Source organism: Neomonachus schauinslandi, chromosome 2, assembly GCF_002201575.2.
Source record: "Neomonachus schauinslandi chromosome 2, ASM220157v2, whole genome shotgun sequence".
NCBI lineage: Eukaryota > Metazoa > Chordata > Mammalia > Carnivora > Phocidae > Neomonachus > Neomonachus schauinslandi.
Genome location: NC_058404.1, coordinates 170240186 through 170384364, shown reverse-complemented (window position 1 = coordinate 170384364; position 144179 = coordinate 170240186). Strand labels below are relative to the sequence as shown.

The 144179-nt window shown below is 42.9% G+C and overlaps 1 protein-coding gene across 1 annotated transcript; it reads right to left on the bottom strand.

Moving 5' to 3' along the window:
- Window positions 1–35017: 35017 nt before the first annotated feature.
- On the bottom strand, window positions 35018–105342 carry RBM47 (RNA binding motif protein 47). Its single transcript, XM_021701619.1, has 5 exons — window positions 105321–105342; window positions 46174–47333; window positions 45040–45246; window positions 42226–42404; window positions 35018–37792 (listed from the first exon to the last, which is right to left on the bottom strand). Exons 2-5 carry the CDS (start codon window positions 47300–47302, stop codon window positions 37559–37561), a joined length of 1749 nt encoding a protein of 582 aa, XP_021557294.1. The 5' UTR covers window positions 47303–47333; window positions 105321–105342; the 3' UTR covers window positions 35018–37558.
- Window positions 105343–144179: the final 38837 nt, after the last annotated feature.

Below are 144179 nucleotides of genomic sequence, written 5' to 3'. Positions count from 1 at the left end.
AGTGATTCATCAGTTGCATATAAGAAAACAATGTTTTTTAAAAAGAACCTCATGATTGTGGGGTGTAGGCAAGATTCTGTCTTTTCACCTCGTTACATAGGTGCTGATTTTATAATATTCCATCAAGCTGTTTGTTTGTGCAATTTTATATCTTTGTGTTATATTTCACAATAACAACATGGGACTAAGTATGGAAGTGATAAATACTGAAAAATAATCACCCATGGGCCTACAAATTTATCCAGAGGCAATCACTATCAATGATTTGGGTTATTTTCTTTCTTTTTCCTCTGCATATAGCTGTGTAGCTGTTATTCATTTATTCAACCAATATTTACAGAGCACTGTTTCTTTTTAATTTTTTTTAAAGATTTTATTTATTTATTTGACAGAGAGAGACACAATGAGAGAGGGAACACAAGCAGGGGGAGTGGGAGAGGGAGAAGCAGGCTTCCCGTGGAGCAGGGAGCCCGATGCGGGGCTCCATCCCAGGACCCTGGGATTACATGACCTGAGCCGAAGTCAGATGCTTAACGACTGAGCCACCCAGGCACCCCCAGAGCACTATTTTAAGTGCTGGAATGTATTAGTTATCTATTCCTGAGTAAGAAATTACTCCAAAACATAGCAACTGAAATCAACAAGCATTATTTCACAATTTCTGTGAACTAGAAATTTGGGCATGGCATGCTTAAGTGCCTCTGATTTAAGGTCTCTCATGAGGGTGTACTCACAATAGGCCATAGTTTTATTTGAAGACTCAGAAAAGTATCTACTTCTAAGCTCACTCACATGGGCCTCTATTCCTCGTAGTTGGACGTTCAGTTCCTCGTTGTCTGGAGGCCTCTTTCTCTTCCTTGCCACCTGGATGTCTTCACCAGGGGGCCTCACAACATGGCAGTTGGCTTCTCTCAGAGCAAGTAGTCCAAGAGACAGAAAGAGAAATATCCAAGATAGAAGTCACAGAGACACTTCTGCTGTATTCTATTTGTTAGAAGCAAGTCAATAAATCCGGGCAAAACTCAAGGGATGGGATTAGCAAGGGCAGAATACCAGAGTGTGGGACACTCTTAGAATCTGCCTCCTACATGTGGATATAGCAGTGGACAAAATAGACAACGCTTAACTTGTGCAGCTTACGTTCTTGTGGGAAAAGTCACATGTTTGGTATGTTAGAAGGTAATGAGTACAATAGTAGTTGGAGTTTTCTACAGCTTTATTATAGATTCTTGGGGTAGAATGACCACACAAAAGACCCTGATTTTAAAAAAATATATGGCTCTTATATCAGAGTTCTTAGTAGTAGCCCAAAACCCGAACTCTAATTCATTTATGCAGAATTAATTAATAAAATAATTTTTACTTTTCTAAAAAATAATTTTACTTTTGTAATCGATGTGTAATTGACTTACAAGATTCTACTAGTTTCATGTATGCAGCATAATGATCTGACATTTTTATACATTGCAAATTGATCACCACAAGAAATCTAGTTACCATCTGTCACCACACTAAATTAATACAGTATTATTGACTGTATTCTCCATACTCTATATTATATCCCCATGACTTAATTACTTTATAACTGGAAGTTTGTATCTTCCACGCATTTTGCTCCCCCCCAACCCCCTTAAGTAATTTTACTTTCTTGAAAGACCAATGAATCAATACCCAGAATCTCTGGGACAACAGAACCAGACTCAGAGTTCCCAGCTGGGAAAAACGCCTCAAATTGTACTATAGGGCTGGACATAGAAGTTTGACATGGCCATTGCTGCAGGGTGCTGATTCTGCAATTTGTACCATAGCCGTCATAGAGCTTAGACAGTGGTCACAGGCCCCAGGACCGACTTCCGTTGCTGCCATGTTTGCCAGCAGGTGGTTCATGAAGTCTCCACTTTCATTCATTAGTGGCACTGGTTCCACGTCTGGGCCAGTATATCTGACAGCGGAAGCCTCGACCATGTGCCACAAAGGAGACTAGGAAAGGAAGTGTTTGGCAAGTGTGACTTCTGTGGTGGGAAGTAGGTTCTATTTTATAAGGAAGGGGGTTCAGATGCTGGGTGGTCAAAGGAAGGATGAACACCGACCAAAACTATTTTTAAGATCTTGGATACATACTGCCAAGGTGTTTGTGTGCCCTGCTGTGTCAATTTGTATGCCCATCAACAGTGTATTTGAATGTCCATTTCACTGCATCCCCACTGACAATGATAAATTTACTGTTTTCTATCTACACTCACTTTCTTGGTGACCTCACGTAAGTCTCAAGGCTTTAAAAATTATTAACTCCCGGGGCACATGGGTGGCTCAGTCAGTAAAGCAACTGCCTTTGGCTCAGGTCATGATCCCAGGGTCCTGGGATCAACTCCTGCAACGCCGGGAGGCTGCTTCCTCCTCTGTCCCTCCCTCTCCGCATGCACTTGCTCTCCCTCTCAAATACATAAAATCTTTAAAAAAAATTATTAACTCCAAAAATGTTTATGTGCACCTTGATCTTTCCCCCAAACTTTAGACTCATAGATCTTACTACCTTCACCACCTCTCTACTTGGATGTCTAATGGATATTTCAAGCTTAACATGTCTAAATACCATACAGAGATTCTGGTAGCACCCCCGCCCCCTCTACTCACACCTGTATCTTCTTCCACCAATAACCAGGAACTCCATTTTCCTGGTTGTTCAAGCTAAAAACCTTGGAGGTATTCTTGACTCCTGTCTTTCTTCTCCCATCCAGGATCCATCAGTCAATCCAGTCAGCTCCATCTATCTTCAAAATGATCAAAATCCGATCCCTTTGCCTCACGTCTACTACAATGACTACTATCATCTCTTCTCTGGGTTGTTGCGAGAACCTCCTCAGTGCTCTCCTGGCTCCTGCCCTTAGAATCTATTCCCAACCCAGCGGTGAGAATGATGCAGTTAAAATGTAAATCAGTTGTTTGGGGCTGAATTGTGTAACCCCCCGCCCTGAATTCATATGTCCTAACACCCAGCACCTCAGAATATAACTGTATTTGGAGATAAAGCATTTCCAGAGGTGACTAAGTTGAAATGAGGTCTAGGGTGGGCCTGAACCCAATCTGACTGGTGATCTTATAAGAAGAGGAAACATGGACATACAGAGAAACAGTAGGGATGTGCCCATACAGAGGGTAGATTATGTGAGGACACAATAAGAAGACAGTCATCTACAAACCAAGGAGAGAGGCCTCAGGGAAAAACCAAGCCTGCACACACCCTGGTCTTGCACCTCTAGCCTCCAGAACTGTGAGAAAATACATTTCTGTCTTGTAAGCCCCTCAGTTTGTGGTATTTTCTTATGGCAGCTCTAGCAAACTGATATCAGATTGCATCATCCTCTCCCCAACCTCTGCCTGGCTTCCCATTTTCTTCCAAGTTAAAGGTGAAGTTCTTACAGTGCCCTAAAGCACCTGAGCCTCACCCCCTTTCTCGAATCTTACTCGTAGTACTGTCTCCCTTGCTCATTCTCTTCTAGCCACTTAACTTTTCTGCTGTTCCTTGCACACAAGCAGTCACATTTTTGCCTCAGGGTCTTTGCACTTTCTGGCATCTCTGTGGAGAAGCCCTTTCCTCACAGAGCTGCATGGATCACTCCCTCATCTCTTTCGGCTATTTACTCATCCCTGGCCACCCCATCTAAAAGACCACTCCCAATTCCCCATCCTTAAGGCCCTCCACTCCCTGGCTTTGCTCTCCTTTTTAGCACCTACAACCATCTAACATACTATATATTTTATTTATTTATTTATTTATTTATTTATTTAGGTCTGTCTCCCACACTAACATGCAATCTCCAAGATAGCAGGATTCGTGTTTGCTTTGTTCACTGCTGAAGCTCCAGGGTCTGAATAGTGTCTTCATGTAGTGCATGCTCAATATTTATTGTTGAATGAATGAATAAATGATTTTTAATTGAGATATAATTGACATATAACATTATATTAGTTTCAGGTGTACAATGTAATGATTTGATACTTGTATATAATGCAAAATGTTCACCACAATAAGTCTAGTTAACATCCATCACCTCACACAGTTATAATTTTTTTTCTTGTGATGAGAACTTTGAAGATCTACTCTCTTACAACTTTCAAATATACAATGAATATGAATAAATTATTGGCAGGAAAATTATTTTTTTAATTAAAATTTACTTAGTTATCAAAGATGGAGAATATTTTTTCCAAAAGGTTTTTAGTCAATTATATTTACTCCTCTATGTTTTATGTATTCATGTTCTTTGGTCATTTTTTAAAAAATTTTTGGCCATTTTTTAATTTTAATTTTTATTTATTTATTTATTTTTAAAGATTTTATTAATTTATTTGACAGAGAGATACACAGCGAGATAGGGAACACAAGCAGGGGGAGTGGGAGGGGGAGAAGCAGGCTTCCCACGGAGCAGGGAGCCCAGTGCGGAGCTCAATCCCAATGCGGGGCTCGATCCTAGGACCCTGGGATCATGACCTGAGCCGAAGGCAGAAGCTTAACGACTGAGCCCCCAGGCACCCCTTGGCCATTTTTTTAAAATTAAGGTCCAACAGGCAATATTTTCTCCATATTACCACACTGCCTCTCCTTCAAATGTTGCTAATGAGTATGAGTTATATATTAAAGAGATGAAACTCTTTGCCATGTGTAGTGACATATATTTTTAGTTTGTGGTTAGTCTTTTTATGATCTTTTAAACAAAATCATTTTTACATTTGTATGTAGTTAAACCTATTTTGAGTTCTTCCTCTGATGCAAGTTTAGTCTCAAAGCCGTAGGTTTTCATAATTCTGTCAGTTTCCCAGGGAATATCCCCTTATGTTTTTTCCAGAGACTCCTCTGAAGCTCATTTATCTGAAACTTGCTCACCTGGGGCAGAAAACAGTAAGCTGTTTTTCTGCAAGAAGAGACTGTAAGGAGTTTTTATAGCAATAACCCCAAAGGGGTTTTGCCTTCATAAAATTGCAATAGTCAGCAAACAGTCACGTGGGCTTAGGATTTTTTTTTTTTTTTTTATGGTGCCATCCAGGGCCCAGTCCCACTCCATAGGCCTTGAGTTTTATGGAAGATGGTCTATGTCCACCTATGTGCAGAGCTCTCTCATTTTCTAAGCTTCCTTCTAGCCATCTTTAGATGCCAGTCACTGAAATAAGTAGCTTCCCTGATTCCAATCCCATCTTTTGCCTCTGGCAAAAAGATGAGGATACGGAAGTACAAAAATGCTTAGGTAATGGGCTCAAATTTATACACTGAGTAAGAGCGCAATATTCAAAACGTTTAACGACCAGCTCGATGTTGATAGCAAATACTCAGAACAGACCGCTGCAGAAACTGACCAATCAGAACAGACACGGGAATGAATCCTAACCAATCAGACCAGAGGCCACTGTAAACTACCAGGATGGCGCCACCACTAAGAACTCGCTCTTTGGTGGTAGAGCCAGGACTTGGGCTCCAGAGCCTCTACACTGGAATACACTCCACTCTGCTGTCTCATCGCCAGATTTCTCAGCAATCAAGTCTGATAGCTGATTACAGTCCCTCCTGTTCTGTTCTGTAATCTCCTGTTCCTCCCAAGCCTTCAGCAAAGCGATCGGTATTTAACTCTGGTTGTAGTGGAGTCATGAGGGGAGAAGGCAGAGGGGAAAGAAGTCGTGTTTAGGGTGACCCGCCGCCTGGCGCAAAGTAATGAGAAGGCAGGACCAATCGACGAAGCAGCCTGGAGTAGCCCTCTATACCAAGGGTGACAGCATTCCCCATTCTCCAAGATCTCGAGAAACCTTTGGAAGGGAAAGAGATTTCCTACACATACATAGGATATGATTTCAAGATGTTGTTGTTGTTGTTATTACGTTATGAAAGGAATGGGTGAGTGAAAACGTTGTGAATGCTTGACATGGCTACGTTGACAGCCCAACGCGGCAAACGTTAAGAACACCATCTTTGGAGGGAGACGGCACTCTAGTCATGGCTCTGCCTTTTACAGGTTAAGTGATCTAAATCAAACCTCTTTCCCTAAGTCTCCTTAACCTGTAAAACGGGTGTAAAAGGAGTGCCTACCCCATAGGGCTGTGAGGGTTAAGAAGACAAGTGTATCCAGTTGCAGAGCACGGTGAATGGAATGTTGAGTCGAGGCCAGGCATCGCTAGAGAGAGCAGTGACCTTACCACCTTCGTCATCACTGTGATCTCGGAAGTATTTTGAGTCCTTAAGCACACGCACACACATACACACCCCACGGAAGAAAAACCCAGGTGAGGGATGCCGGCGTGTTTACTCCTCATCTCCAAACGGCAGGAAGAGAAGCGAGGCTGAGAACCAGGAAGGGGAGGGGCCGGAGGGGAGAACTGTGGACAAAGCTGCTGTGGGCAGGGCAGTGGGCTCTGAGCTCAGGTAACTCCCAGATCGTTAAAGCAGGGAAATTACAAAAAATAAAATAAAAAATAAAAGATGGAGCTAGGGGCGCCTGGGTTAAGTGTCTGCCTTTGGCTCAGGCCATGATCCCAGGCTCCTGGGATGGAGCCCCATCATCGGGCTCCCTGCTCCGCCGGAAGCCTGCTTCTCCCTCTCCCACTCCCCCTGCTTGTTGTTCCCTCTCTGCTGTGTCTCTCTCTGTCAAATAAATAAATAAAATCTTAAAAAAAAAAAATGTATATTAAAAAAAAGATGGAGATAGCTTAATATGACTTTAGGGGAGAAGAGAAGCCCTGGGGGCAAAGATTTGATTGGCCATAGATCTGATAAGAGAACTGAGAAGCAGTTAATTGTGGTTATAGAAGACTAAGGCAGGGGACGATCAGCACTTTTTTTTAGACTAAGAGGGCACCTTAACCTGTCAATTTTATCCCTTGCCTTTTCATTGTCTCTCTGGAAAGTCAGAAGGTAGTGCCAGTTGGTTGCATCTTTTATACAGTGTCATGATTCAAATGTTTTCAAGGTGATTTTGGTCAGCACCAGTGAGGTGAGGCCAGGTGAGGTATGTATTCTCATGCCATGCTGGAGGGAATGTATAAATTAGTAAATCTCTTTGGAAAGCTATTAGGCAATGCATCTCAAAATGACTTGGAAATGATCATCCGTTGGATAAAGAAGTGGTGTGCATAAACAATGTAATAATATGCAGCCATAAAAGAAGAATGAAATCTTGCCATTCACAAGAACATGGATGGATCTAAAGGATATAATGCTAAATGAAGTAAGTCACTCAGAGAAAGACAATATATCGTTTCACTCATATGTGGACTTAAAAAACAAACGAACAGGGCGCCTGGGTAGCTCAGTCATTAAGTGTCTGCCTTGGGCTCAGGTCATGATCCTGGGGTCCTGGGATGGAGTCCCACATCGGGCTCCTTGGTCGGCAGGAAGCCTGCTTCTCCCTCTCCCACTCCCCCTGCTTGTGTTCCTGCTCTAGCTATCTCTCTCTCTGTCAAATAAATAAATAAAATCTTTAAAAAAAAAAAAGCAAAAAACAAACGAACAAAGAGAAAAAGAGACAAAAAAACAGATTCTTCTATAGAGAACAAAATGGTGGTTACCAGAGGGGAAGTGGGTGGGGGGAATGGGTGAAATAAGTGAAGGGGATTAAGAATACACTTATGATGAGGAACACTGAGTAATGTATAGAATTACTGAATCATTATATTGTATACTGAGACTAATATAACACTGTATGTTAATTATACTTGAATAAAAATTTTTTTAATTATTATCTGTTTGGGTGCAAACTTTGGAGCAGTATTCTATGGAAATGGTCAGAAATTTGGCCTACGAAAGGGAGGCCATTATGTTGTTTACATGAGTGACAAAAAGAACATAGGAAAGAGACTAAATAAACTCATAAAAATTTGAGCACTTGTTACATCTGGGTAGTGGGATTATGAAAATTTGTTGTTTGCTTTATTTTACTTTTAAGATTTTCCTAGATTTCTTCAGTATTTACTTATAAGAAAAATATTTAAAAATAAATGCATTAGACAAAAATCTATTTCCTCCTTTTCATTCCTCCTCTGCCTCCCTCCCTTTGCAAATACCAAACCTACTTATTCTGGTAATGACAGGCTCAGGATTGTGGATTCTGGTTTCGATCCTCCCTTCTTCCTTTGTTGATTTTGCTATTGGCTTTGGACTGAGATTGCATGGCTTCCTCCAACGTGGATAGGAGCTCTGCAGGATGTGTGTGCACAGACAACCTGCCACACTGCTTCTCTTCATAGCCAAACTGGGCAGAGCACCTCACCAGTGGGAATGCTCAGGTTTAATTCAGCATGCTTTACTGAGAGTTCGTCTTGTTTCAGAGATGCTGGTAGGGCTGGGCAAATAAAAAGGAGAGAGAGGAGAGAGGGTATTTTTCCTATCCACTCATATTTTTCTTTAGCAAGTCAAAAGTCATACCTAGTACCCTCAGTTGGGTATATTTTGGTTGATGGTCACCTGGTTAGTTTCCTATACCAAGCCAACATTTTGCAAAGGAGAAGTTCACTCACTCACTCATTCCTTCATTCACAGCTATTTATTAAGTTCCCCTGCTGTGTCATGCACCATTCTAGGTGCTGGGAATGTATCTGTGAACAAACCAGGGGAAATCTCTGCCTTGAAGGCGCTTCCCTTCTAGTGGAGGCAAGAGCCAATGGTGCCATGAGGAAGAATGAAGAGTAATGGAGACAGATACTGATGGGGTGAAGTGTGTGTGTGTTTCTTTAAATCGAGTACTCGGAAAAGAGCTCTTAATACAGAGATATTTGAACAGAGACCTAAAGGAAGTGGAGTGAGGCATGTGGCTATCTTGAGGAAAGGCTCTCTAGACAGTGAGAAGAATAGCAAGTGTAAAGACCCCTGGGAAGAGCTCGCTCAGTGTGTTTGAGGAAGAGTGAGAAGACCAGTGGTGCTGGAGATGAGCTTGGGGAGTTATAGGAAAGTCAGCTCCTGAGCAGCTCAGCTGGTCTTTTAAAGGGCTTTGCTTTTTACTATGGGTGAAAAAGGAAGTCATGTGAGGAATGGTGAGAGCAGAGGAATGACACATCTGACTGCGCTGGTTTTCAACCTTGGGTGCCCAGTGGGTCTCCTGGGAAGCTTTACAAGATCACAATGCCCAAGTCTCACCCCCAACTCTGAATTAATTGGTGAAGATTGGGTAGCAAGACTTTTAAGACTTGGCCAGGTGATTTTAATGTCAAGCCAAGGTTGAGAACTACTGATTTAAAAGGCTCACTCTGGCTGTTTGGATGAGAAAAGAGGAGTGGGGGCGAGGGGGGATGCCCGGAGACAATTAGGAGACTACTGCAGGATTTCAGCAAAGCGATGCTTGTGGCCTGGACCCACTGGTAGTGATTAAGATGGCGAGGAGTGGCTGGATTTTGGAAATACTTGAAGGTAGAGCCCTAGTCCAGTGCTGCTGCTGTTGCTAGAGCTGGATGGGTACTGGGACTTAGCACCTTGACCAACGGACCAAACACCTATCCTCTAATCTGGTCTTTATTCGTAAAAAAAGCCGATGTTTGGCCTCCCCATTTACTTTGCATTATTTCTCAACTTGTTGAGAACCTGATGGGGAAGAGGGATGCTATTTATTGAAGGAAAGCCTCAGAGATTGATAATGAATCTGTGGTATGCGTGTGTGCATGTGCATGTGTGTGCACGTGTGTGTCTTTGCCCACATTCAGCTGCCTGGGGGATTGCCAAGTTGGTGGCAAAGTAGATTTTACTGGGAAGGAAATGGGGGCAAGGGAGCTGAAGGGGATGATGACAAAGATATACCACAGAATCTGAGCTGGGAACATTGGAAAGCAAGAATATGGGGTGAAGAGGCAAGACTAATGGATTATAGGTCCTGGTGGGATCAAAGAAATGTTGGGGTCAGTGTCAGAGGGAATGAGCTGGAAAAATAAAAATTGGTGGTAGTTGCAGGGCACCTGGGTGGTGCAGTCAGTTAAGCGACTGACTCTTGGTTTTACCTCAGGTTGTGATCTCAAGGTTGTGAGATGGAGCCCCCGTCGTCGGGCTCCACTCTCAGTGCAGAGTCTGCTTAGGATTCTCTCTCCCTCTCCCTTTGCCCTTCTGGCTCATGCTCTCTCTCTCTCTCAAATAAATCAATAAATCTTAAAAAAAAAAAAAAAGTTGGTTGTAGGCGACATGCTTAAAACTAATATTATAAGTAGATTATTAGTAATAACAATGTCAAAGGTATGACCATGGCAGTGGCTGAGGTAGAATAGAGAACAAGATCACTGAAGGAGAGGAGGAAACAATGAAAAGTGAAAAGAGAACTGAATTTGAAGTCAGAAACTGGATTTGAGTCCCAGTTCCGTCAGTAACTAGCTATAACCTTTACAAGGCCATTCTGCATTCTCGGCCTGTAAAATTCCAGTTTAGTGAGCAGTGGGAGGCCTCACAAAGCATGCTAGATGTGGAAGGGTTTCATACCTGGAAAACGCTCTCTGGGTGGAAGAGATTTTATCCACGGGTCAAATGATGCAAGAGAACTTTTCCATAGTTAGTGAACCAAAGTGAGAGTCAGTAGAACTCCAAACTTTCAATTTCTGGGACATTGAATAATCTGGGTGGCTATCAAAGGAAAATAATAGATGAGTCAAATGGATCGCCCTTTGGGACTGTCTTATTGACAGTCTTTCCGCTTCTCTTTCTGTGATGACTAGATCTAGAAGTACGGTGTTTGATGACTTTATTCCCTTTGGCAGGAGTGTCTTTGATGGTGGGGAGTAGGCACAGAACTGGGAGGAGAAAGGTGGTTAAGTAATTCAATCTTTCAGAAAAGAGTAATTGCCAGATTTATATTGTGTTAGAAACTATTTTGTTCAGTTGTTTTAAAGGGATTTGATTAACCCTCGAGTACACCCACTAGAACAACAGAGATGGAAAAAGCACAAACACTGAGAGAAGGAAGCAATTTTTTCGGGATGCATTGCTGAAAGAAGTCATTTCACATCTGCTAAAAAAAGTCCACATGATATTGGGATATGGAATCATAAATATATTAATTTTGTAAACACCATGTGTCTTCATCTTCTTTACTTCATTTGGCTTATTTCTGGTTCTGATAACCTTAAACTTTCTTGTGACTCCGTGATGGGACTCCCAACCTGCACCCTCTATTCTAAGAAGAGGTTCATGGTTCTACATCATTTTCCTGCTTATTATCCTAGTTCTCTGAAAGCTGAGGTCCTCCCTGGTCCACTCCTCACAGCCCTTGCGGGGCTTGGCACCCACATACTGACCGCTGGTCTCCTGTCTGGGTTTTTTGTTTTTGCTTCTGAATCTTCCCAACCACCTGCCAGCTTGCTCTGAGCAGACACATAGTGTGTGCTTTGATTCTAAAGTGCACAGACTTTAGAATCAAAGATAAGAAGTGAGAGACTCTTAGATTGAACTTTAAAAATGATAACAACAAAACATCCTCCTCCCCTCCATCCAGTAATATGTTGTCTGCAGAGACATTTTGCACTGAAAGGTTATGGAGAACTTGAAAATAAGGAATGGAAAAACGCCCACAAGGAAGCCAAAGGAAAGGTGGGATAGTGATTTCAATAGTGGGTAAAACAGAATCTAAGTTGAAAATGATCATAAGGGACAAAGGAGGACATTATATGCTGGTTATAAGACCTGTATCAACAATCATTAACAAGTATGCTATCTTCCTGTATATAAAGCAACAACTTACAGAACTACAGCAGCTTAACACATCCCTCTAAGAAAAGATCAGACAGGCTTTGGTGATCATGAAGCTGACCTGAGCTCATATCCCTTTCCACCACACTAGCTATGTGACTTCATGAACTTAATCAGCCTCTGCGAAACTCAGTGTTCTCACCCAAAAGACAGGAATAATACAGGTCTTCTAAGATTGTTATAAGCTCTAAATTAGATAATGCATATAAATTATCAAGTACAACGTCTAGCTCATAACTGATACTTTATAAATGTCTGCAATAAAAATTATCCTTTGGAGGGGCGCCTGGGTGGCTCAGATGGTTAAGCATCTGCCTTTGGCTCAGGTCATGATCCCGGGGTCCTGGGATTGAGCCCCGACTCAGGCTCCCTGCTGAGCAGGGAGCCTGCTTCTGCTGCTCCCCCTGCTTGTGCTTGTTTGCTCTCTGTCTCTCTCTCTCTCTCTGTCTAATAAATGAATGAAATCTTTAAAAAAAATTATCCTTTGGCTACCTTGCCCCCCATTGCCTTCCCTGTTCGTATTGGATCTTTCTGATTTATTTATTTATTTTAGAGAGAGAGCGAGAGCGAGTGAGAGAGAACAAGTGGGAAGGGCAGAGGGAGAGGGAGAGAGAATCTTAAGCAGACTGTGCACTGAGTGCCCAGCCTGACGCAGCGCTTGATCCCAGGACCCAGAGATCATGACCTGAGCCAAAACCAAGAGTCAGAGGCTTAACCAACTGTGCAACCCAGGCGCCCCTGGATCTTTCTGATTTTTGAGAACAGGCTATATCCTGTATCCCAGGTTTTTCTGCCATGCAATCTCTAGGGATATGGCAGAAAGCTGAAACAGAGTCTAGAGAAATACAACATCTCTGCACAACTCAGGGTACTCACCTAAAACGAACCACTAGGTCTATACTGGTTGTTTACAGTTGACATCCCCTCTGACCGGCCAGGGCCTGTGCCTTTTATCAGTTTATTGTCTTTTTGTTCCAAGTTCAACCTTCTTGATACAGCTTTGTGTTATCAGAGCCGGACCCTGTAAACATATCTCCTTTGCTAGCTGGCAGAATGTTAGGTTTATTCAAGAAGGCACGGAGTGACATCGCAAGGACAAAGCCACAGGAAGAGAGCTCCCTTCTAGTTGCTATTCGTTCTAGTTCCCTCCATTGTTATGAGTCAACATGGCAGCCCAACAGCCCATGGGGACAAGTTGCAGCTGCTCCCTAGCCCCTTGCTCTCCCTACTGGGACTTTCCAGCGGCTTTGGTCTGCCCATGACCTGACCATAGAGAACCTCTTCCAGGGACAGCTCGAGCCTGTGTCTCTTCACCCTGTCAGGCTGGTGTTCTTGCGGCAGACACATCTTCTTTCAAGAGGTCTCCCAAGCTCCTAGTCCCTTCTTTTTCCAGGCTCCTTCAGCCGAAAGGTGGAAGCTTCTTCTACTTTTTTTTTTTTTTTAAGATTTATTTATTTTATTTTATTTTATTTTTGAGAGAGAGAGCGAGCGAGCAAGCACAAGCTGGGGGAGGGGCAGAGGGAGAGGGAGAGGAAGAGAATCCCTAGCAGATTCCCCACTGAGCGCCGAGCCCAATATGGGGCTCGATCCCATGACCCCGAGGCCATGACCTGAGCCGAAACCAAGAGCCAGATACTCAACCGATTGAGCCACCCAGGCCCCCCCTAGAAGCTTCTTTTTATTGCAACTGGTTACTGCTGAACCCCTTAGGGGCGTCTCTTATTCCTTTTAGTCGTTAGTCACCTTTTATTAGTATTAGTCAACAGTTCTTTATATCAAAGTTTCCTTATTCAAATAATTGATGTAATTTCTTTTTCCTTATCAGAGACATACCTGGTGGGTTTCTCCACTAAAGTGCAATATTACCAAAGATGAGTTACTGTGTGGTGTACAAGGAATTGCTTTGTCAGCACATAAGTATTCCTGAAAATAGCCCCTCTCCTGCCATGAAAGAGGAAACGTTGCCAGCTCAATTTCCTAGATTCTTGAAGGAATAAGGAGATAGGTAGAGTAGAGAGGATCTAAGAAGTGGGAAGAAAGTGTGGAAGACTTATCACCAGAAGCTAAGTTGATCTGCATATTCAAGGCTAAGGGAGAGGGAGAAAGGTAAGGAGAGGAAGAAAAAATAGGGACTGAATACTGGAGAGAATTTGGATTCAAGACATTTGCTGAGGCTTATGAATTAGGTTTCTGTTGATATGCTTGAAGGGTATGAGTAAAGATTACAATTTAGTTTTTATTTTAATTTTAGTTTTTATTACTTTTGGTTACAGTAGTATGCTTCCTGAATTGCGGTTCTGTGCACAGACTCGGCCACATGGGCACCTGGCTCTTACTAACATTATACCTGATTTCTATTTTATTTTAGGGATACTTCCAATTTGTTCACACTTTTGTTTCCGATATCCAAATGCTAATATTATTGCTGAGACACTTTTAAAAACTATCTGGGGGGTTTTAGGCAATGTTGGAAAATTCTTAGGGGTCTGTTTTCAACCATCTAAAGAAGCGTTCATTCCTTCAGTTTCCCTCTTATTTGACTCTGGAAAACCCTTTCCTTCTGATTAAATTAATTTTTTTTTTGTTTTTAAATTGATTTTTTTTTTTTTAGAGAGCGAGAGAGCATGTGCACTCATGAGGGCGGGGAGGGGCAGAGGGAGAGAGAGAATCTTAAGCAGGCTCCATGCCCCATGCAGAGTCTGACGTGTTCTCACAGCCCTGAGGTCATGACCTGAACCGAAATCAAGAGTCAGACTCTTAACCGACAGAGCTACCTAGGTGTACCTAAATTGATTTTTTTTTAAAAAGACAGAGTAGGCATTCAACTGGGCATGGTATAAACAGTACCAACTTTAATCTGTGTGTGTGTCTGTGTGTGTGCATGTGTATGTATGTATATTCTCAAAAAGAAACACTAGAAAGATAAATCAGAAATTAACGGAAATAATTTATAAGGGGTAAGGGAGACGGGAAGAAGGGACAAGGATAGAAGTGGGCGTTATAAAACTAACATAAAATGTAAAAGAAGAGCAGCAGACACGGAGTCAGACAGGCCTGGGTTCAAATTCCAATTCTGCAGCTAACTACCAATTGACCTTGGAAAAGTTATTTAATCTGTCGGCTTCAGTCCCATTAATAACATGCAGAGGGTTGTTGGGAACATAAAGTGGGTAACACCTGCTGAAGCAGTCCAGTGTCTGGTGAGTAAGAATTACCTGGGACATGTTAGCTATGCTTAGTAGGGTCTTGGCTCAGTACACAAGGAAACCTTGTAAGGACTATGGGAACGCTGTAAGATTCTTAAGCTTTGTAATGCACCATCTCTTTGTATTTTTCTTGTCCCCTGTTTGTCCTGAATTCTTAGGAAGAAAATTCTTAAGAGAATCAGGGCTTGTTATGTGTCTTTGGGGGAAGCTGGAATGAGATGTTCTTCCTCTGTAGCCATTTTGGGGTGGGATGGTGGAGTGATAAGAACTCCAGAGGAAAGAGCAGGTGGGAAATGGAAACAGAGTCCCCAGGGCTTGTTGCAAAGAAGGAAAAAGGAGCCTAGGGCATGAACTGAGGCAATGAGAGCCCAATGGAAGGTCAGAGGGTATTTCCCCAAATCCAGCATGGATTTCTCCCTTCCTCCTGTTAGGAACAGCATGGAAAAGCAGGGACCCAGTGTGGCTATGTAACTTTCTCAGTGCAGCTTACAAATCGTGGGGTTGTCTTCCTTGTTTCAATCAGGAAACGGTTCTTAATTCCCTTTCTCCCTCAATCAATGCCTCATTGTTTACGGAGCCGAGGAAGTCCTTGGTGCAGATTATATAATCCAGACCAGACCTTTAGCATCTAATGCCTCTTTTAAGAAGGAGCCAAAGCCTCTTTTCTTCCCGACATTTCAAAGTTCAATTAAACCAAACAGCTTCCATTGCATTCTGTCACTTAGCCTCCTGACTCTCTGGGTGAGTTTCTAAGCCTTGAACGTGAATGTTGGGTCTGTCCCTCATGGAGAGCAGCAGTATCAGGACTGTCAGGCCAAGCTCTGTCCCAGCATCGTGTAAGTGGTTTTGGCAAGAATACCAGATGGCTTTGCAAATGTGTTTCCACCACATGGGTTCCACTGTGAACCTTTTTATCTTCCATCATGCTCTCACATCTGCCTGTGTAAGGGTCACAGTTGAGTCCTAGCCTTCTAAAACTCCTTGGCTCCCGCTGTTACGGGGGAGTAATGGTGCCTGTGTCGACCAGGTATCTATAGTCGAATGCTGGCCAACAACGGTGGAAAATGAAGTCATGGAAGGTTGCTCACAGAATCTCTAAGAAGGTAGAAGAAGTAGGCCTGGAGGCCAGGGAGGCTGGGCAGCAGACACAATGTGGCCAGCATGCCACCACCATTACCACCCATGGTCACTATCCTTGGACATGAATCTTAATGCTAGACCACCTCAGCTGCCATCCGAGATTCAACACCACTGTTTCTGTGACTTCACGTAATTCAAAGTCCTGGGCGGTGCTGTCCTACAGCTTGTGTGTTTCCTTTGGTGGTCAAGAAGAAGAAAGGCAAGGATTTCTGCCTTTTTGCTTCTGTATTACGCACGCATTGGCTAGCAACCAGAAGTTACAGTGTAGTTACACCGGATTCTTGTCCCCTGGCTGATTCTCGAGATGCTAGTGCAAGGAACACCAGCTCTGACTCACAATTAAGAAGGGGGGTGGGATTTAGATCCTGGGCAGGAAAGAAAGGAAGGAAGGAAGGAAGGAAAGAGTGAGAGAAAGAGAGAGAAAGAGAAAGAGAGAGAAAGGAAGGAAGGAAGGAAAGAAAGAGTGAGACAGGGCGCCTGGGTGGCTCAGTTGGTTAAGCGACTGCCTTCGGCTCAGGTCATGATCCTGGAGTCCCGGGATCGAGTCCCGCATCGGGCTCCCTGCTCGGCAGGGAGTCTGCTTCTCCCTCTGACCCTCCCCCCTCTCATGCTCTCTGTCTCTCGTTCTCTCTGTCTCAAATAAATAAATAAAATCTTTAAAAAAAAAAAAGAAAGAAAGAGTGAGACAGAGAGGAAGGAAGGAAGGAAGGAAGGAAAGAAAGAAAGGAAGGAAGGGAGGGAAGGAGGGAGGGAGGGAGGGAGGGAGGAAGAAAGATGGGCCACTGAAATGGGGAGAGTGTCATAAAGTGAGTTTTTCAATTAGGCCCTTTTCTCTGCCCTCCTCCGGCTTCTCTCCCGTTGGGGTTGGGCCTGCCCAAGTCCTGTCATGCTTCAGTACCTGAACAGGTGCATGGGCTCCCTTCCGGGACCTGGAGTCCTGCCATCCATTGCTCAACTCTGACTTCTTGCTGTTTTAACATTGGGCCTCCATCCCCAGGGCCTTCTCCTGGTTGTGGCTCTTGGAGTCAAGTTTCCTTATACGCAGCTGCAAGTGGCCAGCTAACCAATCATAGATCTTGGGACTTGGCTAGAAATGACCTGTTTATTTCCTTCTTGGCTCATCCTTCTCAGGGTCTTCTCTATAATCTCTGGATGGGGAAAGTCAAGAGGCCCAGATTTGTTCACCGTGGACTTGGGCAAGTAATCTGACTTTATGAGCCTCAGTTTCCTTATCTGTAAAATCACAGGGGTGGTAACTGTAAAGATTCCTAGAGCTACTGAATCATGGTGATTACGGTTCTAACTTGAGTATCTTTTTTTTTTTCTTGATTTTACTTCGTGGATCCCTGACTTGCCTGGTTCTCTCACCCCTAATTCTTGTGTGTGTTATTTCTATTTCTTTTGTTCATTTTTAACCCTCCTGTTATGAAGCAAAATAAAAATAGGAATTTTCCATTCTCCACTCAACCCGGAGTCCTCCCACTCTGTATCATGCATACATTGCCCCAAATCACTCAGCCTGAGGATTCTGACTTTTCTGGGGTCATGAGAGAACAGTAGATGGGCTGAGTTCTCAGCATTTGACCCTTCCCCTGCAGGGTGGGGTCAAGTATACTTGTCATTTTCTCAGTGAAAACCCAGATGATTCGGGTTACATTGGGTTCCTTTTTGACAACATGGGCTGCAACTTCAGAATCATCTCTTTGCTCCTTGGTTTTATCCAGAAGGAGGAAAAAAAAAAGCCATATAAAGCAATCTTTTGTTTATTTTGTATGCCAGAGGATCCTCGTGCAGGTTTTTGTACTCTGCCTTGCCTGTATTGGTTTTTTGGTTTTTTTTTTTTTTTTTTAGTGTTTCACTAAAAAGAATGGTAGTCACAAAACCAGCTACCATTTACTGACAACTTGCTATGTGCCAGGCCCTGGGCGAGGGGCTGGAACTATGTTATCTCATGTAACTCGCTCAATAAATATAGGAGACAGGCACCAATGCCCTCTTTCTATGGATGAGGAAATGGGCTTAGAGAAACCAAGTGACATTTTTCTCAAGAACCCTGTTTAAGCAGCCCTCATAGAATCACCTAGCAGGCCCTCTGGTGGGGTTGGTTCATTCTCCCCAAAGTCACCTCAGCTTCTCCATCTCCAGGGGTAAAGGAGTCTTTGCTGCCTTTCTGACGTGCTTTTTTCCAGAAGCCTCTGATTCCCCTGAGGATTACAAAGCTTCAGTCCCCTGGCTGGGAAGGATTTACAGACTCTGTAGAACAAGGACTTCCTGGTCCCATAATGGTCCTGTTCTCACAGAGGCTGCCATGCTGGGTGTGGCTCCTTTGACCGAGCACGAACGCTGGCCTCCAGAAAAGTGGCTCTAACGTCAACTCTGGGCCTTCTTGGGGTTAGGCAAGCAGGTGTGTGTTCTAGAAGAGATTTGCAGAGGGTCATTTAGTTCATCTCTTCATCTTTGGCACGATTACCATTTCTTACTCCAATTCCCAACTATGGTTACATGCTCAACGTCTCTCAAACTGCTCAAAACAGATTCCATTTTGATTGAACCGAAATTTTCCTTGTTTTATCTTATCAAAACAGGGGAAAATTTGTTATTATCTTCAAAATATTGATTTCCTTTCTTCTTTTCCCTTCCCTTCTCTAAAAAAACATTAAGTAAGCCCTTTGGGGGAATCACCTTGCCCATCAAGAAGTTACACATACTGTTGTAATGGGAGTCATCACTGGGGAATTAATGCACTTTTCTTTTTTGCTTTCTCCTCACTGGCTGGAGGAATCCTTTTATTTGGGGAAGTGATTAGAATGGTTCCTAAAGGAATTCAAAGCGAAAGAGAGGTAGTATTCAGTTTTGACATTCAAAATAAGACTTCAGAGCAAGACAGTAACTTGAATGCTAGGTTTGAGAGAGGATTTTTCTAAATAACTTCATTCAGGTCCCAGTTGGTCAGGATCACAGAGTTTCTCTCAGGACAGAGAAAATAATGCTGTTTACGATTTGGGTTTAACCAGCAGTCTGTAGGTTCTGTTTAGGTTCAAGCTAGGAAGCTATCAAGCAGAGGAAGTAAATGAGTCTGCTACCTCTTCTTGTCCTGGGGCATTGTGGGAAGAGGATGCCATGAACTGAAGCGAGTTAAGAGGGGAAGTAGCAAGATGCATGCTCTGATGTCCCTTTAAAAGCCGTGTTCAAGGGCGCCTGGGTGGCTCAGTCGTTAAAGCGTCTGCCTTCGGCTCAGGTCATGATCCCAGGGTCCTGGGATCGAGCCCCGCATCGGGCTCCCTGCTCCGCGAGAAGCCTGCTTCTCCCTCTCCCACTCCCCCTGCATGTGTTCCCTCTCTCGCTGTGTCTCTGTCAAATAAATAAATAAAATCTTAAAAAAAAAAAAAAAAAAGGCGTGTTCGACATGCTGAGAGGTACGTAGAAGACGGGTTTCTTCTCCACTCCCTGTCTGTTTAGGACTCCGGGAGGAGAACTCTGGTAGCAGGCTGTGCTCTGGGACAGGAGCCCAGGGTGGAGGGAGCAGTCCAAAGTGGTACAAAAGGCTGGCTGTATATTGGGCAGGCAGAGAGAGAGAGCCTACTGCTCCATAGTCCCAAGCCTTCCTCCATTCCCATTGGTGAGCCTGCGAGCCAGCCCTGATGCCCACTGCACCAGGACGGCAGAGGGAGGCTGGGGCAGAGCTCAGAAGGAGCTGAGGTGAGGCGAGAAGCCAGGGACAAGTGATGGGGAGCCCAGACCGGGAGCCACACCAGTTGTAGACATTAGTAGGGCACCAGCTGACCCTCCAGGAACAAGCACCCACCTAAGGCCTGCATAAAGCCAAGGTGCCTTCTTCCCCCACAACAATGCCATGGGCCAAAGGCTCAGACACCCCCTTGAGAATGATCCTGAGCAAGACCCAAAAGGGACCAATTAAATGATGGACTTAAACTAAGTTTTAAGGAGCTCCTGGGTGGTGTAGTTGGTTGAGCATCTGACTCTTGGTTTCGGCTCAGGTCCTGGTCCCAGTGTCGCGAGACAGATCCCTGCTTCAGGCTCCATGTTCAGTGTGGAGTCAGCTTGGGATTCTCTCTCCCTCTACCCCTTCCCTGCACGCCCCCCTTTCCCGTGCTCTTTCTCTTAAACAACAACAACTAAATTTTAAGCTGAATTAGACATTCAATTATATTTTTCCTCTTTACCTAGCAAGTAACAACAAATGAGATGACAACACAAAGACAATATTTTCCCTGCACATCCAAGTTGTATGGCAAGCATATTTAAGCCTGCATTTTCAATTAGCATATTTCAATAAAAGAACATCAGCCTTTTCTATTTCAGGCCCAGTGATTTGAATTCTTTTAACTTTTCTTCCTATTTTACATTCTTGGTTCTAGTTGCTAACCTCTGGATATTTCCTGAAGTTTTATGTTACTCTGAAATTCTAGAGTATGTTCTCCTCTCCCTCCTTTTCATCAACATCAGCAAGAACAAAAAGAAAAAGGAACACACACTCTTCTGGGTTGAAATGTGGTACATATGTTGAAGCCCAGCCCCTGTACCTCAGAAGACTGACTATATTTGGAGATAAGGCTTTTAGAGAGGTAAGTTAAAAATTCTATTCTGAGGACTTGGAGGATATCTTGCCATCATTTAGCACAGAAGCATGGCCATGGAATGATCATGGATGATGGGTCGGTGAGCAGGTCGGGGTGAATAAGAACACATGATCTCTAAGACGACTTGCAGCTCTCACCCCTCTGGGTCCAGGCAGGAGACAGAGCACCAGACACACACATGGATGGCAGCTGGGTGCCCCTTGCCCACTCAAGTCACTTTTCTGAGACAGATGCTTCTTTTATACTGACGGGGAGCCATGGAATTACTGGCACAAATATTCGAGACGGTGTGAAAAACCAAAATGTGATCTTGAAAGGTTATCACAGTCCAAGATGTGTAGGGAAAAGCTTCAGGAAGTTTGCCATTTAGCAGAGAACTTCCAGCTGGGAGGGTGACAGAAACCCTGTGACTTGTCATCCAAAATCCTGGGATCTTGTGAATATTGTTAATGAGCAATGCTTTCTACCAGCTGGAAACCAGCTCCTTAACTGACATCAGGAAATCACTAATGGAAATTAGGGGTTGGGGGGGGCAAAAGAAATAAGGCTCTGGGAAAATACAGATTGTAGAAAATGTGCCCTGCACATAACTGTACTTTTTTCTTTCTTTCTTGTGTTTTCTTTTTTATGGAGATAGGGTTGACCTAAGATATTCCAGGAATAAGTCAGCCTGAAATCCTTAGCATCCTGCCCTAAGGACCCAGGTCTGAGAAAAAGAAGCCTGTCTCTCTGCTCTGCGACCAAGGTCATCAATCTTTACCCCATTATGTGCCTAAGTTAAGGACTTCAGGACAACTCAAAATACTAGGTGGAGCAAAAAGCATTGATAGGGTTCCACTGTCCTTCAACCTACCCCTTCATCCCCTCCAACCCAGAGACACAGCTTTGACTTCGTCCACCCATCTCTCTCTCTCTCACTTAATTATAATTATTCACTGGGCCCCATTCAGAAAAGGACGGCTTTGCCTCATTCATCCGGAGTTCAGAGGGGGAATTTTATTCTGAAAATGTAGAGTTGTCTCATCCCCACTCTGTCACCACCTGTTTTGGGGGTAGAATCCAAAGAGATGTTGCTGGAACCCCAGGCAAATGTTGACATGTCTGCCATGAGCTCGGCCAGAGATCACATCTAATCCCGCCTCTTGGCAGCATTTTAAGGGTGATCTTTTAAATACATCCCGCTGCCTAGCACCCTGTCCCCGTTCCTAATCCTGTGGTTAGAGAAACACCCCAAGTAGCTCTTGTCCCAGAGCCTTAAAACTCTGTTCAAGGGGAAGGGTAAACAAGTCTTCTCTGCTCTCCAATTCTTTGCTATCTGAGCATTGCAACAGCAACAGCCAGCCAATGGCCTAACCTCTTGCCGCAGATAGGCCTGCCTACCAGAGCCCAGGCAAAGAACCTTGTTTGTCGTGGCATAATAGAATGCTAGACCCTGAGATGCCTCCGAGATCATCAGACCCACAATACACAAATGAGGAAACTAAGACCCGAATAGATGAAATAATTTGCCCAAGATCACACAGGCAGTAGTAATAATATCCATTGCTCCAATTTATTGAATGTGCATGACATTACCTACCATTGGGCAAAGCATTTTACTGGAGGTATGTAAACCTTGCCAGGGAGCTACTATTACCTCTAATTGGCAGAAAGAATAAGGAAGACTCGAGAAGCCAGGTGACTTGCTCAGGGTCCCCTAGCTGAGCACAACAAAGCCAGGTTTCCAGACACTCTCTTGGCCACCATTCTCTGAATTAGAATCCTGCTGGTGGGGCTGGCGGAATGCTGGATTTTCCATATCCAAACGGTGACAGGTTGCATCTGCTGTTTCGTAAGTGGCCAGTAACGAGGGGGAAAAGCACCTGGCCTCCCCGGGGCGAAAGGATTATACTTCTCAGCTCATCTTTCCACAGGCCTCTCCAAAGAGGCTGTGAAATGTTGACAAACGAGTTGAAGGTGGATCAGGCACCATCCACTGTGCACTGACTTCCTGCTTAACTGTGTCCCTGGCACTTGCTGTCGAGGGCACAGAAAAGCAAAGAGGATGTTAGCTTTCTCACGGGGTGGTGTGAAATCAGAGGCTCCATGCAGCTCTGGGAGGTGGGGACTGGTTTTGCGTCTCTTCTTGCCCCATCCCCCTCACCACGGCTCGGTATCTTTTCCTTCCTTCGTGTCCCAACAGCCTCCTGCAAAGCCTTCCTCTCTGCCAGAAACTTTGCCCCGGTCCTCCCTCCCTCTGATCCAGAAAGTGACATTTCCCTGGGGCCCCACTCTCTGCCCTCCAGGCTGGTTGATAAGCTGATCCCTCTGATGTGCGCAGGGCCAACTCTTGCTCCCCTTGCACCCCTTCAGGTGACACACTGGAAAGGTAAAGGGTAGAATTGTCAAGCTTCTGAGCAGTCTGTCAGAAATATATTTGAGGAGCCACGAAGGCCTTAGAGGGACACAACATAATCATAATCTGCTTCTCTAATTTCTAGGGTGGCCATGAGCCTGATACTGTGCTTCCCCTCCTCCCAAGCTGCCCGGGGCGAGATTTCCAAGGCTCTGCCCCTGCAAAGTGTATAAGGAGTGAAATTTATTTGCATCTGTGTCCTCACACAAAAGCTATACGTCATGTGGGACTTGGGAACTCCCCATTGTACCCTGGGGGACTCTCAAGTGTCTCTCTGAGTACAAAGGAAAGTTGAAGCTATGCTTAAAGCTATGGCAAAATAATATTAAACTACCATTTTTGAGCAATTCTTATGGATCAAACTCTACGTATTCATCTCTAAGCTTTATCACAAACGTGAAAGATTCATATTACCATCTCATTTTATTGACGAAGAAACTGAGATTCAGTGGCTTGCCCAAATTCTCACAAGAAGTAAGTCTGAGAGAGGTCCATCTGAACTCATTGCCCATGCTCTTTTGTTTATGCCAAGAGATGTGTCCCCTTAGCTCAAAGCATGTCTCCAGCCCAGGCTGGAGCTGGCTGGTGCTCCCTCACGACAGCTGATTGTTAAATTTTCAGGAATTTTGTGAATAAATTGCTAAAGACAGCCATTATTAAAAATCAAATTATATAAACTTATAATGAAATAAATTATATTTAAAAAGGTAATAAATAGGGACTCCCGGGTGGCTCAGTCAGTTAAGTGTCTGCCTTTGGTTCAGGTCATGATCCCAGGGTTCTGGGATTGAGCCCCGCCTCGGGCTCCTTGCTTAGCGGGGAGCCTGCTTCTCCCTCTCTCTCTGCTGCTCCCCCTGCTTGTGTGCACTCTCTCTGACAAATAAATAAAATCCTAATAAATAAATAAAAAGGTAATAAATACTCAACACCTGAATAAGGTTATTTACACCTATTTTATCTGTGTGGTGGAAATACCAAAAAAATGCTAGATTATTACACTTTCCTCCCAACTCTGCATTTGGTGATAGCACCGAAGAAATCAGAGAGAAAAATCTTCATGATCTTGGAAATTTGGCAATGGATTCTTAGGTATGACACCAAAAGCACAAGCAACAAAAGAAAAAAATAGATAAATTGGACTTTATCACAACTAAAAACTTTCATCACAGCACATCATCAAGAAAGTGAAAAGATAACCCACAGAATGTGAGAAAATATTTGCAAATCATATATTTGAAATGGGCTTGGTATCCAGAATCTATAAAGAACTTCTACAACTCAACAACAAAAAGACAACCCTATTAAAAATGAGTAAAGAGGGGCGCCTGGGTGGCTCAGTTGTTAAGGTAAAGAACTTGAATACATATTTCTCCAAAGAAGATATAGAAATGGTCGATAAACATGAAAACATTCTCAACATCGTTAGTCATCAGGGAAATGCAACTCAAAACCTCAATGAGATACCACTTCACATCCACTAGGATGGCTATAATAAAAAGAAAGAAAGATAAAGTATTGGCAAGGATATGGAGAAATTATAACCCTCATACATTTCTGGTGGGAACGTGAAACGGTGCGATTGTTATGCAAAACAGTTTGGTGGTTCCTCAAAAATTAAACAGAATTTCTATATGAGGTAGCAATTGTACTCTTAGGTAGGTACATACCCAGGAGAACTGAAACAAGTGTTCAAACAAAAACTTGTACATGAATATTCATAGCAACATTATTCATAACAGCCAAAAAGGAGAAACAATATAAATGTCCATCAACTATTGAATGGATAAACAAAATGTGGTATATCCATACAACGGAATGGATTTTGGATTATCTCATCTTGCACCAAAATATTTTAAAAATCCATGCTCATCCTCTTGCCAAGTTTTTTTTTTACTCTGGACTGGAACTTTTGCCACTGATTTCCTAATCTCCCTCCTACACTTTGCCTCCTCCTCCTCCGTGTTGGGTAGGCATGACACAGAATCGAGAGATCACAGTGGATGCTGATCAATCAGAGTGGCTATTGGCTGATACCCATGGGCTCTCAGCTGAACCGTCATGACAGTGCTCGATAGTCTGACTTGACAGAACGGGCCCTTGAAAAGGGAGCTGCCACAATTCAGAAATTCTGCTTCTCTTTTGATAATACCTGACTTTCAAAACTCTTGTCTTACAAAGGACTGCAAAGAAACTGACCTCCTGGCCGGTCTCTCACTCTTTGAATCACTGAATCCCATTATCCCAGGTATGGGGAGTCCCAGAACACCATGATTAAGGCAAATGAAAAATGCATCCACTGAAATTTTCCAGAAGTAGGGGTGCCTGGGTGGCTCAGTCGGTTAAGTGTCTGCCTTCGGCTCAGGTCATGATCTCAGCGTCCTGGGATGGAGCCCCACATCAGGCTCCCTGCTCGATGGGCAGCCCTCTCCACCTCTTGTACCCTCTGGAGTGCTCTCTCGCGCAAGTAAATAAATAAAATATTTTTTAAAAAAGAAATTTTCCAGAGGTAATATTTCATTAAAGGGTCATCCTTTTAAAACCCATAGTTTTAACCCACTTTTATATAGCCAATTACCTTCTGGACTTGGCCTGGATTCTCTACAGGTGTTTCAAGTTCAGTACATCTCCAAAGTGAGCTTGTCAAGTGCTTAACCAAATGTGCTACTCCCTCTATACTCTTCAGTTGAGTAAATTGCAATCCAGGGATCTGGTTAAGAATGTGGATTCTGGGGGCACCTGGGTGGCTCAGTTGTTAAGCGCCTGCCTTCGGCTCAGGTCATGATCCCGGGGTCCTGGGATCGAGCCCCACATGGGGCTCCCTGCTCAGCGGGAAGCCTGCTTCTCCCTCTCCCACTCCCCCTGCTTGTGTTCCCTCTCTCAATGTGTCTCTCTCTGTCAAATAAATAAATAAAATCTTAAAAAAAAAAAAAAAAAGAATGTGGATTCTGGCGGTGACTGGGTGGTGCAGTTGGTTAAGCATTCGACTCCTGGTTTCAACTCAGGTTGTGATCTCAGGATTGTGAGATCGAGCCCCACGTTAAGCTCTGCACTCAGCAGTGGAGTCTGCTTGAGATTCTTTCTCCCTCTCCCTCTGCCCCTTCCCCCGCCACATGCTCTCTCTCTCTCTCTCTCAAACAAATAAATAAATAAAATCTTTTAAAAAAATTAAAAAATTAAAAAAAAAAAGAATGTGTTGGGGCACCTGGGTGGCTCAGTCGGTTCAGCATCTGCCTTCGGCTCAGGTCATGATCCTGGGGTCCTGGGATCGAGCCCCGCATCGGGCTCTCTGCTCAGCAGGGAGCTTCTTTCTCCCTCTCCCTCTGCCTGCCGCTCCCCCTGCTTGTGCTCTCTCTCTCCCTCTCTGTCAAATAAATAAATAAAATCTTTAAAAAAAAAAAAGATTGTAGATTCTGTAGTCAGATTGTCTGAGTCTAAATCCTGATTCTGTCACTTACTGTCTGTGTGACCTTGGATAACTTACTTAATCTCTCTATGACTAAGGTTCCTTGTTTACAAAATGGGGTAAGAATAATATCTCATGTAAAAAACAGAAGGATGGATTGAATATCTATTTAAAGAGTATTTAGAGCCCCCAACCCCCTCCTTGCTTCAGCTGGGTAAATGGCTGCCATGTCTATTCTCACTCCAGCAGAAGCCCAGGGTTTTATTCTCTGGAGAGGTCTCTGAACTGCAGGATATCAAGCATATACCCTAACCCTGACCCTAACCTAAAAACAACAAGAATAATAATATCTCATGGAGTTGTTAAGAGGATTAAATGGGCCAATTTCTGTTAAGTACTTAACACAGTGCTATGTGATGTTAGCTACATAAAACTGCACCACTACCCACCCAATTATCCAGGCCAGATACTTGGAGTTATTTTCTATTTCCCGTTGTCTATCACTAACTAGTCACCAAAGTTTATTGATTTTAACTTAACACCTCGAGTTCATTCTGTCACCAGCCCATTTCCTAGTGCCTTAGTCCAGCCCACTATCATCTCTCATAGGTGTCCTGCAACAGCCTCCGAACCGATCTCCCTCCCTTTTAGTCTTCCCTTCCTGTCTATTCTCCATACTCTGGCCAGAACATTTTAAGATGCAATTCTGATCAAGTCATTTCCTTGATGAAAATGAATTATTGATTCCCCACTGTGCTCAGGATGGACTCCTACTCCTGAATGGCCAATTCTGCTCTTCATGCACCTCCCCCATAACACACACACACACACAAAACCAGCAGCCTCTCTCTTCAAACTCACATCACCAGCCTCACCCCTATTTAGGTTTTACTTCTTTTATGCTGTTTACAGGCCCATGGCTCCCTTTATCACAAATCCTTCCCGCCCCCTCTCAGCCTCCAGAACCCAGCAGAGTTTCCCCCTCTCCAGGAATAGCTCCCTGAACCCTGAGTCTGGCTTAAGTGTCCCTCCTTGGTACCCCATGAGCATAACAGTTCTCCCACTGCACCAGAACTTTCTTGAGAGCAGGACTTTCAGCTCTCTATCCTGAATGCCTCGCACAATGTTTACTATATAACCGATGCTCAATAAATGTTCAATGAATGAATGGAAGTTTGTTGGGTGGACATGCAGAGGTGAGAAGAGAACTTCCAAAAAGAATGAAGATTGTTTGTTATAATGGGAGAGAATGGTAATCAGATGAAAGGAACATCGTCCACATCTTCAGCCACCAACATGGCCTCCGGTCAGTCAGAGGGGCCACCGGAGATAAATGGCTGGAAAGGCCCTACTGGAGCAGATTGTCTGAGTATCAGTTCTGCCTGTGTGTGACTGGCAGGAGATAATTCTAGAGGGATGCCCAGGGACCAGATTACAGAGGGCCGTGTGTGCTGTAAGCTAGTGTCTGAACTTCATACAGTCAACAAGGCAATGCCACTGAAGGTTTTTGATGTGTCATTCACGTTTGATTTTAGGAAGATCACTCTGGCTGTGGTGTGGAGGGTGAATGGAAGGTGGAAAGGGAGAGGGAACGGAGGCGGGGAGACCCATGAGGAGGCTGTCTGTGCCACCGTTGTCCGTACAACATGGTACTAGGTACTGCTGGTGCTCCGTAGAGAAAATGGGATGCTGTCTCTTATTGGGGAAATCCCAAAACACAAGGAGCCAGACACTCCCTCATGCGATTACCCCATGGTGAGATTAACCTTGGGGGGAAAGAAGCACACGAACTCTCAGATACCAGGGGGAACATTCCAGAAAAGCGGAAGTGAAGTCTTCAGTCTCCCTTCCGTCAGTGGGATATCCTAGCTCTATTCAGGGCAGAGTGTTTAAATGAAAGCATCAAGCTATTGTGGTATGTTCTTTAAAACTTCAAATTCCAAGTTCTTTTTGAATGGACGTATTTAACATTTGGGTGAAAAAGCTGTTCTGAGAGACGCACTGAAGTATCTGTTGCATCCAAAATGTAGGGCTGATGCTGAGCCAACCAAGTCACTTTCCAGACTCCCTCAGAACCATAGAGCTCTTATCCTTCGAAATGCTCTCATTTCCCGAGTCGACCCAGCAAGGGTGTGAATGGCGGCTCTTCCACCCACAGCTGTGAAGGCTTGGCAGTCATTTAACTTCCCTCTGCCCCTCAGTTTGTTCATTCATGAAATGGGACTTAAAATAATGGTAACTGCCTCATAGAGTTGTCACGAGGTCTTAGTGAGACACTGTGTTTAAAGTCTTTGGCACCGCACAGTCACGCCATATTATTTAATTTGGAGTGTCACTGTCATCTTGGGCAAGCCATGTATCCTCTCTCGGCCTCAATTCCTTCCTTGATAACATGGAGATAAGGTTCACCATTGTTTCTTTAGGTCCCACCACAATGCCTGGCACATAACAGATGCTCAAAAAAACCCAAAAACCAAAAAACAAAAACCCCAAAAATACATTTGTTCAATAAACAAATGAATGAATGAAGAGGAGAACAGGAAGGAGAAGAATGGCTTTTGTAACTGTTTTAGGGATTGTCCTGAGGCTCAAGTGAGGTAGAGCTGAAGACAGCCTTCTGTGGACGTGAAATGCTATTCAAAGGGAAGCTGATAATATCACCATTTTAGAATAAAGAAGTTCCCTTGAGTGGCATGTCTTTCTAGAATTTTATTCAGTATGTCTCATATGCGGGCCATTGGTCCTTAACATTATTCGATTAACTCTCCAAGGGTCTAATTATTTGGCCCCTGGCAACTCAGACTTCTGAGGCTGAGCTCCCTTCTGGGCTGCCTTTGTGTACGTGCTCATGGGCAGTTGGAGGACCTCGGCATCCTTAGTTATTCTCTTTATCCTCCTGGGCATAGCCTTAAATGCCAAAATTAGAACTTTACTCCTCAGTTTCTTGAACAAGGGATTTGCCCTTAGTGAAAAATGAAAACGAAAAATGAAAAATTCCTTCCCTTCCTGAGAGTGGAGTTCGATACAAGGGACGCTGGAGTGCAAGAGATTTGGAGCCACGGGGAATAAAAGAAGGACAATCCCCCGGGCCCAGAAACTTCTAAAGGTTTCTTGCCCCATCCTCCACCATGTGTGCTGGGTTTTTATTCTCTCCTTTCCAACGACCTTTATGGTGAAGTGACTCTGTTAGGAGATCAGCATAAACTTCTAGAAGAAACAAATTACTTTAAGTCCTTACAAAATGGGTATATGATAATTACCCACCCCCGACTACTCACACAGACACAAACCCTTGTCCCCAACTCCGGAGTTAGATAATCTGTGTTCAAATTCAGGCTCTTCACTTACCAGCTATGTGACCTTGGGGGAAGTTATTAAACCTCTCTCTGCCTCCTTGCTTTTTATCTCTAAAAGGGATAATAGTAGCAGTGATCTCAAGTATGAGAAAAATGACCCATGTGAAACTAATCTATGCTGTTAGAGGTCAGAGCGGTGGTTACCCTTGGGGAGGAGGTAGTGCCTGGATGGGGCCATAGGGAAGCTCCTGCCATGGTGGTCATGTCTCTTATCTGGATGCTGGTGACATGGATATACTGTTTCTGAACATTCTTCAAGATATATGTGATATGTGCACAATTCTAGATCTACATTATTTTTAATAAAGTTTTTTTTAATCCATGTAAACTACACAACATATAGTAAGCATTCAATCAGCATAGGAGTTACTGTTAGTTCATTACACTGTTAAATTATTCTTACCTCTTGCTGAATGATCACCCTCTAAGTCTTCAACATTATTCCCAAGAATAAGGACAATGAGGAATAAGAAGAAATACAGAGAGCAAGGGATATTTGCACTTGGGTGTCAGGAAATGATGCAAAATAGATTATTTTCTCTATCGTCTCTTATGCTCTGAATGCTTCCTTCAAGAAATGCTAGAACACATTTAGACTCAGCCACATTTCCAGAATTTCTCCTCTTAGGGGCACATCTTATTTGGAAAGGGGAGATTAAGGGCCTGTCAGGAGCTGGAGTTGCTTAGCACTTTGTGTAAGATTGAGAAAGTATCAAGTGGCCATATTTGAATCAGGGTTGGGGTGAAGCGGGCAAGGCTGACAGAAATACCACTTCCTGGTGCCACCACTCTTTAGAATAAAGGTCCTGAAAACAGAGAGAAAAATTCCCTGCAACAAGCAAACTGGCATGGCCCAGTGTTATCATAATACCATAAGCTCAAAATGTCTTGACCCAGTGCTCTCAGCAAGGTCATCTCAGAAACAACTGGACTTCAGCAACTTGTCTTACCTGCCTCAGAATGACTAAGGCCTATTTAAGCCTCGTGGTTGGTTAATCATTAATGAAAATTTTTGACAAACAAAAGTAGAGCAAGCCAAGAAAGGATGGCTAAAAATTAGCTCAGGAAAGGTCATATTTCTTGCAAATGCAGGGTTTGGTGTTGCATTTGGTTATGGGTATAATTGTGTGGAACAGAGTCACAGGAAAATATAAGCCCACCAAGGAAGCCAGTGAGTCCTGGAAGATTTTCCTTGGAACGCTGCTCTGCCTTCACAGTCCTGTGGAGGACTATAGGCCTCCCTCACCTTTGCTGAGAAGTCTGCGTGTCTGTGGGGCTGCCAGGGGGAGAGTGGGGAAACCCTGGCCAGCACATGTAGCTATAGTCTGATTTCCGAGAGGAAAGGGAGGAAGGTTCCAGAGGCTGGAAAGTGGACCTAAGGAAGGAAGGGGTGGGGAACCCTAAGAGCCCTGGCTGACCCTATAAACTCTCTGCCACGAGATTAAGGTTGGTGGGCATCACCTGGGACCAGGAAGACAAAACAGGGGGAGTTGCCCACGAGGGGGAGTGCTCAGATACACCATGCTGTTGACTGAGAGAAAGCTAGGATTCTCGGCAGTTTAGTAAATGCGGGGCTCCGCCATTTTCTGGAACTCAAAGTCCTAAGGAAGAATGATTTAGGGTTCTTCCCACTACCTTGTTTTAGGGGCCAAATCTCTTCCTTCTACAGCTAACCCAGGCCCATGAACCCTGTTTAATGTTGAACGGGACAAAGGTCGAGTTTCTTCACTGCACACCCTTTCTCTTTCTCTGAGATAGCCATACTCAGCTTGTCCTGGGTACTTGCCAATTCCATGGTTTTTTTTCTTCTAAACCTGGCTACTTCCTGTTCCCTCTTCTCTCTGCTCAGCTGCCCTAACTCCTATTCATTCTGTAGATCTTTGCTCAGATGCGACTTCTTTCCCCCAGTCCTTCTTAACCCCCTACCCACGCCCGCAGGGGCTGCCCCCTCCCACTTCATAGCACTTGCAACACTATCTTATCACACCTGGGAGTTTCTGGAGGGCAGAGGGTCAATTTTGTTGATTGTTGTCTCTCCAATGCCTCATGCTGTCCTGGCACACAGTTGGCATTCAATAAATGTTTACTGAACCAATGAAAACAAAAAGGAATCAAAAGGGGATAAAACAGAAAGGCTTAATAGAGTTAATATAGCAGAATGCATTCACACTACAGGGGAAGGGAAAGGAAATGTGTTTCTTGAGTGCCTACAACATACCAGGTTCATTAATTCATCTGATTTACACAATAACCTTGTGCGGTCTGGATTATTATTATATATTTTACCAGTTAAGAAACTGGTACTCAGAGAGGCAAGGCGTCTTTTCTGAAGTCACATGTCTGGTAAGTAGCAAAGCTGGGGTTTTAACGCCCAGGGAGATGGACTACAAACCCAGCCTTGTTCCACGAGGCCACGGTGTTTGTCCACAGAGGCAAGTCTTTGGGCAACCAGATTTTTTCCAGGTATATTGGTGTGAGAAGTTAGGAGACAGAGGAATAATGACTATCTAGAAAGGGATCACTGAAAAGGGAAAAGAGGAGAAAGAAAAGGCTGTATCCAGTCCAACAGCTTAGAACTTGAAATTGAAGCAAAACACTTTGTGGAGGTCTCCTGAACCTCATTTTGTACTGAAGCCTAATCCTGCCCTTGACCTTGGGTGGTCAGAGATGGGGAATGTGTCAAGAAAGTGGTAGGGCAAGGATAAAGTGAGTACGTCTGTATCAGCCTACCCAATCGCTTTTTTTTTTTTTAAAGATTTTATTTATTTATTTTAGAGAGAGAATGAGAGACAGAGAGCACAAGAGGGAAGAGGGCAGAGGGAGAAGCAGACCCCCTGCTGAGCAGGGAGCCCGATGTGGGACTCGATCCCGGGACTCCAGGATCATGACCCGAGCAGGGAGCCCGATGTGGGACTCGATCCCGGGACTCCAGGATCATGACCTGAGCCGAAGGCAGTCGCTTAACCAACTGAGCCACCCAGGCGCCCCTACCCAATCGTTTTTATAAAAGCTGAAGATGTGTGGTTTTGTTTTTTTTTTTAAAGATTTTATTTATTTATTTTGAGAAAGAGAATGACAGAAAGAGAGAGAGAGCACATGAGATGGGGGAGGGTCAGAGGGAGAAGCAGGCTCCCTGCCAAGCAGGGAGCCCGATGCGGGACTCGATCCCGGGACTCCAGGATCATGACCTGAGCCGAAGGCAGTCGCTTAACCAACTGAGCCACCCAGGCGCCCATGGTTTTTTTTTTTTTTTAAGGGTCATGGTGTCAAAATGTCATTTCATCAAAACAGCCATGCCAAAATGTCACATTTCATGTTAAAAAAGAAAAAACAAAAACCCAACTCTGGTAGAAGCTGAGTGCCCAGAAGACTTGTAAGGTAATAACTGAGATAATATTCTATATATATTTCTGTTCAATAGCCAAGCACCCTAATATCCTTAAAACAGAGTTTAATAAGCCAGGAAGGTCAATTATAGCTGACAAAACACACCACACACAGTGCATGCCATGTAACAGCATCCAGTGAATGTTGGACTGTCACGGGATTATCCTTCACTAGAAAACAAAACCAGAGCTTTGTTTTCTAACTGTTCTGACTTTCAACTAAATAACTGCTTATGTATATTGTCATGACAGATATTTTCGGAATAAAAAAAGTGGGGCACCTCTTCTAGTGAAGAATCAGAAGGGTATAGTTGACTTCCTATGAAGTTCTTTAGCCTTCTCTACCATCTCTGGCACAGCCTTGTAGATAGAATTCCTTAGATCTCCCAGCGTGGACATTTTTAGCAGCTCTACGTAGAGCTGCGAGGTCTTATAGGCTGAGAAGAGGCATTTTCAGCCATTTGGCCCTCAGGTCTCATCCAAGGAAAGGGGCCGCATGCGGAACCATACTAGAATCCAATGGAAAAGTGTACTTGCAGAGCAGCTCTGCTTTTCTCTCTCTGGTCTCTGAGGTGGGCTGTTGGCATGACTGGTTTTATCCACTTCCAGGGTCAGTGTACTGGTAGCAAGAATCCGGGACTGGAGTCTGAGCACAGATTTCAGTCCAGGTCCTTACCAGCTGTGTGACCTTGGCCAGTTACACTGCTTACTTCACTGAGTTATTGTGAGGTCCACATGAGATTATGGAAGCCAAGGAGCCCAATGAGTCACGTCATCATAGCATCTGTCCCTACCCACCAGGCTGTTTATCTGCTCAATCTGTCTGTGTTCTCCCACCGGAATGTAAGCTCTACTTGTGCACGATTTTGTGGGCTTATTCATGCTGTGGTTGCTAGAAGCACACAGAACCAACCCCAGCACCTAGTAGAGGTGTGATACACATTTTGTATGATTATTCTTTTTCTAATGAGATCAAACTCTGTGATTCTGCAATTTGAAGAGCATCTGTACTCTTCTCTTAGAACAAAAAGAAACCGGCAGATCTTGTTGCCCTTGAAAATATTGCCTAACGATCTGTCATCTTGGGATGTTTGCTGGTCCCTCCTGCCTCTAAAAAAGGGCTTTATCTTTTTAAGAGGAAGCAAGAAGTTACCATTCCCAGAAATGTGAGAAGGCCATAACCCAGACCGCTCAAGACTAAAAGGTAAAATTCTTAATCAATGGTAAAGCCATGTGGGGCAAGTTTTTTAGAAGTAATTCTATTGACAACCTATCACCTGCCCTTGAACCATCTGATTGGCTTTGCCAATGGACAATGTCTGAAGTCAGTGATGCTCTCTAGAGAGAAGAGAGGAAGTGTCCTGCTAACCTTGCCGTGCACTGTGAAAATGAGGAACACAAGGCTTTGGTTTCTGAATGCAGTGATGGACCTTCAGGTCACCCAGCATGTTCACAAGATCACCAAACAAACTCAGTGTCACATCAACTGCCTCCATTTAGAGGTCTGAGTGTGGAGCTCTTGGGATCATAAACATAAACATCAGGACTGACAGCAATGACAGGCTTAGCCACATCCTATTCCAGTCCAGATGTTGAGCAGAATTTGGGTGCTTAACCTTCAACCACCTAAGCTCAAGTTTGATGATACTGATAATGCACAATTTTTACTATATAACCCATCTTCAATGTAATTCCAAGCCAAAAACATTATAGTAACTTGCTGGTTTCTCTGGCTGAAAATACTGAAGTAGTTGCTTCTTCCATACTGTAAGGGTTTCTCTAATTTTGTTAGAAAAAAAAAAAATCAGTATAAAGAAAACACAATTTAAAATAAGGTCTTGAAACTGCTTTAAAGAAAGCTTTATTTACTACATACATCCTAAGAATGTATTGTAAATGGAGAAAGATCTAAATAAACTTAAAAGCTTTTCAAATACAAAGCAACTAAAGATAACTAAACTACTAGCAATGTTTGAAAACAGAGAACACTAAAGCTTTTTTTTTTTTTAACATTTAGTTTGTTCTTAACCCTTAAAAAAAAAAGTTCACATTTCAAGTTATAAACTTACCTCAGTAGTGTATGTGAAATGGTTTTGAAACAGAAACAGACCATAGAGAGGAGGCTCACCGATATCTATTTTTAAGGTAGTTTGGTAGTTGCCATGTTAAGATATCAATTTTTTTTCTTTTCATTATTATTATTATTATTATTTTGCAAATAATTTACAGGCATATGTAAAATACAGTAAGACTGCTAGGTCAGAGTCTCATCCAGTGAACTCTGTGACAATCCTTCATTGGAAGGAGTTCTTTCACACCAAGTCAAGGGATGAGGATCTGATCCAAATTGCATTTGGTTGGATTACTCATTCCAACAGATTCGAGTTTGGATGCAGCTTGCTGGGTACATCATCAGGAACATTGCACGATTATTTTATGTCATTTAAGAACGATGGAAAGAAATGTCAGAAATGTTTAAAGGCCTTTGCAGGCACTCAATAATTTTATAGAATAGTTAAATAAATATTGCTTATATATAAAAAATTCATCCCACCCTAAGATGAGGGGGAGGGAAAAGGCATTTGGGAATCTCTTAATTTAAAATTTAAAACAAAACTAAAATACTTGCTAAAGGCATGATCCTATTATTAATCCATAAATAAGAATTCAGCCATTAGCAAAAATTCAGTGAGTGGACAGATTTTATAGATCTCTAATGTGACATAAACACACAACTGTGTCCTTGCTACCTATTGCACACCTCAATTCCTTGATGGAGCCTTTAAAAAAAAGTTCCAAGTTGATGTATTTCATAAAGCAGATGACAATCTTAACATTTTACTGTATTTTACATTCATTCTGCTAAACAAAAGCCTTGAAACAGGCACAACACTGCAACAATACACTTACTTCCTAATAATAAACAAAACTTTTTAATAACATTGAAATAAAATGGTTTCACTCTGCATTAAACTATATACCAAGAACTTCCGCAACATTAAACAACTAAAAACCAGCATTAGGAAATTATTTACAAGCTATCTTTTAACTTCTACAGGTCTCTCCTCCTCCTCCTGGATGTGCACGCCCCAAGTCAGCTCACCTACCACGTGCACAGCAACAGAGGAAAGCCCTGCTCAATAAACATAGTATTTCCGATACCTTTGACGACCACAGACAGTTTGCACTGAAACATGATAAGGCAGCTAGAAGCATAACTTTCTGCGACAAGAGTCTCTGGGGGCCTTGCCGACAACAACATTCACTGTCTCTACAAACTCATACTTCAAAAACAAATAAAATAAAAGCATTAGAAAAGGAAGTAAGGTTTTATATGAGACATTAAATAGCTATGCAAAAATGTCTTATGGAAACTACTAAAATCTTGTGCTTATGCATAGTCTGCTATTGAAAATACCTCTCCAACCAAGACAAAAAGAAAAACCCACAACAAAACAAAAAACCCCCACAAAAACCCAGGAAGAAGTATAAAAGCCATCAAAGTTCTATCAGAGGAATTCATTTGCCCTAGACTTGCCAAACTTGGAGGTGGGGCTGGGGATAGGAAGGAAGGAAGGAAAGAGTAGGGGCGTGGGGAGGGCAAGACACATGGAGAAGGAGCGGGGAAACAGGGTAATGGTGGCAGGTGAGGTGAGAGCCTTACAGTGTGTGGACTTAGAAGTGTGACAAGTCTTTTCAATGTGGGCTTAAAGAGAGATCGAGTGTTTACTTTCTTTCACAAAAAAAAAAATAGTAGAACTGTCATCTTAACACGTGGTAACACCGTCAACCCTTAATGCAGCTGAAATAGAGATTTCACTCACTTTGAAATTGCACTTTCTAGTATAACTTTTAAAATAACATTTTATGTAGTATTTTAAAGCACTACTGTTTGTATCTTTAAATATTGAATCTATTTTTCAAAACAGTTCCCTAGCTGCTCAAATGTGCTTTTCAATATATAGTTGATATATTATCGAAGGTACTACAAAATAGAAATCTCTGGAGTGTAGAAGTTAAGAAAATAACCTTCATACTGAAAATATATCCTTAAAAATACAAAAACAAAAAACCTCTATACAAACGTACTACGGCATACAAATTTTTGAGAGATGGTATTAAGGCACGAACCGGTGCGAGTCTCTTAGAAATGTATGAACAAGGGCTAAGTCAAAAAGAGTCTTTTTTCAAAAAAAGAAAAACAAGACAACCAGTGGAAACTTCATGAATATAAAATCTTTCAGGGTGATACTGGATAACATTCTTCACTTTCAGGTTTCGTGAGTGTGCTAATCCCACACGTTCTTTCTTCATAAATAGTAAAATGTTCCTTCGGGGTAGTTTGCGGTCTGCCTCCACTCTCCTCACCAGTGTCAGTACGTCTGGTAGATGTCGTGGATGGGCACCTGGATAGCAGCGGCGGGGAAGGCCTGAGGTATGTAGCCCGCGTAGCCTCCGTACACGGCGGCGGCCGCATTCTTCTGTAGTGTGGCAATCGTGGTGGTGGCCGGAGCAGCGAACGGCACGTAACTGGCCCCGTAGATCCCAGCAGCGGGAATTCTCTGAACGTTCGGAGCCACCGTGTACACTGGGGTAATCGGGCGGCCCTGGGGGCGAGAGACAGAAAGGCTCCTTACTGACCGCGCGGCGGTGCCCCTCCCGCGGAGTCAACCCACGCGGGCCCCGGCTCCGTTCACTCTTCCCGTTCCCCGGGGCGCGACGCAGGAACAGGTGAAGGCAAAGGTTTTCATTCTCGGGGCGGGGAGGCGGACGGACAAAATAAGTAACTGTTGTAAGGGAAGGTGGTGTAAGGGCCATTAAGGTAAGCTGGAGTTGCGAGACAAGGCTCCTTCGAGTTCAACTGGTCAAAGTGACGGAACTGCCAAGCTAAGGGAAAGTTTAAATACGCTGGAATCGTCTATCTTGCCATTCCTTTCCAGCCGCCCATGCCCCAGAGCCAGCTAGAAAAGGGAGTGGAGAATATACCCTTTGCTCAGTTGATCTCACCGTAATTAAAAATATGGTCCCTAAAATACACGCCAGCCGCCTCAACTCTTATCTAACTGAAGGAACATGGTGCTTCAAAAACGGGAGGGGACAACAGACAGTGACAATTTTACAGAAGCCAGTGTAGAGATCTCCGTAGGCACAGCTTTTTAAGCTGTGACCTAAAAACCCTGTGACCACAGACAATTTTCAGTAAGTGTGACTGATGATTTCAACCATCTCCCACCTAAGGTATGACACCCACGATATATACAGTTGACCCTTGAACAACACGGCTTTGAACTGAGTGGGTCCACTTCTATGTGGATTCTTTCCGCTAAGTTCAGCACAGTACTATGTATGTACTTCCTCTCGCTTATGATTTTCTTACCCATTTTCTTTTCTTTAGTTTACTCTCCTGTAAGAATACAGTATATAATCCATGCAACATACAGAATCTGTTTCAGCGACTGTTTATGTTCTCAGTAAACCTTCCGGACAACAGTAGGCTGTCAGTAGTTAAGTTGGTGGCGGAGTCAAAAGTTTTATATGGATTTATTTACAACTGCATGGGGGGGGGGGGATACGCCTAACCCTTGTGTTGTTCAAGGGTCAACTGTACAGATGGGTGTAGAGGCTCAGAAAAGGAACCAACTCACTTGGGAAGCTGGAGGAAGCATCGTGGAAGCAGAGACATTTGAACTGGGTCTTGAAGGATGAGGAGGAGTTTCCATAGGAGAAGGAAGTAGGGAAAGGCAAGCTCCCTACAGCTGCCTCATGGCAGACGCCACAGCGGGCTCCATCAGAGTCCCTGCCACTTGCTCTTCTCTACTTGAAAGCCTAACATGCTACGTTTTCCAAGCAAACAGGTGTAAAGAGTGAAGCCTGTGGTTCAGTATTTCCCAAAGGGTTTGCTCTGGAGCCAGTTCTGTGAGATGCTTTATGGAAAGGGGGATTTGTGGTAAAATAAAACTCGCACTTAACAAAATACATAGCGCGCTTTGCGTTCCTCAGAATACCCTGCAGTAAACGTCGCTATGGCCTCCATGTCTTCACGCATCGTCAAAGTAAGCAATTCAGGATATATGAAATGGAGAATTCGATTTTTAAAAATGAGTTCTTCCTGGATTTTCGCAAGGGAATTAGCTATCATTCGTTTACAAAATTTGCAAAGGAGAGTCACAAAATTACATTCAAAGGAAAAGTCACCATCTAAGAGCCATTTTTCCATTGTAACCAAAATAGTAATTCTACTAAATGATAGTAACAACCGAGGAACTGTGGTCTGCCAGGCACTATTCTAAGTGCCTTATTTGTATGAGTTATGGAATCATCACAACCACCAATGAAGCTGGTACTATGATTATACGGAGCGGTTTGGATGTGTTAAATGACCTGCACAAGGTGACACAGCTCTTAAGCAATGAAATGTGTGACTCTGGAGCCTGCACTTTTAGCCCTGTCTTATCTCGTCTCCTACAACACTGAAATAACGAATATCTCATTGGCAAGAGAGAAACTTCAGAAGGGGAAGAAAAAAAAAAAAAGAAACTTCAGAAGGGGGAAGATGGTGCCTTACAGCAAGATACAAGCAATCTTTTCCAAATGGGTGGACATATATTTAGTGACAAGTGCACAGAGGGATGAAATTGCAGGGAAGAGGACATCCGAGAGAAACCTTTCCATGTGCTATGGTCCAGCTCAACACCTAGGCTTGGAAGGGTTAAGCATGGGGAGTTGGGGGAGGAGAGAGGTGAGGAAAAGACCTCACCAAGGGGAATGGCGATTCCTGCTCTACTTATACCACAGATTTGTAAAGATTGAGAACACTTTGAGAAATAAATTTAAAAAAAAGTCTATGCCAGTAAACATTTTCTTAAATTACTTACAAAGCCTTTATGAAATTGAGGATATAAAATGGCTAAGCAGGAACATCCCTGAGCACGTGCAAGACAGAGTATGACTGAAGGTGTTCCACAGGAAAGTTCTGGAAGTAACGCTGGGAACGGATTTCTAGTGTGGCTCCATTTGGAAAAGTGTTCTACTCACCAATCAGTAGTGCTTAATGCTCCTTCTGCTGCAATTTGGCAGAGAACACAGGAGTCGGGGCAGAGAGCCAGACATTCAGAGAGCCCAGGGTCAAAGAACTCAGAGGGAGGATGCAGAGAACTGAGACTGGTGGATGAGCACCAAGGCCACACATACTCAAAGAAGTCATGCCCGAGTTCAAAAGTAAGTAGCTCCAGGCATTCCGCAGGGTATGTTGAAGGACAGGGGGAAGAAAATCTCCACCGGAATCAACTGATAATGACTGTCTACTGAACAAATTCATAAGCAAAGACTCTGAACAGAGACCCTGATGGCAACACTGAGTGGAGATGATAAAAGACCGCAACAGCGTGAGTACGAGAACTGGAATTTGGGACACTACGCACCAAGGACAAAAGTGCATGAGTTTCTTAGTAAAGAGAAATCCGAAATTGTTACCAGAATTCCACTAACTATTGTTTGGAGGTTACTGCAGATATTTATTAGTCAGTCCACAAGTAGTAGCTACCCTCAGTTGCCATTTTAGAGTGTGAGTCATTTACAACCGATTCCTTTTTCTGGCTTTAGAAGTCCAGACTTAAGGAATACTTGATGACCCACTGATAGATGAATATACTTCAATTGGCGTGACCATTTCTGACTGGCACAGTCAAGACTGTGCACGGAGAAGGCAAAAGCGACCACACTCCTGTGTGGCGGCTCACCAGACGGCCTCACTGAGGAGCCGATACCAAACGTGGATTCTAGAACCCCAGCTGAGATCTGCCCAGTGGGAATCTTCTGGGGTTTGAGTCTAAGAATCTGTTTTGTAAACATATTCTCTGGATAATTCTAATCCAGTTAGGGAAGAGACCCCAGGCCTGAGTATCTTTTTGACTGAAAAGGTATTTGAGATTCACCGCCTCACAAAAAGTAGCTTTAACAAGATTCTATTGTTTTGTTTGGTTTTGTTTGGACGAATGTTCCCTACGTGTTATGCACTAATGATAAAAAGAAAACATAAGATGTAACTCTCAGTCTACAGGAGTTTCATGAAACATGGGTGATGAGACATCCAAGAGACAGGATTTCCAAGGCCCAGGTTATGGGAAAGATTCTACAGAAGTCACAAGACTGGACACCACACAGAAGAGAAGCTGTGAGCAAAGGTGGGGAAGGAGGCTGGCACGGTAAGACTGGGCTGCGAGGAGGAGGAGTGGGAATGGCTGGGTCTGCTTAGAGGAGAGGATTAAGGGCAGATTTTGTGAAGTTTCGTATAGCTATATCTCTACAGATAGTTCTCTCTCCACGCACACTCTTATATACCTGTATATGGATATACATACTGAAATATTCATACACAGGTGGGGCGGGGAGAGAGAACTTTATTTTTTTTTAAAAAAAAAGATTCATTTATTTATTTGAGAGAGAGAGAGAGTGAGAAAGATCTCGGGGTGGGGAGGGGCAGAGGGAGACAGAATCTCAAGCAGACTCTGCCCTGAGCACAGAGCCCAATGTGGGGCACGATCTCACGACCCTGAGCCAAAATCAAGAGTCAGAAGCTTAACCGACTGAGCCACCCAGGAGCCCTGGGAGAACTTAAAAAAAAAAAAAAAAATCTTCCTCGAACTGCAATTTGGAATGTGAAAATGTGAGCGATCTCCCTGGACTTTGGGAGTCAGCCGCTTGACAGTAAGAACATTGAGTTAAAAATTATCCAGCGGTCATAAAAAAAAAAAAGATCATATGTACAATATCATGACACCGTGAAGAATTACATGTGTCATTTTTGCGAATGGCTTCCCATCTTTCATAGAGTGATGACATTAGGGTAGTACAATTATTATTTGAAACTTTTCTGTCCTGGCATGATTTACAGGACCCATTTTTCCTGTCACCCCATCCCATGCTTCATCAGAGAGCTAGGCACACAGCGAATTCTCCTGCCGATGGGAAAATGAATCCACGATAAAGGGAGGCCTCCCACACGGATGTCGGATGTCGAGGACCCCAGCAAGCGCTCTACCTGGAATGGGGGCGGCGTTGACACGGCGGGAATGACGGCGGCGGCGGCGGCTGGGTCTGGCTGCACGGCGATGGGGCTGATCATGTGCTCCATTGTGTGGATTTTGCCGTCTTCGATCATCTTAGGGGCTGGCGCTGCCTGAAACATGGAATACTGGGCCCCAATGGCAGGGATGGCCACTGCAAGAGAAGGGACAGGGAAACGCACATCCCTTGAAAGTCCCCCAGGAAGACCCGTCGCTTTCTTGCTATTTTTCAAAGCCAAGTGTGGCAGTCACGGGCCTCCCTGGCTAACTGATGCTCCCTCAGTCCAGGTACCAAGGTGCTACCCAGGAGGAAGAGAGGGGAGCTGGGAGGTACGTCCCCCGAGCCCTGCTCGACCCGCAAAAGGACCCACATGGGTACGGATGGAGTCTCCCAACAGATGCTCACGAAAAGATGTCCAGAGTTAGGTGTCTGCACCAACACTTTTCCTCCTGCTGCTACAGAGAAATCTCATCTTGAATCCCACTCTTGCTGTTCCCACAGCACAGGAAAGGGCCTTCTGACTGAGAGGGGAGGCTCAGAGTGAGAAGTGAGATCAGAGGCTCGAGGCCCACCAGGTGCGAGTGGGAGTGAGCCTACCGGCCCTCATCACTCACCTGGCTCATTACCAGACCCGCCACCCTTTCGCTTTCACGTTTTAAGAAGCAGGTTCTGGGGAGGGTTTCCTTCTGGGGAAGTCAGAGGTCTGTGCACGCCTTCCCCACTCTGTGTTTCAGATTTCAGCATTACTGATTCAAGGAAAAATACTTAATAAAAAATGGCAAATTCCCTCATTTTCTAATGTCCACTCAGTAGCGAAGCAGCAGAGTGACTGGTTTTAGGATGGGCCCTGCCAACTCAAAGATGTGTTTCTGTGAGTAAAGTCCAAGGGATTCTACTTTAACCAGGGGCTCAAACATTACTCAAGGGATTCTATTTTAACCAGGGGCTCAAACAGACAGCAGTTAATGAATGCCCACATATGACAGAAAGAGATAACAAGGAAAAAATTCTAGCCCTGGTTTTGGGGGAGTCTGTGAGTATGTGGTATGTGGGCGTGTGTTGAAGGGTAAGCAAGACTATAAAATGCATACACAGAGTGGGATTTCATTTATGTTTTTTCCTACAACTGTAGGTATATTTACTCTACTACAAGCTGACTTGATATGAGGTGAAGAAACAAATGATTGCAGGCTCAACAATGGTATGGCCTTTCAATAAAATGGACCTAAAACCTTAACGAAATCCCTCACCAGCCTTTTCAATCATATGGTCTTGTGGCCAGATACTTCACTAGAAGTTCTAATTTTCCGGATGCATTAGAAACAGAGGCCAAGGGGAGGGGGACCTCAGGCAATTAGGAGTTTAAGCTACACTGGGGCTGTACTGAGTACCTCTGGATTGTTTTGGCTATCAGCCCATAGGAATTCCTACGTCAGGCCCCACGACACGACTATACGCTTAAAGATGGTTTAAGAGTTCTTTTCTCTAGTTAAATCTTCAACTATTGCAACTTGCCAACAGGAGTCCCTTTTCCAACAAGTAGAAGTGACAACTCCCACATCCAGGCTCTGTTTTATGGCATTACAGAGAGACACATGATCAGTTTAACACTGCTTATGGTGTCAACGGCATTTATAAGGAAATCCAGCGTAAGGAGTCACCTGACTGAGAATTTACATTTTTTCACAGGAAAAAAAAATTATCACTGGATTATCAAAAGGAAGCTCTACCGGGAAAAAGGCTTTTTAAGCCCTATGTGGCAATGCAAACCTATGCCCCAAATGCAGATTCCTTGAATCTCTTAGCTAGGGGACGGAGTGCTCAATCCTCAACTAGAAGAAAATCAGAGTAGCTGAGCTTCAAAGGGAGGATTCTCTCCAAGAGCTCTTCAATCTACCCTCCCTGAAACCAGGAAGAGGGCTGGAGGAGGATCGCTCTGCCTGTCCACGAAGGAATTTTCCCCGTTTGGGTGCCTGTGTGATGTGTGCTAATAGGGAGCTGGTACCACGATGCTCTCTTCATGGAGTTCCTCTCAAGTTAGGATCAGAAAGAAGACCGGACTCGTGTTAGGTGACCAATGGGCACTATTAACGCTGGCAAACTGGTTTGTGGGGCCTGGAGGTGAACGCAACGTTCAAGGTTTCTGGCTTGAATTACTTGAGTGTCCCTACCCCCAATCTAGTGATCCAGCGAGAGGGGCAGAGAGGAGTGCTGGAAATCAGAATCTAGGAAATGAGCAGCTGCAAAAACTTTCACTGCTGCCTTGTTCCCAGGTGTTCTGGTTTGTTCCAAGACCACGACAAGGGACATTTGTGTTTTGTGCCCCCGAAGGGGAATTTTCTACCCTTTCCACCAACTGTCAGAACCGGCGATCAGCTGTACCCTCCGGCCACTGACTGCTGGTGTAGCAATAGGCTCAAGGAGGGAGAAGACAGCTTGAGCTCAAAGAAGGTACAGAAGAGCCTCCCAGTCTTCCGTTGTCTTCCTCCGCCCCTCCCCACCACTCCAACTCTGCCTACTGGGTCACAGCTTGAGAAACAGCCTAACAACTGGTGACATCAAACCCACTACTGTAAAGTTTGACTTGAACATGATCAGAGCTAGACCATCCCCTCAAGTTCTAGAAAAGAGGGCCCAGGAGGCCACAGTCTTTGCCTAACCTTTGGCTGCCTGTTGGAAGAGGAACGCAGGTGCAAATGAAAGAGCCCTAGGACATCTTGGGGTCACTTCAAAGAGAGCACTGGGGTTTTGGCTGAATGGATGCATTCTATCTCTGGTTTATACTGACCTGTACCAGGTTTAATGGCAACTGGATTGACGGCAGAGATTTCCAAATTCGGTACGAGTTCATATCCTTTTTCTTGCTGCTTTCCTTTCCCTTCATGATATCGGCTATATATACCACGGCCAGCTGAATATCCCCCGAGGTAGGAACCCCTGGGCCCTGGGGCTCTGTTGCCAGCCGCACCTCGACCCCGGCCTCTTACGCTGCCTGCTTATAATAACAATACACACAATGATGAGCATCCAACAGTGACTGTGCAAGAGGCTGATCTTAACTCAAGGTTCTTGGCATTTAGGTGTTTGCCCTTTGTCTAAGTTGCAGGTGATGTGTAGGTTGCTCTTCAGTGAGCTGGGAAGATGCTTCCAACATTCTATTCCCGCCTAGATTTGTACCCTAAGTAGGTCTGCTTAACGCAAGAGATGAACTTGCATGGTGAGTTCCTAGGACTGCAACTGCAACTTCAATAAAGAACAACATTCAGGGGCTGAAAAAAAAGTTATCTGGAAGGGGATCTGTTGGTTCGCCTTCCTTATCTCATGCGTGAGAAAACTGGCCCAGGGAGGTTAAAGGACTGATGAAAGTCACAGAGCCAGTTAATCTGATGACGGCAGGACCCAGAACCCAGGTACTGGTTTCCCTGTGTAATGCCTGGTTTCATGATACCCTAGCCAGTAAGTTCACCACTACCACCACGCCAACAACATCCTGCTTCTTACCCCCCAACATCCTCAAGATTTAATTTCACAAGGAGGTTTTAACCTAAGTACCCAGAGACTGGCGGACTAGCCCCAAACTGGGTAGGTCCTGCAAAGGTAGTATGCAAGAAACGCTTGCATGCCCGCGTGATTCCACCGCTCACCCCATACAGAGGAATGACCTGCATTTCCCTCAGTGCTATGGAAGCGAATGCCCTAAGTGCCAGCCAAGAATAGACCCCACAACTGAGACTCAAACGAGGGTGGGTGAGTGGGGGGAGGAGCCCATCTACCAGCGCGGCCAATGACAGCCACAACGCCCCTGACGCGCCCCGGGCCCTGCGGCTCTCGGGCCCCCCCCCCCCCCCCCCCACCCCCCCCCCCCCCCCCCGGCCCCCGGGGCCCCCGGGCCCCCCCCCCCCGCAGAACAGCCCCCACTAACCTTTCACAAAGTAGTCTCTGTTGGGCCCGATGAGCGCGTTATAGGGGTAGCCGTAGTAAGCCAGCGTATAGGGGTCGCAAGAGTACACGTAGCTGGGTTGCTGCACCGCCGCCTCGGCCGCGCCGCCGCCCTTGGCCGCCTTCTGGTAGCGGGAGTACTGCTCCTTGTCCACGGGCTTGGCCAGCGTCACCTCGAGGCACGAGCCCTCCAGCTCGGTGCCGTTGAGGTTGTTCATGGCGTGCACGGCATCCTCGCGGCTGACGAAGTGCACGAAGGCGTAGTCGCGGATCTTCTTGACGCGCTCCACGCAGCCCGGGTTGAACTGGCCGAAGCTCTTCTTGATGGTGTCCTCGGTGGTCTCGATCATGAGGTTGCGCACGTAGAGGATCTTCACCGTCTCCATCACGTCCTCGTCCACGTCGATCTCGGGCTCGGCCCAGTCCACGGCGATCTGGTGGCCCCAGAGCTGGATGCGGCCGGGCATGAGCTTGCGGCGCGCCATGGCAGCGGCACGGTGGCTCTCGTACTCGACGAAGGCGAAGCCGCGGTTCTTCATCTTGTCGGCCGCGCTGGCGTAGACGATCACATCCAGCACGCCCTCGGTGACCTTGGCGATCTCCTCCAGGATCTCCTCGCGCTTCTTCATCTTGGGGATGCCGCCGATGAAGAGGCGGCAGTTGTCCACGCTGCAGCACACGCCAAGCAGGCGGCCCGGGCGGATCTCGTAGTTGTTGAGCTCGCGCACGGCGCGCTTGGCCTCATTCTTGTGGCAGTACATGACGAAGGCGTAGCCGCGGTTCTTGCCATCGAAGTCCATCATGAGGCGCAGCTCGTAGATGCGGCCCACCGCCTCGAACACGGGCACCAGCTCGTCCTCGTACACGTCGCGCGGGATCTTGCCCACGAAGACCTCGCAGCCGCGCTGCGGGTGCGGGCCCTCCCAGCCGGGCGGCGGGCCACCGTACTTGCGCTGCCCGTTCTCCTGCACCATGCTGTAGCCCGTGCGCTCCATCAGCGCCAGCAGCGCCGCCTCGTTGGGCGCGCCGGCCACGCCCTCCGGCACCTTGGCTGAGGACGCGGCGGCGGCCGGGTCGCTGCTCATGGCTGCGGTGGAATCCTCTGCGGTCATAATGTCAAAGGCATCCACGGCTGGAGGAGACCTGGGGGCGGGGGGGAGCAGAAGGGAAGGTGAGCGTGGAGTCTGCACCACAGCGAGCCTCAACTGGGCTACTTCATTCTTTTAAGACAATGCGAGACTCACGCTTAACTAGCAGGTGGTTAGATGAGAAATAAATACAGCAGCGTGAACAGAGTCTGAATTAGTCAAGTTGTTTTGCAGGAAAAACCAGAAGTGACTCGGAAAAAAAAAGTCAAGAATGAGCAAGTACTTCCACTTAATCAGTACCCTAACAGCTTTGAGGCACAGCAAACCTGTTGTGATTCGTTAGTGAAAACCTCACGTTCTTGCAGCAAATGGCAACATCTTCAGCTCAACTCCTGCACTGTCAACTGAGACTGATTTCCTTTTAGTTATAGCATTTTACCCCATTTATTTCTTGGCTGCGCAGACAAAGCCTCTTTCTTTGCTTTCTTTTTAAAGACAGTCTTGTCCATTTAGGAATGGAAATAGCAGTGTATTTAAGTTGTCAAGGAAAACTTGGAGGAGGTGTTACTCTACAAGATAGATGGAGCTATGTGCTGAAGCTTTTTACAAGAGAGAAATGGAACATCCACATTGCCAAGGACTTGGCCTAGGAACTGTGGTAAGAGCTGGTAAGTCTGATTTTTATGGTGTCGTTTAGGCAAAAGTCTCGGTAGGAACCAGGTATGGATTCGGAGTCAGTCCACGAAGAGCTAGATTAAGTTCAACTGGGGGGTTTGTGAAGCTGGTGAGCCACAGGACAGTTTTTGGAGAACTGTCCCATGCATTATCTTATTCGATATTCTTAATCTCCTTACATGGAAAGGGGTATTATTATGACCCCTAATTTGTCTATAGGCTCAGAGAGGTTGAGTAAATTGCCCATTTCACACAGCAAGTGTCAACTCCTACCAGGATTTGATGCCAAGTCACCTCGCTCCAGATTCCATGTTCTTCCCTTGAAAGCAGTGCTGTGCAACAGAACTTCCTGTGTGGATGGAAAAGCTGTCACTGGCCACTTGTGGCTACTGAACGCTTCAAATGGGGCTAGTGTACTGCTGATCTGAGTTTTTTATTTTATTTCATTTTCATTAACTTAAATAGCCATGGGACGCCTGGGTGGCTGAGTCGGTTAAACGTCCCACTCTTGATTTCGGCTCACGTCATGATCTCAGGGTTGTGAGATGGAGCCCGAACTGGGTTCTGCGCTCAGCGGGGAGTCAGCTTGAGATTCTCTCCCTCTGCCCCTCCCCCACTCGTTGTCTCTCTCTAAAATAAATAAGTCAATCTTAAGAAAAAGTCCATATACAACAGTGCAAGTCTAAACCATGTCACCTTCACTCATACAGTACAGGGCTCTGTGGAGATGATTTTAAATATACATTTAAGGTTATCATTAGGAGCTTTGTACTGTGCTTTTGTAAAAAGGTCCTTTAAAAAAATGAAGTTTATTTCATTTTTTTGGGCTATAAAGGTATTCAGGTAAATTTTACGGAAATTAAGAGAAGCAGAAACAGAAATCATTCCTATTATTCCTACCCAATGATAACCACAATTAAACGTTCCCATCTTTTTTTTTTTTTAAAGTAGAATTTTTTTGAGGGGTGAGGGGTGGAACTTGGCTTCCAACAAATTTACATCTTGCTGCTTTGCTTCATTTTATAAGCATTCCTCCACATTCTTAAAAACTCTGTAAAAACATAATTTTTAATGGCATAAAGTTTCATCATTCAACTGGAATCTGGAGCATGATTTGTAAAAATTTACCAAAAGGAATTGTATAGAATATTAAGGGAGATTTCAAGAATAATTAGGGTAAGTTTGGTCTTCTAAAGAAACACACACACACACACACAATTGTGGGGACACAACAGAAATCTGAGCTGTTTATTTGCCAGCTAGCTAAACCAGTACTTCCTTGGTTCATTTGCCATAACATCAAGGGGCAGTATGATTTCGTGGGGAAGTGAGTGGCCGCTGGAGCCGGACTGCATGGTTATGTGTGAATCCCAGTTGTATGAACTACAGCAAGGATACTTAGTTGCTCCGTGCCTCAGTTTCCCTCTCAATAAAATGGGAATGATGATGATAACAGTATTAAGTGTAGAGGAACAAGTGAGTTAATACATACAAAGCACTTTGAATTGTGCCTAGAACATGGTAAATGTTCAAGAAACCTCTGCTGTGTATTACTGCCTTTAATCCAAATTTCTGGGTAAAACTTCAGACCAAATCTTTCAATGTTAGGGTAATTTTGACACTTTCTCAGTTCTTTAAAAACATCTGTTTCATATGGCTTCTATTCTTATTTTTTATTTCTTTTGCTCTTTAAGTGCTTGAGACTGGTTTGACAGCATATCTGCTTATCATGAAGTCTTTTTTTCCTATTACAAATTTGAAAATGATACATTTGTTCTTGTAGTTTCACACTGAAACAGAAATTTCAATATCAAATTTGAACATGAAGCTCTTCCCTTCTTTCCAAAAGGGAGATAAGGATATACTCTTAAGAAGACTATTTGTACAAACATGTGTATGTTTGTAATCTGTGACCTGGAAAGGAAATGCCAGGACATATATAAACGTATGAGGCAATTCAAGATCTTGCATGTTGTGCTACAGAAAACGTTGACTCTGTGTTTTCCTAATTTTACTCTGAAATGACCATTTTACACTTAGAGAAGTCTTATAATGGTCAGGCTATGGGGAGCCATTTCCAGGTGCCATCAAAATTTTTGTTTGCTTTCAGTCTGAAATCTGCTGGGGGCACTAATATAATCATTTCTCCTTTTTTTTAAAAATCACTTCTTTTAAAACTGTTACAGATTATTTCTTACATCTATAAGCCAAGAAAAATCTTTTTTCCTGAGCTTTCATCATCTGGAATAAATGAATCTGGACCTCTTTCCCCTTTGTCTTTGGCCTAATTCTTTCAGGATTAAATTTGCCACTTCAGTTTTAGTAATTGTTGGGACGCCTGGGTGGCTCAGTCAGTTAAGCGTCTGCCTTCCGCTCAGGTCATGATCGCAGGGTCCTGAGATCGAGCCCCACATCGGGCTCCCTGTTCCGTGGGAAGCCTGCTTCTCCCTCTCTCTCTGTCAAATAAATAAGTAAAATCTTTAAAAAAAAAAAAAAAAGCTTTAAAAATTTAAGTAATTGTTGAAGACATTACAACACAGTCTCAAGTTTATCTAATTTTGGCCGTTTCATTTTTTTAGTCTTCTGTATACCCAATGCCATGAATTTAGCTACTTATATGATTCATCTTATTGTTCATATGTTCCTGGAAATCATCTCACATAATTTTGGAACTAGGAGAGGAATAAAAGCATCTACACACACACGCACACACACGCACACACACCCTAATTTGCACCAGACATTGATGAATGTAGTGTCTAAATGAACTGTCTTTTACACTAACTAAAAACATTGACATAAAAATAAATGAGAACCACAGTGAGATACCACTTCATGCTTATTAGCATGGCTATTATAAAAACAAAACGAAACACAAAATAAGCATTAGCAAGAATGTGAAGAAAATTGGAACCCTTGCACATTGCTAGTAGGAATGTAAAATGGTTCAGCTGCTGTGGAAAACAATATGGTGGTTCCTCAAAAGCTTAAACCTAGAATTATCATATGATCCAACAATTCCACTATTGGTTATATACCCAAAGAACTGAAAACAAGGACTCAAACAGATATTCGTACACCAATGATCCTATTACTCACAACAGTCAAAAAGTGGAAACAACCCAAATATCCATTGATGGCTGGAAGGACAAACAAAATGTGGTATGTATACTCTGTGGAATATTATTCAGCCTTAAAAAGGAAGGGAATTATAACACATGTTACAGCTTGGACGCACCATGAAGACATTATGCTAAGTGAAATAACCCAGACACAAAAGGACAAATATTATATGATTCCACTTATATGAAGTACCTAGAATAGACAAATTCATAGAGATAGAAAGTAGAATCATGGTTGCCTGGCGGTGGGGGAGGGGAGAAGGGAGCCTTAGTGTTTACAGAGTTTCAATTAGGGATGATGAGAAAGTTCTAGAGTAGGACAGTGGTGATGGTTACACAACAATGTGAATGTACTTATGTCACTGAACTGTATACTTAAAAATAGTTTTAAAAGAGTTAAAATGGTTAATTTTGTTATATATATTTTACCACAATTAAAAAAAACTTAAAAAGAAAATGAGAAAGCTCAGAGATGCAAAAAGAACAAAAATCAAATCCCATAAAATTAGGATTTTGTTAGAGGCCATTAAAAAAATGGCACAATGAGGAGGTTTAACACATTCAAGAAAATCTTATGTCTACAAACTCCATTCTCCTGATCTTTATGTCTAATCACCATAGTTAAACAAATTATATGGTGTGCCGCTCAATGAGTTTTTAGGGCCAAATTCTTAGATATATAAAAGAGATATATGATTTGTTTAATGCCTTAAAAAAGGGCACAATACAGCTAATCTGACCCTTCTCTCTGAGATGTAACAGAATACCTAACTTATCACAATTAGACAAGCTTTCGACCAAGGGCCTGGCAACTATGGCCATGGGCCAAATACAGCCTGCCATTTGTTTTTATAAATAAAGTTTTATCAGCCATGCCCTTAAAAAAATTTTTTATCTATGGTTGCTTCTGTAGTACAATAGCAGAGTCAAATAGTTCAGAGATGATATGGCCCACAAAGTTCAGAGATGATATGACCCACAAAATATTTGCTGTCTGGCTAGGTATAGACCAAGTTTGCTGACCTCTGCTCTAGGAGATGCACAGAGAACATCACCGGGACTAAGTAGCATAGATTGCTACTGCTAAGTATTATGGTCACTTTTTCCTCGGTTTCCTGTGCTGAGCAAAGACTTTATTTCAGGACCAACTTTTAAGTTCTAACATATTTTAAAGACAGTCTTCTCGATCTGCCTTTCCCCCCCTAAGTCTTAGTTGTTTGCCATTTAAGTGTGTAGTCAAATTTATGAGACCTGGAAGAAGAGGTATCTGGTGAAGGTGGTTGGCTTAGCTTCCAACACTTACACGTGCACAATAATTTTTTTTTTTAAAAGATTTCATTTATTTATTTGAGAGAGTGAGTGAGAGAGCACAAGCAGGGGGAGGGGCAGAGGGAGAAGGAGACTCCTCACTGAGCAGGGAGCCCAACGTGGGGCTCGATCCCAGGACCCCGGGATCATGACCTGAGCAGAAGGCAGACACTTAACTGACTGAACTACCCAGGCACCTCAAATAATTTCTTAAGAGACACAAACACAGAAGGGTTTGTGTTCATTTATATTCATTCATTCTGCAAATATTTATTGAGCACATACTATGTGCCAGGTATCAGTAGACCTCATCCTCATGGAGCCTTACCTTGGAGTTAATGGAACTAGAAGAATTATGCTTCAAATCGTAAAAAAGCTAAGAATTAAGGCATCTTGTATTTGTACTCAATGACCAGAGACTGCTTCAATAGTTGTACCTCAATATTATTAACAATTTGTTTCTAATAAGGCTGTAGTTTCCCAAGTTAAAAGCATAACCACCATCATTATTGTGCTTTAAAAAATTAAGTTTAGAATACCTTCTTTGGGAGGGTGGAAGTGTATATATGAATGTGTGTGTTTGGGGTGGGGGGTGTCTGAGTAGTGAGAAATACTATCTTTTGAACAATAAGATTCTTCTTGTAGTAGAGGTGTGGACATAATGAGTAATAAGTACACTTCATAAGCTGAACCTTGTCTGTGAGTGAAAAACAACAACAAAAATTTGGATAAAGGGCACAGAATTATCAATATAAGATAGTTTTTTTTTAAGATTTCATTTATATATTTATTAGAGAGAGAGGGTGGAGTGGGGGCGGGGGGAGGGAAAGACTCTCAAGGAGCTCTGCGCTGAGCCCGATGCACGGCTCAATCTCATGACCCTGAGATCGTGACCAGAGGTGAAATCAAGAGTCGGACGTTTAACCGACTGAGCTATCCAGGTGCCCCAATATAAGATAGTTTTAAAACAGACTGGATAGTCTGATTTAGGCTGCCCAGCATGCTGAATAAATGCACAGTCTCTGGAGTCAGAGACCTAGGGCCTAAACTCGGCTCCTCTGCTTACCAGTTATGAACCCTGGGAAAAGCCACTTACCCTCTGAAAGCCTCAATATTCTCATCTTTAAAATGGTGACAATAATAGCTAATGTTTATTGAACGCCCATTATGTGCCACGCAGTGTGCTTAACTCTTTATAAAACGCATTAACTCGCTCCAATCCTCACCAAGTCTGTGTGGGATATTGTTACGCTCTCCACCTTACAGATAAGGAAACTGAGGCACAGAGAGATTAAGCAGATTCTCAGTTCATGCGCCTCAGAGCTGATATTTGAGTGCTGACCCGTCTGGCTTAGAGTCTGCACCACGGCCTCCCCTACGTGATTCTGATGGCAGGGCTGTGGCGAGGGATAAATGAAATGATCCACATAAAGCTCCTAGCGCAGAACCTCGCACTAAGTGCTCAAACACTGTTAGCAGAAGAAATTTAAACTTAAAAAAAAAAAAAGATATTTGAACTTGCGGTGAGAATCTTGCTCCTACGTAGGATTCTTGTGTGTACAAGAAACAAGTGGTTATCCCAGCCAGCCTCAAGCCAGTCAGCATGGGAAGCCTAGCCTGTGCGTTCTGGCGTGGACTGGTGTACCAGAGTCTCCCAGATTCCATTCCTAGCAGGTAAGCTGTCTGGCAGTGTAATTCTCCCCTGGCAATGTGGTGCAGACACCCAAGTGTAAGCCTGTTTTTCACCTAAACTGTGGCTACAGCAGTTTGCAGAGGCTTTTCCAGAAGGAACCTGAAGAGACTTGCGCTGGATGCAAAAGGTCCAGTCATCCGCATGAATGCCAGGTCCCCTGAGGCAGGACCCTCCCAACACAACACCATCCTTGCACACGCTAAAAATGCATCTGTCTTCATCGAAGGCTGCTGGCTTACAAACGTGGCAATATATGTGAAACGTTTATTCACAGCTTGGCATATAAAACAGTGAAAAATATGTTTTCAAATCCAGCCATTATTCTGAACTATTAGCTAGAGTTTGTGTTGTCTTTGTTTTAGGCCAAGTTTGAACTTGCCAGAGTAAAATAAAATTTCAGGGCTAACTCAGACTTAAAGCAGACGTAAATCAAGGATTTAAATTCTCTTCTTAGTAGTGGTTCAGAGTCTCTTTTGGTAAGATTTAACTTTGAACTGTCATTTTAGAGGGCAAGCAATACCACTGTACTGGGAAAATATTTCTAATGTTTGCCAGCCAGTGTTTACCTAGGATTAAAAACAGCATGAGTATACTCTAGAATTATCTAAACTACTAGTTACCTCTGGTTCACAGCTGTAGAGATGTGTGTATGTGCGTGTGTGTGCGCGCGCACGCACGTACATCATGTACTTGAGATTAATGTGCAATTTGGAAATCACCGGAGAGTTTTATTTGCTGACGAATGGACACGTTGCAATTTGAAGATCATATCCAGTGGTAAGCAGTGTCTTCCAGCACCAGATGGAACTTAGTTCAGTGGAAGGTTTTAGAATGTATTTATCCAAGAGGTAATTCTATCTCTGTGGTTAGATTTCTATTTTGATGTCCCTTATTTATACCATAAAATTTTGTCTTTACTAATAGTCACTTCTTAGGTATAGCTTAGCAGACAGGCAAAATAAACTGTACAATGTAATAAAATACATAACATATGGAAGATTCTGGAAGAGTGAAGACTTTGGAGTCAAAGAAATAGGAGTTCAAATCATGGTTGTACCACTGTCATATGAGGCAAATTACCTCAGCTCCATGCCCATAGGTCCAGGATGGTTCTAGTAAAAGCACCCATTTCAGAGGATTGGTTCCGGGATTCAGTAATATTTAATACCACAAATCAAGAGGGGAAAATACCGAAAGCCAGGCTTCTGCACAAAGCTTCCAAGGTTTGGCCTCACCCTGAGTGGTTATCGTGCTGCCCTGGGCCCATGTTACCACCACCCATTAGAGTAAACAGCAGAGAACACTCCCACCACCAGGCAGGCCTCTGGCACTGGAACATTTCTGTTACCTCAGAGTTCGGAAAGCGCTAAAGGGGTTCCACTCAAAATGGAGGCAGACTACTTGGAATTTACCTGGAGGCCCAAATAATAAGCTGAAGATTCTAGCACAGACTCCCCTCCCCCCCCACCCCATCTCCACCGGCAACCTCATGCTATTTGAAGACATGGCCCTCGCGACACATAAAAATCCTTCCATGACGGGCACCTGGGTGGCTCAGTCAAGAGTCTGCCTTCGGCTCAGGTCATGATCCTAGGGTCCTGGGATGGAGCCCCGCATCGGGCTCCCTGCTCGGCGGGAAGCCTGCTTCTCCTCTCCCACTGCCCCTGCTTGTGTTCCCTCTCTCGCTGGGTCTCTCTCTCTGTCAAATAAATAAATAAAATCTTAAAAAAAAAAATCCTTCCATGACTCTCTTGTATTTAGGTAAAATCCCGAAAGGATAAAGAGGCAGTAGAATGGTAGAATGTTCTGGGCCATACTTCTGTCAGCTCCCGGCTGAGAATACTTAATTCTCAAAGGGTCTTAAACTATGTTGATGCTTGTACAGATTTTGTGATGGCAAAGCACACCATTCAATGAATGACTGTATTTGATAAACAGATACAAAAGCTAAGAGACTCACTTTTCCCAGGCATTTCCATCAACACATCGCCAAAAATGAGGCATTTTGCTGTGGGTTCCCAGGGGAGCTGGCTGTACACCACGAGAGGGGGAAGAGCCACCCACTGTTGTGGTGGGAGTGAGTTTTCTACGCGTGTTTGGCAGCCCACAAATACCTGTTAAGAATCTGTTATCAGGTTCCCTTTAAATAGGCATTACACACTTGTATGTTTTTTCTCAACAGGTTGATGGGGTAATGGCGAAAAAAATGAATCCCACAAAGTTGGCACACATCCTACTCCTGGATTAATGTTTTCCCAAACAGTAAACAAGCAGTAGAAGGGACTTCTAGTCTCACCCCTTATCTTGGCTCCTTTGACCCAAATCTTTGAGGGATCTGGCAAGGAACAGAAAGGTCGACTGGCAGAGACAGAGAGGAAAAGGACGAAGGAGAAGCAGCAATGCTTTTTATCATAGAATGTTGTGTTCTGCAATTTGTAATATTCAGTTCACATAGATCATCTAATTTCGTAAAATCCCAGAATCTGAGCTGCAAAAGGACCTCTGGTATCCTTTAATCCAAAGTTTCTCAACCTTGTTCCCTGTTGACATTTGGGATGTGATAATTTTTTGTTGTGGGGTGCTGTCCAGCGCACTGTACCATGTCCTAGCATCCCCGACCCCCACCGACTTGATGCCCACCCCCCTCCCACGTGTGACCACCCAAAATGTTCCCTGGGGGACAGGTAAAATTGCTCCCTGTTGAGAACTCCAGATCAAGTCTATCTTTTTTCCCCCAAAAGATCTTATTTATTCATTTGAGAGAGAAAGGGGGGGGGGGGAGAAGCAGGCTCTCAGCTGAGCAAGGAGCCCAGTGTAGGACTCGATCTCAGGACCCTGGGATCATGACCTGAGCCGAAGGCAGATGCTTAACCGACTGAGCCACCCAGGCGCCCCGAGTCTGACTATCTTGGAGTGATAACCAGATTATATACTTGCACATGGCGGGTATTAATTAAATAGTAAGAGGAGAAGTTGTTGTATTATACTTGCCACTCCCAGCATGGACTTGGCATCTTCATCTGGCTCTTACTGTCAAAGCTGTCGAGACTGAGAAATGCGCAACATCCTTCAAAGTCCAGTGTATCTCTGACACCAAACTACTCATTTGTTTGAAATTCTCTCAATTTAATTCTTCAAACCAAGCAACTACCACCATACGGCCCTATCAGATGGATTCTCTCGTCAAACTGATTTGTTCTCACAGGCAGGCCGACAGGCGTGGGCCCCACAAACACTACTTCTGAAATCAGCCTAAGGATCTACCAAGCTATAGAAGCGCCTCATTTAAACTCAGACCTCTCTGCTACACGGGCATGGGGAAAACTGCTGCTGGCATCTGGTTTTTAAGACCCAGACCCTTCTCAAATGTCACTGCTGGTTTCTTTAATAATGTAGAAAGCCTTACTTAAGATTCAGAGTTTTGTTTTTTTAAAAGACATACTATGAACAATCACTAAAAATACTCTTCTGGAACAGCAAATTCACTGGTACTACTAGCAACATCTGTACACCCCTAGGCAAGAGGCAACGATCTGACGGAATAGACGATTCAGCAATATTTAGGTACGCATTCATTCATTCACTCATTCACTCAAACGATGACTGACACGTGGCTGTGTGCCAGCTGTGCCAGGTCGTGGGGATATGGTGGTGACTGATGCACAGCCCTTGGGGTTCCTAGTCTACCAAGGGTAGATGAAGAAGGAAAGAGGGCTGAGTGAAACCAAGAGCAAAGATGGGTGGCCACATAAGATGACTGAACCCTAGGAGGTCACATATGTCCTTTCAACATTTTATTGAGTGCCAAAGCTACGACAATGGCTTAATCAAGTGTATCAGCAACAAAGACCACGGGTCAAAACAGCACCCAGGCAGTCGCCCAGACATAACAAGGACTGAAAATCTGCACGTATCTGCTTTACAATACGAGACTGTTGGAAATTCTGCAAGAGTGAAGCTCTCCTTATCCTCCTATACTTAGAACTAATATATTATATAGCATATATCACCTTAGTACAAATCTAACATATAGATAATGATGTTGTAATCCAATGAATTCATCAGAATCATAAAAACCAAAATCCATTTTATTGAGCATGTTTGTGACACACACCCTCTGTTGACTGTGGTCCCTTAGTACAGTGGGGATTTCGGAGTTGGACACCGCTCCCCAGCATGTCGAGTATTTCCAGAAAAGTGGTGGTAGAGTGTGCTTCACTTACATGCCAAGAAGAGAGCAGCACTGAGAGAGAAACAGAACTTAGATGCAAGTCCTCTCTAGAGGGAAAGAGATGGACTAGAAATAGTATCTCAACGAGTTTCCGTAACGTTTAAAGACTTCCGTAACAATAGCTGCCATTTTTGAGCACCTATTATGTATATAACATGCCTTTAGGAAGATATTTGATTTTTTGTGCCATTCCTATGAGTTGAAGTTTACAATGTGGGCTCTACAGCAGGGATGATCGGCAAAGCACAGCCCATGGGCCAAATTCAACCCTGTGGCTGTTCTTAGCTTCATGCTATGATGGCAGAGTTGAGTTGCTGCAGCAGAGACAGCATGGCCTGCAAAACCTAAAATATTTACCATCTGGCCCTTCACAGCAAAAGCCCCCTGCTCTAGGGTCAGATTTCCTGGGTTTGAGCCCCAGCTCTTTACCTGTGGAGCTCTATGACAGTAAGTCATCTAACTGTTAGCTGTTACTGCCCCCTTTTAAGGACCAGGCGCTTGAGGCTCAGATCAAATAGCTCACCTAAGATCACTCAGAATTGAAACTTAGCTGACGACAAACCCAAGCTCCTTCTACCGTGGTACTTTGTTACTCAGTATGTTTTTGAGATCTCCTTAGTGATAGCAGGGTTAGCGATAATCAGTTGTTACCAGAGTAAACCCACGATCAGTAAAAAATGGCCATTGGTTCAAGAAGGCCCAAGCCCAGACCCCTTCCACCATACGCCTCAGCGCACCTCCCCACCCTCCCCACCCTCCCCACCCCTTCCCTGAGCTTTCAGAGTTCCACAGTCGGTTCCATAGTCTGTTTCTGGCCCATTGCTAAGTAGTGAACACGTTCAAATTGTTATTTCTAGACTTAAAAATCTATCGAATTCAGTTCTTAGGTGGAAACGTATAAGGACTTGAATTCACATAATCCAGATGCATCAGTAAGAAGACGGGACTGCGATGAGGCGGTGGGGATGGTGGTGACACTGCCAGGCTCTGGAGCCAGACTGCCCGGCCTCGTATCCTGGCTCCACCAACTTGAGAACCAAGTGCTATCACACAAGTCACTTCATCTCCCCGAGCCTCAGCCTCACCACCTATGAAAGGGTGATAATAGACCTCCTGATGCTGTGAGAATTAAATGAGATAATACATATGAAGCACCTAGAAAGGTACCTAGCGGAGGTAAATGCTCAAATCCCATCATCATTATTGTTGTTTCAGTTGGGCAAAGCAGATGTGTTTCAAGAATGTTCTCTTTGTAGAGAACTATATAGCCATAGTTTAGAGTCACACATTTTCTGCTTGATAATGTAATTTTTTTTAAAAAAACTTCATGTTTTCTTTCTTTCTTTTTTTTTTTTTAAAGATTTTTATTTATTTATTCATGAGAGACAGAGAGAGAGAGAGGCAGAGGGAGAAGCAGGCTCCCAAGGAGCAGAGAGCCCGATGCGGGACTCGATCCCAGGACCCCGGGATCATGACCTGAGCCGAAGGCAGACGCTTAACCATCTGAGCCACCCAGGCGCCCCTGATAATGTAATTTTAAAAGCGAAAGAGTTTGAGGGACACTGCTCCCAAATTTGCGTGGACAAACTGGAAGGGAACTTAACGTAGATACTGCCTTCTCCATATGGGAAAGTGCTTTAAGACATTACACGTGAGGGGCGCCTGGGTGGCTCAGTTGGTTGAGCGTCTGCCTCCGACTCAGGTCATGGTCTCAGGGTCCTGGGATCAAGCCCCGTGTCAGGCTCCCTGCTCAGTGGGGAGTCTGCTTCTCCCTCTCCCTCTGCTCTTCCCCTTCGCTCATGTGCGCGTTCTCTCTCTCTCAAATAAATAAAATCTTAAAAACAAAAGACACTACATGTGAAATATGTGGTTGTAATGATGCATTTTAAAGCTAATGATAATGCAAAAAGTGAACATGTTCTTTTTGATATTTGTCCAGTTACGTGTATTATATGTTTTTATTACTACTAAGTATACCTACACTAATGCTTTGTGCCTACTCATTGAATGTAATAGGCTCTAATATTGTTTGCTAACTATCAGATATTAAAATTACTAACACAAGCTTAAGAAAGTATCCTGAGCACAATATTCTCAGAAAAACTCTTATGTGCCACCATTTGAATTTAAGAACTGGTAATTTAAGGGATGGTCATTTTTATTATAAAAATATTCTTTAATTCACAAAGGGATTACTACTAGAGTTCCTTTAGAAAGGAAGTCCTCTATGTCATTTAGAATATGACTGAAGTTACTGAAAGATTGATTTCTCCCTACATATTACCTTCCCTATGTATCCATATATACCTACAATACCATGTAAAAGGATCAGTCCCATTTTCCTGATGGAGAGACTGAGAAAAAGGGTGATCATGTGCTTAAGCTCAAAATCACAATCAGTGGTAAATTCAGGATTATAGTTTAATAGAGAAGCCTTTATCTTTAGGGTGATAGTCTCTAGTTTAACTTCTATTTGACACTAGTCTGTTTATATTCAAAACCAAACCAAACCCAGGCAGTCAAATACAGCAGAGTTCCAGATAGGCTTTTAAAAAATTCTAAAATTTGTGTGCAAAGGGTATTTTTCATTCCTTCAGTTTCTTGAATTTATCTCAAAACAGATTTAGAAAGTAAACTTTCTCAAACATAAGCTTACGCAGTCTTTCTAATGGTGTGTAAATGCTTTTCTTTCCCCACCAACTGAAAATGGTATTAGTGGTTTACAAGTAGTAGTTATAGAGTAACAGTATGGTCTATTATTGCTATGTCATGTTATACCAGACTACATGCTCTACACGACGTGTTCTTTTATTACCTCCTGGTGGTATACCAGATATACTATACATGAATATCCTAGGTCTCTTTGTAAGGAAAGTCACGAGCATAGTGCCTGTCTTGGAACAAAGACTCTGAAATAGAGTGACACAGTCAAACATTAGCTTCAGTGTTAGGTGTGACCTTCTGATTTATTTGGTTAACATTAGTCATTTCGGTGGTGACTATGAAACATTATCTGCTCCCACAGAAAAAAAAAAAAAAAAAAAAAAAACCAGATCCTGTTTAACGTGGATGTCCTTGTAGTTCACGGACCAGTACTCAAGACAATAGGTGCAGTGAACTCGCATTTGGCCAGGAATACTCTCAACATTGAGTAAGATGTGGATTACTATCTCCTCAATGTTTAAGTTGAATGCGGGGTATTTCTGTTTCTTGACAGTATGACTGTAATAGGCTCTTTGTGAGAAAAAAATATAAAAGGAAGTGAACTTCCTAGTGGGAGACAAAGACAGCATGCATTAAAATGCATCTTTAATCAAAAAAAAATTTTTTTTAATCCATTAAATGTTTAATGTTTTCCCTTTACTCAGCTTTCTAGCTTCATTTTCCCTCTGGTGATGGTTGGGTTTATCATTACTATTATTATATATTATTATTTTGCATTCAGTGGGAAACAAAAATGATAGTTTATTGAACAGGTCCTTCTAGCAAATGGATGGCTAAAGTCAGACCCTAAGGCCCAATAGATTAATTCTTTACTATAAAAACTTGGAAAAGAAAGGAAGAACCTTGAGTTCACTGGTGTGAAGGAACCTGAGTCATTCTGGGTGGGCTTTTATGAATACTGTGGTATGTTTTATCAACTTCATTTGGTTTTCAGTTTTCAAAAAGACTCAATAAGAAAAGGAACCGTCTGAGAGAGAGGTCCTTTAATAACAGAAAAAGTAAAATTCACTTTCTATTATGGAGGGATTTTACATATTTTAGGCTATTTCTACTTTAATCTATACCGTTTGAAATGTATTAGAAAAAGCAAAACAATATGGTTTATTTCATTAGCTGTAATTGAAGCTTTCCAAAGGGAGGCTTATTTCGGTATCCTCGGTACCTAGCACTAAATGGAGGGATGTTCCAATAAAGGCATGAATGAATGAAAAAACCAATGAATGAGCACATGAGCACTGTCTTTTGTAAGAAACATGGTAAGATAAAGCTACAAAGAGAATTTTACTATCATATATAAGTACCAGCAAATTGCTTTGGACATTTTTTCCATTTAGCTATTTATATTTAACTTCTGTGGTTTACCTACGTCCAGAACCGTGTACAAATAGCCATACCAAGTATTGTGCAGCAGTCCGTGTGACCAAAAGGAGCCCATTAAAGAACGGATAAGCCAGCTTTGGGACAGGGGCCAGCATTACTGATACACAGCTTAGATAACAGTAGCGTCAAGTGGCCAAGCTACATGGAACCCATCGATGGACGACACTAGATGCAAATGTTAACCTCCTTAGAAACTTCTTGGTAGGAATGCCTGGGTGGCTCGGTCAGTTAAGCGCCTGCCTTGGGCTCAGGTCATGATCTCAGGGTCCTGGAATCGAGTCCCGCATGGGGCTCCTTGCTCAGGAGGGAGCCTGCTTCTCCTTCCACCTGCAGCTCCCCCTGCTTGTGTTCTCTCTGACAAATAAAGTTTTTTTAAATAAATAAAATCTTTAAAAAAGAAAAAAAAAGAAACTTCTTGGTAAAGTAGGCACCGGTCAGATAGTGTAGAACTTAAATGACCCCCTTTTTTTTTTTCTGCATTAGCCGATACGCTTAGCTTCTACTATATTGTTTCAGGGATCTGGTAGAGAGGTCTATGCCTAGGCGTAGACCATGCCTGACTGTGAGGGCAGTTTCCAAACGCTCCTTGATGCGCAGGTATTTCGAGAGGCTGGGTGTTACAGCGCTTGCGCTCACGCACACTGGCTGGGGGACAGTCCTTTTCTCCCTGGGACTGCTCTGCTCCGGGGCAGTTCTCTGCCATATTAGTAGGGAGTCTTGATGAATTGGATCACAAATTCATCTGATACTGAATATAACACAGAAGTTCACAAATGTTTATAGGTGAAATCCAAGGCTCACAATCCAATAATGTCACTCCCCTATCTGTCTTTCTCCTTTCCACGAGAGTGTGCCACGCAGGGACACGTCTTATCGCAGAGGGACAAAGGTGGGGAAGCAGCACAGGGACCTCTAGTTTCAGTGGGGGAAGAAAAAATTCACTACTGCCTGCCACTGTTCTCCTCTTTCATAGTTCCCTCACCATTTTTAAAATTATTTTCCTCTCATCTCAAATTCTCATTTAATAGCCCTGGTTTTCAAATGTAATCACCTCAGTTAATAAATACCCTGGAGTAACATACAGGGATACAGCAGTGCTACTGTGTGATTAGCTATTTGCTTTAATCCTTGTTTAAGTAACACACACACACACCCCCACCCTACTTTTTAATGAGTATTCACCATCTGAACGAAATATGGGAAGATATGGCTTAAAACTAGGGAAGGGAAGAGAGATTGTCGATTATAAATTATTTAAATGCTATATTTATAATTTTTTGAGGTAGTATTTGTAGATATTTGGAAAGATACAATGTTGCTCTACTCTGAGGAAAGATATTTATTAAAAGAAGGAAGACCGAGAGAGAGAGCGAGGGGAAGGAGAACCAGTTTTCCCAATGTCTATAATTTTACTAGGCGGTTAAAGTTAGTTGGAAATTTACATAAAAGTTCCACAGGCTATAAAAAGTTCCACAGAAGCACAACCATATTAGTTAAAGAAATTCATAAAATATAGACTTAGATTTTAAGAATAGAAATGAACAGAAAATATACATCTGGAGTTTTACTGGGCCTAGAGCATTTAGAATGAAATTTTCAAGTGTGAGGAAGCTTATGATTTTCTAGGTGTATTAAACTCCCTGGGATCATTTTTGTAGACATAATTGCCATTCATGTCTCACATACTCTGTAATTTTCACTGCGTGCCCTTGGAGTTAATATTTCAATTGAAAAATGAACATACTGGTAAAAATGCCCAATTTGAGCTAGCCACGTATTCCCAGTCTCACAGAGAAATAGTGGATATTCTTTGAGTTAATAAAGTGTGAAATGATTTTAATGCTCCAAGGGAAATATGGTATACCAGTCTTGCAAACTGTTTTTAGAAAGCATGGCTTATCTTATCCCACTCTAGATCAGAAAATTTAATTAGCTTATTTTCTTTTTCTCCAAATCCCCTTTTATGGCAAAGAGAAAATGAGGCCCTACGACAGCAAACAGTTTATCCCTCATAAATCAGTCCCCGTGAAAACCAAGAGAGAGGGCAGACTGGGTCACAGTTTGTTTCTCATAGTTTTTTTTTTTTTTTTAAGATTTTATTTACTTATTTGACAGAGAAAGACACAGCGAGAAAGGGAACACAAGCAGGGGGAGTGGGAGAGGGGGAAACAGGCTTCCCGCTAAGCAGGGAGCCGGATGTGGGGCTCGATCCCAGGACCCTGGGATCATGACCTGAGCCGAAGGCAGACGCTTAACGACTGAGCCACCCAGGTGCCCCCGTTTCTCATAGTTTCTGAAGCCAGAGCCTTAGTAGATGTTAACAAGAATGTATTGGCAAGTTGGACACCCAACTGCCAAATACTGTGTTCTAAGACTAAGAATCGAATGCATGTGGAGAATCCTGCCACCATGAGTTACGTTAGCGGGGCTTAGTGTGGCGTTCTTATCTCCAAGCCCCTGTGAGAGCCGCCAGTCCCCCACAGACCTTTGGTCTTGGTGATCCTAGGTGAGGCAGCTTACCCAGCCTGGGATTTTCTTCTTACTTCTCAAGCTTCTGCCAGTGAAGGCCAAGCAGACCTTCACACTTCCTACTGTCAGCACACCTAGGTCCTGTCCACAGTAAAACAGAACCAGGATGACTGGAAACACGGTTTGCCCATTAACTGTGGCTAATCTAGTTTGGTTTCTCTAAAGCAACACGGAGAGAAATCTATTTGTGTACAAACATAAATAAGTGTTTACTGGAGCTCACGATTCACAGCCAGGTTCAGTGTGGAGTGTCCCCTCTCTTTCCCTGTGCTGCCAAATACATACACGTGCAAAACGCACAGGGGCGTGTGCGCATGCGCACACACATCCTTTTTTTCTTCTTAGCCTAAAACGCTACGGAGCTCTGCTGTTCTTTTGCCGGGGATTTCATCAAGCATGTTTACATCCACACGCTTGCTGATCCCAGCCGCCACCTCACAGCTGTCTCCTAGTTACCAGAGCTGAGCCAGCTGAGCTGTTAGGTCCCTAACTGCTTCAGCTTTCTCTCACCTGTCTGTTGGGAAACCACCTAAGCCTACACTAGGAAGACAAGTAAGTGAGGATGAGCATTAGGTGGGAATATGTGTGCCATTTGCTTAACGGGCTGACACACATCTACTGAGACTTGATGGGACTGAAAAGTACCTCCTTAAAAAGAACCCTGGTCCTTACCATAACCAGACAGAAAAATGGACTCCAAATGGATCACAGACCTAAATGTAAGAGCTAGAACTATTAAACTCTTAGAAGAAAAATATATATAGCTTTATATTTCTGTAAAATATAGAAAATCATGACATCTGGGGCGCCTGGGTGGCTCAGTTGGTTAAAGCAACTGCCTTCGGCTCAGGTCATGATCCTGGAGTCCCGGGATCGAGTCCTGCATCGGGCTCCCTGCTCGGCGAGGAGCCTGCTTCTCCCTCTGACCCTCCCCCCTCTCATGTACTCTCTCTCATTCTAGCTCTCTCAAGTAAATGGATAGATCTTTAAAAAAAAAAAAAAAAAGAAAATCATGACATCAATTTAGCATTAATTTCTTGGATAAGACACCAAAAGCACAGGTGGAAAGAAAAATAGATAAACTGGGCTCCATAAAAATGGAAAACTTTTATGAATTCAAGGACACTATTAGCTGAGTGAAAAGGCAACCCATGGAATGGGGGAAAACAATCCCTTAAAATATTAAGGAATTAATACCCAGAGGGTGTAAAGAACTCCTACAATGCAACATCAACAAAACCAACCAATTTTAAAATGGGCCAAGGGCTAAACTGGCATTTCTCCAAAGATGATACAAAAAATTGTCAACAAGCTTATGAAAAGATGCTCATCAGTAATCATTAGGGAAATGCAAATCAAAACCACCACGACATACTCCTCATAGCGTGGCTATTATAAAAAAACACACACACAGAGAAAATACATGTTGGCATGGACGTGGATCGGGAATGTTGGGAATGTAAAGTTGTGTAGCTGCTGTGGAAAATAGTATGGGGGTTCCTCAAAACCTTACAGATAGAATTTGCATATGATTGACCAATTCACTACGAGGTATATACCCAAAAGAATTGAAAGCAGGAATTCAAACAACTAAAGGTACACCCATGATCATGGCAGTATTATTCACATAGCCAAAAGATGGAAATAACCCAAATGTTCTTTGATGCGTGAATGGATAAGCAAAATGTGGCATATATAGACAATGGAATATCATGAGCTTTTAAAAGGAAGGAAATTCCAACACATGCTATCACATGGATGAACCATAAAGGCATTATGCTAACTGAAATAAGCCAGGCCCAAAGGACAAATAATATATAATAACTTACACGAGGTACCTGGAATAGTCAAATTTTTACAGACAGAAAGTAAAATGGTGGTTGACAAGAGCTGGTGGAGAGGGAGAAATGGGAGTTATTGTTTAAGGGGTACAAAGTTTCAGTTTGGGAAGACGAGAAAGTTCTGGAGATGGATGGTGTGTACAATTTGTACAATAATGTGAATGTATTTAGTGCTTCTGAACTGCACACCTAAAAATGGTTATCATGCGTATCTTACCACAGTAAAAAAAAAGTCATGAAAACCAGCAGAGTTAATATACGGAATAAAAAGGAGGAAGGAATGCAGCTTTTAAGAGAAAATGGGAAAATGATTAGAAAAATGATATTCTAAGGTTACACAGCTTCTTTCTTCTCATGTCCACAATTCAAATTGCAAAGAGAGACAAACGACCAATCTATTAGCTTTTTACCTAATGAGACTTTTTAACTCTGTGCAATCTAGTCAAAGAGTGTCCTTATTCCAAGGTTAAGATTAGAGCTAGTCTGAGGAAGTATTATAATCTCTTCATGCTTTTAGATTTCGGACGTTTGTTCCAATATTATGTAAAAATAATTTTTTTAAGTACAAAACAAACCAGTATTACAAAGTGGCACAAAATCTGAGAGGAATCCAACAAATATTTATGAAATATCCAATAAATACTACTCTGTGTTAATATGCAAAGGACAATCTACGTCAGAGAGCAAGATCAATTGGCCAGTGGCAGACTTTCTTGCCAAACTTTGGCTTGGTCTCCTGAAATTGCTCAGTATAGCTCAGTAGCTGAGTCATACAATATTAAAACATTTCTGGTAATGCTGAAGGATAGCCAAATATTCATAAACTCAATTATTCCTGAAACCTTTTGGTGTGTTCCAGAGTTTGAAAATCTGATTAAAATCCATTAATGGTGCAAGTGTAGACTTTCCCTGTGGTTGTGTGTTTGGGGGGGGCAACTGGTGCCAGGGTGAGGATGAAGATTAGACAGAACTGATCTGTAGATTCTATTACTTTAAAATTCTAGTCATGGGGCACCTGGGTGGCTCAGTCGGTTAAGTGTCTGTCTTCGGCTCAGGTCATGGTCCCAGGGTCCTGGGATCAAGCCCCACAGGGGCTTGCCGAGCAGGGAGCCTGCTTCTCCCTTTCCCTCTCTCGCTGCTTGTACTCTCTCTCTCAAATAAATACATAAATCTTTTCAAAAATCACTTAAAAAAATAAAATTCTAGTCATGATTCTACAAAGCTCTCTGTGAGGTCCATTGGCCGTTCTTTTGCTTTAGGAGTCCTCAGCTTTTGGTTATTTTATTCATTACTCATGGATTAGAGATGTTAGAGCTAAAAGAAATTGTAGAGGCCATCTTGAAGGAGTTTCCCTTTACTTTTTTACATAAAAAAGAAATGATTAACTTGAAAAGTTTTCCTAGTATTTAAAAGGCAGGGAAACTTTTCTCTCTTAAAGAACAGATGTGCTTTCATTGCTGGATAATAGAAGTTATACAACACGTCATGTTGTTCAGTTAGTTAAGTTCAGGTTATCTACAGCATCTTCTTCACTGTTGTTTCCACCACCTTGTGTACTCACATATGTTTACTAAAAACCACGTCAGACACTCGTTAGATACCGACATGTTGAGCCTCTCACTTTAAAGAAGAAACAGGCCTTGAGAAGTTAAGTGACCTGTCCAAGGTTAAGTGTTTTTCAGTTTGTTGTCTGTTTGGACACATCAACTGAATTAGGCTTCTCATAGACAATGAAAAGACCTTCTCTTGTTCTCCTGAGGCACACTGTACAGAAATGGACGCAAGTGCTGACAACAAATATTTTAAAAAACAGAAAAGGGGGGGGGCGCCTGTGTGGCTCAGTCGGTTAAGCGTCTGCCTTCGGCTCAGGTCATGATCCCAGGGTCCTGGGATCGAGCCCCGCATCGGGCTCCCTGCACCGCGGGGAAGCCTGCTTCTCCCTCTCCCACTCCCCCTGCTTGTGTTCCCTCTCTCGCTATCTCTCTCTCTGTGTGTCAAATAAATAAATAAAATCTTTAAAAGTAAAAGTAAAATTATAGTTGATTTGGGATGCCTGGGTGGCTCAGTCAGTTAGGCATCTGCCTTCAGCTCAGGTCGTGATCCCAGGGTCCTGGGATCGAGCCCTGCATCGGGCTCCCTGCTGAGCATGGAGCCCGATGCCAGGCTTAATCCCCAGGACCCTGAGATCATAACCTGAGCCGAAGGCAGACACTTAACCTACTGAGCCACCCAGACGCCCCTATAAGCAATTTCATACTTTCAATTTCCAGGTTTTCTTTAATGAATATGCTTTTATTAAAAAAAAAAAAAAAAAAAAGTTAGCCCTCTGAGTCCCTGAATTCAGTAGATTAAGTCCAGAACCCAACCTAGAGAATAAGAAAATAAGGAACTTGGGGTGGGGAGGCACAGGAAGGTAAGTTGTTGGGTAGATCAGTGTCACCCTAGCATCACGTCCCTGACATACGAGGATTTACGGTCTCTATCTTTTGGAGCTTATGAGGGCTGTAGCTGGGGCTGGGGCTGGGGCTGGGGAGGGCCGTGCATCCAAGGCTCAGCCTCCTTCTTTCATGCTCCCCGCACAGGTAGGACTGTCACCCACAATACTAATACCTTCTATCTGTAGAGAGTTATGTCCTTGGCAGAGTGCATTTACATGGGTTGTAATTCACTGGATTGCCAAGGTCTGGAGAGTCTGACAGCACAGTTATTTTTACCTTATACGAAGGTGAGGAAACAGAAATTAGAGAATGCCATGAGAACTGTCCGAGAACATACAAGTGTCTCTTCTAGCTTGTGCAAAGGACCCTTCCTTGTGTCCAACACTTTCGAAAGACCACTCGATGGAAATACCCTTGACTTCTTTTTGGGTGGTGTAAGAGGCAATTTATAAGCAATTCATAATATTCCTTGTCTTTTAACTCCAAAGATGCTCACACATACAGAAAGTGGTAGTAATTTTTCCTCTCCGGCCACAAAGATATAAATTGAACAAAGAAATAAGGATTTCTATTGTGGGTTTAAGATGACCCATCATGTCATATAAACCACCAAGACTGTCATATAAACATACACCAGATGCATATTGTCTAAGCAGCAGATATCTTGGTTGATAGGGATGGATATTTAAGGTTTTCTTTAAGCGAAGAAGAAAAGAACACTGGGAGTGTACTCACCAAAGAGCCACTAATTTGGTTTGCCCGGTCCTTTATAGGATGTAGAACAAGAATATACAGGGAAATTCAGGCAGCTTGCTTGGGATTTTTCAGTTGAATTTTTGGCATGCCCTTTGAGCAAAATCCTGAGGGATTAAAAAAAAATGCTAGGAATGTTTTCGATTTCATTATCATTTTCGTAAGTGTGTTAAAAATTGGGGGCCATTATCTTCAAAAAACGGACTACTGTTACTCTATCATGTTCTCTACAAACGAAGAAATGCAACCATTTGTTCTTTCCCCTGTTCCTGAAGAAGCAGGGAACAGTAAGAAGAAACTTTCCAGCTTTTTCCATCTTTTGTATTTTTCCTTCTGCCTTCTTTAGAGCATCCATGATTTCAAGATGAACAACACAATGTCTAGGAAGAAACAGCCTATATTTTATGCTTATAGGCTCTTAAACAGAAGAGGTTGGTGCCCTTTACAGAGATGCCTCTTCCCATTTAGGGGCTTATGCTGCACACCACTAATGGATCATGACACTGTCTCCTGCTGAATCCAGACAGGGTCTCAAAACCCATTGAAACAAGAACTGTAGCCATCCATCACCAACTGATGAGAGCTGCTATGAAGGCAACTTCCTATTCTGCCCGAAAATGTGTAGTTAAGACTCCTCTGAGAATATTCTTTACGTGGAGTCCTACAAAAAACCGGATCTGGGATCCTAGGATCATCTTTAAAGGCACGATACAGAAAACATTCAAATTAAAGAGAGTTAAGTTCAAGATGAGGGTATTTCAGATGAGACATTAAAATATATACTAAGCACAAAACTTTTACCTTTATTTCACATCTGGAAATATAAAGTTTGCTCCCCTGAAGAAAATTAAAGGAGTTGGAGTACCAGTTTTCAAACTGTTTTTTTTGTTTTTATTTTGTTTTAAGATGTAGCACCCTTTCTTCCACCAAAAATTTACCCGGGTGCCAAAACAGAACTGATAAAGCAGGAAGCTGGTGGAAGTGCGGGCAAGGGAGGCATCCCCATCCATTCTGCTCCACTGTCCACTGGGGGCAGGTGGGGAGCCTATACGACCTGTAGGACTACAGAGGGCATAGTTTGGAACCTGCCAATTAAATGGCCTCTAAAGTCAGTTCAGTTCCAAATTATTTTGCCTTGACTATATTGCATATTGCCAAGAGCGGCAAAAGCTTTCGATGAGATCCATAACCTTATGGGAATACAAGCAGTAAAACTAAGCCATGAGCTGGTTTTCATCCTTATTATCAATGATCTACGAAAGAAAGAAAAAGACCGAGAGAGAGAAGAGGAAGAAGAAAGAAGAGGAGGAAGAGGAGGAAGGAAGGGAGGGGAGGAGGAAGGAAGGGATGGAAGGAGGAAGGAAGGAAGGAAAAACAGCTACACCCTCAAATAAATCAGAGAGTAATAGCTATTAAACTAGTTCTTGAAGCATATAATCCTTACCCAAGTCTGTGAGGACAACTTCCTAAATGCTGTTATCCTGGATAATACCTAATGATCAACATCACAGTATTTGATAAATAAAAATAAATGTGCAAATTACAAGGTGTGTCCTGAAATTAATTCTGCCCAACAGAAAACAATTTAGATTCCTGCCCTGTTCATTTACTAGCGAAGTGAATCCAGACAAATTTATTCAACTTTTCTGAGCCTTGGCTTCCTTATCCATAAAGTGGAGATTTTATGGAGAACAGCGACTGTATGAGAGCAGAGGAAGGACTGCCTGGAGAATAAAGAATATAAAATACTATTCCTGGCACACATCAGTTGTGCAGAATTTTGAGTTTTCTTTCTATAATGGCAAAATTTCCCCCTTTAAAAAATAATATCGTGGTAAAGGACATGTAAACTCTATGAACTGAAAGCAAATTATTAACCTAGAAATGGAATTACAGGCTTTATATAGTTTTGTGCTGTATCTTAATGAACAAAAGCAGGATTACTGATGTGCCTCTCATGGGTATTCAAATAACAGAAAATTTCCCCCAAATAAAATACTTAGGCTCAGCTGTTCATTTCCAGAAAAAATTCTGATTTTCCAGACTGACTCCAAACACAACCCATTTCACTGAAATTTTAATACTGTTTTGCAAAAATCTTCAAGCAAAACCCATATGCCACTTTTGTCCTGTGGCTTCACATTCCTCCTGACACAATAATGGGTACCCCCAGGGCATCCAGTTTGAAAAACCCGTCTCTAGTGCAATTCCTAGGTTTTAGTGTGGAGGGGACTGTCTTACTGAGGGTCACATGATTCTGTATATTAGTAAGATTTGCAGGGCAGTTCCTAGAGAAAAGAAATGGTTCCAGGCATTAATGGGGTTGACTAATTCACTTCAGTCTCCTCACCCACTCCTCATTCTATGGAAGAGCTATGGATACTGCTCACTATATCATGGAGTCTTTATGAAGACCTAATCAGGAAATCTTCCTAGATTACGGAAGAAGGAAAAGCTCTTCTGAGCAGAACGCTTGGTTTGTTTTAATTTTGGGGGGCATGTGAATCTTAGAGTTGCTTCTCCCTCTTCAATAAATGGCGGGTCTGAGGGCGAACGTTCACCAGATTTATGACGCCTGTGGTACCATCTGTTTGCCCACCACGATTTTTACCTTTTCTTCTTAATCTTGTCATACCATATGTAGTTTTGAAAGCTGTTCCAAATCCATTTTTGGAATGATAAATACATGAAATTCATGTACTTTTTTCCAAAAGGACACCCCAGTCTAATATCAAGTTCCATGTCATGTTCCGCTTCTCGACTCCATCATAAACCTAGGCTAAAAATAACTTTCTCATCCTTTCTGAAGGCCAACTGCCCACACTCAGGGATGCTAATACATGGGCCTAAAGCTACCAGGAGACCACTGGGGCAAGAGTCAGGTAAGAGTTCAGATAACAGAATCCTTACTGGGCCACCAGCAACGTTTGACCATGGGCATGCCACTTAATTTTCTGGGTCTCAGCATCCTCCCTGGTGTACAGAAGCTGATATTAACACCTCACGTGAGAGCTATTATAAGGATAAGACAAGATACTACATTTGAAAGCATCGTGTAAACTGCCATCCATCAGCTTCTACCTGGACAATTGCATTAGCCTCCCAACTGACTCTTGTTTTATCCACTCTTGCCGGCTGCAAACAATCTAGCTCTCATGGCAGGCCAAGTGATCTTTAAAAACCAAACCAAACCAAACCACAACCACAACCACAATTTGAGCAGGTCTTGACAACCTCCTGCTTAACCTCCACCCTTTCTTACAATATGCCCTTAGAATAAAGTCAATATCCTTAGGACAACCTCACCCTGTGTCACTTTCCTCCTTACACATGCTGTTCCCAATGCTTCAAACCCTCACCAGCCCTCTTGCCCAGCCAGCTTGTTCTCATCCTTAAATGTCACTCCTCAGAAGCCAAATCTGGATCCCCTGAAATATGTTCCAACAACACCATATAATCTCTCCTTGTACTCCTCATAAACTAAATTGAACTATATGAGATTGCCATTTTGAAGGACAAAAACAGTACAATATTGGCAAATTTATATGGTTCAGCCTTACAGTTGTTACTGGTATAATAATGGTCTTCCCTAGTCAGTTGTAAACTTTAGCAGGGCAGAATCTACTACTATAATCCCAGTGCCCCACAACTAATCCTAGCACACAGTAGGTGCTTAACTGTTTAATTAGTGTGAGATGTTGTCACTACCTTTTTAATGCTAAGCACATCGTTTATATATTGTCACTGGTAATAAAAACCATGCTTTTTTCCAAATGCTACTTCTACCTTCTATAGGAATAAAATGAAGAAATGGAATGAAAAAAACTTATTTTTTTTTAAGATTGTCATGCCTGGCATTTTAGGAAAACACAGATTCTAGTAAATATAATGTAACTCATCAGGGATAGAATTTAGCCCACTGGTGTGGTCTCATTTATGGATTTGTGTTTTTTCACTCAACTGTTTCTCACCAAAGGGCAGAATGAAAACAATTCTCAAAGGAAACCCGATGATTTGCATTTATTTCTCTTTACAGCTTTTGCCACGCAATAGCAAATCAGCTAGGGGGAAAAGGATAGCATCTACAAGAGTGCTAGACTTGAAACTGAAGAATTTTAAAATACACTTCCCTATGATATTCAAAAGGAATGCATCCTACCATGTTCCCAGATCACCTTATCCAACTATAGCATGGCTTATGTCCCTTATGAAACGAACAGAGCAAAGACCAAGTCTAGACCAAGGTTGGCTGACGTACAGGGTAGGCTAGGCTTATTCACAAGTGATGTAACTTAATAAAATTAATAATGTTAGTAACAGCTAACATTCATTGAGTGCTTATAATGCATCAGGTACTGTGCTAAGCATTTTGTGTACATTGTCTTATTTAATCATTACTGCAACCCCATGAAGTGAATTCTCTGGTAATACTCATTCTGAGATTGCCCATTGGCTAAGGTCCCTCAGCTGTAAGTGATGAAGCTGGAATTCAAACCCAAGAGGCCTGAGACCAGAATCTGCACTCTTAATTAATTCTGCTCCATGGCAAAATCCCATTGCTTCCAACTGCATCCTAGACTGGAAGAGTAGAAAATTAAAATTTGTGCTATAAGGAAAATGACAAATTACTCTGTATTTATATTGCCGCTTCGGAGTCATTTATGAGTCAAACCTGTGAATGGCAAACCCATGATTTGTCAAAGATAACTGTCTAAGAATTTTTTCGAGTTCCAATATTCAGCTTTTAACAGTAAAAGATATTTTCAACCTGGGTTAGAAATAAGGATAGAAGTGTAACTTTTTGGATGAAGAGCAGACAATGTCAGATACTCATAAATATCACAGGCTTAGAAAACCTGGTTATCCAACGTGCTCCCTAGATTCTTGAAAGGCTGTTATGCTTTTTGAAAACATAACACTTGGGGTTCCTGGCTGGCTCAGTCGGTTAAGTGCCTGCCTTTGGCTCAGGTCATGATCCCAGGGTCCTGGGATCGAGTCCCGCATCGGGCTCCCTGCTCAGCGTGGAACCTGCTTCTCCCTCTGCCCCTCCTCACACTCGTTCTCTCAATCTCTCTCTCTCTCTCAAATAAATAAATAAAATCTTAAAAAAAGAAAGAAAGCGTAACACTTTGGAAGGTTTTTGAGAAATCAGACTCCACGAAAGGAGTCAACAGCCTGCAATTTCACTTTCTACTGCTCAGTCAACAATCTCTGATCTGACTGTTCTCTCTTGCTAACATTTAAAAAAATTAATCTACCTCTTTTAGTAGCAAAGAAAATGAACACACTAACATTCACACCATAGAAGTCTGATTTTTTAAATAAACACAAATTACTAATTCTTTTTTTTTTTTTTTTAAAGATTTTATTTATTTATTTGAGAGAGAGAATGAGAGAGCATGAGAGGGGGAGGGTCAGAGGGAGAAGCAGACTCCCCGCCGAGCAGGGAGCCCGATGCGGGACTCAATCCCGGGACTCCAGGATCATGACCTGAGCCGAAGGCAGTCGCCCAACCAACTGAGCCACCCAGGCGCCCCAAATTACTAATTCTTGACATAAGATTCAGGGGTGGTGGTTACTGCAATGTCACTCCCCACTCCCCTCCGGCTTTGTGCATGGACATTTGACCTTTTTTATAATGTGCACCTTGTACCAGTGAAATCTGAGGCACCAGCTAGTTACTCATTAAACTTGGGTGCCAAGGGCTGACTTGTACAAATGATGCTGTTAACTGCCCAGTCCAGCCTGTGTGCAGAAGTAGAAAAAAGCAATCATCATCGCTGTGAAATTCTGTCCTATCGGCAGAATTGAACTACAAATTGCAGCAATTCGTGCCTGACCTCTGATCTGTGAAGTTAGGCTAAACCTTTGAACCTCTGCTTGGAAGCGAGAAGCAGCGTTGACTTGTACTGCAGAAGGTGGTTAGCAAGTATTCTCCGCTGTGAACAGTTAACTCTGCGACTGCTGGCGGACCCACATCCACCTCCCCTCATTAGTCTGCTTCTCATAAAATGGCATTTTAATAAATCTAATAAACGTGCTAAGTTTCAGGATGCAAATTTATAAATAAATACGTAAAAACGAAAAGAAAGGGGGAATCTGAGATAACTTGAATTACTGGGCATTTATACCTAGTGGTATGTACACTTAAAAAAAAAAAATTCTCCTTACAAGTTGGACATAAAGAGTTTTAATACTTAAAAAACTTTTACCAAACGGTGCCATCTCTCATATGTTAAAATTTTAAACAGATATATTATCTAATTTTTAGGTTCTATGATAAAATACAAACCTCTATTAAGCCATCTCTGGGGAAACGCAACGGTGGGAAATCAGACCTTTCCCTGAACCCAAACTTAGCTTCTGACCCTAAGTATTAAATGAAGAGGAATGAATAAGTATTATCATATACATTTCTTATGTATTCATTCTGTCATAACACTGAGTCATCACATTTTGTTCATAATGAGGAAGGTTTTCTTTTGAGAATTAGCTTCAAATACTATGCAAGTGGCTCCGTTTCTAGGTAGAAAGGAGCGAATATTGTATTTCTCTGGTTTCTTCGAGTTACTATTAGAACAAATAGCGCATAAAACATAACTAAACTGTTCTTTATAATGAAAGTGAAACTTACTTGTAGTCTTTAAAGCATACAACCTACACTTAACTAATTCTACTTCATAAACTTTACTACTGGTTTGAAAAAATGGTGCTACAAGTCTTCTTATACAAGACCTTTTTTCAGAGAGGAAATGTCATTATTGCTAAATATATGTAGCAATTATCATGATGCTAGTTCTGCTTATTTTTCTTATCTTTCATTATCACATTTCTTAAAAATCACAAAATTCTTCTCTAAAGACTGACTGAAATGACTTTGGAAAACAAAGGTGGACATTACTGATAAGTTCCTGCTTCTTATCCCATGGTTAAAATAGCAGCGATGTGTGAAAAAATGACCTTACTCTGTGAAGGCCAAAGTGAAGAGCTTCTGGAAGAACTGATTTTAAAACAAAAACAAAAACAAAAAAACGTTCGTAACTTCAGAATTTTGGTTTTGTTGCTGGTAAGGCAAACTGCAGTATTTTAAACTATTACCAAGCTCTAATTTTCCTTTTTTGCCTTCAATTAAAAAAGGGATCATTTGCTTAGCCAACCTGATCTAAATCACTCTAACCACACAACCATCTCGTCCTCTCTTGCAGTTAAAACAAATAAGGGTGTCCCCTACCTTTCCAGTCTTGAAATCTGGATGCGGCAGGCTAATAGTAACAAAAGCTTTGCTTAAGCAACCTTCCTTCCTGATCTAGGGAACTGCGTAACTCTGTTTTACATGGCACACATCTCCTTATTGGTCAATGGGCTTTGGCCATTTAAATGCCTTGGGAGTCATTTGCTAAGGGCACATAGAATGAGCTTTGAGTGGGTGTTGCAGAACCAAGGGAGGTGTTAAAATTGCCAGATACAGAATGCTCAACAGCAGCCTGAAAACGGAATGAAAACCTACTGTAACAAATAGATTCGGGGAAGGCCCGAGAAGACAAAAGCTCCAGCATTTCATAGAGAAAGACATTTAACTGAAATCTTCTATTCAAACGCCACTACTGACTAAAAGTAAACTAACGATCTTTTAAATCCACCTTCCTAGAATAAGACAGGTACCCATTATCTTGTACTGCTTGATGCAGACAAGACAAACAGTAATTGCTACCCCATCCAGGTTGTTGCGGGAATTAAATGAGTGAATACACGGTAAGTGCTTAGATACAAGCAAAAATTACACAGGAATTAAACCCTCATTTGACTTGACTTGACTTCCAATGTGGAGCTGGAAAGGGATTTTCTGGTAAAAAGCGGAGAGAGAGAGAAGGGCCATAGACAAAGACGGGAGTGGTAAAACATGATTCATGGTAATGAAGAGAGTTCGTACATAACAACGGATCAGGAGGACCTGAAGCACCCAAGCAGAGTAAATATACTCCTTTTCAAGCAGTTAAGAGATGGAACCTCATCAAAAGTCCCTCTGGAGGTTGGGCTTATCAGTTCCGGCCGTTGGGAGATTAGGGGGAACAGGGAACAGAAAGAGAACTGGGGGAGGGGGGAGGCGTCCTGCAAGTGAGGTGACATCTGGGACCCAAAGTCTCCTGAACAGGATTAAAATAAGCTCCACAGCATATAAAGAGAGAAACAAATCTGTGATTTCAAAATTGTGGTCTCCAGTTTTCCCTTAGTGGTTATTCTGTAATTGTTAATCTTACTAAATTCCAGAACACCTTAGTGATTTGAAGTAAAAATTCCAGAGTGACAAGAAAGTTCCAGGTACCTGGCCATTTATCTACCTTTAAAATAGAAACAGTGTTATTACTCCTAAATAAAATAACCTAAAACTACCAATAGAGACTAGAAAACACCCACAGGTTAGTAAAGGGCCCAAATCCAGAACAAGTCTAAGATTATCATCATGTTAAGCATTATATAAAACTAAATTGATAGGTTCCGAATGGAGAAAAATTGAAGCAATCTCTATACAACAAGAAGGCAGTGTTTCCAGAAAACTGATTTTAGACCAAATTCTTCTGGACTACAAATGGGACCCAGGAAACCTGCCTTTTATATGAGCAACTGAGTATTTTATACAAGAATTTTTACAAATTCTGGGTTTGTGGCATGCTTTAAGCATTACAAAGAGAGTATTTCTGGTGTATGAGTGGGTGTGTGCATGCCCATGTGTTGGCACGCACTGTTATACCGAACATTATCAAGAAGGCAAAGACTCCGGAAACAAACCATCTCAAGAAGATACATTTTAAAAGTTAAGGCAGTAAGGACAGGGCAGCTTTTCACTGAATACCCGAAAGTAAGAATCACCAATTACAGCCTACCCTAAACAAACAAACAAAAAAATTAAGCAGTATTTTCCTGCTTTTGCTTTGAACAAAGTTAATTTTTAAAAATACAGGCAAACACGCACACGGATATTTACGGTCTTTGTAAAAACAATGCACACTAGTTATAACACAGTCAAACAATATAGAAAAGTACACAGAGGGGCGCCTGGGTGGCTCAGTTGTTAAGCTTCTGCCTTCGGCTCAGGTCATGATCCCAGGGTCCTGGGATCGAGCCCCGCATCGGGCTCCCTGCTCAGCGGGAAGCCTGCTTCTCCCTCTCCCACTCCCCCTGCTTGTGTTCCCTCTCTTACTGTGTCTCTCTCTGTCAAATAAATAAATAAAATCTTAAAAAAAAAAAAAAAGAAAAGTACACAGAAAAAGGAAAAGCCTGCCTTCTCCCACTGCCACTGACTGCTACTCCGGAGCCCACAATGGAGGCAAACATCTAAAACCGTAAGTCAAGCCATGATGGTAGACGTGTCGTGCAACCTTCGCTGTGATAACTGCTGATATGTCAGGCTTGCAACAAGCTCAAGTCATCCCGGGAGGAGGGACCTCTGAACAAAACGCCTCGGTTTTCAGAGTGGAGTGAGATCAAGCAGATCTGAGGCCCGAGACTGCAGGGAAGAGGGAAAAAAAAGGACACAAGCAAACTAGAAGCTTGAGACAAAGACCAGCTCTAAGGTTATTCGGAAAAAGGAACAAGAAACAAGGTCTCAGGTCTGGGAGAGCAAGAAGTGGAGCTCAGGTGAAGACATGGTATGAAGCCAGGAAACTATTCTGTGGGGCTATTTTAAATATAGGTAATACCTATTAAGGTCATTTTTACATGCTACTAGAGAGCATTATCTTTTATTTTAATTTATCTAACGACTAAGATGGGGCACCTGGGTGGCTAAGTCGGTTAAGCATCTGCCTTCGGCTCAGGTCATGATCTCAGGGTCTTGGGATCGAGTCCCGCGTCGGGCTCCCTGCTCGGCGGGAAGTCTGCTTCTCCCTCTGCCTGCCACCCCCACTTGCTCGTGTTCGCTCTCTCTGACAAGTAAGTAAATAAAATCTTTAATAAAAAAAAAATTTTTTTTAAATAAAGGCTAAGATATAGCCAATATAGAGATCAAGTGAATGTGTATGTGCTTTGTATAACATAGTAGTAGATAGTTTTCCAGAAGATTTTACACTACTTAGAATTACCCTAATTAGAATTTCAAAATCTTTGCTGTATTAATGCATAATTAAGGCAGTCAAAGAAGACATTGTTCACATACACACGCACAGAGTGAAGTACTAGCTTCCACGTGAAAAGGTATGAACCAGCGCACGGAACCACGTCACTGCCTCAGTGGTGTCGGCTGTGAAGCTGATGAACCGGCAGTGGACGAGCGAGCTCAGAGAGGTAAGGGCACGCATGGATATACACGAGAGTCCTTCTAAAGAATGCATGTGACACACAGAACTTCTCTAAGAATGGCAATATGATAGCAAGGATTCATTCCTTCAAGTCAGCTTTTAGTTTCACACGCGCACAACACATACCAGGGCTTGGCCTCGGTGACGCATTGCTGAAATCCCTACCGCCACCGTGGACCAAAGAGTCTTCCTCTGCTTTTCTAGACCAGTATCCACAAGCCTGTATGATCAAAAGCACCATAGGATTCCCTTCTGGTTAACTGGGCAAATAGCCTGTTGTGGTATTAACAGGAAGAATGAAATAATGGACATCGCCATACTGGAGTCCATTATCTTTGGTAGACATTAGGAAAGGGCTTTAAATGTACGGTATCCTCTCGGTACAACTGCGCTAAAGAGTAAAATGATAATAGTAACTAACGCATCTATTTCATTCACTCAATCTTTATCGAGTACCTTCTAAGTGTCAGGCACTGTTGTAGGTTACTAAGGCTTTAGCGGTGAACAAAACAAGACAAAAATCCTTGCCCTCATGAGCCCTCGAGTCCTATGAGGGAAAAGACATTTAATGAGTAAATCAGTAAAATATACCATATGTTAGATTATGAAAGCGCTAAGGAGGAAAACCAGGAGGGATCAGGAGCACAGGAGTGTGGGGCGGGGGGGGGCAGTGTCCCTCCTGGTCTCGGACTTACAAATATATTTACTATTTATTACTTATTATAAAATTTAAGCAGGTGAATCCATTCTATTTCTAGTGGGATACACTTTTAATCTAAGCATATAGCTAAACTCATTTACATCCTGTTTCAAGTACTTCCCGTTTCCATAGTAGTAGCTCTTTAACGTGGGCACAGGCAAGACAGTAGACATCTTAAATGCAGTGGTTAGGTGCCAGGTACATGGTGCTGTGGGAAGAACTCCAAGAGGGAACGTAATGTTTCTGCATGATTGTTTTGAAGTAAAACTAATTTTGCACTACTTTCCCAGCTTAGCACGAACTTCCAAGGATTTAAATAGACCAGGCTGGCCTGCTCAGAGATCTCCACACACCCTCCCTCTGGCTCATTCCCACCCCCCACTTGTGGATGTGCTTGACTGAGCCCCTGTCCCTTAGAAATATTCCCCATGACGGGGACACCACTCAGAGAGAGGAAGAAGACAGAAGATCGGGACTACTCACTTTTCTTGACTCTCGGGTTCCAGCATCCACTAGTGATTGAGTTCCCCCGGGAGGCTTGTCACATCACACGTTACTGTGCCTACCATAGAGCCTCTCTGTGACTTCTCAGGCAGCTCGAATGAGAGAATGAGCCAATAAATTAAGTCAAATAACCCCACCCCATATCCAACCAACTCCTTCCCTCTGAAGCTTTTTTTTTTTTTTAAAGATTTTATTTATTTATTCATGAGAGACAGAGAGAGAGAGAGAGAGAGAGAGGCAGAGGGAGAAGCAGGCTCCCAAGGAGCAGGGAGCCCGATGTGGGACTCGATCCCAGGACCCTGGGATCATGACCTGAGCCGAAGGCAGACGCTTAACCATCTGAGCCACCCAGGCACCCCTTCCCTCTGAAGCTTTACTCAAGCAAGTTTCTTTTGTTACTTTCAAATTTAAATGAGTCACAAAAGCACAGTCCCTCTCGTGCTCTCTACTTTCCTGAGTGGGCAGGCAGTGAAGAGCACAGAGGCTTCAAGCACCTGTGTTTATTAAAGGCAAGAGGACATCTGGGGAGGCAGCCAACGAAGAGCTACAACAAGATGGAATCGTCACTCTTCTCCTGTCTAATTTTCACAGAAATTCATCACCTCCTTCTGTGATAATGGTAGCTACCTCCTCTCTATAGCCCTTGTCATATACCAGGCACTGTTCTAAGTGTTTCACATACATTAACACATATAGGCCTCATAAATATATTCTGAGGTTAGAGACTAGTATTAGCCCCATTGTACAGGTGAGCAAACTAAGGCACAAGACATAAAGTAACTTGCCCAAGACAAACAAGTTGGCAACAGTGGAGTGAGGATGTGAACCCGGGCATTCTGGCTTGTAGAGATCGCACTTTTTTCCACCTCTGGATAAGTAGATAGTGGTCCTCCCTCCCTCCCTCTCTTCTTTCCTTCTTCCTAATCACCTGCCTCTCTATCAACCCACACACCCTTCCCCTTGCTGCTCTGACCCTGCCAGTGACAGGCATTTCTGTACTGACAGGAAACGCTTTGGAACTTTGGAGACAGTATCTGAAGCCAGGGGGCGAAACCTTTAATACTTGGTGAGCGAAACTGTAACTTACAAAAGCCACAGAATCTCATTTAAATCTAAAGACAACTGTCTTTGCATTTGCTCCCTAAACTCTTCCTCTGGCCTAGGCAGCATCCTTCATTAATCCATAGAAACCTGTTAGATTTTACAGTGGTCCCTTCTTGGCCCCCTGACATACCAAGCTGTGGCATCTCATAAGCTAAGAAATTTCCTATATATCCTGTGGTCACGTTCACAGACTTTTTCTTTTTAAAAGAGGAAGTTCAGAATAAATATTGAATGCGGGTGAAAGGAGATACCTATTACAAAGTCATAAATAATGTGTAAAATCCAAGCCCTGTGTTTACCTTTTGCTAGAGAAAAGCCAGCTCTATTAAAGTCATGATGTAAAAAGTAGATTTCCTCCCGTTTAGAATGTGCAGTCAGGTTAACAAGCGCTCAGGAAGCGTGTGGTTTTGCCAAGTATTATGTGAGTTTTGCTCTTTAATAATTACTGGAGTTTTAATAATTTCCTCCAAATTACCGCAGAAATCCCCTACCATTCTGGATTTAGCGAGTACTACACTTTTCCATTTCAACAGGTATTTCCTGAGCACTTTCAATAAAACTCCAAGATGTCCTCAAGAACAGGGGCGGGGGGGAGGGCTGCAGTCAAGGACCCGGGCCCTGATGTGGTCTCTATTAACTAGAGACCAAACAGAGACCAAACCATCTTTTGTACATCACATGTATATGTATGTTAGGGGGAGGGGGCATAGATAAATGCAATGAGGGAGAAGAAAGCAGGGTTAGGAAGAATGACGAGGGGCTATTGCTTAGGGTGGTCAGGGAAGTCCTTTCTCTCTTGGGCAGAGACCAGATGGAGTAAGGAACAAACAGTGTGAAGAGAGAAGGCATTCCAGAAGAAGGAAGGAAGGGCTACAGAAAGGTAACAGGCTTGGGGTATCTGAAGAAGAGGAAGAAAGGGGCAACATGGCTGACAACACAGGGCGAGCGAAGCAGGCAAGGGTCACGTGAGGGCCTTATAAGGGCAAGGACTCTGGGTTCTATGGACCGAATGGAGGATTCTAAGCAGGCAAGCAACATGATCTCACTTTTCTTTCCTTAAGATCACTCTGGTGTGGAGGAGAGATCACAGGTGAGCCAAGGAGGAAGCCAAGGGACAAGCTGGTGACTATTCTGGTCCTCCAGGGGTGGGATGACGGTGGTTTACACCAGAGTGGTAAGCCTGCAGCGGTAGGAAGAGAAGCTGACCTTGAGTCACAGCCTAAAGGCAGAGCACACAGAACTGGCTAATGGATGACCTGGCCCATGGCAGGGTCCAGGATGACGAACCTTTTTCAGCCTGAGCAATCAAGAAAAGGGTGGTGCCATACTACCATCTCTGTAACATGGGGCAAAACCTTTTTTATGGCACGGCCTTCAGTCATAAGCAATAAAAACACAAATATATAGTGAGTGCTGTTAATCATCAGGCAGCATATTGGAATATTATTTTTAAAAATCCAGGTTTTAGCCAACCAACGCCCTCAGTCCTTAACTTCACTGCTAACTATATTGGGCATGAACTCTGCAGTCCTCTCTGTTTCTAGTTTGCTCTGGCACTTGTATGGTCCTTTAATTCAAAAGAATGTAGGCACTATGGAAAATGGACCTCAGGGCCAAGAAACAAAAAAATACACAAAACGGTCTCAGGGACCTCCATTATTAAAGCAATAAGCCACACATTTAGGAAACACACGGGGCAGGTGGGTGGAGAAAGGGGGTATACAAAAGATCCATACTCTGGAAACCCTGCCAAACGTCAGGGAAACAAAGACGCACGTAAACAAGCACCAGCCTAGAAAACTCCCGGGAAGCTCCCAAGGCCTCATGGAAGGTGGAGTTGGGGGAACTAATGAGTGGGCGCCCCCCTCATTCTCCACTCCCAAGGCCTCTTTCCCCTGTGCCCACCATCTGGCCTTCAACTCCACCTGGCTCCCCCGACTTAGTGTTCTGCTCTCTGACTATTCCATACTCTTGCGCTTCATGACCCTGTTCTTCCGTAGCTCCACTCATGACTATCATCTGCTCTTGTAGATTTTCCATGACTGACTTCCCTTCCCTCTGTCTGCCAACACTGACTGTGTCCTACCATCTTCTTCCCTCGTCCTTCTACATCCCCTCCTCACAAACACATCACTTGGCCCTCACTTTCCATCTTCCATTTAAAAAGAAAATGCTACAATCTATTCAGATGTCCTGTTTGGCTAACAATATGAAGTATGCCAATTAACTTATATATCATATATGCAAGATACGTTATTTTTTTAATCTCTCACTTCTATAAACTAAAATGACTTCAAACCCAACAAAATGTTCAACCTCATTGGTAAGCAAATAAATGTAAATTAAAGAAAAATACATAAACAACATCACTTTTAACCAATAAAATCAGCAGATATTTTTAGTAAATACTGCTAACATGTCACTCTTTAGTAAAACAAGTATCAACTGATCAAAACTTTTCTTTAAAAATAATAGTTTATAATCTACATGAAAAGCCTTGAAAATGTTCATTCTCTTCACTTAGCAATGTTATTAAGAATTTATCCTGGGCGCCTGGGTGGCTCAGTTGGTTAAGCAACTGCCTCCGGCTCAGGTCATGATCCTGGAGTCCCGGGATCGAGTCCCACATCGGGCTCCCTGCTCAGCAGGGGGTCTGCTTCCCCCTCTGCCCTCTTCCCTCTCGTGCTCTGTCTCTCATTCTGTCTCTCTCAAATAAATAAATAAAATCTTAAAAAAAAAATTTATCCTAAAGAAATAATAAAAAATGAAGTTTACACACAAAGATGTTTATCTCAGAATTCTTTGTAATAAATTTAGAAACTACCCAATGTTTGACCTTGAGGAAGTGATTAAAAAAATTATTATATTAATTGTGCAGTCACTAAAAAACATATTTATGAAGAATTTTACCATCACGAGTAAAGGTTTATGGCATGTGAAATTAAGGAAATAGTATGGATAACTATGTACAGCATGCTCTCGGCTGAAACTAGGGAAAGGAAAGCCAGACACATATAACAAAATATTGACAGTGGTTTGTCTCTGGCTTGTAAGAGTATTGAATATGATGATTTTAAATTTTCTTTTTATGTACTTCTGTATTTTAACATTATACACACATTTATGTTATATATCTTTGACATATATAATTTTGATCATCAGAAAAATTTAAATGATTTGATCAAACAAATCTCTTTGTTCTAACCCATTCTCTCCTTTTCAGCCCACCATTAAGTTCTGCCAATTTTTTTTCCTTTCCTTTCTCACTGATTTTGCTCAGCACTAACCATGCACGACCTCCCACCGCCACCCCTTTGTTTCCCTCTCTGATAATCACTTTCCCTGCTAACTGTCCTGAGAGCATAAATAAGAACTGTCTACCTTAAGTATGACTGGGATCAAGTTACCCCTATGAAGGGAATTTGATGTGATCCTTGGTCATCCATAACACTCCAAGCTTTTGATCATGAACTGCAAATCTTTGGTTAACTTCTGACTACAACCCACTGCATAATTTCCCTTTGTTCCTCTCAACCTCCACAGACACACACCCACACGCAAAATCCCCGAGACTACTTTTCTACCTTCTCTAATATATCCTTGTTTTCTTTCCTAACTCTTCTCTAGAATCGTCTAGAAAGGCTTCTTATCCAGGTACCTACTGTTTTCCAAAGAATTTACTGCCACATTGTTTCAGCGTCCCTTTTTTATACATACACAGTTAGCAACTGTATGTTTGTCATTTGCAATCAGACTTGCAAAATGGAAAGAAATTCCTGTTTTATCACAACATTGCCTAGATAGCAAATGCTCCTAGTGTACGTAAACTATAATTCCACTTTTGAAAATTAAAAACTTATACACAAAATTAAGATCATCTCTTATAAAAAATGAGATACACCAGGAGTCAGATTTTTTGTTTGCTTACATAGTTGTCATCTGCTCGCATGACCAGGTGGCAGTTCCTTATAAAGTGTATCTAAGGCATTTGCTTTCAATCTCTATCCCCTGCCCAGTGCAGACACGCAGAAATTCGCAAACTTGAGTGCTCGATAATCATTCTTCACAAGAATTCCAAACTATCGCAAACTTGAGTGCTCGATAATCATTCTTCACAAGAATTCCAAACTATTGGTAAAATACTTTTGACTGACAACATGGAAAACTTTGTTTATTAAAGGATCGTTGTGAAACACAGCCCTCACAGCTCAATCTCTTCAGCTGTCTGGTGAAGAACTATGGAAACAGGAAGAAGGAAAGTCGCCTGAACAGTTGTCCTCTCCGAATCTAAAAACGTGCACATGGCTGCCTCCTCAGTCCTACCGTATTTGCTTCAGGCTTCTGATGCGAAATCCATCTGAGTCCCTGACACCTTAGTGCTTTGACAAACACCTCATTTCTCCAAGCTGTTTTACAAACAAGGAAACCAAAAAAATGGCCACGGAGCAGCTTAACACAGCATGTTTTCAGACAGGCCAAGGCTGAAATGACCCGTTCCTGAGTTCCAAGTGAAGCCACGGTAAGAACTGTGTGAGAATCACTTTCATCTGAAGTGTTAATAAAAATGACAGTGTCAGTCATGACTCCTGGTAGGCACGCAAATGGACGAATTTTTTAATTGAGAAAACACATTACTGTGGAAACCTACTGTTGCGAAGAGGAAGTAGACACATCCCTCAAACATACAAACACATGATTTATAGTCACAGCTTATTACATTTATTATGAATGGCTGTCAACTAATGCATTTATTGGAAGTAAAACTATAAAAGGATAATAATGATTAAGTGAAAAAATGGAATACCATTAAGGGTGCTCAGTTCTCTTTCAGAAATGAACAAGGAAAAATTATGATATAAGAAATCTCCATACTAGGGCGCCTGGGTGGCTCAGTTGGTTGGGCGACTGCCTTCAGCTCAGGTCATGATCCTGGAGTCCCGGGATCGAGTCCCGCATCGGGCTCCCTGCTCGGCAGGGAGTCTGCTTCTCCCTCTGACCCTCCTCCCTCTCATGCTCTCTGTCTCTCATTCTCTCTCTCTCAAATAAATAAAATCTTTAAAAAAAAAAAGAAATCTCCATACTAGACTCCTTGTGTGCACATACATATATGCCAGAAGTCAAATCAGTTAATAATTGACCTTGGGTTGGAGGATTAAACAGCTAAACATAATAGTTCAGGTTTAAACTAATAATTTATCTAAATTTCAAATGGAGGGCGCCTAGGTGGCTCAGTTGGTTAAGCGACTGCCTTCAGCTCAGGGATCATGATCTCGGAGTCCCGGGATCGAGTCCTGCATCGGGCTCCCTGCTCAGCGGGGAGTATGCTTCTCCCTCTGACCCTCTCCTTTCTCATGCTCTCTCTCACTCTCTCTCTCTCAAATAAATTAAATAAAATATTTTTTAAAAAAATCAAATTTCAAATGGAACTAAAAACTGGCCTCATTACTTTTCTTTCTACCAAGAACTGAATATTAAATGGAATTTAGAAATATTTAGTAAGATGAAATCAGAGACAGACTATAAAATGGAGTGGGTAACAACATATATAATGAAGAATCAATTTCCTTCATATGCAGGAAGTCATATAAGAAAATATAACCCAATAAATATGAGCAAAGATATGAACAGGCACCTTACAGGAAAAAAAAATTCTATGGCCAATAAACATAAAAATATGTTTAACTTTATTCAAACTGAACTTTGTTCCATTAAATAAATGGAAATCTAAACAACGAACAGGGACTTGGGTCCATTTTGCATCCCAGAAATTAATGCCAGTTCTTCTTTAAGAACTCACTGGAGTGGAAGGGTCCTAAGATTTTAAGAGCCATCTGCTCCCTGCCACCAAGAGGGAAATATACCATGAGCAACCTTAGGATGGTCAAGGCTCATTTGTTAGCTCTTTTATACCACAGTGGAACTTTTATTAAGGATTGGCATATGGAATTGAATGATATAAAAAAAGAAAACAATAAATCAGTGTCTTAAGAACTGAGATGTTCCTTATGGTCTCTACCATCTGATGATGTTAGAGATTTCACCTCTGTATCATCTATATCCTTCCTATCCAAATTCAAGTGTCTGAATTTTATATATAATAAATATACTCTCTCTCTCTCTCTCACACACACACACACACACACACACACACACACACAAAAACACCTTTACACCTGCCTCAGTGTGTGCATCTTACCTTGATGTCTTGGCACTCTGAAAATTATTTAACGTGCTAGCGGTCTCTGTTGGCCTAAAAGTTTTGGAAAATAGTAGACAGCCAATAAAATTTACCAACTGATAATTTAGAGCTACAAAATGCATTTAACCTGACAACTCTCAACACTATATTCTCAGCAGATCATAGAAGCCTCTCTTGTGGGCACCTGGGTGGCTCAGTTGGTTAAGCGACTGCCTTCGGCTCAGGTCATGATCCTGGAGTCCCAGGATCGAATCCCGCATCGGGCTCCCTGCTCGGCAGGGAGTCTGCTTCTCCCTCTGACCTTCCTCCCTCTCATGCTCTCTGCCTCTCATTCTCTCTCTCTCAAATAAATAAATAAAATCTTTAAAAAAAAAAAAAAAAAAAGAAGCTTCTCTTGTATATTTAAGTGTTTAAGAAGCCCAAACCTGGAGGGGCGCCTGGGTGGCTCAGTCTGTTAAGTGTCCGACTCTTGATTTCAGCTCAGGTCATGATCTCAGGGTCGTGCGACTGAGCCCCTCATGGGGCTCTGTGTTGAGCATGGAGCCTGCCTGGGATTCTCTCTCTCCTTCTTTCTCTGCCCCTCCTCCCCGCAACCCCCCGCAGTGCCCCCCCCCCCTCATGCTCACTTGCTCTCTCTCTAAATAAAATTTTGTAGTTATTTAAAAAAAAAAAAAAAAAAAAAGCCAAACCCTAGAGAGGTATTTGTGCTACTGATTCCAGGCCATTCTAATTGTCTAATTGAGAACCCATAGTCAGCCAGTCTCCCGAGCACCCCGTGTACCCCATCTTTCATGTCCTTGTATAATTCTTTGTAAGCATAGCTACACAAAGAACAAGCTACACAAAGAACAAGCTACACAAGCTCCATGTATTTATACTAAATTCAGTCTTCCAAAAGAATTATCTACTTTAATCTGTACTTGGATAAAATTTATCTTCTTGAGATCTGTGTGTGTGTGTGTGTGTGTGTATATATATATATAGTTTAGAAAGCTGATTATCAATTTGTAGGCTCATGAGTTATTTCTTCCACTTTTTCTCAATGTATAGCCTAGTATTTTCTAATTTTTCTGCACCTACAGGGACAGAGAAAAGGGGAATCCACATCCTTTCTACTAGTGATGCTCTTGATAAAAAGGTTTAATGGAAAAAGAGAGAAAGAAAGGGGGAGAGAGGGAGGGAGGGAGAACATTGAGTAACTGAATACTGATTGTACTGATTCTACTTATTAGATCTTGGGAAAAATCCCTTTACAACATTTTATTTCTTCTTCCTATGGGTAAAATGGAAATAATTATTTCTCCATAACAATCTCAGAGATGTTGAGGGGAAAAATAAATAGTATGAATGAAAATGTTCTGCATTTTCAGGAAAAGAATATATATTATTAAAATAATACTTGCCTATTGTTTTAATATTAAATATTAACACATATTCAAATGATTAACAACCTAAAACTACTACCTAGCTATAGTTAATAAAATATTTGTGTTAAAATATTACTTTTCTTGGGCGCCTGGGTCGCTCAGTCGTTAAGCGTCTGCCTTCGGCTCAGGTCATGATCCCAGGGTCCTGGGATCGAGCCCCACATCAGGCTCCCTGCTCGGCGGGAAGCCTGCTTCTCCCTCCCCCACTCCCCCTGCTTGTGTTCCTTCTCTCGCTGTGTCTCTCTGTCAAATAAATAAAATCTTTAAAAAAAATAAAAAATAAAATAAAATATTACTTTTATTGAAGGTTTTAGGATAATCTTAGCTAATACTATTCATAAATAACTAGAGGTTGGTTATATTTTCATTTTCCAGGATGCTAACTGAAAGTTTCGTAGTGAGGACTGATCCATACCTTTTTCTTCTAGTAAAATTAACGGCCATTCTTTGGCTGAAGAATTAGACTAACAATGTACGTATTTTTTTTTTTAATCCCTGAAAAATGCTTGTGAGACACATAAACAGGGGGTGCCTGGGTGGCTCAGTCGGTTAAGCATCTGACTCTTGATTTCTGCTCAGGTCATGATCCCAGGGTGCTGGGATCAGGAGCCCCGCATCAGGCTCCATGTTCTGTGGGCAGCCTGCTTCTCCCTCTCCCACTCCCCCTGCTTGTATTCCCTCTCTCTCTGTGTCTCTGTCAAATAAATAAATAAAATCTTTAAAAAAAAAAAAAAAAGGTGGGGGGCGCCTGGATGGCTTAGTCAGTTAAGCGTCTGCCTTCGGCTCAGGTCACAGTCCCAGGGTCCTGGGATCAAGCCCTGCATCAGGCTCCTTGCTCAGCGGGGAGCCTGCTTCTCCCTCTGCCTGCCGCTCCCCCTGCTTGTGCGCTCTCTCTCTCTCTCTCTCTCTGACAAATATATAAATAAAATTTTCAGTCACAGTACATGCCTTGATGCTGCAATGAGAACATACTACCCCCATGGAGCCTCACATGACAGGACTTAATATTAAGCTCCTCTGGGGAGCTTAGAGAAGGGCACGTCTATGCCCACCTCAAGAGGAGAACTTAAGGTACCAGCAAACTTGAATTAGAATTTTTTAGTGATACCATTTTCGTAACTTATGGTACTCCCATCCTGAGCTTGTTTCCAATTTGTTCAGGAAAATACATTTCCTGCCTTTGTTCTTATATCATCATTATGATATGCGTGGATGCTCAAATAAGTAAAGTCTGCAATGTTTCTGAGAAGCAAAAATCTCTTGTTTGGAAGTAACATCCCGAGCTGCCATGCCCCAGGAGGAAATGTATCTCAGCACCTGGTAGCAAACGCAGGTGAGGTTCATCCCGGTAGCCTCTGCGGGTGAGGTCACGGATGATTGGCAAAGAAGTACAAACGAATGGAAACACAACTCCAGGCTCTGTAGCTACTTTACATGGTGCTGGCCCAGCCTAGGCCCATCTGACCTAACAGCAACATCACGTGAGAACAGCTAACCCTTACTGTGCATCGGCCATGTACCGACTCTAAGTACTTCACATCCTGGCATCCTGGCAACAACTGTAGGAAGTAGTAGCCATCTTTATGCTTATTTTACACGTGTGGAAACTGAAGTTTCCGGAACATAAATAAATAAAGTTGTCCCAAATCTCACAGCCACAAAGTGGCAGAGACAGAATTCACAACCAGGCAGCCAGACTCCAGAGCCCGGGCTTTGAGCCCTGAACCACAGTGCCACACAGACTCGGCCAGTGAGAAGTCACCGCTTCATCAACTGTTCTGTGTCCTCGCCTCATGGATTCAGTTGCCTTGTCACTCTGTCCCCAAAGGGAAAGCACTGAGTCAGCTTCAGCACTGGTCATTCACACGTACAAATTGTCTTGTGAGATGAAGAATGAGTAAAAGGCGGCAAGCAACCTAACGTTCCCACTTTAAAAAAGCAGAGCCAACTAAATCTGAAACAGTGTAAGGGAAGAATGGAAATCAGTAAGGATTCAAATGGAAGTGAAGGAAATGGAGAATAGAAAAAGAATAAAGAAAATCAATAAAACCAAAAGTTAGTTCTTTTGAAAAGATCAACATCATTGCCAAACTTCTAGTTAGAATGACCAAGAAAATAAAAAACTCAACAAACTCAGAAATAAAAGAGGAGACATCAGGTGCCTGGGTGGCTCCGTCATTAAGCATCTTCCTTCGGCTCAGGTCATGGTGCCAGGGTCCCGGGATCGAGCCCCGCATCGGGCTCCCTGCTCTGAGGGAAGCCTGCTTCTCCTTCTCCCACTCCCCCTGCTTGCGTTCCCTCTCTCACTGTGTTTCTCTGTCAAATAAATAAATAAAATCTTAAAAAAAAAAAAAAAGGAGACATCACTACAGGCATACCTCGGAGATACTGCAGGTTCAGTTCATGATTACTACAGTAAAGCGAGTATCGCAATAAAGTGAGTCAAATGAATTTTTTGGTTTCCCAGTGCATATAAAAATTATGTTTACACTATACTGTAGTCTATTAAGTGTGTAATAGCAATATGTCTAAGAAAACAATGTATGTACCTTAATTTAAAAATATTGCTAAAACATGCTAACCATTATCTGAGTTTTCACTGAGTCATAATCTTTTTGCTGGTGGAGATTTTGCCTCCATGTCGACGGCTGCTGACTGATCAGGGTGGTGGTTGCTGAAGGCTGGGGAGGCTGTGGCAATTTCTCAAAATAAGACAATGAAGTTTGCCACATCGGTGGACTCTTCCTTTCATTTGAACACTCAGAGGCCACTGCAGTGTAATTTACTGGCCTAACTTCAATATTGTGTCTCAGGAAATAGGGAGGCCAAGGAGAGGGAAACAGATGGGGAACAGCCAGTCAGTGAAGCAGACAGAACACACCCAACATTTATCGACTAAGTTTCCCATCTTATATGGGTGTGGCTTGTGGTGCCCCAAAACAATTACAATAGTAACATCAAAGATCACTGGTCACAGATCACCATAACAAATATAAGGAGAAAGTTTGAAATATTGCAAGAATGATGAAAATGTGACACAAAGAGACATTAAGTGATAGCAAATGCTGTTGGAAAAATGGTGTTGACAGAACTCCTACAACTCAATAAAAAGACAAATAACCCAATTAAATGATAGTCAAAGGATCTGAATTAAACATTGTTTCAAAGAAGGTATACAAATGGTCAAAAATCACATGAAAAATGTTCAACATAATTAGCCATCAGGGAAATGCAAATTAAAACCCCAGTGAAAAACCACTACACAACCAGGGGGACGGAAAAAAAAGGGGGGGGGGGGGGGGATAACAAGGGTTGGCATGGATGGGGAAAAAATTAGAAACCTCATATATTGCTGGTGGGAATGTAAAATGGTGCAGCCACTTTAGAAAACTGTCTGGGAGTTCCTCAGGTTAAAAACAGAGTTGCCATATGACCCAGCAATTCTTCCCCGAAATATATACCCAAGAGAAATGAATACTTGTGACCACACAAAAATTTGTACATGAATAATCATAGAAGCATAACAGCCCCAAAGTAGAGACAACACAAATGTCCATCAACTGATGAATAAATAAATAGATAAATAAAATGTGATATAGTCACAACAGAATACTATTCAGCACTGAAAAGGAATGAAGTATTGCTACTTTCTACAACATGGATGAACCTTGAAAACATTAAGTGAAGGAAGTCAGTCACAGAGACCACATATTGTATTGAATCCATTTATAGGAAAGGTTCATAAGAGGCAAATCTATAAAGACAGAAAGTAGGTTAGTGGTTGTATAAGGCTGGTGTGGAGGGCAGGAGGTGGAGGGGGTGGGGAAAAAAGGGGAAATGACTGGTAATGGGTACAGGGGATTTGTTAGGGAGGGGATGAAATGTTCTAAAATTGATTATAATGACGCTTACACAACTCTGAATACACTAAAACCAGGCGAGTTGTATACTTTAAATAGGTGAATTATATGGTATGTGAATTTTATCCCAAATAAAGCTGTTACAAAAAGGAAGGAAGGACGGAGGGAGGGAGGGAGGGAAGAAAGACCAAGCGTGTCACAGCAAAAGTATGGCAAATGCTGCCACTCACCATGCCCACCTCAGAAGGATGTATTTCAAAAGCTCACCCCAGATTTCTCCCATTCCAACCACATGGGTGTGTGCTTTGTTGGAGATGGGAGTCTGGGGGTCAGAGCACTGCTAAACTGAGCAATGTATAATTAACCTCCCCAGCCCCAGGAAACAATGATTTTCCGTCCCCTTATATCTTCCTCCTGGATCATCCTCATCATTCCAACCAACCTTGCTTTCCAATATCCCAGAATGGTTTAGAAGAAAGAAAACAAGCTTTAGAGTCTGGTAGACAAGTGGGCAAAAACTAACCTTATCACTTTCCACTTAGTAACCTTAGGCAAGCCTCAGATGTCAAATTTGTAAAATGAAGATCACATAGTATCCAAATTGTTAAAAAATATTTGTAGGGGTGCCAGTGTGTCTCAGTCCGTTAAGCGTCCAACTCTTGGATCTCAGCTCAGGTCTTGATCTCAGGGTGGTGAGTTCAAGCCCCACACAGGTGTGGAGCCTATGTAAAAAAATATATATATATTTCTTTTTTTCTAGTTTTCCACTATGAGCTGGGTACTGAGAATACACAGCTGAGTAAGACACAAACTCTGTAGCTGGAAAATTCATGGTCCAGTAGGAGACACAGAAATATAGACAAAGAATTATTACACGGCAGTGTGATAAATGCCATGACAGTATCATGAAGGAGGAAGTGACTAATTCTCTTAAAGGTAGAAAGGGAGGAAGAAGCCTTTATGGTGTGGCTGAGAGACTTCAGCAAGACAATGTGTCCACAGTGGGGCGCCTGGTGGCTCAGTTGGTTGAGCGACTGCCTTCGGCTCAGGTCATGATCCTGGAGTCCCTGGATCGAGTCCCACATGGGCTCCCTGCTCGGCGGGGAGTCTGCTTCTCCCTCTGACCCTCCCCCCTCTCATGTGCTCTCTCTCATTCTCTCTCTCTCAAATAAATAAATAAAATCTTTAAAAAAAAAAAAAAAAAGACAAAGTACCCACAGAACCCTTGGCAAATAGCAGGTGCTCAGAGAGTGTGAAGTTCTTTCCCCACTAAGGGCCCTAGGAATTTAGAAGACAAAAAATAAGTTTTGTCAAGAGAGGTAAGAAACTGGACAGGACTGTTCCCTGCTCTGGCCAGGGTATTAATTATCAAGGGCTAATTCAACTAAAGAAAGCTGGGCCTCACTTTTTTATTTCTTCCTACCCATAAATATAATACCTAAAAAGATATCAATTACAATACATCTATATTATAACAAATAAATGCAGATGTCCTGGGGTGAATACTGTGTATTTTAACCTGTAATTCTAACTTTGCCAAATTAGAACATCCAGTAAAATGTTCAAAAAAAATTCTTTTTTAAGATTTTTATTTATTTATTTGACAGAGAGATAGTGAGAGCAGGAACACAAGCAGGGGAGTGGGAGAGGGAGAAGCAGGCTTCCCGCTGAGCAGGGAGCCCGATGCGGGGCTCGATCCCAGGACCCCGGGATCATGACCTGAGCTGAAGGCGGACGCTTAACGACTGAGCCACCCAGGCGCCCCTCAAAAAAAATTCTTGACTCTTCCTTCAATCATCAGATTCATATTTACTGACCCCCTATTTTGTGGCACGAGGCAACAGAGACATAAAATTGAATTCACAACAAGCTTACAAATGACTGGGAAAGATAAAACAAGTCTGTAACAATTGTAATACAGGCAGAACAACATGTGGCTTTTATTCCCCCACAATACTTGCTCAAGAGGTTTCCTTGCTCTTGAAAAAAAGCAGGGAAATAATGTTGATAATAATGGGTTTTTCCTGATCAGACCTGTACTTCTATTCAAATTTCGAGAACTAGATATTTACAAATGGGCTTCCCCTGGGTGAAAAAAGACATGCTAGTTTCTCAAAAGAGACAAGTACTCAGTGTTCTCCAAGCAAAATCTTGCTGAAATGATAAAAACTCCACTGGTTATCAAGAGGCTTAGCTGTGCAGATAAACAACCTTGAGCATCAGTAAATCTACGGTAGTACAAGGAACAGGGTGTAACTCAGCTTTGGAGTCTGTGGCAGAAGATGTGGGGATGCCTAAATCGGAGATCAGTGAAACACAGCCGATGCCGCCTCTGTCCTGCCTAAATGGGAGAACACCGGAAGCCTGAAATTGACAAAAAAAATGAAACCAACGCAGAAGACAACAGAAGGCGAGGTGGAGAGAGAAAAACAATCCTGATGGCCTATTTTGAATCCTTTGATCCTGTCATGAGCCCACCCTTTGGAATTTTTAGTCAAGTAAATCTGTATGTCTACATGGAACTTCCCATATAGAATTTAGTTTGAGATATTTGTTTGTTGATCGATTCCTGAAGCTGTTAGAGATTGGAATTCTGTCACTTGCAGCCAAAAGAGTCCCAATTAACAAAGGGTCGTCCTCAGTGTATCTTATTATGTAACCCAAAAGGTGACACGATAATCCCACCTGACCGATCCACTCTTTCCACGCTTTTCTCCAGTTCAGCAACCATACTCCCCAGGTGCCAGAGAAAGCTGCCATTTTCCCTCCCCAATTCCTTCAGTAAAATTTTAGTCTATGCCTCTTCACCCTTATTGAAGAAGGCATTTCATCATTTTGGGTCTAATGGAAGAATGGTGTTAATCTCACGTATCTTTGAAGAGGAGTGCTAGAATTCAAACAGAAAAACGACAAAGGACATTCTGATAAAAGAGGGCTCCTCCTAGAAGTTCCTTATTTTTAACTTCTAAAAAGTGGTCAGATCTCTTTCTCTCTCTCTCCTCTGTAGTAGAATCTTACAGAAAATTCTCATGTTCACGGAGAGAGCCTTTCTGCAATGATTACAGCCGAATGCCACTGACGTGCTGCCCCTAAAAGGCCCATCTGCCCCAGGTCTGTCTGCTGTCATGAGCAGTGTTAACTGGGATTTGCTCAAAGAACTCAGAAACAATTGATCATCCTCATCTCTCTCTTTCCTTTTATTTTATCTGCCTTCTCCTGCTTCCCTCTTAGAAAAAGACAGAGTGCAGATGAGAATAAAGAGTAAAACCTATGGGGAGGCAACTTTGACAGGAAACCATGGAAAACCCATTAAGAGAATTTTTGACGAGGGTTGAACCGGATCAGCAGCTATGTGGGCTAAGCAGTGGCTCGCCCATAAATCTGTTGGGCACAGTGCAAAGCAAGACTACCAGCAGGAAGGATGGCTTCCAAACCATCATCACTCAGTCTTAACTACCATATACCAACCTTGGTTGGAGAACTACAACACATTAAAAACAAAAACAAAACCACCACCACCACAAACTAGAATTTTTGGAGGGTCCCGGGCCTTGGTAGTTTTTTAAGTTCCTCCAGCTGATTCTAGTATGTAGCCAAGGTCAAAAAGCACTCGTTTATACAGATCTCCCAACAAACTCTTTCCAACCATTGCAGTTGTTCTGGGTGGTTTGGGCTATAACCAAAATGGCTACTAACAAAGCCTAGGGTGTTCTCCTCCTTTACTGAGGAGTAGCCTGTACTAAGCACCTTCCAAACATCATCTCTAATCTTTACAACTACCCTGGAAAATGGCACCATTCCCAATTTTAGCACAAGAAATAGAGCTGTGGAGAGGGAAAGGAATTTACCCAAGACTGCACAGCAAGTAAGTGGTACAGAGAGATCTGAATCCAAGCTTGCCCTCTCTCCACAATAAAGACGGCCCCTGCTCCTGGCTTTACTTTTTCTTCTCTTCTCTCTCTTTTTCTTTTTTTTTGCTTTTGACATAATCCAAAGTTGATATCCTACTAACATCCAACCACATATGCAAATATGCCATTTAAAAACTAGTGAGACTCAGAGAAATACTTAAAAATTCAAAATAAGCTTCCTTCATTTTATATTATGAACCGTAAATGCTCGTTATTTAAAAAAAAAAAAAAATCTCCAATTCTAAAAAGCAGAGACAAACGTGAAGAGCTGTTACCAGCCTACCTTCAAAACCCTAATGTGCATCTGCAATTTGAACTTACTTCATTGAGCAAGCTAGTTTTGCCCAGTTTGGTAAATATACAATTGGTTTGGGCCATATAATCAGTGGTGAATCTTTCAGTAACAAGGCACCAGGACACCCATTATCAAACATCAATGCTCCTTTAAATTCCCTTCCCTAAAATACTTAAATTACTGGTAAATCTGGAAGTTCTCCCTTAGGGATTATTGGAAAGCAAACTATGGTGCAACATTCTATTAAAATTGTTAAGTTTGACAGGCGGTATGATATGATAGCTTCTAACTGCTAGAAAACATAAGGCACACAGGTTTTCATTTCTAACACAGTGTATGAATGTGACTGTGATTTGGTACTTTTTTACAAACTGGGGAGGGATGTTACAATTAGCTTCAGATAAGTCTGATTCAGTAGGTTTGTATTTCTCTATGACATTACCATCTTATACCTTATGCTAACAGTAGGTACTCAATAAATACTTGTTGAATGAATTTATAAATAAGCAGTGAGGATGGCAGTGCAAAACTCGGGGAAAGGCTACCCGACCTGGGCTCATCTCCGTTCCAGACAGCTGCCCTTTCTCCAGCACCCCCTTCAAAGGTCCCACAATCTCACTGATGGATAGGACCCTCTGCACACACAACTTGACCCCATGGCAATCTGGTTTTCCTACAGCTCCAAGAGTTAAGAAAATAATAACTTTTAAACTGAGTCCAACCCAGGACATGTTTTTGTTCAGTTCTAAAGAAAATGCCTGGGGCGCCTGGGTGCCTCTTGGTTTTGGCTCAGATCATGATCTCAGGGTCATGAGATCGAGCCTTCTGTGGAGCCCTGTGTTGGGGCTCTGCGATCTGCATGGAGTCTGCTTGAGAGTCTCTCATCTTCTCCCTCTGCCCCTCTCCCTGTTGTCTCTCTTGCTGTCAAATAAATGAATAAATTTTTTTTTTTTTTAAGTTTGAAAAAAAAAAAAGGAAGAAAATGCCCACTTGTCAGGAGGGTATGTTGAGATGAGTTAAGACTCGTCAACAATTTGTTTTAGGGCTCCTGCACCTCAATTATAACAGAAGATAATTCAAAGACTTTTGTTCTGATGGGAGGCGGGATGGCATGCAGAACTGAATGTGCTTTGGGGTCAAACTGATCTGAGTGTGAAGGCCGACTCCAGCATTTACTAAATGACATGTCTTTGTTCAAGGCCCTTGAGCTGTCCATGCCTCAGTTTCCCCATCTGTAAAAGGGGTTAATGATTCCGAGCTAGCAGAGCTGTTGTAAGATTGGGGCTTATATACATAAAGTACTTGGTACAATGCTTGACACGTAGTAAGTGCACAGCCAGATGGTATGATCTGAGTAGCTATCACAGACCAGAGTGTTGTGGAAGGAGTGCCATTTTTTAATGGCCGACACAGCTCACCAAACGCTGTGTGACTGGCAGTGTGGGCCGGTGGCAAGAGCTGGGCACAGTGGAGACAGAAAATCTGGATGTCAGCTCTTTCACTAACCAGGTGTGTGACCTTAGCTTCCCTCCTGCAGCTTTCTCTCATACAAAATGGGTACACCTCAGAATTTCTTTTAAAAAGGTAAACCAAAAAAATGGAGAAAGTATTTTAAAAAGTATACAAATAGAAGATATTCTTCCTGTGGCTGTCCATAAAGCTAAAAAGAATCAAGTCAAATCTTTGATGACTGCTCTCAAGCATCCCATATATTAACTGTGAGAATAATAAAGCAAAGAATCTGGGCATCTACTGCTCTTTCTAGAAGTGACTTAGAATTTTGACTGAGACACTTATCAGGGTGTTTCCTTGTCTTCCCCTGGGCAAGGGTGCCTTGCCGAAATGATGACCCAACTTCACTGAAGCACCTATCATATTAATGCAAAGTTAAAAACATAACTGCTCTCAACCACAACTAAAAAAAATGTAAAGGACATATTGCCTCCTTTTGCTATTCTAAGTGAAGGACATTCTGAGCAAGTCCCCAGTAACTTCTGAAGTAAGAATGGAGTACCTGTGAATGCATATATTTGTAGGATAGGAAATGGAGGAAGGAAATTTAGAAACTTTATTCAAATAATCTCCAAGATATTCAGTTGAGTCAGAGACTTTTTGACACCCATGGGATCAGCACGCGGAGCCCTGTGTGAGTTAGAATGTAAAGTACTTCTAACCGCATTTTGAGAGACATGAACTTTGTCTTCCAGGAAATTTCTCAGCAAGTCTGACTTGAAACTCACCTACCTTTCTTACGGTGATTGAACATTTCTTTATGCATAAATATTAAAACCCGATCCTAAAAAAAAAAACAACCTCTCAAAAGTTGCTATATACAGGTTTTAGAATGCACCATGTGCATCTGAAAATAAAAACTATTCATAAGCAAAAAAATGTATTCGTAAGTAAAGGTGAGAATGAAAAATACCCAAGGGAGTCCTTTTTCAAAACGAAGCAAACTCTGAGGGGGAAAGAGAGAAAATGACCTAAGAGAAGTCAGGTCAATGGCCAGTTTTCCAACAGGAGATATTGCATAAAAGCTGAGTCGTCAGTAACGAGGTGGCACATCTGGTGTGGTCTCTGCCAGGACAGGGTCGCCCCCTGATGTAATCAACAATGTGCGTATTTCGTTCAGACCAGCTGTGAAGTATGAAACTTTTCTCAAGCTCAGTTTCCTCATCCGTACAAAAGTGGCAGTCGCCTAACAGGGTGATGGAATCAGTTAAGTCAACAGCCCATGCCGAGCACTTGGTAAATAGACTCCCAGAAACAGACTTTTCTCTCTCCACCCCTTTCGGGCGATAACGTTTCCACCCCACCCTTTCTGAGATCCCTTCACTGGAAAGCCCTGGCACACACAGGGAATAATTTTCAGCCCAGATAGCCATGTTTTTAATTCCCCCCAAATGCATTAAATGGTGGTCCGTTCTTATGACGGAAGACTATGCGGCAATGAAGAAATAAAGCCCAGCTGTGCGAAACAATGTGGACGAATGCCCCAGGCATAATATTGAATGGAAGATGCTAGATACAAAAGAGCACATATGATCCCATTTTTATGACGTTCAAGAACAGCCAAAGCTAATCTACAGTAAAAGAAGTTAAAATAATGGTGATCTTGAGCCATGGGGGTTGACAGAGGAGAAGCACAAAGGAGCCTTCTGGGACGCTGAAAATGTTCCATACCTTGGTCGGAATGGTGGCTACCAGGTGCATATATATGTAAAAACTCATCAAGCTGTAAGCGTTGTGCATTTTACTGCCTTTGTTATACCTCAATAATTAATGTTTAAAATAATATTTTTTAAAGACTTTTTAAAAAGATTTTATTTATTTATTTATTTGAGAGAGAGAGAGAGAGAGCACAAGAGGGGGTAGGGTCACAGGGAGAAACAGATTCCCTGCTGAGCAGGGAGCCCAATGAGGCACTCGATCCCGGGACTCCGGGATCAAGACCTGAGCCGAACGCAGTCACTTAACCAACTGAGCCACCCAGACGCCCCAAAGTTTGTTTGTTTGTTTTTTTTAGGTAATCTCTACACCCAACATGGGGCTCAAACCCATAACTTTGAGATCAAGAGTGGCATGCTCCCCTGACCGAGCCAGCCAGGTACCCCTAAGATAGTATTTTTTCAAAGATTTATTGGATTTAAGCTTATCACAGGGAAGTTTCTCTGTTGTGCATTCTTCCAGGCTCTTTTTACATTTACATGGGTGATAAATGTATTCACTGGTACCTTGTATGGTAGAAATAAGGAATTACTCATACAGGAAATTTTACAAGTAATTGAATTTATGCACTTAAGCAAGAAAACTAGTACTTTCTTGGCTGAAAATCTTTATAAAATGATTTGTAGTCCTCGCTATCGTTTTAAAACAGACACGAACTGAGCACATTCCTCTTGGTGAACCAAGGTTATCCTTAGAAACTTACATGGTCAAGGTGGGCTGAGATTGAGTAATAACTTCAGGAGCCATCGCTTCTATACTGATGACAGTAGTCTTTGCCCCTTCCCTGATATCTGGGGCTATTTCTTACTGTCACCTGCCTGTCTCTGAGGATCCCGATCCTTCCCATTTGCTTCCTTTCATGCATTTATTCGGAGAGTTGGTACCTATTTTTTTGAATGCCTACTATGTACTAAGCACTGCAGATAACTGTAGTGATAAGACATTCATGATCCATGACCTAAGGGGACTTGTATTTTAGCAGAGGAGTCAAGTATAAAATAAATGTGATGACTCTCTTAAAGGGGGAAGTACAGGACCTAATTTAGGAGGTCTGGAGTGACATTTAGGAACTGAGAGATGAAAATCAAGCCCAGAGGGGGCACCTGGGTGGCTCAGTCATTAAGCGTCTGCCTTCAGCTCTGGTCATGATCCCAGGGTCCTGGGATTGAGCCCTGCATCGGGCTCCCTGCCCAGCGGGGAGCCTGCTTCTCCCTCTCCCACTCCCCTGCTTGTGTTCCCTCTCTCGCTGTGTCTCTCTCTGTCAAATAAATAAATAAAATCTTTAAAAAAAAAAAAAGAAAAGAAAAACAAGCCCAGAGTGAGACCTTAGTGCTAGCTGAATGAATGAATGTAGGCATGAATGATCATTAGCGAACAGAGAAGCCAGAGTTCTGAATTACTGTGCACTGAGAAACTAGGAATTTTATCAAAAGATGCCTAAATCAAGAGTCAACAGGCACTGAGTGAGGCCCTGATGAATTTAACGTTGTGAGGACTGTTTTTTTGCTTGAAGACACTGAATTACTGGACAAGTGAAGAATTTTTACTCATTGCTCAACTAACCTATACGTATTTAGTTTTCATTTCATGTTACCAAAACAAAACCAGCCCAAAATAGCCCAAATCTTTATGATGATTCCTCAAGCTTGCCTGCGTGGTTCTGACCCCCAGCTCCTACGAATATGACTTTTCTGGTACAGTCACCCAAAATCACCTGGAAAGGTAGTTGCCACCCATGCACACTTCCTGTGACAGCTCTGTCCAAGCAAGCCAAAACAGCCCTGGCTCCTCGGGCTTTATTAAAGGTTGCGAACTGCCACCTCATTTGGGGCCTGTTATTGTCCCTGAAGAGTTCACCTTCATGTCATATTACAAATCAAGAACTTGCATGCCAAGGGATAGAAGGACGGGATGACAACACCCTTTGTGGAGAGACTACATAATGATATACCTTTTAAAGCCAACCTGATCCAGAAACACTATCATCATGTCACATGTAATAGCAGCCAAGTTTATAATGACAGAGATATGAGCCAATTTATTCAGGGCTTAATCTGATGTATGCATTGACCCATCAACAAACTATCATCTAACTGTAAGAACTCCTAGCAAGAGGCACAAATGTAGCCTTTGGCGATCACAGTTTCTTAAGAGTTCCACGTAGGTCTTTGGGACTCGAAACCTGAAAAAGCTAATAAACAAAGGAACTACACCAAATAAGGATTTTTCCCAATGAAATAAAGGGAAACGAGGAATGACAAGCATCTGGAAATGGTACATTTTTAGACTTTTTCCCAGAGTCTTTTGGTTTATCTGATAAGATTTCAAACATAAAACTTCACCAATCTAGTTTAGACACGGTGGATGAGCTCCTTCACTGGTAAGGGTCTATTTGGATTTTTCTGGCATCACAGATGGTCGAAAGTTTCACAGACTCTTAAGCATCTAAGTACAACTATGGGGCAGACAAGTAGAGAGCGAATATTCTTCCCTCTGTTTTGGAATCTTAAAAAAGGGGTAAGAAAAAGTTAAACCACTTGTCGAAAGTTACATAAACATTCAGCCATCAGGGCAGTGAAACAACCCGCCGCTAAACCCGATTTTCTGATACACGTACACAAATAATCAAATCTGCTATCCCTCGGGGTGACCTCCACCGCTGTTAGATTTAGTCCTATTTGCCTAAATACACAAAGCCACAGTGAAGTTCTCTCCCCATGAAGGAAGTTCCCTCTAATTTTGAAACAATCATTACTTCCAGCCATTTTGCACTGACTGGGAACTTGCCTGAAGAAAGACTGTTGGCTTCTTACCGCCAGTGTAAAATGTCCAAAAATAACATTTTTTTTTTTCATCATCAATGGGCTCTTCACTTTAGCACTGTCTTCATACTTATGTCTCCCACTACATGGGTAAATGGGCCAAAGATCCCATGTTTGTTATACTGTATATATTATACTGTGATTCCCTTCCTCAAGAACTGGGCATTACAGAGATCTTTCAGAGCTAACCTTTTTCTAGATCTTTCCTATTTATTGTTTGGGTTTTAGTCACTAATAACATGGATGCAGGTATCTGTATCCAGGAAACCATTATTACAACTGATCAAATGTTAAATATCCGGTTAAGGCTCTAGTTTTATCATATGTACTCACTTTTTTTTTTTTTTACCAAAAAAAAAAAAAAAAGCTAGAATATGAATACTTAGTATTTCCAAGAAGTATTTAGTCATTAGTTTTCCAAAAATGATCTACGAACAGTAATATAGTCATACCTAGGGACCGTGTTCTAAAAACAGATTTGAGGAAAAGAAGCAGTCTTTCAAACTGACCTTTACTTTGGTATCTTGTCAAAATTCAACAGAAAAGGTGGGGAGGAAAGAAAGCTTAAAAGTATTTTCCTGAAACCAGAACCACCATTTAGCAAAAGCTGTTAATGGCATGAGTCATGGGGCACACCAAAGTGCAAGTCACAAGGTTACAGGTCGCCTCCTAGAAACACCACACCTGGTTCCGAATTCTTTGCTAAAGCAAATGCTATTCTAACATTTGATTCAGAGCACTGTAAAACCTCAAGCCCAGAAGATTTCACCTGACTCTCCATGACACCCAAGTCCCTGGAGCAAAACCGAAAACAATGTTTGACCGAAAGTGAAGATTACAATGATCCGGAGACTCCGAGCCACTGAAAAATAGTTTTCAAAGACATGATTTTTGCCCCCCTCTCCTCCCCTCCCCACTCCTGCCCCTTCGGCCAAAGGCGACCCAAAATGTGTGTAATCTGAAATTTTAAATATTTTTAAATATGAAAGTACGAAACAAGTACCTGCCAAACACCTGGAGCTCTCTTTCCCCTGCTTCTCTCCTCCCACACTCTGGCAACGGAATGCCCTTCAAAACCATGGCTCAGTGCTTTTGGTAAATGTTTTACGAGACACTAAACAGCCTTGTGTCCCACCCTCAGAGCAAACACCATTGAGAGAACACAATATAATGGTTGCAAAGATATCGTGTGATGTACAATAATGCAAATGAACAGGCAGGCTCTATTTCTACACTTCCCCGTAAGGGGGAAAAAAATTCCTAACTTTGGGGGGTGTAAAGCTAGCAGGAAGGGCTTGCAGAAATAAACCTTGACACCAGAAGCATTACAAGGTGTGTGTGTGTGTGTGTGTGTGTTAAAGCAGCATTATGATAAGTCATTGTTCTAATCCCCAAGCAAGCCTTGGCTTGCTAAACTGAAAAAGTGTCAAAGGCAAGAGCTAATAAAGGGTAGAGTTCACCATCGAGCCTGTAGACAGACACAGTAGCAACTACACATTTACCACCTATTTCTACTTATCAGAGAAAATGCAACTTGAAAAAGCTTTCCTAAACCATCTTGCACAAAAAGCAAAATGTATGCCCCGTTTTCTATATTCCTCAAGTAATTCACAGTTAAAAACCAACTCTGCTCCAAACCAGAAGTTTTGCATTCCATTCAAGTTAACAATTACAACCGGAGGATAACAGAAACTTGCTGGCACTGAATTACTAGCATACCCAGAATGTCAGGTGCCTCTTGGTACCACCAGGGTTAACACGATAAAGAGAGGGTGCTCGGGGATCATCTGCCTGGTTTTACCGAAACTATATATGGAGATTGCTGGAGTCTGGAGCCCATGTGGGCGGCACGCACCTACCTGCTCTTGGAGCTCTGAGTAGGACAGTCTGAGAAATGAGAAAGTAGAATTATTTAGCAACTGTCAAGCCTACTCGCTTAAAGGAGACCAAGGCTGTCTAGAGAAGAGAGAACTGACTTTGGCTCTGAAATTACACACAGCTTAGTTAGGCAAATAAGAAAAGCCATTCTCTTATCCCCACCCTCTATCCCAGTCTCTAGGAATACTCCCAAGTTTTGCATTTCATACCTTTAGGATGTCTAGTGGGGTAGAAAGAAAACCAAACACAAACCTGAGATCGTGGCTTTTCTACACACCAGCTGTGTGACCTTGAGCAAATCATTTAACCTCTCTGACCCTGTTTCTTCATCCAGCTAATAAAAAAAAAATCTAGAACCAGGAAATGTATCCCCAAGAACTGATAGCTCTCCCAATCTGAGAGCCTAGACGATGGCAAAGAGCAGTTCTTTACATTTTCAAAACTTAAGGTTTTCCAATCATAAGGGTTGTTGCAATTTATTTTGTCCCCCTACCTTATGTATATAGGTCCCATTTTATTTTTAGTTTCCTCATATTACAGATGCCCCAGGTTAGCACTATGACTAAGGGCAATTGACTTCTCTTCGGTCTAACTGACTGATCTACCTTGGGTGGGTGTCCTAAATGGTGGTTTATCTGCCTCCCAGGGGCAACCTTGAGGGGCCTCCCAGCCCTCAGCCTGAGCTGTCCTGTCCTTCTGTTTTCACATTTCCCCTCTTCATGAATCCACCTGCCCTTGAATGCAACCAGCTACCTGCCTTGTAAAGTCTCATCCTGGCCTCACCTTCCCTTTCCTTCTCTCTTGCTTTTTTCTCATTTTCTTTCTTTTTCTCCCTCCTTCCCTCCCTGCCTTGCCCCTCTGAGAGAGAGGATGGGGACGTGGTGGAGAGCAATTACTCTCCTCATCCGATTTCTTCCTTTATTTTATGTGTCATATCAAGCAAGGGAGGGAAGTCAAATGTTTTTATCATCCAGATTCTACTGACAAGAGCCCTGAGATCCAGAGATTCAACTGGTCTCAGGCCAATTGCTGACGGCGCTCCACAGCTCCGCTTTCCTCACTGGGCAGGGTTTCCCTACCACTGCTCAGGTGTGGGGCCGACCCCCAGCCCCAGAGGCCCCTCAGTGCCCCAGAGTCCCCACCTGGTCTGGCCGGTTCTCCCTGCCCATCATGCCCATTTCCCCCTTGGATCACTCATCTCCTCGTCTCCTTCCTTCTTCCCTCTTGGCTGGTCAACCTCTTATTCTGTTTTTAGGGTCTATCTCATCGGACCCCTATAACCCTCTTCTGACCACTGCTATCCCTGCATGCCTTTCTTTAGGCAAACCTAACAGGAGCAGATCTCCAAAGTGATAAACCTGTAAGTCTGAGGAGTAATTACTCACTTCCTAGGAGACCTTCCTTACGAGGGTTCCTTTGGGGTCACGTATCCCATGCCACCCCGCACCCCGCTATGTGTGTGTACGTCAACTGCTTTCTGGACCACCAGAGCACCCACCTCTGTGCCCAGGGATGGAGTCCAGGGCTTAGTGTTAAGGAACATATTAGAATTTTGATGGAAAAAAGATGTGAAGACACAGTATCTGAATCTAAAGCAGGGTCTCAATGGGGTACACTTTATGTAGAAGCAGAGACCTGAGTTTAGGGTTTTAATGTCCTTGCTTTGCCCTTTTTTCCTCTGTATTCAAATAAGGATAAGGAAAGTGGGTTATAAAGACAAGATAACATATAAGCTAACCATCAAATTGTGCTGTGAGACCAGCATCATTTACTAAATGTCTGCAATGACCAGGAGATCGACATATATGTCACCTCACATACTGCCATCAGACAGGAAGAGACGGGCTCAGAGAGACTGCCCCTGGGCAGGCAGCTGATAATGGCAGAACTGAACATCAGAGCAGGTCTGCACCCTCACTCCCAGCCTGAGTGGTCCCAGTGCCACAAACACACTGCCCACCGCAAGGACGTGGCTATTGCCCCAGTCAAGGGCCATCTTGCTGGTGTTTCCTGCCACCCTGTGTTCAGAACCTGCTTGACCCTGTTCTTCCACTCTACTCCTTCTCCTTGGCCTCCCCACCCTCCTCCCTCCACCTTTTCTTCTTGTCCCAAAGACAAGCTGTCCTGTCCACTTCGCAATCTATTGGCAAACTCTAATATAGGGGCCCTCATATGACCACAAAACTTAACCATACAGACAGTATGGGTTGTCCCACTTCAGGAGGCCTTTTATATTCACTTCCTCTGTGGCTGCAAATTCGGTATTTGACCTTTTTTTTTTTAATTTTTATTTCATTTATTGATTATTAATTTGATGAAAAGATACATTAAGGCTGAAAAGTTTCATTCTTGTCTATTATTCAAATGAAATCCCTACAAACTCCAAAATGAAATTCCCCAATTTTAATATAATAAATTTGTTTTGACAAAATGAACATGATTTTGTTTCATGATTCCATAAATGTGAATAAGATATTGTATTTCAGTGCTTTTTCATTCTCTCCTGTCTTGTGATGACATTAAAGTAGAGATTACATTAACTTTTCAGAAAATACTTCCTAGACTGACCCTCACGCTTCCCATCGGTTAACTCTGGTCTCTTTCTCCTATCCCGGGAATCCTGACACAAAGGGTAAACACATTTTGATGTAAGTTTTGGATAAAATAATTGTATTCCACTCTGTCTCCAGTGACTAGTTCTTTTTTTTTTTTAATTTTTTTTTATTCTTATGTTAATCCCCATCGGTATTTGACTTTAAACACTGCAGGCTGGGTTAAAATTCCCTGTGCAATAGATACAGTATTTGGTGCACTACTGTATTCAAATATTATATTTCATGCTGCTCAGAAACCAAATTCTGTGTTCCTGAGAAAGAACCATGCCTTCTCCACAATATAAATGCTTCATAATAGTACATTTCCCCATTTCCAGCCATATAGTTCTAAGTCAAGTTTTTGCTCTATTGTTTATGCCGGTGTGCAATTTTTAACTGCAAAGTTCCAATAGGGCAGAATAATCAAATGCTAGCAAGTGTTACTCTATTACCCTGGGACTGTTCCAAAGCATCTGTCAGTTCAAAAGGCCCCCTTCCAGCTTAGATATCCTTGAGTCTAGCATGTATTTCTCCTGCAGGATGGTTCCAGATTCTAGAAGGGATTTTGACTTCCCTTGGACACTAGGGGATAGCAGAAGAGGAAGCAGCAAAAGGTGAAGATTGTATTTGGAGCTGCCAAGACTCCCAGAAGTTGCCAAAGGCCTTGGCACTCCCCCTGAATCAGCCATGCCTCTTCAGTTCTCTAGAAGGGGGCTTCAAAGAACCTTACAAGTGTGGCCTCAGAAACTGCTCATCACCCACCCCAGCCTAAACTCAGACCCCAAGCAAGGTGTCCCAACAGCCCTTGATGTTTTCCCAAGTTGCCCAAAGAAGGAGAGCTGGCACAGGTGAGAAGAACAGATGATGAATCTTCTCTGTCCAACACGGTCTTTCACTGGGACTAGACCAGCAGCTCTCAAACTGAGGTCCGCGGACACTCTAAAGGACCCTAAGACTCTTGCAGAGATCTAGAAGGTCAGGGGCGCCTGGGTGGTGCAGTAAGTTGAGCGCCCAACTCTTGGTTTCGGCTCAGGTCATGGTCTCAGGATTGTGGGATCGAGCCCTGCATAGGGCTCTGTGCTCAGTGCGGAGTCTGCTTGGGATTCTCTCTCCCTCTGCCCCTCCGATCATTCTCCCCGCCGCCACAAAATAAACAAACAAATCTTAAAATAAATAAATAAAGAAGTCTATAAGGTCATAACTATTTTCATAATAATTCTAATATTTTTGCCTTTTTCACAGAGTTGACACGTGCACTGATGATGTAAAAGCCGTGGTAGGTATAGCAGCATAGAATAAGGCAGAGGTACCTTTTTCACTACCAGGCACTCAAAAGTTTGTTTTGTTTTGCTTTGTTTTGTTTTCTTTAGAGCCCATTTTGCTCAAGAACATACTTGATGATGCAAGAAAATACTAATTTTATCATACCTTAACTGCTAAGTATGTATCTCTGTCACCTTCTGTGTGATGAAATGGGAAGTAGGCATAAAGCTCTCTTGCTGCACATGAAATTATGATGATAGTGTCAAGGAAAATCACTTTTGTGGGGTACAGAGTGAATTGTAGCTGTTTTTGTCATGGAGCACCATTTTTACCCGAATGAATGACTGATAGAACCATGGTTATTCACACTCGGATATTTGGCAGACATTTTCTGGAAAAGGAATGAAGTGTGCCTGTCACTTCAAAGAACATAACTGACAGCACTTGTTTCCAGGGATAAACCTCAAGCTCTCAAGTCAAAAGTTAAAATTACGGAGAACCTGTAATTGTCACCATGCACTGGACGGTGTGCCAATAATTAAAGGCTTCTCGGTTGAGATTAGTTGTGATGTTAACAAATGTGATGATTTTTTTTAAATATCATATAATGAAATGTGTCAATATTTAGAAGATCTTCACAACTCAGTAAACCAATATTTTCCAAATGACCAATTCATAATGTTACAGAATCATGCATGGGTAAAAGAGCCATTCAAAGTACAAGATAAATGGGTGGATTTTAATGTTATAGAGTGTGAAAAGTTGATACTGTTTCAGATTCCAAACTGCAACTAACTTTTTTTTTTTTTTTAAAGATTTTTATTTATTTATTTGTCAGAGAGAGAGAGAGCGGGCACAAGCAGGGGGAGCAGCAGAGGGAGAGGGAGTAGCAGACTTCCCGCTGAGCAGGGAGCCCGATGTGGGGCTCGATCCCAGGACCCTGGGATCATGACCTGAGCCAAAGGCAGACGCTTAACGACTGAGCCACCCAGGTGTCCCAAACTGCAACTAACTTTTAAGAACAATCTCTTCTTGAGAGTTTGGATTTTGTATCAAAGAAGAATGTTTATGATTATCTGAAAAGGCTACTGAAATACTCTTCCTTTGTCCAACTACGTATCTTTGTGAGGCTGAAATTTTCTTTATAAAATTTTGTGAAAATAACATATCAACAGACTGAAGACAGAATCAAATATAAAAAAATAGCTCATTTCTATCAAGCCAGTCATGAAAGATATTTGCAAAAACATAAACAATGCACTCTTCTTACCATTTACTTGTTTTTGGAAGTACAATTTTTTCATAAAAATGTTATTTATGTTCTTAATACAGGAGTTCACTATTGTTATTTTTGAAGGAATTAAGTAAATATTTTTTTAATTTCTCAGTTTGAATTCCTAACGTGGTCAACAGCAACAGGTACAACCCACATAAACAAGAGCACTTTGGGTCCCCATAATTTTTTAAAATGCAAAGATAGGGTTGTCCCCGATTTAGCAAATAAAAATGAAGGACACCCAGTTAAGTTTGAGTTTCAGATAAATAAGAAATGATAATTTCTTATTTCACCGGTAAAAGTACCCGTGAAATATTTGGGACATACTTATACTTAAAAAATTACTTATTGCTTACCTGAAGCTTATCTGAAGTTAATTGAACATTTTTAAATTTTCTTTGCCTATTAAGATGGACTGAGCTCCAGAAGTTTGATTAACACTGCACCAGACCACACCCTTCACATCTGTGCTGAAACACTAAAACCAACATTTATTAGGCATCCACTGTATACCAGACCCAGTGCTAACTTCTTGACATATACTACCTCTTCAGTCTCCCCCCAGTCCTATGTGGCAGGGATCTTATGATCCCTACTTTACAACGAGGAAACAAAAACCCAAAGAAGTCAAGTGAAGCTAATTACTGGTGGAAGGCAGGACTGGAACCCACCCCCTCAGTTGCCAAAATCTCAGCTTGTAACTATGAGGCTTAAACTGAAATCTGAATTCGGGGAGATTCCCAAAGATGATGGTTTTTCTGCATTTGCAATTCAATCTCCGATGCTTCTCTCCTCCTCTCTCTCTCTCCCTCTCTCTCTCTCTCTCTCTCTCTCTCTCTCTCTCTCTCTCTCTCAGCTCTCACACAGTTGTGTGTTCGGCTATCTGAGCAATGGCGAAACCCAAGGCTGTGTGGCAGGGAGTTCTATCCAGAACTGGCCGTCAGCATTTTGGCCCAGAGCCAACTTCTCTAATGGACGCTCCCCTGGCCATGACAGCGGCATTGTTCCAGGCTGCGAATTCTAGAATGGAGCATGGTGCACAGGCACTACTCATCACTATTAATTGGAAGCCACTGGGATTTGGTGCTGAGCTAGACTCATCCTTGAGAATAAACTGGGAATTTCTCCAAATGAATCTGCACCAACCGAAGCAAATGCAACCATCGTTGTAAGCAAGCCAAGGTCCTGTTTTTTGTACGATCATGACCCAGGCCACTGCATATATTTAATGAGCTCGGGCTCAACAGTAACAAACGAGGGAAAGTAAATTTTTTTTTTTAATTTTATTTATTCATTTGAGAGAGAGAATGAGAGAGAGAGAGCACATGAGAGGAGGGAGGGTCAGAGGGAGAAGCAGACCCCCTGCTGAGCAAGGAGCCCGACGTGGGACTCGATCCCGGAACTCCGGGATCATGACCTGAGCCGAAGGCAGTCGCTTAACCAACTGAGCCACCCAGGCGCCCGGGAAAGTAAATTTTTTTATGATCCAGCACGGGGGGGGGGGGGGGGGGGGGGCGGGCAAGGGTATGCCCTCACGGTGCCACAGGATCTTCAAATACAAAAAGTGAATTTGCCTGCAGCCAACTAGAGGCCCTGCCCCAATCACCAAAGGCTATAATGTAACATAGAAAGTGGTAAACAGAAAGGGAGGGAGACAGATGCCAGTCTTTCATATGGGGGGAATTTCTTTAACAAAGGGAAGATTTACATTTCAAATCTTTTTTTGTTTTGTAAATTTGGATTTTTATTAGATGCGAGGTAAACTGGACTATACTGGGGGCAGTTGTCTATACAGAAGCCGAGGGTGAGAGAACTCTGAAAATGAGCCTAGAGGAGGGAATGGGACAGGGGACGAGAAGGAAATGGGTACATCAGAAAAGGAAAAATGCCCAAATCTGGGTGTTGGATAAGTAAGAAGAGGTACATTTTAGAAACCAAGACTTGGTGAAGGCCTCGAGGAGGACAGGCCTAGGTGGAAAGAAGGTTTGGGAAACCCAAGGGACATCCAAAGGAAAAGGGTCCTTGTTTTACTTTTAATACTCTCTGCTTTGTAGTTCGCCTCAGGCCCACCTAGCAGGGCTGTTCCCTGAGTTCAGACCCTGGCCCAGCCTTGCTCGCCCCTTTATCTGCTCGCTCAATCTGGATCCCCCAAGTGCTGAAAGGGCAAGGGGCAAGAGAAAAAGAACAAACTGAGAGGCAAGCCTGGGCTCTCTCCTTAGATAAGCTTAGGAGGTGGAGGATTCTGGAAGCTCTCCCCTTCAAGGGGCCTTCAGAATTCATTCTCGTGACTGCTGAATGTCAAAGAGGACACAGCCAGAAACTGGGACTCATCAACTTTCCAAACTCGGGGGGGGGGAGGGGGTTCCTGCATGAAGATTCTCTCCCTGTGCGCGCCCCCCGACTTGCACGCATGCACACACGTGTGCACACACACGCATGTGCTCTCTCTCCTGCTCTCTCAAAGAAATAAATAAATCTTTTTTAAAAATTTTAAAAAATAAAAGTGAACACTCCATATGTATCACAAAACTGCAAACCTTGAAAAATCCGTTGGTATAGCCTACACTTGAACTGTTTACGCTTGGAAGACACAGACCTACTTCAGTTAAATGAGATATTCCAAGTCACATACTAATTGGCAGAGGAACTGGGGCCACAAACTCCTGGTTTCCAAATTAGTTCTCTTTTTACTGTTCTACTTTACAGCACATTGCCAAATCAGTACTAAAAATTCACGTCGACAGATGCTTCCAACGTACTTCCAACGTGCCCAGCACCGGCTAGGCGCTCCAGGGACACAAAAAAGAGAGGAATCCTGCCCAAAAAAGGCTTCTGGCCTCACTGAGAAAACAAAGCACACACCAAACACATATATTCTATGTCACGTTGTTCCATAACTCTGCTCACTATGACAGCCAGCAGCCACATGGGGCTACTGAGCCCTTGAAATGTGGGTCATGTGACTAAGAAAGTGAACTTGTAATTGTATTTCATTTTAATTAATCGACATTTAAATAGCCATGTGTGGCTAGTGGCTACTCTGCTGGACATCATAGATCTAAAAGAAAGGTTCTAGGTCTGGGTGGAAACTATGTAACATACCTTCTGTCGCCTGCCCCTCTTGTGTCACTGACCGGAACCACAACTGGTCATAGAACTCTTTCCCTCTGAGCACACATGGGCTCTCGGGCTATGTTCAACAGCCTGCACCTGGTCATATATAATGACATCTGTGTGCCCTCCTGATACAGATAGGGTGACAAAGATGAGCTCCAGGGGGAAGGCCTTGAGCTGAGCCTAGAAAGATAGATTTGGACAGGTAAAGAGGAAAGGACAGAGTGTGAGCTCCGGGAGCAGAAGAGCGGAGTAGAGGAACCGGACAGAGTTCTCCTGGCTCTCGGACAGGGAGGATGCTACCCAGCAGGAAGGGAGGACTGGGTTGGGTGTGGTGGGAGATAAGGGGACAGGTACAGGGTGGGGCTAGACAAGGGGACCTTTGGATTCCAGGAGTTTGGACTTTTCTCAATAGGTGCCCCTGAAGCTTTAAGCAGGATAATGACTGGAAAAAAACCAAACATGTTTTAGGAAGGCAAATCTGATAGCACGCCAGAGAGTGGGTTGCCTGATGAAAATATACATTCAGAGACCAGAAAGAAGGCTATTCCTCTTAATGGTTTTGAGTTTCCTTTAGGAAAGTCATACTTGTTTATCAGAGAAGATGCATAAAGCACAGGAAAGCAGGTATAAAATGAAAATCAGACCTCTACTGTCCAAACTCAACCAAGGTTGGCATTCTGCTGTAGTTTCTTCCAGGTTGGTTTTTATCCTTCCCTGGCTATTGCAGTAATTCAGGAATACAGTTATGACTAGAACTAGAAAGGGGGTAGGGTGAACAAAGAGGAAAGGCCACAGAAGAAAGTTTTAAGTGAGGCAGCAGGATGCAGGGGAAAGAGCATTCGCATCAAGGGACCTGAGTTCTAGGCCTGGCTATTTCCATGGGCCTCCTCTCAAACTCCAGACTTGATTTCCTCACTTTATAATCAAGGTACTGGTCTCGGGGCGCCTGGGTGGCTCAGTGGGTTAAGCGTCTGACTCTTGGTTTCGACTCAGGTCATGCTCTCAGGGTCGTGGGATTGAGCCTTGCACTGGGCTCCACACTGGGCGTGGAGTCTGCTTAAGATTCTCTCTCTCCCTCGCCCCCTACCCTCCCACCTCCACTTGCATGCCCGCGTGCGCACTCTCCCTCTCTCTTAAAAAAAGAATCAAGGTACTAGTCTAGACCAACTTCTTAATCTATTCTTTTTTTTTTTTTTAAAGATTTTATTTATTTGATAGAGACACAGTGAGAGAAGGAACACAAGCAGGGGGAGTGGGAGAGGGAGAAGCAGGCTTCCTGCCGAGCAGGGAGCCCGATGCGGGGCTCGATCCCAGGACTCTGGGATCATGACCTGAGCCGAAGGCAGACGCTTAACGACTGAGTCACCCAGGTGCCCCTCTTAATCTATTCTTATTGGTGTCTCGTTAAGGGTGAGATGAGATTTTTGAGAATCTCCCCCAGACATAAAATGGAACTAAAATATGTATATAGGTATGTTTGTGTGTATTTTAAGTGACTATCACCTAGAGACGGCCAGAGTTGTCATAAGACAAAAATGTTTCCCCTGCTCTTGAAACCGTATGAACAGCATCGAGCCTGCTGCGGTCCGTAAGATTTTAGGTGTAAAGTTATTAAGCCGTATGTTCTGAGCAGTGTTGTAGGGAGGAAGTACAGGCATGGTCCACAGGGCTCATAACGGGGTGGTGTGGACAGGGGATCCATTCTCAGCGAGGACCGCACCTTGTATTTTGCTGATCTTGGTCTTAGTTTCAAAAGGACCTCGCTTATTTTGCAGACACTAGATTTTTGCCATTCTTGATGAAAGCAATGTAGTTGTTTGTTACTGTTATCTTCTGGTGGCCCAGGCACCCCACCCCCCCCAATATGGCTGAAGTGACCGCGGTCTACCTAGGAGCCAAAGGATTCCTAAGGCTCCATCCATCTTCACAGACCACAGCGAAAGCAAAAACAAAAACAGCTGCTGGAGGACACAGATTATCTTCTCCCGACAAGGAAATATACCACCATTCACCAGGTTAAGAAGCAACGTCTAAACCAGTGTCTGTCCACAATGGACAGACACGAGAGCCAATGGCAAATTTTTCAAAAAGTATGAATGGCTGGGCTCCTCCTCAGACCAACCGAATCAGAGTCTCAGGGAATGGCACCTGTCATTGGTGTGGGGTTGGTTTGTTTTTTTAAGTTCTCAAAATGACTGAAACCGGAAGTACAAGCAGATGTCCCATAGCAAAAACAGTTCAAGGGGCACAGGAAGAGTGTGGGATCCAGATCTGACCGACTGGTTAAGAGTTGGAGCCAATTCCTTAGTGAGGGGTAAGCGGAGGCCAGCATAGCACCCACCCAGACACTTTATCATTTGCATAGCAAACTCTATATAGTTTCTACTTCAAACTGTAGGATCTGTCATTTTCAAAGCATCCCCTTGTCATTTCCACTTAAGCATGTGTTAGCGAACTCACAGGCTCCGGCCAGTCAATGAACTCTGGGCAATGAGCCTGCCTTTTTCTGAGGATCCCTCGGCCCTCTGAGGAGCCACGAGCCCCACCTCGGTGTGGGGGCCAGCTTTGCCCTATGCCTGTGTGATCTTGTGCAAGTTACATATTCTCTTTCATACCTCCCTTTCCTCACTTGCCAAATTAGTATCCTAACACTTTCTTTACGGGATTTTTGTGGAAATGAAATGAGGCCATCCGAGTAAGACACAAGTTAAGTAAAAGACTTCTTTCATGCCTAGAGCACGTGTAAGCGCGCTCAAGAAATGTTCACTGTCATTATGATTCCCATCATCACCTCTAGGGTTCCTTCTAACTACAATGTCTTACAACCTTAAGAATCCCTTGGTGACTGCACATGTGGAAATGAACAAAAATCAGTAGGTACCACCGACATCCCTAGATGTGAAGATCCGGTCTGTGTCCGGCCCCCTTTCGTGCCAGCCTGACTTCTCAACCACCACTCCATCCTTTGCTTGAGATGCCCCTTGTATTTTGCTGATCTTGGTCTTAGTTTCAAAAGGACCTCGCTTATTTTGCAGACACTAGATTTTTGCCATTCTTGATGAAAGCAATGTAGTTGTTTGTTACTGTTATCTTCTGGTGGCCCAGGCACCCCACCCCCCCAATATGGCTGAAGTGACCGTCAGATACTCCGTTCCTGCCTGCCCTTGCCATGGCAACTATTCACACGGCTGGGGGAAACCTGTCTGAACCAACGCACGGCCCCAGATGAGGCTCCAGCTCAACACAACTGTGATGCATGTCTAATGACTGGTCTGAAGACCTTGTTCTTGGAAACTTCAGGGCTGACATTTCCTTGTTGCCCTTGAAATTTGCCTAAAGGTTCGATGCTGTCGTTGGCCACAGATGTCAGCCTCATGACATTGGACTATTCCTTCTCTCTGCCTTCCGGAGCACCAAATACCCTCCCACAAAACGTAAGGCCACCATCGACCTGTTATTCTGCCAAAAGACACACACATCTTGTTGATGCCCACAGTTTTCTTCTTCCTTGTCCACGGTGGGAACAAATGTCTTCCTCTCAGGAAGACGGTCCTCCTTTTGTCTGCAAACATCCGCTTGTCTGCCATCTGTTATGGCTGAGTCACAGCCCACAACCCCTTTCTACCTTTCCAGTTTTGAAAACAGGTCACCTTGTTTTGCAAATAGCAAGTCATCAAGGAGCAGGTTGCCAAAGGAACACTGGCTCTATGAAACTTTTGCCCATAGGAATGAAATAATTTTTAAAAGGGGAAATCGTCCAGTTTGGGATTAATCACAAACTCCCTGTGGAAACCAGTTTTTCCAAACATATGTTCGTTTGGGTCCAGGAAACCAATCTCAGTATCATCTTGGTTATAGGAAATGTCTCGTTATGAAGTCCCAGATTGACCGTATCTACAAGAGGCTAAGTCTGAGTTGGGCCCAAATACTCTGACGCCAAGTCCTGGAAAGTTCTTTAGTTTATATCAACATGGTAATTAGACATTGATAATTATAAACTGGAAAGGACTTCAGGGTTACTTCTGCATAGGTTCTCAACACCAGCGGGCCTCATACCTGAATTAGCACTGACGTTGAGCTGGGTCAGAGATCAAACAAAAGAAAAGGAGAGTAAGAGATCCTGATGAAAGGGCGATGAGTTTACTCTCTGGTACATCTGGATATAGGTGAGAAAACAGATCCACTAATTTCTACTGCATTTTCAAAAATGCCATTAAATATTTGAGTTTTGATGTTGTTTGTTCTAATGCACTCTTGTTTTATTGTTAATATTTCTTCTTAACTAAACGATTAAACTTGCATTCCCTCCCCTCCCCCCGGGAAGCTCTACGCCCAATATGGGGCTTGAACTCACGACCCTGAGAACTAGAGTCGCAAGTTCCACCATCTGAGCCAGCCAGGTGCCTCTAAACTTTCATTCTTTTTTTTTTTTTTTTTTTAAAGATTTTATTTATTTGACAGAGAGAGACACAGTGAGAGAAGGAACACAAGCAGAGGGAGTGGGTAAGGGAGAAGCAGGCTTCCCGCCGAGCAGGGAGCCCGATGCGGGGCTCGATCCCAGGACCCCGGGATCATGACCTGAGCCCAAGGCAGACGCTTAACGACTGAGCCACCCAGGCGCCCTAAACTTTCATTCTTAAACTCTTCTGGATCAAGGATCACATCTGAGCAACTTTGTATCCCTCATGCACCTGCCCCAGTATCTTTCTTGGGGGGGGGGGGGGGGGGTCCTTTTTTGGTTTTTTAATTTTAAATAAATTAAATTCCCGGCCCTTCCCCCCCCCCCCCTGTGTAGTAGTAAATTATATGGCACAAAGCAAACAGTAAGAAGTATTATGTAAGAGGAAAACATCCCTTCAATTTTGAGGTGAGGAAGCAGAAAAGTTGTGTTTAGAACCTGCCTTTGGAGACTGCCTTGAGCAGTGTGGGGTCATTTTGTGACAGGTCCCTATTAGTAGCTGATTAAACAAAAGAGAATCTCTTTTAACTCATTTTGCTTGACCTTTGTGTGTATGTTTTCCAGCAAGTTTCCTTCATATGGACCACATGAACAGTACAACAGTTAGGGGATGACCTAGGTTCTATTGGAATTACAGTCTGCCTTCTTGAGGGGAAAAAAATAAAAATAAAAATAATAATAATAATAATAATAATAATAATAATGGAAAGATCATTTCCAGGGATTTTGGAAGAACTGTTGCTAAGAAATCTGTTACTGACTAAATAAGAGCTACAATTCAGAAACATGAACAGCATGTTGCCACAGAAAACAATGTTTTTCGCAACCCACCTTCTCCTCCTTTTCAAAAGCAACTTGCATTTCCAAGTTGCAGGTTAAACAATATCCACTTCTTAATTTATTAACTTACTTGGAAGGGGAAGCTAGGCTACAATGCGTAGGAAAGGGTCAGTACTCAAAACATCTTACTATTTCATGTCAAGTTTCCATCAGGAACTCCATAATATTTTTCTCCTTTGCCTTTCCTGGGGATCTCCACCATCTAACCTCTGATGCTCGTATCTTGATGGGGGAGCACAAACTTCCTGTGGCTTGAGAAAAATCAGGTAATAATCTAGATGCTACCTTTTTAAGAGGACTGGCCAAAGAGGTCACCAAAAGTTCATACTAAAAGTTCACATTTCTTTTTTTTTTTTTTTAAGATTTTATTTATTTGACAGAGAAAGACACAGTGAGAGAGGGAACACAAGCAGGGGGAGTGAGAGAGGGAGAAGCAGGCTTCCCGCTGAGCAGGGAGCCCGATGCGGGGCTCGATCCCAGGACCCTGGGATCATGACCTGAGCCGAAGGCAGATGCCTAACGACTGAGCCACCCAGGCGCCCCTCACATTTCTTTATTATCAATCAAGGCCAGTTCTGTATGGAGAAAAGAGACCAATCTTATCTCAGACTGAGGTAAAAAAAAGAAAAAAAGAAAAATCTCTAAAAAAGATTATAAGCCTGTTAAAGAAGATCTGTCTAGCTCTGGTCACCCCCTGCACTAAACAGAACTCTCCGAAAAATGACATCAAATTCGCCCATGATTAAGAAATGAGCAAGCCTGACACGGCTAATTCAATGGAATTGGGGTTCTGTGTGTGAATATATGTGTGTTTGTACATGTACATGTATGAATTTCTGAACCTGCCAGTTTAGTTTACTGACTAAACTTCCTCAGCCCTTGATAGAAATGTCAACATAGAACGCTAAGACTTGAAACCTGAGAATCTCATAATGGTCCAAAAATGGAAGCAGGGTCAAATAGCTGGACTCTGTTCTATTTAAACTATCTTTTTTTGTTGTTTTAATCTGGCATTTGGGTGGGTGGAATCATATACAATGCCTATGATCCCCCTTCCCTGATCACCTTCCTGTGGGAGGGTGGTAAGGGAATTAAGAACATAGATTTGGAGAGAATTCAAAGGCTTCGCAAATGGGACTTGGGATCTAGCTCTAGGAAATAATGCTGATAGAGAAGGAAGAATCTGTCTGAACCACAAAAACAAAAAATCTGATCAGTCTGAAATCAATCTCTAAGGAGCTTTAAAGATCCTTCCACAAACTTGACTGAGTCCTTATTTTGCAACAGACATCTATTCCTCTGAAACCTTCTCTCCCTCTCCCTCTTGCCCAGTTAGGTCCATGCTTACTCCTTGAAGCTGACACTCCTAAGTTGAGACCCTCACAAAGGTTGTTTCTCATTTGGTACAGTCACTACCACCTGCCCCCAAGCTCCCTCTGCCTAGCAAGCCATTCTTTCTTCTTTGGGACTCAAAACACCACTTAGAGTCCAAGAAGCCTTCCCTGGTGGTCACACCTTCTACTTAAGTTAGGTCCTCTGGTTTTATTTATTTATTTATTTATTTTAAAGATTTTATTTATTTATTTGAGAGAGAGAGAGCATGAAAGGGGGGAGGGTCGGAGGGAGAAGCAGACTCCCCGCCAAGCAGGGAGCCCGATGCGGGACTCGATCCAGGGACTCCAGAATCATGACCCGAGCCGAAGGTAGTCGCTCAACCAACTGAGCCACCCAGGCGCCCCGGTCCTCTGGTTTTAAACTCCCTGAACTCCTTACAATTCTTCAGCCCACTCATGACAAAAAAAAAAAAAAGATTGATTTATTTATTGCACCAAGTGTGGAGACCGACGAGGAGCTCGATCCCACAACCCTGAGATCACGAACTGAGCTGAAATCAAGAGTTGGATGTTCAACCAACTGAGCCACCCAGGCGCCCCTACTCTTTTTTTACTTAATGTTTGCCTTGGGACTACTAGACCAGCTTCCTGGGAGGAGAAATCTAATCTGTCTTAATCTCTTAATTACCCAATACCTAGCACAGACCCTGGCACATAGTAGGTGCTCAGAAAATGTTTATTAACCTATTTTCCTGGATCCATATTGATTTCAGGATTAGTATACTATCACTCATGGGGCCCTACAATATGGAGGTTATGCAAATCTTAAAAAGCTTATATAAACCAGATCCATGTGGCTGAAGGAATCCTGCACTTTCTAGGATACCGACTCTAGAAAGACGTATTTTCCCATGCATTTAACACAAATGTGGATTTGGATTCATTCACAGATAAATGGATGGTGACAAATCATTCTGGGGGCACAGCAAGAAGTTATCAGTTGTAAATCTTACAATGTTGATTGCTGGAGGGGAACCTGGCTTTGGATAAGAGTGTCTGATTTGGGGACTGGCTGCCCCGGAGGCTGCTCCATGATCTCACATGGGCTGTCCTGAGGTCCAGCACCACTGCTTATGAGGTCCCAGGGCTACGAATCTCAAAACCACAGTATGAAGTCACCAAAACAATTAGTTCTTCTTTCAGGGTTAGAATCATAAATTCTTTCTTTGAGACATACAAAGTTGTTACTGATTTGCTCTTTAACGTGAAAACAGTCATTCCCGGGGTGCCTGGGTGGCTTAGTCGGTTAAGGTTAAGCGTCTGCCTTCGGCTCAGGTCATGATCCTGGAATCCCTGGATAGAGTCCCACGTCGGGCTCCCTGCTCAGTGGGGAGCCTGCTTCTCCCTCTGCCCCTCACCCCACTTGTGCTCTTTCTCAAATAAATACATAAGATCCTAGGAAGGAAGGAAGGGAGGGAAGAAGGAAGGAAGGAAGGAAGAAAATATTCATTCCGTAGCTCAAAAAAAAAAAAAAAAAAAAAAAACCAAAAAAAAAAAAACTTGCATTCTGTGAAAAATAGGAGGTAGAGAACACATAATGTTGGTCATTCAGGGATTATTCAGAGGAGTGCTGTATGTCACTGAATCTAAGTCTCCGTAAGATGCATCCCAATTTCAGACATGTTAAATGGTGGAGGACAAATGCAGTCTAGAGTTGATGAAATGCAGTAAAAACTATAGGAAGAAATCAGTATTAAAAGAGTTTAAGCAAAGTCATTCAAATGTACCTCCTGTCATTCTTTGTGATTGTGGGAGTCCTCAGAGAGTACTCTGGCCTAGTTACACTAAGCAAACACCCAGAAGCAGAAACAGTATGTGCTGGTTTAAAAAAATAATAGTAATAATAAAGGATTAGCATTTGAATGTCACTATGTAATATTCACCTACTTGTTTCCACCCCTGGATTATGTTCAGTTGAGCCATGGTAAAAATGAAGCCAGCCTGATTTACCAAACCTCCTCAGTGAGCCCAGGAAGGGCTGATCTCTTTTGGGTGACCTGATGCAAGGTGTTCCCCGAATGCCTGTGACCTGAGCTGGGAAATGGAAATGATAACATTATTGACCCAGAGACAGCTAATGAGGAGTATGCAACCAGCGGCTGCTAAGGGTAATGGAAGAGGGGGGGTAAGAAGAAATATGGGGTTTAATTACCATCATGCACCCTTTGTGTGTGCATGGTACAAGGAAAGCCTCATAACCGGGCCATATAGGAAATTTCCACTGGCCCAAATACACAGAGAAAAAAGGACTCGTACTTTTGCCAATTCTGCAGTGCTATTCAGGTTCATATTAACTAAAAGGACATTCAAGGAAGAAAATCTGACTCTGATGAGTAAGGGGAAATGTCAGTAGATGTGGTGTAACAGGAAAGGGAAGCTCCAAGGTTTGCCCACGTGCTCAAAACTTAGATCTACTGCCTGCTAGCTGGGTGAGCCCAGGCATTTTACTCAACTTCTCTGAGCCTTCTTTTTCTCATCTAATATGGGCCTAATATTACCCACCTATTAAGGACATTGTGACAACAGATAAGATGACAGATACGAAGTCTTTAGGGCCCCGTAGGAGAGAAAACCCGGCGAAGGACAGCTACAATTATGACGGTCACCGAAATTTCCTTTGGCAGAGACACAGTCACTTGTGTTCTTTTAGGGTAAATCACCAAACACTCAAAAAATTTGGAAGTATGTGCTGTTGGTGTTTTAAATGCTCCTTTACCGGTGGTGCCTGGGTGGCTCAGTGGTTAAGTGTCTGCCTTTTGTTCAGGTCATGATCCCAGGGTCCTGGGATCAAGCCCCGCATTGGGCTCCCTGCTCGGCAGGAAGCCTATTCTCCCTCTCCCACTCCCCCTGCTTGTGTTCCCTCTCTCGCTGTGTCTCTCTCTGTCAAATAAATAAACAAAATCTTTAAAAAAAATAAATAAATGTTCCTTTACCTTTGAAAGCCCTAGAATATTCTATAACTATTCAGCTTCATCTTTAAGTAAATACATTTGATTGGCTAGGCTCTGTAGAGCAGATTTCCTAGGCCGCCACTCCACCAAGAAGGAAGAATACCCAACAGGAGTGTCACTCCTGCACCCTCCAAGAAAGACCACGAGGCCACAACCGCGTGCTGAGAAACGAAAGACTGAGCTCTGCTAACTCCTGCCGTCCAACTCAGTAATCGTTTGTTCCAAAGTTCCTCCCAACAAAATGGCCTAATTAACTAAGGTTGAGCTTTTGATTAACATACAGTGTTTGAAGGAACTTTGACCCACAGAAACTTGGCGTTTGACTTGCTTCTCTGAGTCCAATCTGTGTCACGAGTGCTGGTTTCAAGGGTAATAAAGGGCCCGGCTGTTTGCTCACAGCAAACGGAGGCAGTGCCAGGTCATTATGTGGCTTTTACCTCTACTGTCCACTGACCTCAGAGCGAAGAAAAGGGCTGCAGCCCAGATGTCGGTTTTGAGAGTGCACAGAATGAAAGGATATATATTCCCAAACGGAAAAGCACCTAAATTCTAATTGGCGTTTTAACTGAAGGTCAGTTGTTTTAAGAAACATGAATATGGCCCCAAGATCAAAGTGATCGTAGCGGAGATCAGGTGTCTGAGCAGGTGTACGATGTGTCCATCCCGATTCTGCCTTGGTGAGCAAACTGCTCTCTGATGGTTCCTGCCTTCGCCTTTATTACCTTGTTACAAAACACGCATCAGACACCCAGGAGAGACCACAGGAGTTGAGAGTTTGTGTTTCTGCCTGTTATGAGATGAAGTGTCCTCCCCACCCACCCAAATTCATATGAAGTCTTGACCCCCAGTATGTCAGAAGGTGACTGTATTTGGAGACAGGGTCTTTACAGAGATAATTAAGGTTAAATGAGTTCATATGGGTGGGCCCTCATGCAATATGACTGATGCTCTCATAAGAGCAGATTAGGACACATCCACACAGACCAAGGGACGACCGCGTGAGGACACAGCAAGAAGGCGGCCGTCTGCAGGCCAAGAAGAGAAACCTCAGAAGAAACCAAACACGCTGACACCTTGATCTTGGACTTCCAGCCTTCAGAACTCCAGAACTGTGAGAAAATACATTTCTGTTGTTTGAGCCCCCCAGTCTGTGGTACTTTGTTAGAGCAGCCCTAGCTAACTAATACCTCCCTGCACCCCTCCACCTTCTGTCCCAGGACCAGGCAGGTACATATAAGGGAAGTACACTAAGAGCAAGAAACAGGAGTAGGGTAGACGGTGGTGAACAGGAGACAGCAGCCTCTATCTACAGGTATTAAAAATACTGGGAGGCCATACAAAGTATGTCCACGGCTTGATTATGCTGGTGACCCTTCGGTCTGCAATACCTGGGCTAACCCACTGCAATCTGACATTTAAAAACACCCACTGTTCATGCTTTCGATAAATATTCATTGAACACCTACTACAGGGCAGGTTCTATGCCGGACACCGGGCAGAGCAGTGGTGAATAAGATAGGCGTCTTCTCTGCCTCTATGGTACAGAAAGGTCTGGTTGGGGAATCCAGGTGCTGAGCTAGGCTTGAAATGCACAGAGGTGGGGGGAGACCATTATAAACTAATGTGACCCAGGGGCAAGGGGAGAGTGGGAAGAGGACGATTCCAACTCTGTAAAGGTTAATCGAGGAAGGTAAGAGCCAAGTTCTGAGGGTCTGGCAGACAGGGATAATGGAGCAGGAGAGGGCATTTTCCAGACAGAAGGAACAGCCAGTCCCTGGGTTGTGGGGATAGGAGAGCACAGCATTGTTGGAGAATGACAAGTAGCTGGACTGAAGGTGGGCCACAGAGAGTAGCAGGGCATAGAGCTAACAAGGCCAGGAACCAGGAGCTCACATTTTATTGCACAGTGAACACTGGAGAGTTTTCTTCAGGAAGGTGACATTCCTGGGACTGCATGCTGGAAAGATCGCTCTGACCACAATGCAGAAGACGCTCAGGCAAGGTGACCCATCAGGGCAGGAACCAGCGAAACAGACACAGGGATCCTTGGTGGTCCAGGTCAGGGAGGCAGAATTGGAATTATCATGGTGTTCAACCGTGGCCATGGGTGACACTGCCCAAGGACATTATGTTCGTAAAGAGAAGCGCTGTTTTTTGTTTTTTTGCTGGGTTTTTTTTTTAAGCCAGGAACTACTTTGATCAATGAGATCATGTGTTTCTTAAGAAACTTTGAATTTCATTTATCTTACATTTCACATGAGGAAACTAACTCCACTCATTCTTTTTAGCCATCAAAGCCATGTGTGACTATACCTCAGTTTCCCCATCTGTAAATATGGGTGATAATGGTACTTCCCTTAGAGGGAGGATTTCTTGAGCAATAAATGTTAGCTATTATGAAAGCCTAAATAAGCTTTAAAGAACAAATGGATAATTAATGCCTGGGCAATTAAGAACAGTGCTCCCTCTCAGTGAATATGAGCCAGGTTAAAACAACAACTACACCGCAGAGTAAAAACTTAGATAATTGCCTTGGAAAGGAGCTGTCTCTGATTCCCTTGGTGTCCCCAGAACTCTCACACAACCTCTTAGATAAGCCTGAATATTTGTGCATCTCCATTACTTTAAATTTATAAAAACACTTTGTCTCAGGTAAACATTTTTCAAAGATTAAAGAGTCAAGGGGATGTGGGACCTGCAAAAGGAGACTGACTGCAAAGGGGTGCGAGAGAACTTTCTAGAGAGATGGACATTTCTTTATCTTAATTGGGGCAGTGGATCCACGGCTGTATGTGTTCCACATATCACTAAAAATGCATGCATTTTATTATATGTAAATTATATTTCAGTAAAGACAGAGGGCTGGAAACCCGGGAAAAGGGGGCATTTAAGGGGAAACAGATCCCTAGTCCAAAGAGGAGAAAATAGATTTGTGTGAAAGAACTTGCCTTCAATCTTTTAATTTCCAAAAACATCGTCTCTTTGAACGGACAAAGGTAGCTAGTAATGTAAAAAGAGCTTCCTTATGCAAGAAACATGTTGAACAATTCAGAAGTCTTCCCCCTCGCTATGCCCTGTCTGAAGAGCAGCACTTTTTACCCCCAGATTCACTGCACAAGCTGCCCTCTTGTGGCTTTGACATATATCTCAGCATAAACTGGACAGTTACTAACTTAGGTAGCAAATCCCAGCCTGCCACAGATATTTCTCAAGGGAACTGAGGGTGGGCATGAGGCCGCTTCCACCATAAGAGTGTCCACGGGGCATCACGGGCCTGCATCACAGCTGAGTGTTAAATACCTAAGAAAACAAGGTTACCACAAAATACATACGGTTTGAGGCTGCCAAGTTCAAAAGACCGTTTGTCGCAGTTAAAATTGTTGCTTAACTTTAACATACTCTAGTATGCACTTTCACTTTTGCAACACAGAATCCGTGTACCAGAAGCCAAAACAAGATGGGTGTCAAGAAAACAGAACTGAAAATTTCAGTTCCACCACCTTTGTACAATATTCCCGAGGTATCTTTGTACAACGAAAGAAAACCATGGCCGCCGCCAAGCCACCCTACCCAAACATGGGCTTCTATTAACATGGGCATGCAGGGAATCTAGATGTGTTAGAAAACATTAAAGCATCTGTTTCAAAGAAAGAAGGGAGGGAAGCAAGAAGCAGACAAGAAGGAAAGAAAGAAGGAAGGAAAGGAGGACTGAAGAGCCTAACTTTTCAAAAGTTGCACTGAAAAAGGTAAAAGATGGGGCACCTGGGTGGCTCCGTCAGCTAAGGGTCTGACTCTTGATTTCAGCTCAGGTCATGATCTCTGGGTTGGGAGATCGAGCCCTGCATCGGGCTCCGCGCTGAGAGTGGAGTCTGCTTAAGATTCTCTCTCCCTCTCCCTCTGTCCCTCCTCCCCCACTTTCTCTCTCTCAGAAAAATAAAAATAATAAAAGTACAAGAATTAACTCAAAAATGGCAACATTTTCCCTTTAGAAAGCAATCCATCTTCATACAAGACCTTTTGTAAAAGGAATTTAGAGAGAAAAGATACACACATAGATGCTATTATCTCAACTGTTAAAATTTGCGTCCACATACAGTAGTAGTATCAGGTTGGACTAAATGAACTTACACCAGGGTTACACGAACCCTTAATAAATGACTGCTGAATCCATATTCTAGTACAGCAATCTTTTTTTTTTTAATCCCATCATGTCACTTCCCTTCTCAAAACCTTCCAATGGCTTCTCCTTACACTTGGAATAAAATCCAAAGTCCTTCCCAGGGTTCCCCTCCAGGAGCCTGCATGGCTCTATTTCCCTTCTGCCCCTTTCCCACTCCCTTTCTCCCTCTAGGCACACCACCAGCCTCCTGGCTGTTCCTTCAACTTGCCAATTCTTTCTCACCTCTCTGCCTCAGCACTCATAGTCACCCCCGCCTGGAATTTCCTTTCCCAGACTTTCCTGTCTGGCTTTCTCTCTGACTAGATTCAGGTATCTGCTCTAATATCACCTCCTCCAAGAAGTCCTTCTTGACCACTCTTTGAAAACATCCCTCCAATCACCAACCCTGCACTTTCTCTTCTTTTTCTATCTTTATTTTTTTTCTTTGCACTTATAATTATCTGAAATTACATTATGTATTCATTTTTATCACTTTTTATTATCTCTGTGCCCTAATGAAATATAAGCTCCACAAAAGGGGCTTTCTCTCCTAAAACAGAGTCTAAAACTAGTCAATACTCATTATTTGAGAAATGAAATATCCCTGCTTGCAAAGATAATAAACCCGAATGAAACATGCTCCAACACAACAAATCCTTCTTAAGGTCTACCTGAATATGAAGCCTCTCTTATTGCAACAAAAGTCCCTAGGCTTTACTTGAATCCCAGAGTGGTGGACAGTGGTTGACCAGCAAGCCAGTTCAGTAATTCTTTAGGACCAAAGACTTTTGAAGGTAAAATGGGGCTTTAAAAAAACTTATAACCTACTCCAGCCTTTTTTTTTTTAACATCTTATTTTTAGGTAATCTCTAAGCCCAATGTGGGGCTCGAACTTACAACCCCAAGATCAAGAGTCACACACGCTACCAACTGAGCCAACCAGGTGCCCCCTCCGGCCTTTGTTCTGAAGGTAAGGACACAGGTTCAGAGAGGTTGGCTGGTTTCTCCAGGCTCACACAGAAACAGTGAACATCAGCCAACACCTCACTTAAAGCACGCACAGAGCCTGCCACATTCATTTCTATAATCTCAGGCCCCAGCACAGTGCCTGGCACATGGAATACGCTCAGCAGGAGTGTGCTTGAGTAACCAACTGCCCTCAGTCCTGCCATCAGTGCTCATTCAACAGAACTATACTTCCTCTCGTGACTGTCTCAACTCTAATTTCCTGCCCGAGAACCATTTCCAGTTATATGGGTCACGTGTCATGATTTCCTGTCCCCTCTCCTTTTACAATGCAGTTTGACAACGTACCAAGCACAATAGTATATCTGGGGGATGGTTTGATTCTAACAGAATTCAAATAGCCCAGCATGGAAAATACCTAGGAAAAAGTAGGGATAGGCAAAGCAATCATTAAAAAAAAAAAAGACAAAGAGCGGGCAGTGTATGTGGCCGCAGGTGCCATGACTGAAGTGCAAGGCAGGGGTCCTGTCTGCTTGCCATCTGTCTTCCTGCGGCACCTAGCACTGTGCCTCGCACACAGTCAAGGCCCATTGGTTGGGAGGGAGAAGAGAAGAAAATGATATGTAGGTCAAATTTCTACTCAGTCTACAATGGCTTTATAATCACAATAAGCGGGCTTTATAGTAACAGGCCACACCTGCTGGGTGCCTGTGGTCTCAGCACTTCACGTATGTCTTTCCACTGAATCCTCCCGACATACACGTCACCTGTTAAGGGAGACACTACAGCCCTGAAAACCAAGTATGTTTTAGAAGTCATCTAGCAGCCAAATCTAGACTCTCTGGACTCGAACCAAGACTCTAAAGACTTCCTTGGGTGCCTGGGGGGCTCAGATGGTTAAGCGTCTGCCTTCGGCTCAGGTCGTGATCCCAGGGTCCTGGGATCGAGCCCCGCATCGGGCTCCCTGCTCCGCGGGAGCCTGCTTCTCCCTCTGCCTCTCTGTCTGTCTCTCATGAATAAATAAATAAAATCTTTAAAAAAAAAAAAAAAAAAAGACTTCCTTTCGTCCAATATGTCTGAGTATCCACAGGCTTTGCTGGACAAACAGTGATGGGTTTGATGATAGGATGTTGCCCCAGACCCGGCTAGTAGCATTAAGCAGAGTACCTGCAACATATTATCTTTCTAAAATCTGAAATATTCCAGATTCCAAAAACACATCTGACCCGGCAGGTTGTCAGGCGACAATGTCTCAGACTTACACTCCCGCAGAGAAGTGAGCTGTCCGCGGCCACATAGGTAGGCAGCAGCAAAGCCGGGATTCCAACCCAGGCAGTCTAATTCTGCAGGTCCTGCTCGAGGCCACATATTATCCTGTCTCTAATCGGTGATGTCAGTGTGAGCTGAAAAGTAATTATTACCTCAACTATTTCCTGATACAGCTCCAGGAAACAGGGTTCAGCAAGGCAAAGGGCCGGGGTGAACTTGTGATGTCACGCATGACGTCCGACCTGGACTAGCGAAGACTCCAGCTAATGAGAGCTCAGGGACGGTCACCTGAGCACAGTGGACTTCTCAGGAAGTCATGGTCACATTGAGGAAGAGAGCATTCAAAGGTTTTGGCGATCAAAAGTTTCACCTCTCTGAAAGCCTCCCCAGGAGCTTCTGGGAAACATTGAGGCAGACCTGCTAAGGATCTGGGGTGATTTTCCTACATTCTTTTGTAAAATTACTCTATGAAGTGGGATGGGAGAGCTGTGGGTGAGGTGTGAGCAGGAGAATGTGTAAGTGGGAAGGGTGTGTGTGTTTGTGCATGCATGGAAGCATATGTTCATTACAAATGGACTCTTTCCTAATGTCCAGAATGCAAAACAAGTATAAACTATGTTTTAGCTTTTATCTCTATCCTCCAAACCAATTATTTATGAAAATAAAAGGATGCTACTTAATGTGGGCCAGCAATAGTCTTACTTCAACAAGTACTTGGGGTAAACTCTATTCTTGGGGTAAACTCCATTCTTGCCACTGCCTACTTGGGGTAAACTCAGTTCAAATACTTCTTCCTCAGGGGAGCCTTTTCTAACACGCCAAACTGATTGTTCCCCTCTCCCCCCATTCTCTCTTACTTCTTGATGTAAGCTTTCTCTCCTAGGGCTCATCATGATCTGCAATTAAATACTAATTTATTTACATAAATTAGTAAATAAACCCATAAAATAGTAAATTAGTAAACCCATAAATGGGTTTATTTATTCACTGTCTGGCTGTCTCCGACCAGAATGTAAGCTCCATGAGGGCAGGACCCTTGCCTGTTCACTTACTTCTTTTTTTTTTTAAAGACTTATTTATTTGAGAGACAGAGAAAGAGAGTGCGCGCAAGCTCACGCAGAGTGGAGGAGGGGCAGAGAGAGAAACCCCTCAAGCAGACTCCCACTGAGGACAGAGCCTGGCTTGGGGCTCGATCCCGAAACCTGAGCAGAGACCAAGAGTCAGACGCTCAACAGACTGGGCCACCCAGGCGCCCCCGTTTGCTCACTTCTGTACCCCTAGCACGTAGCACAGCACCTGACACACCCTAGTAGGTCAAGGTGTATTTGTTGAATGAATGAATGAGTCTAGAAGAGTCTAGAATTTCACAACAGAAAACCAGGAGTTGGCCAGCACTTCACCCGCAGACACAAACAAGACCTTCCGTCACCTGCGAATTGCGAATGCCTTACTGCCCGGAAAATTCTATCTGGCAGTTCATCATATACCGTCCTGTGACAGTGTTTTTCCTATGGTTTTGAGTTGTTGCCTCACTTTATTATTCTTATTTAACTTTTAACCTGTTTAAAAGGTTAAACTGAAGCCCCAAAGTGCAGGAGAGTGTCAAGTGAGAAAATCTGAAGTGAACATTGAAAATTTTATCTAAAAAAAAAAATTTTTTTTTAATGTGTCAAGAGTGCCCAGGAAGACTGAGTCATTTAAATATATAAAATATAGGTTCTAACTCTGCTCATGCAAGCGACCAATACAAGAGCAGAGAAAATCTTAATTCAGCAAAGTTCTTTCTGGTTTCATGAAATATCCTCTCTGCCATCGTTCAGGTCCCACCCAAATCAGGAAAACTCTTGGTGGCACAAAAGCAGGATTTCTCTTGTTTTGCTAAGTCAGGCCCTTTATTACTGGGTAGAAAGAACACTTGGTCCTGATTTCTCAATTCCTCATTCCTGCTAGCAACACAAAATATGCCCTAGCTCCAATTCTCAAGCACACCAAACCACAAATGAAATAGATCTCAGTGTTTCTTCAGTCTATATACAGATGACCCTCGAACAACGTGGGAGTTAGAGAGTTAGAGATGTTGACCCCCTACAAGGCCAACAATCCACGTATAACTTTTGACTCCCCCCAAACTTAACTACTAACAGCCTACTGTTGAACTGAAACTCACCGATAACACACAATTAACACATATTTTGTAGGTTATGTATATTACATTCCTATAATCAAGTAAGCTAGAGAAAAGAAATTTACAGTACTGTACTGTTATGGGAAAAAATTAACGTATAAGTGGACCCATGCAGTTCAAACCCGTTTGTTCAAGGGCCAACTGTATTTCAAGCAGTTGTTTTTTTTTTTTTTAAGATTTTATTTATTTACTTGACAGACAGAGACACAGCGAGAGAGGGAACACAAGCAGGGGGAGTGGGAGAGGGAGAAGCAGGCTTCCCGCGGAGCAGGGAGCCCGATGATGGGGCTCGATCCCAGCACCCTGGGATCATGACCTGGGCCGAAGGCAGACGCTTAACCGACTGAGCCACCCAGGTGCCCCTACTTCAAGCAATTTTTAATGTTTACTTTCTTTCTGGTCACATTTATGATAGATGTTAGATGGATTAGCAAGTAGGTCTGTGAATCATTCACCCATAGCCAGGCACTCAACTTTGGCAGTACCCTGTTCTCATTTTCTACCCCGGCTCTCACAGAGGCACAACAGTTAAAAACCAGGCCAGTCAGCTGAAACAATGTTGTCAAAACACAACCCAACCACTGAGAATTTTCAGAGTTGCCAGGAATTTCCTAACATGGCCAGAGTCGCTGACAGTGACAGGTTTCACCCACATCACCTGCAGAATCTGAATCCCCTCCACGAAAAGTGCAGAAAATCCCTAAAATGCATGAAGCGTTCACTCAGGTCAGACTTTAAAATGAAAGGGCATGGAAATTCTGTGCTGTGGCTGTCTCTGTTTTCCCAGGGCACAGGTGTCCCAGAGGCGTGAGATTTCACGTGGCCCCGAGCTCTCTTCCCACCCTCATTTGACCAACAGAGCTCAAAGCGTACTTGCCGGGTTGAATTTTTACAACTAATCGGAGCTCATGATATGACCAATTCCTCAGATGGAATGACACATGCCCTGGGTCTCCTGGGTCTCCTGGCTCCCAGTGTAGTCTCGGGGTGGCCCCGGCAATCCCTCCCCCACCTCGCCCATCTCAAGTTTGAATATATTTTGTGCCTTGTAATGATCTATGTCCTCTTTGCTGACCACCATAACAAATCAAAAGTTGATGCCGTTCCCTTTCCTTTCATCACTTGCCATATTTTTTTTTTTTAAGATTTTATTTATTTGACAGAGAGAGACACAGCGAGAGAGGGAACACAAGCAGGGGGAGTGGGAGAGGGAGAAGCAGGCTCCCCGCTGAGCAGGGAGCCCGATGCGGGGCTGGATCCCAGGACCCTGGGATCATGACCCGAGCCGAAGGCAGACGCTTAATGACTGAGCCACCCAGGCGCCCCTCACTTGCCATATTTTTAACACTGGCTATGTGCTGGACACTGCATTAAGTTTGGGGCGCCTGGCTGGCTCAGTCAATAGAGCGAGTCTCTTGATCTCGGAGTTGTAGGTTTGAACCCCATGTTGGGTGTAGCGATTAGTTAAAAAAAATAAAAATCTTAAAAAAAAGCAGACCGCGTGTCTGGTTTTAATCCTCCCAACAACCAGGTGAGGTGAGAACTGTGAAGCCCACTTTCAGTGAAGGAAACAGAGGGGTTTTTGTTTTTACCAGTCTGAGGATTTAATTAACCAGGAAAGGCTCAGAGAGATTCTCTTGTTTAAAAAAGTCTCCTCAGAGGTAGGCTGAGACTTAAAGCTTGGTCTTTTCTGGCATTATTCCACTGTCTTACAATGAGAGATCCTCCCACTAGGAGACCAGAAATCTCTGCCATTCACCCATCGGGTCAGTAACGTTTATTAGTGGTCTACAATGCATGGTGCACTCAATAGCTTGAAACCCCTTTCTCCCATTCTACAATACACCAAATTTTACATTTTAGCATCTCTCAACTAGCCAGTGTATCTATTTTCTCACTTTAAAAGCTATTTTTTTTTTAACTTTTTTTTTAAAGATTTTATTTATTTATTTGAGAGAGAGAGAATGAGAGACAGAGAGAATGAGAGGGAGGAGGGTCAGAGGGAGAGGCAGACTCCCCACAGAGCAGGGAGCCCGATGCGGGACTCGATCCCGGGACTCCAGGATCATGACCTGAGCCGAAGGCAGTCACTTAACCAACTGAGCCACCCAGGCGCCCCTAAAAGCTATTATTAAATCAATTTTATGTCTTACAATCTACTGTCAGATTACAATGAAGGGAACAAGCCCCCTGAGAGACAATCTTCAAAACCCACTAGATTTAAAGATATGCAAAGTCAACTAGAAGGAGACCACTTGGTCTGCCTGGCTCTATGATTGTAAGATTCATATAATTAAAGAAAAACTGTGACTATCAGAGGGAGGGGTGGTTCCCCGCTGGAAGCCCAGAAAAAGCTGGACAGATAAAAGTTGCTCCAGTGGAGCACAGATCAAGAGAGGAACTTTTTTGTTTGTTTTTTAAAGATTTTATTTATTTATTAGACAGTGAGAGAGAGCACAAGCAGGGCGAGGGGAGAGGGAGAAGCATGCTCCCCGCTGAGCAGGGAGCCCGATGCGGGGCTCGATCCCAGGACCCTGGGATCATGACCTGAGCCGAAGGCAGATGCTTAATGACTGAGCCACCCAGGTGCCCCAATAGAGGAACTTCTAAAGTCACTGGACTTCAGAAGCTTCCCAGTTCCAAAGGTAACATGAGCCTACTACGAAACAGAGTGAGGCTGCCCCAGGTCAGGGAGGTGGGTGCCATAAAATTTGAGATCCCTCTCCTCCAGCTCTAATTCCATGTCACCCAGCGGTCTCCTGAGCATGGTTTGCCTCTCCCTGTATGCCTCAGGTTGAGAGAGAACAGACTCATTTCCCAAAAGTAACCTTATTTTCAATTGATAACATATTGATGGAGGGCCTGTTACAAGCCATCACTGTGTTAGATGTCCAGCCACATCTTCTGCCCCAGGGTCTTATACGGGGAGAACTTCTTATCCCCATGGTACCCCTCACAGAGCCCTCTTCTGAAAGGTTGGGGACCACTGCACTAGTTTCTCAAGCTTGCCCATCACCTGGAGAGCTTGTCCAAACCAGATTCCTGGGCCTTGCTTTGGACTTTCTGCATCAGCACCACCAAAGGAAGGGTCTGGACATCTCTCATTTTAAACAGTGTTCCAGCAATTCTATTCATTGGACAAGTTTGTTGACCCAGTTCTCCGGCAATTCATTTAGCCTACTGTGTAAGAGGCAATGTATTCAATGTGATACACTGGGGATTCAGAGTTTTTTTAAAAATCTTAATAAATAATAGTACAAGAGTTTTTACTATAACCAAGGCCCCTTTTTCTTCATTCCTTTGCCCCAAATCCTACCAAGTGTAGTCCCAGAAGCTTATATCCTGTCCCAATGAAATCCCACACGGCATAACATTCAGAAGATCAGCTAATGGTAATATTCTGAATGCTAACAAATGCTTAGACCATTGCTTTGAGCAAATGAGCTCTTAATATTTTTTTCAACAGCCAGGCATGGCCCTTTCCAGGCCAAAGCCTATAAAGTTTTTACGTGCACAATACAGTGCTCCTTACAATATATTGGATAACATATACACAGACATATAACTTGTCCACAAAATAACTCCTTTCTACTTATGACTACTCCCTAGAAACTAAAACTGGTTTCACAGATATATTTTCTCCATTTGGAATAGTTTTGGCTAAATATATAGGACTGCTCAGAAGCAATATTATTCTTAGAAAAGGCAACATTGATGAAGAATTCATTGCAAGGAGTAAGAATCGTATTTGGTGTATGTGAAGATCCAAATGCCATATTCCAAAGAAGGTGAAGTTCAACGATAAGGCATAAGCAGGCAGTTTTAAATTATCCAGAGCGAATGGGTCCATGTGTTATATTAGACTGGTGTTCTTTAGCCCTTCCTTGTTTCTAAAAAAAAAAGATTTATTTATTTATTTATTATTTTAGCGCGGGCGCCCACGAGAGACAGAGAGAGATAGAGCACGCAAGCAGCAGGGAGGGGCAGAGGGAGAGGGAGAGATAATTCTCAAGCAGACTCCCCGCTGAGCACGGAGCCCCACGTGGGGCTCGATCCTAGGACTGTGAGATCATGACCTGAGGTGAAATCAAGAGTGCGACTCTCGACCAAATGAGCCACCCAGGAGCCCCCTCTTTAGCCCTTCCTAAAAATCAAAAGTTCATTTTTATGTGGTTGCTGACCTCTGAGCTGTTCACCACCCAATGAGGCTGACTCTAAATCCTTTTGCTTCATAACTAGCATTTAAACAATGAACACTCTGATGATCTGCAGAGTTTTCCTTTTTTTCTTTTCTCTAAAGATTAAATGACTATAACAGCTGTAAAATGCTCTCTAAACTTTGCGCTTGCTGTAATTATCCTGTAGGATCTCCAGAGGCCAAATTCTTAGAATCATGCCATTTTAAGCCAGTGAAATACCCCAGCTATCTACTAGTTGATCCAGATAAGAAAACTGAGATTCAGGCAGGTGACCTGCCCAAGGTCACATGGGCAGGCAGTGTGCAGCTGGGCCCAGAGAGAGGCCTCTCCTCCCACTGCACACATCATGGTACCCAAAGAAGGTGGTTATCGAGCAGGCAGAACCTCGGTGGACTCAGCACCCTGCTAACCTTCCCCCCTGGTCCACTCTTTGAACTTGCCTAATCCAGAGAGGTAAAAAACACTCCTCCCATCATGGCTCTGTTACCAAGTCTCCTTCTTTTTTCTTTTTTTAAAACTTATATTAAGCTTTTATTTTAATTCCAGTATAGTTAGCATACAGTGTTATATTATACACTGATACAATGATTCAACAATTCCATACATCACCCTGTGCTCATCATGACAAGTGCACTCCTTGATCCCCATCACCTGTTTCACCCATCCCCCCCACCCAGCTCCCCTCGGGTGACCATCAGTTTGTTCTCTATAGTTTAAAGTCTGTTTCTTGGTTTGTCTCTTTCTCTCTTTTTTCCTTTGTCCATCTGTTTTGTTTCTTAAACTCCACATATGAGGGACATCATATGGTATTTGTCTTTCTCTCACTGACTTACTTCACTCAGCATTATACCTCTAGCTCCATCCCAAGGCTACTTCTTGAAATTTGACAAAAGAGAGATGGCATCGCAGGGATATGTCCCCTAAGCACATCCTTCCAGAGGGCACATTTACAACTGGAACTACCTGATGTCTTTGGAAGTAAAAAATACAAGGCATAGAGGTCATTGCCTTCTATGGGCCACAGCAGACCACGGTTCCCACACTGCAGTTGGGTGTGACCATTTGACTTGGCTCAAGCCAACGGATAGAGAGGAAATGATTTGTGTGTACCATGATGCCTGGCCCTAAAATCTACCACACACTCTCTTCTAGGCTCCTTCCTCCTCTAGCAGACGGGGTAACAAGGCCCAAGCAACTCTGGACATCATGTGTTGGAAAAGGCAAAGCCACTCTCGGTCTGGATCTCCAAATGAGTTCATGGAAGTAAGCCACCCTGCCAACCCACATACCACCAGGGCTACAAGAAATGTATTTCTATTGAGTAAGCCACTGATATTTTGGGATCTATATGTTACTGCTACTTAGACTCTCCTAACAAGTATACAGGGAATCTCTGAAGAATGGGAAAACTGGGGCTTCAAAGCAGGAGAAATAAACTGCACAGGTAACACATCTGTGGATTTATCATCAACCACAACACAATCAGAAGGAATCAACAGCATTCGGTGAAGAGTAAAATCTACCATACTTAGTTTCCTTCTAGAATACTAGAAAAATCCCTATCTTATTTTTCAGAAAAGTTCATTTATAAGTTGCTTTTTGAGACACAGAATGCCTTTTCCAAAGAAAGAATGTTAGGAATGATGTTCAAAAGTTCAACCAAAAAATCTTTTTTGCCCAAGTGCAATGGAAATGATTCTAAAAGTAACACCAGGCTTGTGGGCCTCTGAGGCCTGAGGATCCTCTCAGCAGGCAAAAGAGGCTGGGGAAGAAGGGAGAGAAGAGCTCCTAAGCAAGGGGCCCAGGGGCTGAATGCCTAGAAGGACGGCTGGCCCTGGCATGAGTGGCTTGTGTAGGCTGGGTACTGGGAGTGGAGACGGGGCTGGAAACACTTCCTCTAGCAACCTCAGTCTTGGTGAGAACACAAAATCTGTCTGTCCACAGACGTAACATTCCCCATTCTGTACTTTGTCAAAGGAGGCAATGAATTCAGCCAAGCCTCCACAGCGTTTCTGATTGGATACCAAATGGCAGTTTCATTAATAAGCTGTGAAGTTATTTTCTCATTCATCCTGAGCTGCCCTAGTGATGCTAAGTAGTTAGTACTCAGCCTGAGACTTGACACTACACGGCAGCATGGTTCAGAGCAAGAGCACCTCAAGGGCACTGACACACACATCTACCAACCAGCTTGGTGGTGGAGCACGGCTCTGATGCCCCTGCTCGAGTGCGCATTAACCTCTTACTTGCTGGCTTATGGGCAGGTCCAGGGAGGCCAGGCTGGGGGGAGAGGGGGTAGGAGTTCACGCGGGAGGCTTGCAAGAACATCTGTCCACCAGGAGGTACAGAGAGATTTCAGTATTTTAACAACCACCATGGCTGTACCAGGGCACACAATGATTTATCAGCCCTGGTGAAGAGAGCAAGTTCTAGAAACAGACCTGGGCTCCAACAGTCATTCTGGTACAATCCAATGATGGGAATGTGGGTAACTTACCACTTACAGTCTCTGAGCCTTAGTTTTCTCAACCGCAAAATGAGGGTGAGAACATGGATATGAGGGCACCCGATGTAACGGCTGAGATTCAGTAGGTGCTAGGTCCCCTAAACCCCCTCCCCAGCTCACACCGTCTGCAGAGCAAGCCCATGGCACAGGGTTAAGAGGAAGGAAAAGTAGATGATAAATGACACAGGCGTAGAATGAAAAGGACAGCGCTGAAGGAGAGACAAGGGAAGAGGAAGAAAGGGCAAACAGGAACCTGGAGAGGCTGCTACACATTCAGTTAGACCTTCGGGTCAGCTGGGGGCTCACCCTTGGAATGGGACCTACTAGATGCTCATGCATGGCCGAAACCGCGGTTTGCAGCCTGCTCTGAGTCCAGCGTCATTAAGAGTCTGGCTGCCCTGGTTCAAATCCTAGCTGTCATGACTAGTGTATGTAAATCATTTAACCTCTCTGTAACTCAGTTTCTTCATTTGCACAATGGAGATAATCATAGTATCCACCTTCTGACCAGTAAGGATTAACTGAGTTAACAGAGAGGTAAAGTGCAAACAACAACAACAAGCAAAACCAAAACGAACAAACAAACAAATGAAAAAAAAACCCCAGAGGTAAAGCGCTAAGAATGGTGCCTACCTGGTAAGGGCCATACAGCTTAGTTATTCTATTATTCACTGGCGACACCATGAAAAGAGAAAAAGCTCTGCCACTTCTGGGAAAATCAATCTGTACAATTTGCAGTAGAGCTAACCTTTAGCGAGCACCGAGTATCTTACTGTCCGGCCTGTAAGTTCTCTCATTTAAGGATCACAATACTTTGATGAAGATTCAATTTCTCTGATGAATTTGTGTCCATTTCCCAGAGGAGGAAACTATGTCTTTGAAAGCTTAAGTATGTAGCCCAAGTTCATAAAGAGGCCCAGCCACGACTTGAGGCCAGTTCTGTGAGACACCAGATCCTGCTGTCCTAAGCACTGTGTTCCATGCTCTCTGCCGCCAAGCCTATAAAAGCACCGCAAGCAGGCCTGTTGGGTAACACATCCAATTGTGAACAGCACAGCAAAAACATCCGAAGAAAGGACTGCAATCCAGTGTCCAATAAAACCAAAGAAATGCAGGCTAGCCTAACAGAATTAAGACAAAGGTCAAAATTTCTGGTTGTCCCACACGACTCAGTACGGGACAAGAGAGGTACAAAAAATAAAAGCTAATGCTAGAGAATCAAGAGGCCACCAAGTCTAATATCACAGTATCATTTATGAAGTTATCATGCTTTATAAATGAGGCAATCTAAAATGATTATTTATATATTAAAACATACCTTTATACTGACTTCTGTTATGATCTCAAATAATAGTTCTAAAGTCCATGAATAAAATACCCAAGAATGTCAACGACATTTTTTTAACTGTTGTCTCTACCATATTCTTGGATGAGAATATGTAACACTGGAAAATGCCATTTTGAATCGATGTATGCATTTAGCATGTTCCCCTTTAGGAAAATAATAATGGACTGTTGGGCTTTTTTTTTTTTTTTTTTTTGAAAAAAGGGGAGGGGGGGAGGGGGCATGCACATGCAAGGAGGGGGAGGGGCAGAGAGAGACTCTTAAGCAGGATCAACACCCAGCGAGGAGCCCAACACGGGTCTCAATCTCACAACCCTGAGATCATGACCTGAACCGAAAGCAAGAGTAGGACGCTTAACCAACTGAGCCACTTGGGTGCACCTAACAGAGTATTTTTTTAAGGAGGGGAGGTTTGGAACTGAAGTGATAAAAGTTGATCCTAAGGCTCATAACCAGGAATATTCTGACAGAAGGGTAAATAGGACTATCAGAAATTGAAACATAGTATAAAGCCTTAATAAAGAGTGATCTAAAAGGAACATAACTAAATGCTGGACCTCAAAATTATTTCTACAACAACAGTTTCTAATATAAGATCCAGCATCCAATCAAAGAGAAACAGGTGCATCAAGACAACATGAGTAAGGGGCGCCTGGGTGGCTCAGTTGGTTGGGCGACTGCCTTCGGCTCAGGTCATGATCCTGGAGTCCCTGGATCGAGTCCCGCATCGGGCTCCCTGCTCAGCGGGGAGTCTGCTTCTCCCTCTGACCCTCCCCTGTCTCATGTGCTCTCTCTCATTCTCTCTCTCAAATAAGTGAATAAAATCTTAAAAAAAAAAAAAAAGACAACATGAGTGAGAACCCGCAGAAATACAGGAAACAAAACTAAACTCAGAAGAAAGTTATTAGACGGAATGTAAACTATGCTTATTATACAAAATGCAGTTACCTTCAAAGAGTTAATAGTTGAGACTGACAACTGCCTTCTTAGCACCAACAATGGAAGCCAGAAAACAGTAGAATGTTAGTGTGCTGGAAAACAAACCAAAACTACAAATTAAGAATGCTATTTTCATTGAAAATAACTTTCAAAAATGAATAATGACATATTCAGCCAAATGAACAGAGTCTGTCGCAAGTAGACTGACACTAAAGGATGCCCTTTAACAGCAGGAAAGTGGTCCAAGATGGAAAGTCGGAGAATACGGGCTAGAACAAAGAGCAAGAAAAATGGTAAATTTTAACAAACATCGTTTATATAAAACAATCATGTCTTAAGGGTTTTAATATAAACAAATATTTAATAAATTTTAAACACTATAAAGAGAATTAAAATACATGACGAGAGTAGCAAAAGCCAGAGAGTGGGTAATGGACTTAATTAAAGGCAGGCTAGTCACAAATAAGAGTAAATGGTAAAACTATTTTTTAAAAAACAGAATTCCCAATTAATAGAGGGATAAATAGAATGATAAAAGAGAGACCTATATAAAAATTCAAATACTGGCACATACGTAGTCAGAGCAACAGAATGGAACAGAAAATCCAGAAATATATCCAAGAACATACGAGAATTTAGGAGACAGTGAAAGAGGAATCTCCTGCCAGTAGTGACTGGGACTATTCAATAAATATTGCTGGGACATCTAGATTTTCATTTAGAGAAAACAAAGTTGGATCTCTACCTCCTATCTCTTAGCAGGATAAATTTCAAATGGCTCAAATATATAAATGTGAAAAACTAAACCACAAAAATTCTACAAGGAAATATGGGAAAAATCTTTCATAACCTTTAAATGAGAAAGATCTATTATGACTCATAAACCAAAGCCATCATGAAAGACTGACAAATTCAACTATACACAATAATTTTTTAAACCACAAACAAAATCAAAAGATAAAGGAAAATATCCACAACTCACATCACAAAGAGCTCATTTTGGTAATATATAAAATGCTCGTACAAATCAATGAAAAAAATGATCAATAAAGCAATAGAAAAATGGGCAGAGGAGATGATCAGATAGTTGGCAGAGTACAAATCATCTTTACTTTATGAAAAATGCAAACTGAGGGTACACTGAAGTATTTCTCATCTGTCAGACTGGCAAAAATCCAAAAGTTTGATAGTAACATTTTAACATAATATATTGGAAGGCTGTGGGGAAACTGGTACTCTCACACGTTTCCAATAGGAGTATACCCCCAAGGAGGACACTTATCTATATTATATATCTATTATAATTACTATATCTATTATACATCCATTATATCTATTACAATTACTATTGCATATACTCATTAATCTAGCAATTCTACTTCAGAGAATTTAACCTACAGATGTATTTTTTGCTTATGAAATGACATGTGTACCTGGTAATTTATTTCAGCATTTTTAATAGCAAAAGACTGGAAAACAACCAAATATTCATCAACAGGAGACTAGTTAAATAAATTAGGTTAAGTCCATACAATGGAATACAATGTGGCTATTTTTTATACGTTTTTTTTTAAGATTTTTTAATTTATTTGAGAGAGAGAATGATCGAGAGAGAGAGCACAAGCAGGGGGAGCGGCAGGCAGAGGGAGAAGCAGACCCCCCACTGAGCAGGCAGCCCGATGCAGGGCTCAATCCCAGGACCCTGGGATCATGACCTGAGCCGAAGGCAGAGGCCCAACCAACTGAGCCACCCAGGTACCCCCAATGTGGCTATTTTTTTTTTTAATCAATGTGGAAGCCCTCAATGCACTGAGATTGAGAGGTCTCCAAAATGTATTGCCAAGTGAAGAAAAACAGTTCAAAACAATTCACCCAAGAATCTACTTTTTGTGGAAAAAGGAAGAGGGGAGTAGAAGCTATAAATGTACATACTTGCATAGAATAAATTCCTGAAGGACAGATGAGAAACTACGAGCAGTTGATATTCACGCCTAATTTACTTGAATAAAACAGCTTACTAATGAAAAAGTTCTGTCTTCATCATAATGCATTCTTTGTCAATTTAATTCTCCTATGAAACTCCTTTTATGCATTTAAAAGTAGAATATATTAAAATTCACCATAAAATTGTGGAAGTGTTTTCTATCCCTAGTGAGAACTGAACAGGAGAAAAGCTAATCCGATAAGCACACATTATATGCATTTTTTAAAGATGCTTAATTCCAGAAACATGATCTGCATTATCTCTGGGCTGTGGGTTTACCGATGATTTTTATTTTCACCTTTGTGTTCTTCTCCTCTAGTGGCCCGTGTTATTTTTGTAATTAGATTAAGTTTTGTTCTCATAAAATAAGTATTATAAAGAGGAATTGTTTTCAATGGGTAAGGAAGAAACTTTGCCTTTGAGGGTAAGTAAAAACTGGAAGTTTACTAATAAAGGTAATTGAAATTTCCATTCCTGCAAAACTTTATAAATAGTATTAGACATCTTTGATTTAAATATTCACTTGGTAAAGGCCAAA

Bases quoted from the DNA above. Each gene is read 5' to 3' on its own strand.
- RBM47 (XM_021701619.1), bottom strand. From the start codon at position 47,302: ATGACCGCAGAGGATTCCACCGCAGCCATGAGCAGCGACCCGGCCGCC. The intron at 42,405-45,039 runs GTCAGTATAAAC...CTTCTCTTGCAG, and splicing joins TGCCATTAAACCTGGTACAG to TGGCCATCCCTGCCATTGGG. The intron at 37,793-42,225 runs GTAGAGCGCTTG...TCTCGCCCCCAG, and splicing joins CAACGCCGCCCCCATTCCAG to GGCCGCCCGATTACCCCAGT.